Source organism: Pseudonaja textilis, chromosome 3, assembly GCF_049901715.1.
Source record: "Pseudonaja textilis isolate UNSWEBS1 chromosome 3, rPseTex1.2, whole genome shotgun sequence".
Lineage (NCBI taxonomy): Eukaryota > Metazoa > Chordata > Lepidosauria > Squamata > Elapidae > Pseudonaja > Pseudonaja textilis.
The window spans coordinates 135,558,779-135,702,957 of NC_141992.1; the positions used below are offsets into that span (position 1 = coordinate 135,558,779).

Genomic DNA, 144,179 nt, shown 5'->3' on the forward strand with positions numbered 1-144,179 from the left:
CACTGAGAAAGTTTGGGGAAAAGATTATCTTAGCTTTAGATTATCCCAATATTCATTTTGGGGGAAAGTTGTTCATAATACAATAATTTTACAATGTATAATTTGACTAAAGTTTATTAACCACTTTTTCCAAAGCGAACACATTCCGAATGAGAGATGGTTTTAGATTTGACTGGGTAGGGAACATCTCCATAAAATCTTCTGCAAAAAAAAAGTTGACCCAACTAACCCAAATTCTTTTAAAGTTATTCACTGAAAACTTGTGTGACTTAACCATTATAGTTCATAGTCATCGGTGAAAGTTTGACCGTGTGAATTCAATGAGTCTTATTTGGATTGCAGCATATAGTTAGGCTAATTAAAGAAAAAAGAAACAACTGGCACAAGAAATCAGAACACCTGGACACAGCCAATATTGTATATTTCTGAGCCAAGGAAGATTTTGCTTTTGTTGAAGGTTGTACTTGATTCACCTTGGGGCTAAGTGCCGCTAAGGTTGTACTTGATTCACCTTGGGGCTAAGTGCCGCTAACTGGGCAAAGTACTAGCCAAGTATTCCAGTTACATAACTGATTCTTCTTTCTGTGCAAACTATAATGTGCTTTGTGTGTGTGTGTGTGTGTGTGTGTGCACGCGCGTGTGTGTGTGTGTGTCAGGGCTGAAGCTGGTGCTCAGACAGATCCATTATATAGATATGGAACAGGGCGATCAAAGGCTGAGAAAAGAACAGCCAAAAGTCTATTGACTTGAAGGAGTGGGAGGAGGAAGCCTGAGATTTAAACCCATTTCATCTGGGAAGCTTCTGCTGTTACTTAAGCTGTAACTTGCCTTGTAACCTTGTTAATCTGACTTGACCAATGTACACATTTATTAAAATCCATCAAGTAGCATTTGCATTAGGCTATGTAACAAAAACGAGCAGGCAATATCTTTTCGCAGGATTCAAATGCTGCAGGTTAGGTTTTCAAAGCTGATGGTAGACTTCCTCCTTGTTGCTGGATATCTGTGAAGAATCTCCTCAGTTGGACATGAACAAATGGAACAATTTCAGAATAGCTATTCCATCACTTGACTGTGAAACCAGATTTTCTAACCAGAGGCCTAACACAATTGCAATTAAAGTTGTGGAAGTTTCCCCCCCTTATTACCGTTCAATGCTTTGCTGTCTTGCACAGGTGAGAGGAAAAAGTCCTTTTACCCTATGGAAATGTCAGATCGTCCAGCTTTACCTGAACAACCGATGATTTGATGGTGTCAGTATTGCTAATGTCAACTTTAATTTGAAAGCTCTTTAATCAATCAACTTTAATTTGAAAGCTCTGAAAGATGAGCATAAGCAGTGGGTAGCATGGGCAAAAAACCCTTGGGGCTTCACTTGTAACTCCTGAGTGTTCTACCCATTAAGTGCCTCTCTGTCTAGTTTTTCCGGAATTTATTTTTACTTTCCCTCATCTTCCCATTCTTTTTCTCACCAACTCCATCCAAGCAACCTCAATATCTTTCTCCCTTTAAACTTCTAAAAGTGTTCGACTTTGGGGAGTTTTTGTTGCTACCTTAGTTTGACTGTTTGCTTTCTGATGTTTCCTACTCAATGAGATAACATCAGTTAATTTTGTGGCCTTTTCACATATAATAGCTAGCTCGGTTTTGCTTTGCTAGCAAAGAGGATCTTGATTTAAAATATTTGTTTCTTAAAAACATCAAGCAATGTTGAATTTTGGAGCTGCCTGTACTGAACACAATCTGTACACTGAAAGCAAAAATCTGTAAATACACAGACAGACAGACATATAAAGTGATTTAGAAGAACTTTGTATTTTGTTCAAGTGCAACAACTTTAGCAAGTGGATTCCTTGAAGTAACATCATATTTTCTTCATTCTTTAGTTCAAATGGGAACATTCTATCAAATACTGAAAGCAGAGATCACAGAAGATGTTGGGCCAAAGATTGGAGAGTAAAGAAAGGAGAATTGGTCGTGCGGATAGGACCCAACCAGGGAGTGATGGCTTCCAGTGGTATCAGATAAAATGGGAAAGGCAAGTGACATCAAGTGTTCTGCAACACAACCTATGTACTAAGTAAACACAGAATGGCACCAAGTGTAGCAACTTTTTTGCAAATGGAGCAAAATCTGCAATAGTAACCCTCTGGTAGCTGGAGTAAGATGGACAACTGGATGGCAAAATCATTGTAGATTCCCGAAAATGTGGTACAGCATGACTCAAAATGTCTATCTGTAATGAGGATACATGGATTGGGTATGTTTTCTCTCCATTGCTAGAGGTGAATCAATGAGCATCAGGTGTCAGAGAAAAAAACGTAGGGATGTCCAGTGATTCAGATACAAAATCCAAACTGTACTTAGAATCTGGCAGCGGAACACAGACTGGCCTCAAATTTGCACCTAGAAATTGAACGGAAACCTTTTCTGAGTTCCAGCTTTCTAGGCCTTGTGGTAGAAATGATTTTGGATTCTCGGCACGCAGCCAGAAAGATCAAAATCAGATGCAAAGAATGTTAGAGTTGTAAGTCCATCGCAGGAACAATACATAGATGTCAACTGCACCTCCCGTTAAGAAATAAGCCATTCACTTTCCATTAGGATACACCAGTGGGGAAAATGAACGAATGAATTCTTTATTGGCCAAGTGTGATTCACACTTCCTCACACAAGGAATCTGTCTTGGTACATATGCTCTCAGTGTACATAAAAAAAAGATACATTCGTCAAGAATCATAAGATACAATCCTTAATATAGTCATAGGGTACAAATAGACAATCAAATCATACTAGGAAACAGTCAATTATAGATCCTAAAGATACAAGCAACAAAGTTACAGTCATACAATCACAAGTGGGAGGGGATGGGTGATACGAACGATGAGAGGATTAATAGTAATAGTAGTGCAGACTTAGTAAATAGCTGGACAGTGTTGAGGGAATTATTTGTTTAGTGGAGTGGTGGAATTCAGGAAAAAACTGCCCTTGTGTCTAGTTGTTCTGGTGTGCAGTGCTCTATAGCATCATTTTGAGGATAGAAGTTGAAACAATTTATGTACACGATGTGAGGGGTCTGTAAATATTTTCACAGCCCTCTTTTTGACACGTGTGGTATACAGTTCCTCAATAAAAGGCAGGTTGGTAGTAATTGTTTTTCTTCTGCAGCCCTAATTATCCTCTGAAGTCTGTGTTGGGTTGCAGAATCAAATCAGACAGTTATAGAGGTGCAGATGACAGACTAAATAATTCCTCTGTAGAACTGTATCAGCAGCTCCTTGGGCAATTTGAGCTTTCTGAGTTGGCGCAGAAAGAACATTCATTGTTGTGCTTTTTTATGATGTTTTTGATGTTAGGTGTCCATTTTAGGTCTTGTGATATGATAGAACCTAGACATTTGAAGGTCTCTACTGTTGATACTGTGTTGTCTAGCATTGTAAGAGCTGGTAGAGTTTAAGATTTGAACTTTGGGACTGGTATATACATGGTTCAGGGCTTATAATTGGCGGGAACTGTTTTTCTGCTCTATTATGGCTTTTTTCTGTGATAAAGCTAGCTTATCAAAGAACTGTGTCCTTGAACAGATGCTGGCTAGCTTTTGAGTTTGAGTAACATTCTGTGAGGCTTGCCAATCTGCCACCACCAGGATTTATCAACTGATTTAGCATATTTTGAAGGGAGGTACAAAGAACCACAAATTGTAGCACTAACAGCTGAGATCTTGGAAACGAATGGACCTTGCTACATGCACGATTAGGGAAGGGGCTAGCAGCTAACACATGATAAAGACAGACTGCCCAGACAAAGCACATTTGTGTCTAGTTACAATCCTGTGACCCAGATTCCCAAAAGTGCATGCTTTCTTTCCCCCAAAACATTTGCCATTTCCACATATCAGTCTTGTTTTTAAAGCTCCGGTTACTGTTCCCTTTGAATAGATACTTCTTCCTTAACATCCTCCACCTGAAAGATAGTCTTTTTGGTAGCCTCCAGTTTCATCAAGGAGGGTTGAACAAATAGGGACTGTCTGAGGGGAGATCTGTATGGCTCAATCTTTTCTGTGTTGGCTGATTGTTATATTTCGTGCTTCTATTTTTGTGTGTGTGTGCTTGCCAGTAGCAAGCATGTTTGTTATAATAAACATTTCAGTAAAAAAAAAAAAGGATCTACAATCAGCTGATGTCGATTCATGTGACTAGTTAAAAGAGGTGAAGTTAACACTTTTCTGTCAGATTCTTTTAGGTCACCAGAAATTTGTGATATTCTTTTATAACCCAGGTATTTCCCCTTATATGTTTAGAAGAAAGAAGCCCAATCTATACATATAGCAGAAAGAAGTAATGTAATAAACTGAAACTACTTCATACTATGGATGGGGTTGAAATAGATTCTGCATGCCCAATATAATGAGACTATTCACAGAAGAAGCGAGGTAAGAAGAGGCTTGAAAATTTGCATTGGAATTCCCTAGCATTTTTGGATTTAGCTTGGTCCAGGATATTCCCCATTTCCTCATTGAACTATACTCTGCCCATGTGTTGTGACATCAAGGAGTTTTCATTGTGTCCTGTGTCTGCTGGTTGATGTTCATGGATATACTCTGCTAGTCTTCTGAATATTCCCTTCTATTCTTGTACTGTGAAGCTGTTCCAGTTGGAACAAACCAATTTTGCCAGCTCAGAACTCTGCTATTTCATCCCCATCTTAATTTGCTTCAAATGTAGAAGTCTGTCCTGGTTTATTTTTGGTATCCTGTTAAGTAGTAGGATGAGTATCCTAGTACTGAGTTGAATGGCAAAAGATGAACATCCTTTTTTTTTTGGTTTAAAAAAAGAGTGTATATTTAAACTTGAGCGAGATCGGTGAACTAATATCCTCATTGATTAAGAACAGATTGTTGGCATCATGGCAGCTTCTCACTGATCCAGTGTGAACAAATTTATCTCAGTAAAATGCAATTCAGTATTATATATCATGGCAGGCAACGTGTAGGCCAGAACCTGTAGCATTTTTCACCCTTGTAACAATCACAAAATCATTTGTTTTCTTGAAAATAGACCTGATGCACTTACAGAAAGGAGCAGAAACGTGCAGTCAATCCATTTCCTCCACTGACATCACTACCATGCCCCTAACTGCCCTCAAGCTTCATGAATCAATCCATCCAGGAATTAATGAATAAAATATATTCATTATGATGATGCCATGCCATTATGTCATTATTTTGCCATGGCCTGCAAAAAGTTTGCTCACCCCTTAATACATGCCTGCCCAGAAATCCCATTTATCTATCCTATGTATTTAATATATTCCCATATAAGTGAGACTCCTTTCATCATCCCTAAAAGCTTTTGAATCTGACCAGGGCTAATCCAGCCCAGCAGTGAGAAATCAGCATTTCAATATTTCTGTGCTATCGGTTCCACTCTAGGCTTAGACTAACTTTTCTTGTGATGCTACTACTGATAGTTATTTTTGCCCATTACTATTTTCATTTTTAAAAGGCCAGCGCCCTTTTTCTATACCACATTATCTATCACACAGACATACACATCAGAGTGGTGAGGTTCCTTAGGGTAGTTTTGAACTAGAAAAGATTCCTAGTAGTCGTTACCAGCTGAGTTACAAATGTCAGAAATTTTATTGGTCTGGTGTGAGGCATTTTAAACATCATGGATACCAAGAATTCCTCCCAAGGCCAAACCAGGTCCCTTTAAATGCATAAACTTTGCAGACCCAAATATAAACAGATTGGAAAAGGCCAGAAGCTGGATCTGAGCCATAAATTAACAAGAAAATATTTTCCTTCTCCTCAGATTTTGTTTCAGAGCTAAGAATATGTCTCAGTTACAAGGTGTGTGATGAGACCATCTTGATCTAAACATCTTTAGAAAATTGAATTATACTGTTTATGTTATATATTTGCATACTCACCTTGGATAGGTCGGTCTGGACGGCAGGAAATTTGAAGAGCCGTCATTGGCCACGAGCCACGAGCAGCCCGCTATAAAAAAGACTGCCGCGGTTTCGCCGGATCAGTTCTAGAGAGAATAAAGAGAATAAAAGATCAACTGGGTCTCGAGTCTTTGTTCCCAAAATGCAACAGTTTATAAAGATGAGACAGTATGATTCAGCATATGTTTAATGCTATGTTCTTAAATCAGGGCAATAAGTTCAAATGTATACAGATAAAGGGAAGAATTTAACTGGGGTCCGAGCAATAGCAGCATCAGCCTTTATGACAGAAGGGATAGTGCCCCAGCCTTGAAAGAGGCAGTAATGTGCTCCCTCCTCAAGAGATCCTCCTTGTACATAATGGTTTGGGATATCTATGGATGAGTCTTCAACCCTTCCTTTAGAGGGAAGGTTGTTGAAAAGGTAGTCAGTCTGCAGCTGATAAGGACTTCGAGGAAATGGATTATCTAGACCCATTTCAGACTGGTTTCTGGCCAGGATTAGTAACTGAGGTAGCTTTGGTTGTGCTTGTTGAACTGTGATGGAGCTGGGGTGGTGGTTCTGTATCCATCCTCAATCTCTTAGTGGCTTTCAATAACATCAGCCATGGCTTCCTGGCTTCCTTTTGAGCTGGCTTTGTGGGTTGGGAATTGCGAACACCAGTTTATTGTGATTCTCTTCCTTTTCCTGGGGTCACTTCTAGTTAGTTTTAATTGAGGTTGTCCCCTAGGCCTCATATTTGTGATACCACAGGGTATCATTCTCTCTCCTCCTTTCCAACAGGTACATTATAGTGCTAGGTGACTTCATCTGCCATTTTGGAGTTCAATAACAGTATATTGTTGATACCCAATTATATCTTTCAACTCTAGGATGACCAAATGTGGCTGTCAAATTCTACCCATGTGCCAGGAGGCTGCTTTGGTATGGATGGGAAGGAACTATCTCCAATCCTACCAAGACTGAGTGGGTTTGGGTGTTTGAACCACTCAAACCATCCAGATGTGAGAATATTTCCCCATGCAAGGGTGGTATACTATCTGAGGTATACTCCTGGATTCACAACTCCTGCTTGAAGAGCAGGTGGCAATTGTGTTCAGTTTCATCTGGTGTGCCAGTTACACCTTTTCCTAGCTTGACTATTGCAAAGTGCTTTACATGAGGGTCTCATTGAAAACCAAATAGAAACTGTAACTGTTTCAGATTGCAGCGATAGAGGCAGTGATGGGCATAGCTTGGTAAACTTGGTGGTCAGTCTGTTTCCAGGTGTGATTCAAGATGCTTGTAGCCATCTGTAAAACTTGACATGGCAAAGAACTTGGGTTACTTTGCTTGTCTCCCACTGTATCTGATCAGATGGTCCATCTGGCAGGTTGGGGTGCTCCAGGTTCCATCGATTAAACAAAGCCATCTGTCTGGACCTCAGAAATACCTTCTCTGTCGCACGGCCTACCCTCTGTAACAAGGTTCCTCCTGAAATTTGAATGGCTCCCACCTTACACATATTTCAAAGGGTTCTTCGTCCAGGTCTTTGATGAGGGTGACTGATGCCTCTTTCTTCCTTTCTGTTCTCTTCTGGGTTTGTTTTCTTTGCCATTGTTATTATCTCATCTTACGTTATTCTTGTGGGTATTGTTTGGGTATTGTTTTTTGACCTTAAATATTTTTTTAAAAGTTGCAAAATTCCTAGAGTCAGGCAGAATATATATTTAATAAATTATTGTTAATATCTCTTCACAACAATATGAAGTCATAGGTGCCAGTTCTTTAGCTCAGCAACTCTTGGGTGTCAGGGATTAGCACCTTTGGGACAAACGTGACATGGAGACTCTCCATAGACATCCATGGAGGATGGTTTCTCCGCAGACCAGGGGTGTTTATGTGTTTTGCATGCTGCCTGGATCCTGCACATATGCAGGTGGGGCTTCGGTCACTTACACAGCCCGGTTCCTGACCGATGGCAATCCGCAGCCTGGGATTGTGGACCTGCTTTAGCTCATGTGTAAACCTCAAAATATGATGGTGATGTATTTGTATGTTGGAGAACATTTAAATATACAGGTAGCTTAAATCCTATTATAGTCAATAAAAAAACAATTGCAGAAATTACTCAATAACTACTACTTTCAGATCTATTTTCTGTTAAAAGCCCCTTGATATCGTGCATATGTTTGCTTTGTTTAACTTAGAGGGTTTTGGATTAGTCCAATGGACATTAAATTATGAGTCTATTGAAACAATTCTTCCAGTAAGGTACAATCAACAGCTGTGCACGATGAAGTGCTGAATCAGATTTATTAGCCCAAAGGGCAGGGTTATTAACGCTCTTCTGGGTTGTTTCCCGTGGCACCATTCCAACCATGCAAAGTGTCTTCCACTTGCGGAAATTCTGTTTTTAGCCTTTTATGTGTGCCAGAGCCAATGCTTTCATAGAGCTTGTGCAACTCACTGCACAAGTGCACACACAAGGCATTTTAGGAGCCCTTGAAGTGCTTTTAGGAAGCAGAGAAGTTCAGGCTCAGGTGTGACTGCTGAACTACACTCTTAGCCCCTTACCATTGCTTGGTTGGGGCTACTAGTTTGTTGTGGTTTACAATGTGTGTACAATTTATCAGGCGTGGGGGGGAGGGCTGACTGTTTTAATAGTAATTCTTCTACTAGCACTAACAACACGATATCACTTGTTTTTCACTAGAGCAACACTGAGGATTCCAATGGAGGGTTTACTGAACCAAACCGTCTGAATAAATCACCTGCATTGTCAAGGTTGCAGATGATCTACTTCAGAATAATATCCTTGCAAAGCAATTTAATACTACTTCCCTCCACTTAACTGAAGAACAACAAGGAGATTTGCATCAAAACCTACTGGAAATGATGCAGACAATCAGCTGAGAGACCTTCTAAACACTCATTACTGTTTTCTGACAGACCTCAGCAAGAGATCCATTTCATGACCTCAGAAAAAAGGATGTGGTGGAAATCTTTTGCTTTCTACCTCTTAATTTTTAAACGGGGGAAACTTCTATTTTCTCGGCATGTGTGACATTTTATAAGGAGTGCTTCACTAAAATTGCCTGTTTTTTTATTATCATGACCATATTAAGTATCCTACTAATGAAAATTATAATTCTAACAGAAACATCGTTGTATCCTTCCTACTGCTTCTTCAAATTATTATCCTTTGTTGGACTAAAACAAGAACACTTACTCCAGTAATTTTGACTGGTATAGCATGTGAGATATTATTCTACTGGACATTATTAATGGTGAAACTTGTGGATTTACAATTTCTATTAATGCAACACTATATAATTAATAAGGGCTGAAATTAACTATAGCATAAGACAGGAAAGTATTAAATCTCATAAAATGGCAGATTAGTGTAGGAAAATATTAAAAGTAACATTGTAACATTAACTTGTTTCTTGAGGTTTAACACAATTCTTTCAAAGGAAAATTTATATACAATGCATATTATTTAGAAAGGGAAAGGTACATTTCAGAACAAATTCCAGTTACAGTTTTGTTTTATATGTGCTGCTATTACTCTTAGTCTTTGCTGTAACTTTTTTCTAAATATATATTTTTTCACTATTTCCTACAAAGGAAAAGTAAATAATAGGATACTGTATAATGTTAAGCTTCAGAATGAAATTTATTTTTATACAGACTACCAGGGAATATATATCTACACTAACATTAAGCTGTATGCTGCCATTATGATAGCAATTTTTGGACATTTCTGTTATTTCTTTATAATCTTGTATGAACAATTGAGCATTGGACAGAATCCCTTCTGGATATGGTTTTAAATCCTAGTTTTAACACAGCTGCCAACAGAGAAAAAATGCTATAAATTCATACATTTTGAAATAAATGTAAGGAAAGAGAACCTTTTTCCAATGTTAGTTAAGATTATGACAGGTGAACCTACAGTTCAAATAATGGAAGTCTGAAATATAAAATATTAGAAATTCCCAAGTGTGTGACAGGATTATTCTCTTGGTACACAACATCTGTGATTCTCTCACTATAAATTTCCAAACTGGTTTTTGTTCCTGATTCTCAGTTTGTAGAGCTCTTTTATCATTTTTCTGTCAATTTTATTTCTTGTGATTTTTTGCTACTAGGATTACTAAATTTACGATTAGCAAAATAAAGTTATATGGTAGAACTGGCTTTATATTTTTTAACAATGACTTTTGGTTCAGAGAAGACAATGAAGAAATTTATGGTTAGGCAACTATGTACTTTATTTTAATCAATATGCACTTCTGAGGTGTGAACCTGCACACCTCTTGTGCTGCTGTATGAGGTATAGGAGATATACAATACATACATTTTCAACAGGGGTGTCAAACTCAAGGCCCTTGGGGTGATTAGATGTGGCCCGCAGGGCCATTCTGGAAACAGTGAAGGTCCAGCCTGCAGTGCCTCTGCTAGCAAAAACGGAGCTCAGGAGGGCCACATGCAGCCACCCCAGGCTCCGTTTTCGGCCGTTACAGCCTCCTGTAGCCCTCTGCCAGCAAAAACAGAGCTCAGGAGGGCCACACGCAGCCATCCCAGGCTCCGTTTTCGGCCGTTACAGCCTCTTGCAGCCCTCTGCCAGTAAAAATGGAGCTCGGGGGGGCATGGCTGAAAACGGGGCCCAGGTGCCCATTTTCACTGGCAGAGTGCTTGGGCCACAGGTGCCCCCAACATGAGTGATGTCATGCTGGCCATACCCACCCCAGCCCCCCAAGGTCAAACACAACCTTCATGTGGCCCTCAATGAAAACAACTTTGACACCCCTGATTTACAAAATTTAAAAAACAGACTAAGTGATCTCCCATTTTTTCCTGCAACTGTAGCATTGCAGTTATGCTTATGTGTTCAACACAAATTTTAAAGCCTTCCAATTCCTAACTTCTCCCACAATTACAACTATCTGTTGGTGTGTGATGCTTGGCCCTGTTACAGATTTTAGATTCTGTGTTGTTTTCAGTAACACCATCACAGAACAACAAGTGTATGTGAACAAATTGTAGGCACAATAACGCATTAGAAATGTCTATTCTCAATTTCAAAATCACAAACATCATCGGGAAAATGCTTTAAAACAAAATATTTTCATTATAACTGTTTTATAACTAATGTGCCTTGTGGATCAAATTCTGCATGATCTTGTAATCAACCACTGAAGTCAAAGAGAACAGGCTGCAAAATCTGTTCTAAAGATCACTATGGTTTGGCCACAGATCCAACTTTGACACATGCTCATCCAAAGACATGGGTGTTATTTACTGACAACGTTATTGATGATGATGACTTCCATATATCAAACATTAGAGAGCGAAGTTAAGTATCAGTTGATGCCAATAATTTCTGAGCCAGAAAGATGTGAATCAGCAATGATGTTCAATAGGTCTGATCCAACTTCATAATTAATTCAGAATCCAGATTAAATTATGGGAGGTTTCACATCAAGGAAAAATAAGATAAAAAACCAAATTAATTATGAATCAACTTGCCATTACCTTTAACACTGTTTGGTAGTGAGAGGGAAAAAAGCAATATTCAATGGTTACATGCCATGGGCATCTCTTCAGGAATAGTGTTTGCTACCTTTCTTCAATCTTTACATTATGTTTATTCTTTTTTTAAAAAAATCTAAATATTTTTAGGCAGGTCACATTGTTCATTTAAGCAATACCTTAAAGTCGTTCTTTACCCAGAACCCAGAAAAGGTTCATTCAGAACCTTTTTGCTTGATTTTGAATGCTTTTCATTTATTCGATTCAGTGGTGGGGTTCAAATTGTTTTACCACCAGTTCGGTGGGCGTGGCTTGGTGGGCATGCTTTGCCTAAGCCGGCATGCAGCTTTCCCCACACCAGCTGAGACCTGCAGCGCCAATCAGCTGAGAGGATAAAGAAGAGAAAAGCGCAAGGGGCAGGTGGGAGGGCTCTTCTTTTTTTCTCTCAGCTGATTGTCGGCGGATTTTTTTTCCTCCTCTCAGCTGATCATAGGCTTTTTTTTTTTTACTACTGATTCAGTGAACCGGTCCAAACCAGTAGCATATCACCACTGATTCTATTCCAATGCTGAGTATTGCACCTGAAAAAGTCATTTCCCTTTCTTCTTAAGAAATACAGTGGCAAGATTTTGTTTTGTTTTTTAATGACTGGGCTAAGACAAGAGACTAACTCAACAAAGTATTCATCACATTCTTTGTTCTTGAGCTCAGCACTTTAGTTTTGCAGCCAACTGGTGGGTGAAGGAAAGGAGAGGCTCAAGAAGCTGCAGGCTAGGAGATGGGGAGGATCTCTCCCCAGTGGAGGGATGCTGCTGGTTCGCACAGGTTCGGTATGAACAGCGATCAGTTGGCCCCACCTGCCTGCCTCCGCCCTATCTTGTCTTGCATTTCCTTCTTTTGCGGCTCATCTGATTTGCATGGCAAAGTAGACTACTGTGCCTCAGCTATTCTGTTCACTGGGTGTGCTGTCCAAACAGTTTATAGTTAATTGGAAATTGGGATAGTTAGTTAGGAATTGGGAGCTGTCCCCTTAAGGGAATGCATCATGGTAAATGTGGTTAAGGTATCTTGGGAAATGTAGTCCATATCATGTGGCCACATCTGTAAACCTGATTAGTCATTGAATTGACCCTTGGTTGGGTTGTGGGAGGTTCCTTCTTTCTTGCCTGAACCCACCATCATGCTGGCACCTCACCTCCTTGCTCCTTGTTCCTTCGATATGGGATGAAAGTTCACCATCATTTTACACAATGAATCAACTATGCAAAGATTTGGACATTGAGATGAATCTCGATGTAACCATGGGTTATATGAGGATACCTGATGAACCAATAAATAAACTTTGTATGGATGTTTGTAGAGTTATCTATCTGCCTTTATACATTCAGTCAGTAATTATAGAGGACAGAATACTGGGGAAGGCTAGAAGGCAATCGGGAGAGGTTCAAATTGGTGTTTATTGAATGCCCTGCTTGCACATGAAGCATTCACAGAACCTGTTGTTTAACCGGTTGTAGCCCACCACTGCCTCACTCTTTGCTTCTACCCCTGTGTATATCATCCCCTATGTATTTGCCCCACTGTTTATAAAGGAAAGAAAGTTTGTACGGAATAGCTGTGAGAAAACCTCCAGTATAAATAAGGTTGTGGGGTTTTGTCTACATCCACAGTGTCAGCTCTGAGATTCAACTGCCAAGGAAGGAATGGAAGGAGGATGGAGGAGTTGGAAAGTTCAAGGTTATTCCGTATGTGTCATTAAAAAATTCCAGCTGCAGTTAATTGGTTCTCGTGATTAATGAAGTGTAGAAGTGGGAGGAAAGAAGGTGGATTTTGTGTTACCCACTGAAAATGACTTTCACTTTTGGAAATGCCATAGAAGTACCAGAGCTGTTCCTAATAAATCAGTTGGAGATTATAATTGTCTTGGAGTGATTGATTACCATTGGCAATTTCTGGATGCCTAATACACAGCAGATTTACTAGAGACTAAATCTTTTCCATCACCATTGGCTGTGCTGGCTAGGACACTTGTGGATTACAGACTTGCATTTCAGCCTAGGACAAATATCCCCTGGTGGTCATTTCCCCCCTCACCCTCATGTCCCCAGGATGTTGTTTTGATCTTCTTATCCCCAGTTGACGCTTATAGCAGCCTAAATGTCAATCGTTATCATGCTCGATGCACCTGAATTCAGGGCTCCATACTGTCCACTCTGCCAGCCAGAGTGGAGGCTACAGCAGCAGCAACAAGACAGGGATTAGCAACGGGAACAGCCAATTTTATGCTGATAATAGGTTTCTGCTGTTTTAACTTTAGCTGTGCTCTGGGGAAAAGATTCTTAGTTCTGCAACACCTAGAGACCCGAGTTTCCTCTTATATGCTACATACTGTAATCTCTTTTTACAAGCATTCTCTTCCTTTCACTCCTTTTAACAAAGTGTGGGGAACATGCAAGATTTATTCTTATATTTTTTTTGTCTTAAGAAAACACATGCTGCTTATCAAAATCAGGGTTTTTTCTACCACATTATCATCACAGTATAATCGTTACAAAAAATTTAAATAATCATTTAAAATACCAAAGCAATATTTAAGATACTATAAAGGACATTTCTCATGTATTAATTCAAAGTGGTAACATATCAAGAGAAAAGGAGTCTTGGAGAATAAGAGCAGTTTTCTCTTAACTTGGGTGACCCAATATTAAAGCGGAGGAAAGAACTTGAATCGGAAGGTTATGTTTGCCATTGGTTTGCTTATCAACAACTGAAAGAAAGATTTAAACTGGATAAAAAAGGTGTTATGGATTTGACTTTTTTTTGAAAATGATCTGGAATTCATATTAAGTGGAAAGGATGAACATATTATTGCTAAGATCTATAAAATGTTATTGGAATTGAATCTGGAAAATGAATATGTAAAACATTGTATGATTCAGTGGGCAAGGAATTTTGGATATAACATGATGCTTGAACAATGAGAAAATATTGGATGAAAGGTTTAAAATTTACATTAAATCTAAAATAAAATTTCTATAAGATGATGTATCGTTGGTATTTAACACCAGATAAGCTATGTAAGATGTATAATAAAGGTATGTCAAATGACTGTTGGAAGTGTAAAAATAAAGAAGGGATTTTTATCATCTATTGTGGACATGTGATAAAGCCAAAAAAAATTTTGGAATATGATTCATGTTTTAATACAGAAAATTTTGAAAATGGAGATAAAGATGAAATCAAAATTCTTCCTTTTGGGTCTAATGGAAAAAACTGGAGAATAAAATTGGAACTTTGTTATTATATATGTTGACAGCAGCAAGACTATTGTACGCACAAAATGGAAAGACACTTCGATTCCTAACATGGATGAATGGTTGCAAAAGTTGATGGAGTTGGCTGAAATGGCAAAATTTTTATTAAAGAAAAGAATATAAATACTTTTATTTCCACACGGAGACAGCTTCTGAACTTTGTGCTTGAAGTGGAAAAGAATGAAACTCTGATTTTAGATTTTACCCGATTAGATTGATAGATCTTTATAGAAATGGTGTGTGCGTATTATTATGAAAAAACAAAAAGTTGTGATTTGATGTTAATGTCTTGTTTTAGGGCAACTGAGAGAGTCAGGAGTCAATGTTTCTTTTTCTGTTTTCTTATCCTCCCTCACTTCTCTGCCCCCTCTTGCTCCGCACCGTTTTCCTATTTACTTTCATATTTTGTATCTTATTTTATTTTATAACCCAATAAAAATGTTAAACAAGAGAATAAGAACAGTTTTGAACTAGCATTTAAAGATAACAGTAGTAGGCAGGAAACATGTCCAAATGGTAGACATATTCCAGAATTGGGGGATAGACGTCTTCACATGGAAGCATAGGGAATAGGGCTTCTAGGATTACATTGGTTTTAATGGGCTTCTGAGGATAACCAGAGCACTTTTTTCAGATAATGTACACTCATGAAGGACTTTCTAGTTTTATATCACCACTTCGAATTGGGACCATTAATGAACCAGAAGCTACAGATTCTAAACTGTTATAGTTAGGATATGTATAGGTAAATCTTTCCCTCATTAAAGTATTTTCCCCACTGTTTAAAAAAGAAAGTTGGATTATCCAAAGATGATATCATCTGGATATTCTACACACTATCGTGAACATGCTTGGAAGTGTACCCAATCAAGCAGCAGTGCCAACATGGAGTAAATAAATTAAGAATGAAGAACAAAATCTCTTAAAAAAAAAAAAAACAGATCACAAGCTGAAACCTTTGAAAAATAATGGGCCTAGTGTCTTGTATGAGGGGAAAAAGCTCCTGGTAATGTAAATTATAATTCTTTTCAGTTAAAAAAAAATGGAAAATGGATCTCTGTGGTGATATGCAAAGCCCTTTGTCAATCTTTTCTTATTTTGCAAAATCTGAGTAAGCTAGACTTTCAGATAATGGACAGGTAGTCTTGGGCTTACAACTATCCATTTAGCGATCATTTGAAGTTATAGTGACACTAAAAAAAGGTCCTATGACCAGTTTTCATTTGACCATTGCAATGGTAAGGTGATCAGAATTTGAGCACTTAGCAACTGGCATGTGTAATGCCCTTGTTAGAGTCGGACTCTGAGGGAGAGGAGGAATAGCCGACAGGGAGTAGAGGTGTGGCTCTGGAGGTTGTGGAGGAGGCTGGGGAAGGGCAGAGGCTGACTGGGCAGTCAGAGGAAGAACCAGACCCATCCCCTCTTCATCCTAGGACACGGAGGGAGGAACGGAGAAGGAAACAACTTGGCTTACGAGAAAGGAAGTGGCCATGATCCCCCTCATTGGTTGCAGATGGGGAGAATAGTATATATGAGAGTCAGTTGAACACAGCGTTGCTAGAAGCAAAGCATTTTTTATTTTGGGCTGAAGCTATCTTGGTTGGCATCCTTTCAACAGACTGTGCCTTGTTATTTCCCTGAAGTTAATAATTACTTATCCTGGTCCATTGTGAAATTTCCTTCATTGTAGTTTGTTTTGGTTTTTTATTTCACCTCTAACTGCTCATTAAGTTCGGACTGTATTGCTTTCTTTTGAAGACTATTTTTGAAGAAGTTTTATCTCCAACTGAGAATTATTGAACAGTGGGGCCAAGTTGGAGGCATTAAAGGACATTTATTTACATTTTGGATTTTGTTATGTTTGTGTCACACTCTGGGTCATCACAGCACGTATTTATGTCAGTTGTACTATCTTGGGGTCATATGATCATGTTTTGTAACCTTTCCAGTGGCTTCCAACAAGCAAACTCCATAAGGGAAGTCAGATTCACTCAACAACCACATGATTCACTTAACAACTGCAGTGATTTGCTTAACAACTGTGACAAAAAGATCGTAAGATGGGGCAGACTTCACTTAACTACCTTGCTTAGTAACCGATGTATTGGCCTAAATTGTCATCATAAATTGAGGATTATCTGTAAAAAGCCAATGAACAAATTGATGATGATGATGATGATGATGTGTATGTGAGTGGGTGTATTAACCAGAAGTAAAATAACTAGCAAATGAAAGCAAAAATAGTACCAATAGTATTAGGTACCTTGGGTGCAATCCCCAAAAATCTGAAGTACCACTTTAAAACCATCGGCATTGACAAAAATCACCATTAATCAATTGCAAAAGGATGCTTTTCTTGGTACAGCTTATGTCCTGCAATGATACCTATAACACCACTAAACAACATCTGCCTATCCTAGGATCTTGGGAAGAACTCAATAGGTGGATAAAAATGCCAAATTCAGTCTAAATGTCTGGCTGGCTGTGTGACCAACCTTAATAATAATAATAAATATTCAGTGAATGGCCAGGAACATAGCATCCAATGCACCTCTTGTTAATCTGCATGAAAGTTGATCTGGCAAATAATTTTACCATTCTTAATCTGTGAATCTAACAGCAAATTATTACAAAGCGAGGAGGAGGAGGAGGAGGAGTTCTTTTTAAATTGTTATTTCCGTTGACATGAATTGTCATGGTGTACCCCTGAAAGAAAAGACAAAGAGATATATACAAATAAAATTTTAAAAAAATACTATGCATGTTTTCCTATTTTAGAGGGTGACTCAAGTTAAAATTCAGGTAGAAAGATATGGAAAACTGATGTCTCTATTCCTAGATCCTGCAATGATTAAATGAAAATACCCTTTGTTGTGCTTTTTGGGACAGAAAATTCATACCTATTGTGAATTGTTCTGGGTACTTGAAATAATTGCCCCAGCACTTGGTCAAATGGTACATGAAGTTCAGCCAACGTGTACATTTTATATGGCATTGTAAATAAACTACAATGAATATGTAAGAAGCAAGACAACCAAAAACTGTGTTAAGTATGCCCTTAGCTGTGATGTGAACAAATTATCTATATCTATTTATCTACAGTATATCTATATCGATATATCTATAACTATACATGGTACACTATGTGTGTGTATACACACACACACATACACACAGTGAGAGACACACACAAGTTCCCTGATAGAACATTGATGCATGTATCACTTTATTGGTGAAATAATGTTTCATTTTTCAAGAGCAAAATTAAGTATTTTTGAATACTTAATTTTATTAAGAAAGAATGTGACATTCCACAATAAAAATTGAAACCATATTCGGAAGCTATATCTATTACTCAGGTAGGACTGAACAACCAAATATCTTCCAGGCATTTTAAGGGAACAGGCAAGGGATTTTGAGTGACTTAACCAATTGTGTTTAATAATTAGAGGTCATCAATCCATATAAAGTTTACTAAAGTGAAAATAAAGTAATCTACAGCAATAGTTTACAGCCTGTTTCTGAAAGCTGTCTTGGGTGCATTAAGGATGCTCTGAAGGCTTTATTGATGGCACTTAAGCAAGGAGGCTTAAGATTCAGGAAATTTACTCAAATCAACGCACTCAGCAGGGATTACAATAAGGTAAGCACTGTAGAACAGAATGAAAGCTTTATTTGGTTGAAAGTTATGAGCTACCTTGAACTTTTTAGAAAAAACTGGAAGAAGACCTGCGTCCAAGTAAAGATACACGAATCAGTGCATAGTGTTATTTTCCAAATGAGTGTGGAAAGCTACCAGACTCATTTCTGTATATTTATTTATGACTTTACCATTATTTAACCGCAATGGATAATTGGCCTTTAGTGGCATTTATTGATGTGGCCTTGGTATTAGACAATATTAAGAAAAACTCGTACTGCGTGCGAGCTTTTTTTGGGGGGGAGTAAAAATAAATAAAAATAAAGCAATCTTTCCGTTGAAGCAAGGATTTGGTCAGGGCTCTCCTTCCTATTCTGGAAAAAGATCCCGTTGCCCTCCTGACGAGCTTTATAAACAGCTGATGATTGCAAAGCAAGCCAATCAAAGCCGCGCAGCGAAAACCCGGGCAGGGCCAAAGGGGAGCAAGCGCCGGCGGGCGGGGGGGAGAGAGAGAGAGAGAGAGAGAAGGAAGGAGAGAGAGGGAGAGAGAACGAGTGAGCGAGCCTTAGGCGCCTCCCCTTTTGATTTCCTCTCACGCCCACTTCCAACAGCGAAAGGGGGTTTGCCTTCCTTTTCTTTCGGCTTTTGTCGTTTCACGCTAAAACTTAAACTGGGAAGAACCGGCGCCGACTTGGGGGTAAGTTTCCTCCCCCAGCCCCGCCGCTTTTTTTCTTTTTTTTTTTCGGGACAGCTTTGACAGCGGGCGAGAGCCCTGGTTGCGGGCTGGGCATATTTTCTGCCCGCGCAGTTGGGCTCAGTCTGTCGCAACGGGAAGGAGGCGGAGGAGGGGGGGGGGGATTAAAGCGTGGCTCCTCTTTAGCGAACGGGAAAACCCAACCAGGAAGGAGGAGGCGGCGCCGGCAAGCGCAGCCTGCATGACCTGCCAGCGGCAAGGAGGAACCTCCGGGATCTCCGCGTCAGCAGCAGCAGCAGCAGCCCCGGCGATTGTGCATACATGGGAGGAGGGTGTGTGCGTGTCTCGGCCCTGGAGGGATGGGCCTCTGCAGGGGGGCGTGTGACGGGCACCAGGGCTGGAGGCGGCAGCAGCGCTGCCTCGCTAAGGGCTCTTCCCGGATAAGTTTGGACTTTTCCCGAGGGGGGGGAGGGAGGGAAAGCTCGCTTTTTTTCACCTTTTCTTTCCTGGGCCCGAGGAAGCTCTCTTTCGCCAAGGAGAGCGACGGTTCAAGCGGGCTTGCAAGCTGGGGATCGCAAGGAAAGACCCCCCATTTGTATGAGCTGCTAGCGCAATCCTACAGTATAGATGGGGGTCTTGTGTAGGATTTGCGCTAGGCGTCGTGTGCCAGAGGGAGAGGGCAGCTTCCAGGCAAAGCTTTTATTGCACAAGTCGGCTATTTTAGCCAATGGATTGTTGTAGGTCAAGTGCAGATTGAAGTCTTCGCTCCTGTTTTTATTCACGAATTCTCTCATCGTTTTTCTTTCTAGAGAAAATCTGTTTATATATAAAAACTCCAGGGCGATGGCACCTTGCCCAGGCTGTGCTTAGCATTAGAAGGCACCTTCTGCTGTGAATCACTCAAAGAACAGAGTAATATAGTGGACAAGAATAACAGGTAAACACAGCGGCAAAAATAAGATCATGTAAATAGAGCGGTCTGAACAGGGTCCCCTTAAAACTACTTAGGATCTGGTTAGTACTGAATAAATAGGAGCCTGTAGTTAATAGCAGGGCATCCCATTTCTGCAGATGTGAAGTACTTTCGGCCTTCAGAAAGTGCTCTGCAGCTGTTGCCATCCTTCGTTTTTGGTTGTGGTGGCCGAGACTGGGCAAGATTTTGTAACATCTTGAATCCAGAGCCCCTATCCCTGATCTGAATGGCAAGACCATAATTTTACAGAATTGTTTCTTGTTCCTTTTACATGAAGTTGGATGCTGTTTCTCTCAGAGTAGGTAGACATCCCAAGGACACCTGGGTGGATGAATTCACATACTGGCTTGATCTCCTATAACATCAGAAATATATTCTCAGTCATTTGTCAGATTGTCAACCTTGAAATGTAAGAACTACCTACTCTAGATAGTATGGTTGGCCTATTGTTCATCAGTATCTGTCCCATTGTTCTAAAACTTAAGTTAGAATGACACAATAATAGAAGAGGCTTCCATTAGGTCATTGCTCTACCTTATTTACATAATTGTGTAGGGAGCACTTGCAATCTTTGTTTCTATAAAAATTCCCTAATATTTTTTTATTATTTCCATGTTTTTGTCCAGTAAGGAAAAAAAAACAAATTAAAATGTATTTTGTAGAAACGCTGTGCTAGTATTTCTGTAATTAAATAGCAGAAGCTATCCAGTATTTTCATATAGCATTTCACAGCTTATTACATTTTTCAAAACTTCTGTGTCTTTGACCAGATTTAAAAGTGGATTTTAATTTTAATGAGGTAGGCAGAAAAGAGATCATGGCCTGAATGTAATGCTTCCTGTGTGATAGGTGCCTTACAATGATTATCCCTGACATCACTTCTTTTAAACTCTGCTTCCTCAAATTATGTATGCCTTAATCAGCAGTAGAAATTTAGCATTCATATTTCATTCATCTATAAATACTTGGGAAAGTTGGACAATTCCTTATTTAAAAAAAAGAAAAGAAAGTGTCTGTATAAGCTGGTCACTCAGTAACTGTATGTGAAATATAACCTGTAAAATTGAAGTTCAGCTTGCTGCTGAAACAGCCGGTACTAGGCAGTGTTGAAAAGTAAAATATTTACACTGCAGTTCAGTCCTTTGACTTGCAAGTCAGCCTGGCTGGGAATTCTAGGAGTTGTAGAGACAACCCAGCTCGAAGGCCAGGCGGGGGAGATTGTTTTGACGTTTTAAAGAATGCACAAAGCAACGGTGGTTAATAATCCAAGGACACACAGCGAAGGTCCCAGCTGCCTAGCAAACCAGGGCTTTCCAGAAAAGCGACTTGCTGTTCAGAGCTGCTGGGATTCTTCGGGTGGGAGGATCTTAAACGGCAGCCAAGGAATTCCCCCTCCCCCCTCCCCGCCAGCTTTAAAGTTCGTAGTTTCACTTCTGCCCTTCCTCGTCGAGGTCTAAGAGGAAGCGAGGAAAGCCCCTCGGCCACCCCTTCCTTCGTCAAGCCCCGCCCCTTCTCTCCTAGGCAGACGGAGCAGGGGGCGGGGCCCGGGAGACCCGATGACGTCACCCGGCCCGCTTCCTGCAATAGAAAGTGAAGGAAGGTAAAGCAACCCCTCCTCCCCCTTCCTTTCCATTTATCTCCTCTTCCCCCCCAAAAAAAGCTCGGAGGTGTAGCCGGTCGCGCGCTCTACTATCTCTCCCCGCCCTCCCGGTCGCCCTTACTAGAATGGGGGAAGGGCACCAGGGAACGGGGGGAGAAAAGGGGAAGTGGTGGAGGCGGCCGCCCCAGCCCAGCCCCCCTCTTTAACCGTGTAGGGTGTCTCCGCCCATTGACACCTTCTTTGAAACCCCCCCCTTTTTTTTGCCTATGGACTCCTACTGCTCCCGAATCCTCCTGTACAAACTGCCTCCTTTGTGTATTAATTTCTCCAACTTCCTCCCCTAGACCTCCAAACTCCCGCTCTGCTTTCTTTCGAGTACCTCGTTGTGACATGCCCCACCAAGTCCCCGTTTGGCCACCCTCCCCATTCCCACCGTCCCTGCAGGCTGGGTGTTTCTCCCGTCCACCTGCTAACACCCCCCACCCCCACCGGTTTACCGCCGCACCCTCTCCTCTCCCTTCTCCCGGGCTTTGTATAGTGGCGGGAGGGGAGGGGAAGGGAAGATGGGCTTGAGGGGCGGCTAGTTCAGGCTTGGCTGCTAATCCTGGGTGTAAACGACGGAGGGAGGAAAAGGATGCAAGCCCCCGGGGGCCTCGGCGTTTGGTCTAGGGGCGGGAAAAGAGGGTTGTGGGTTTTGCAAGGGAGGGTGGAAGCCGGGGGAGACTGTTGACGTGTAGCCCGTGAAACATGTGGAATACGCGGAGCTGGGCAGGCGATACGGGGAAAGTAAATCGTTCGGAGCAAAGCGGCCTCGGAGGTCCTTGGGAGGGAGCGCGGGCTTGGAACAAGGTGCGAGTTCAATGAAAGATACGTAGGTGTGAAGTGACCAGAGGGTTCCTCTGCCAGGAGGGCTCCTCAGGGAAAATGACGCGACACCTGCCTCTTGGGAGGGAAGGCAGGAGAGGCTTACTGGAACGGGAGTTCCTAGGTATGAGCAAACACCTCACGAGGGAAGGTAGCCGCGGGGGAAAGAGCCCGCGGAGATGGTAGGCGGGCAGGGAGCTCCCAAGTTGGAGCAGATGCGGGAAGAGTTGGCGGTGGCTCTCGGCGTGGAGGGAGGGGCGCTGAACTTCCCGCCAGGATGAGGCAGGCGCGGTCCCCAAGGAGAAGGGGTGCGTAAGGGCCAAGAACCGCCGGAGGTGGGACGGCCGCGGGCATGCTTCTGCTGCAGCCCTCGAGGACCGAGGCGAAATGTTTCGCGAGGCTGAAGAACGAATGTGGGCATCTGGCACAGCAGAAGAGGCTTCGCTCAATGCCCAGCGGCCCCCCGGTTTTTACTCCGGGCCATTTTGGGGGGCTTTCGGCCCATCCTGGCTTGCCTGGACCGACTGTGCTAGAGAGAGTTGAACCGAGGAGGAGGAGGTGCTGAAGGGGTGGGGGGCGCTGCCGTGTTTATATGTCTGTGCGGAGCCTACGGAGGGGAGGCCTTCGTGAGGAAGAGGATTGTGGGGAGGGGTGTTTTTTTTTTTTAGCGCCGGGTCATGTTTGTGGAGGAGGCTGTCAAGTAAAGGAGGATCCCAGACGTTGCCGCCGTGCTGGGGTCGCCAAGCTTCCCGGGTGGCTGCCGCGGTGGTTGCTGCTCTTCACGCCGGCGCCGCCATCAGAAGCGGCGGCGGCAGCAGCGGGGGGAGAGAATCCAGGAAGGGTGGCGGAAGGAGAGACCTAAGCGCGTACACTCCCCCTCCTCCGGGTCTGCCAGCTTCCCCTTTTCGCCGCTTCTTTCAGCCCCACGGAGCCTCTGCGTCCTCAAAGCTGAGGGGAAAACACAGCCCCCTTTCCCCGCACCCCCCCGCCGCCCCAAGAAGTCTCCTTGAATCATGAAAGCTTCGGGGCAGGGAGAGTCGGGCTTGAGGCGCGAATGCAAGGGCCGGAGAGAAGCCTGCACGGCTCGCGTTGTAGGCTTTGCCTGGCGCGGTTTGGGTTGGCTTGCATTGGCGCGTTTGCTCCGGTTTTCTCCTGGCCTTTTGGGCTGCGTGCGTTTTTTTTGATTCGGCGGCGTCTGCAGCTTCAGCAAGGTAGGTTTGGGCGTCTGGGCTGTGGCTGTGGTAACCAGGCATCCCGGTGAGTTCTCCCTCCCTCGGGTCGGTCCTGGTTTGCACTCGTTCTCCTCCACCTCCTGGCATGTGTGCTGTGCTTTGTTCAGTTCTGCGTTGCACAGGGGTTTTCCCAAGCTCCTCCCTCTTTATTCATTCATGTTTTTCCCCTTTGCAACAGTACTTCTCACAGGGCTACCCGCCGTCACTGCGCCTCATTTCATTTCCATTTTTTTCTGTAATTCTGTTTTGTTAATTCGATGGGTATTTCTACCCCCCCTCCATTCTTTCCCTCAGTTACTCACATAAGAGATACTTGATGTTTTCCTGTTTGAAAGAATTGTCACCCAAGCGCCTTTTATATCCTTAACTATTCTAAAAAGAAAAGGGAAATCCTGCTGGTGGCCAACGGAAGTACTACTCTAAAAGAATAAATATTATGTAATGTGCTTTTTATATATTGAGTCTAAAAATTCTTGCTATTTGCTGTTAATAGCTGATTAGTCAGTACTCCAGCATCTGGGATGAATTGTGCGGGAAAGACTGATATTTTTAAATGCTGCATAAATTTGATAACCTTGATAGCCAATTAAAGAACTATCCATGTTTCACATTGTATTTTTCACATACTTGCTTACCTAGCAAAGCCCTGAAGGAGTAATAACATTTTTAAAAAACACAAGCGGTCTGAAACAAACGGAGAAATAAATTCTTCTCATATTGAGGTCAAAGAAAATAACCCCGTCCCAACAGTACTACAAATATTCATTTGTGAATCTCTCCCCTTTTCCTGCATTGTATGATTCCCAACAATTATTTCAGGGGAGCAAGATGGCTGTACATTAAATTCTCTCACAATTTAATCATTCTGTTGGGGTGATAACCCTGAATAAGATACACATTCTATTAAAAAAAACCAGAAACAATAATAAAAATAACAGTTGGTGTTTTTGCAGGATACATCACTTGTGTTTGATGGAAATCAATGAGTTGTTAAAACTTCTGTTTAAAGGCCTTTTGATTTCTGTCTGAAATCTGGGAAAACATTTGCAAAACAGATTGGAAAAAACTATTAGATTATTCATTATAATAAACATTTCTGCAGTGGAGTTTTAAACTATTTGGGAAGCCCTCTCCTTCATAAAGGATATCACAGTTCCTTAAAAATTGTAAGATTTAATAGATTCGATCTGACCCAGCAACTTTGTCACAAGCTTAGTATTAGAATCTATTATTCTGGTCACATATTTCGGTGACCTAACATGGTGTGACAAGGTAAAACAAAACTCTCCTCAGGCTGGCATGAAAGTGGATTGTCCCGTTGAGATACTTTCGTTAGAAGTAGGTTGAAACTTTAAAATAGTTCTGTTTTTAATATAATTGTGGATACAGTTGTAAAGTATTCTATATGATTGACTTCAGTAAATCATAATTTACTGTTTTTAAGTTGTGCTTTTTTCTTAAGGAGGTGATTGTAGAATAATTATGTGGAATGTAAATAATTAAAGAATGAGATAGTTAAACTTTTAGTTCTAAGTACATCATTTTTAAAGAGCGCTACACACTAATGGGATATTTGCTTCTAGACTATTTTCTATGCCATATTCTATAAAATGTACAAGCATGAAGAAGTAATTACCTAGCATGTAAAGGTTAGCCTGGTCTCATGTCCATATTGTTATAATGTAATCAGTTCATTAAATTGATATTGTATGTTTAGACCACTGCTTCTGACATTACTTAATCTAATCTTTTCCCCCACAGTATGTGGATTAATTGACCCCATTGGCATATTTATGGATCTTCTTTTGATCTATTCTCCATTTTTGCAAAACTGCGTATGATTGGATGAGAATGCCTCGAACAAAACAAATAAATCCTAGAAATTTGAGAGGTAAGAAAAAAACATTTATATAGGAATATTAATATTTCAATGAATTTTAAGTTAAGGGGTAATGTTAAAATGACCTTGCTTTCAAAAATTAGCATGATGGCAGTAATTTAAAAGAAATATGTTGTACTTAAAGTTAACATACGTTTCAATATTAATTTTCTATTTTGGACACATGCACTCTGGTCTGTTTATAAATCTTTTCATCTATTCATCCAATTTTAAAGTTAATATTAGAACATAAATTCATACATGCTGTGGTTTCTTATATGTACTGAATGCAACCTGACTTAAAGCTTTTTTGTGGCACCTATGACCTTTGAAATTGGTTTTGGTTGCTGTTTTCTTCAAAAACCATTCTAATTTCAAAAGCTTTGCGTAATTTACATGAATTACACCCACTTCTCATTTAGTGATTAAGTTACATTCAAGACTAGCTCTTGAAGTATGAGTGGTTGCTAAATGAACACAGAGAAACGTTGCAAAGACCTCTTGTTGCTGTCATGTCATTCAGATAAAGTTATAGTTTATATGTTATTCTCCAGTCTACATTGTTGTTAGGTGCACAAAATTTGGTCATGAAGATCTGTTTTCCAGATCTGTTGGGAAATGGTTTTTTTATTACCAGCATATTTATGAATAGTTGCTAACTAACTAACTAAGGAATGAATGGCAAACAATACATGCATGTGCATACACATACACATATAAACATACAACCAATATTTAAATCAGGATTTATGATTATTTTATGTCTTGGCTTGTCCAAATAAATACACTGTAGTTTCTGGGTCACAAATTCACAAGGTTTACTTTTTTCTGGTTTATTCCTCTATTTGTGAAAACAAATGAAAAAAAAAATACGAATGCATTGCTAAGTACTGTTCCTTCACCGCTTGTCACATAAACACATTTTGTTGGTAGGATTAGTAAGTAGATTAGTTGATTTAATTAAGACAAAAAGAGTTGAATGAAAACTATACATTTGGAAGGTGTCTTTCTATCTACTACTTTGCAGCTACTTTGCAACTACTCTGCAACTACTCTCTAGTTAATTCAGTAAGCAAGAGGCAATACTGTTGTACTGGTTTTTATTTCTCATTTATTAAAATATATTATTTTATTACATGCAGCTTTTTAATTGAGGTTTTTCTCCTGTCACTAAATATATTCCATCTGCAAAACAATGCACCCATAATACACTTAAAATACTAGTATAATGTCCTGTCTTGCAGTTAAATGCTTTGATAAAAAAGGTGATATATGTAAGTCATTTACGAATTTGAAAAATTGGTTCAAGTTGAAGAAGGTATTTTTTCCATGCATACTATTGATTTTTTCTCAGATTTTTCACTTACACTTTTGTAAAATATTGCAAAAACATTTTGGTGGTTCCTTCCAATATTTGTTAGCCCTCTGATTTTTGCAATTATCCTTTGATTTGGTGCTTCTTAGGATTAGGGGTACTTGCTGAGCTAAGGAAATCTAACTGTAGAAATTTACTTTCTTAAGTAATATATTTATTAACTAGTTGAAACTAGAAACTTGATTCAAACTTGAATCCTCATCCTTACCTTCCTTATCCTGTATGACTTCCACTGACTTCCACTGTATGTGTATTTGATAATGAAGCTTTTTGCTGACTATCATGGAGGACTTTGTCTTTCTGATCTTAGTTTAGAATCCATTTTCACTTTGGCATACTCTAATACAGGGGTCCTCAAACACCAGGCGGCGGCCCACAACTGGGCCACGGAAGCAGTGGGTAAGCGTGTGTGTTCTCAGCTCCATTTGTGTGAGCAGCGGGTAGGCATACCCGCCACTTGTACAAATGCAACTGCATGCGTGTTCACACGCCACTCACGCAGAACCATTCCTCTCTCTCGATCTTCAAAACCAGAACGGTTGGGGACCACTGTTCTAATACAATTATTTATGTTTAACAGCTATTAAGAATTGAGAGAAATGGTTAAATCTTTTGCCAAATAAAATTATACATAGATTTATGCCTTCTCTCATGTAGAGCTCATGATAGTTTACATAGCAACAATAACTCTGTAAATTAGTTTGGACTGATTCCCAAAGTCAGTAGTTTGTTTCCTGTAATCCTAGACTACTACAGGTAATCCTTGACTTACCACCATTCATTTAATGACCATTCACAGTTAGGGTGACACTGAAAAAAGTGACCTACAACTGGTCCTCACACTTACATTGTCATAGCATTTCCAATGTCACGTGATTAAAATTTGGGCCCATGGCAACCCGCATTTATTTACAAATGGTACTTACAGCATCCCTGGGTCATGTGATTGCCATTTGCAACTTCCCAGACAGCTTCCAAAAAGCAAAGTCAAAGGGGGAAGCCAGATTTGCTTAATAACCACATGATTCAGTTAACAACCCTAGTGATTTACTTAACAACTGTGGCAAAAAAAACTTTTTAAACTTGGGCAGAAGTCATTTGCACAGCAATGAAAATTCTGGTCCCAATTCTGGTTGTAAAGTGAGGACTATATTTCAAATAATGTCACACTTGTTGGCTCTGCAAATTTTCATAATTCAACAGCTCAGTTAATAAATATTGCACAGATATGTCAATAGAATGCATTCAAGACAACTGAAATAATCAGCCAAATCTCACTGGTAGACAAAAAAAGGAAGAAGAGCCATCTCAACAATATATTGGTGTGGTCTCTCTCCCTCTCTGCCTCTCCCTTTGCCTCTCTCTCTCCCTCTCCCTCTGTCTCTCTCTTGATTTGTTGGGGTACAAACACTATCTGTGTCAAAACAGTATGAAGGGTTAGGGTTAACCAGTTTTTATCTAACGCAGGGTTTCTTAAAGTTACCAACCCCTCTAAAAAGATGAATGAATTTCTTTCTGCCAGCTCTCAGGAATAAAAAAAAGGATTACATTCAGGTTAAGACTGAGCAAGAGATAAATGAGCCCACTTAAGATTATGAAATCTTAAGCTTTAATAAATGTTTTTATATTTTACTAATAATTGCTAACATGTAGACTTCTACAGATATTCCAAAGAATATGGATGTATTATTACATGCCATGCCTGCAAAGATGGTAGAGGAAACAAATATTTCCAACAGAAGCAAAACCCCACCATTGATGATATATGTCCATACATCAATAACATGAAATGAATTTTCCAAAAAGATATCAGCTGCTACATCTTGCAGAATTAGAATGTTGTCCATATTAATGCCATTAAAACCCTTATTCCATAAGGTACATAGTAATATAATCAAAGCAAGTCACAAAACTTCACGGATGTTAAGATAATGATAGATTTTAATGAATACAACATTAAAACATTTTGTAAAAGAAATAGATAAGTAATTATAAACATTTTCATTTCAAAAATTGTGTATAAACATCAAATCAAATGTTTTTTTGAGTTCACAGAATCCTCATGCCTCTGCCAAAAAAGGAACAGATTGGTGAGCATGCAAAAATTCAAAGTCCAGGCTTGACAGAAGAAAATTTAAAAAGAAAATAGCAAACCTCTTGTAAATTTTTCACAACATTCCTGGGAATTGCAAGTTACAGTTTGAGAATTATGCCCCTTGAATGAAATAAAACAGTGTTCTTTTGCATTAAATTTTGTGCCTAGATTAAATACTATAACTTGAGTGATGTCTCACTGTATGTCATAAGATTTTATAGGATTACATATTAACCATGACTTATCTGTTGACCACTGATACTTTAAATGGTCACCATTATTTGACCAAAAGGTTCATCAGTATTGCAAAGACAAAAAGAAGTATGCTTGAGATTTTACTTGCAAGAGTTTTAAAGATACGCTATCTGATGCTAGATATGCTATCTGACTCTGAAACAAAAAAGGCTTTTCTAGCAATTTGATTCCAGTATAAACATATTTCAGTTTTGGAATGAACATAATGCAGAACATCTTGATACAATCCCATCTGTGCTTCTAATGGATCAGAACTAGGCTGATTTACAAAATCTGGAGGAAAGCTTGCAGGAAAGAAATATTTTGTCCCATTAAGATCAATATTTTTATTTCAGAAATTCACATATGCATGGCTGTTTTCAATCTAAACTCGGGACCCAACATAATATGAGTAAAAGAAATGGTAGAAGGCTGTAGAATAGGCTCTCTGCCAGATGCTGGGTAAAACAGAAGTCAAAATCCCATGATCCCAAAAGTTCTATTCATATCACATTATGAGCTAGGGGTTGACTCAGGAACTATTTTATTCATCCTTACTGTGTAGTTGCTATTTTCCAGAGTTCCATAATTATGCACATTACTGAGAATGCAAGACTAGGATCTTTTAGGGTTTGGCATGCCAAAAATTCAGAACATGTTTACCTTAATTCTGCTGGTGTGTCACTCTCCCTTCTCCCAATCCACTCCCCCTGCCAAGGATAAAAGAGGCCTGTCTGGATCTCCTGTCTGGACTTCTGGAAGTTGCCTGAGATAGCCCTTCTCGCACAGGACCCCCAGAGTCTCTGAAAATTGCAAGAGAATGCTTGCATGATTTTTGGAGGCCCCAGGCCCCACATGTCAGCAAAAAATGGCATGATCTGTCACCTATGACATTTGTGTTATAGGTTCGCCATCACTGGGCTAGATAATGATGTTCTCATATATCTGGGAATAAAAATAATGATGTTTGAGAAGAACCTTTAAGTGAGCATCTCAACTCATGTTGCTAATGATGATGTTCCTGTATTAGATATGGACCTGGGGCTAGATATTTAAACTTCAATACTTCATGTGATTATTGAACAGCAAATTGAAGGCTATACTCAAAAGAATATCATGCTTTTCTTTAAATTTAGAGATTTCCTTTCCAAATACAAAAGAAGCATGAACAAATTAGTGATCTAGTTCTTGGAAAGGAGTATTAGTCTCAGCGGGTGGTGGTTTTGCAGCCAAGTAAAGTTCAGCCTGGTTAGAATTTGGGTGAGAGATCACTGGTGAAAATCAAGATTATAGCTCATAAGGAGTCTTATACAACTTTTTCCAAGTTGTTTTAAAGGCACAAGTTTTTTAAGCTCACAAAAGAGTATGCTATTTAATAAAATATATTACCCACAAAAAGTGCTGTCAGAATCCTGATCCCCCCCACCAACTATACAGTAGATTAACATAGTTCTTTTACAAAGTCTACTACAAGATTAAAGGTGAGATAAAAAAGAAATAGAAAAATAATAATGTCCTGTTATCATCCTAAAAATAGTAAATCAAAGATTTGAGCCCAGGAATGTCTTTAGAGCTCACCAAGGTTTTATATAAAATCCATTCCTGGGTACTTTTATTTTCTCAATTGGTAAAGTGAGAAAAGTTGTGCCGCCAATGGAGATTGAGTAATCCTTGCCAATATAATTCAAATTTTGCCCCAAATATACCAGTTTAGCCTGATCTATTTCCTACCCACCTCTTATCTATTTAACAGATGCTCTAGGTTGTACAAATTTAAGCCATAATAAATATGTGAATTTTCCAGATGGTGCAACACATTTATTGTACTTTAAAAAAACTTCTATGCCATGAGAGCTATATTAGAGCAGTTTCATGTGTCAATCTGTTGCTTATCCTCCTGTTATATTTATTTCTATAAGTAGATAGCCTAACTTGAAAAACCCTACATTTAAAATTTCTGTACTGCTCTTTATGCCATAATATTTAAATTACATCGGGGCGGCATATAATTTGGCTGAGAGACTTTTTTCATTTTCCAGTAGAAAAAATGCTGTTGAAATGATAGCATTAAACATTCAATATTTTAGCAATCATCCAAACTATGAAAACAATTAAAATGTATTCACAAAATTTTACAGCATTGTTTTGTCTTTTCATTTATTTATTTTATTCCTTCAATTTCTATGGCTTCTGACTTGCAGACAACTTTTGTTCATGTCTCATGAACTCAAGGCTTTGTTAGTAGTGAAGAAGAATGAGTAACACTTTCCTTGAAAATTGCAAAAGTGTTTTCTGAGAACAAATTTAAATTTCGAAGTAATGTAACTTGCTGACCAGTAAATTATAATGCTTGCAACACCAATTCCATCCCAAACCCACTTTAGAAAATTAGAGAAAACAAGAAAAAAACTGTAAGATCAGAAACTTGCCATGTCGACTTTACTAACATTTTCTTGGAGTATATCTGCAAACATAATCTTTAAAGGGGAAAAAGAGAAAGAAATAAAGACATCAAAGTTACAATTAATGAGAAATCTAGTGTAGTAAATTGATTAAATTGCATGTTTGAACATTATATAAGTAGGAATTGGTTGAAAACATGTAAGTAAGAACTGGTTGAAAGCATAAAAAGGAACATGGAAAATAACAGAAACTAAAGTTAAACATCTGCAACTGAGAAGATACACAAAATATTTTTAGAATAAAATGTTTCAAAATGTAAAAGCAGAATCGTATAATGTAAACTATGTTACTGCACCCAACAAGTGTTAATTGTGAGCAACTATAATAACAGTTTGTTCCTAAGAGGTGTGTTAACTACTCTCCTTAAGCTTCTACCTTTTTAGAGGTGATAAATATGAATTTTTATGAAATATTTAAGGGACAGCTTTGTTTTTAGAACTTTAGATTAGGTGGGACTTGGTATTGGGTGGGCCATTTTTCTTGGATATAAAAAAAGATTCATATTCTGGTTGGAAATGGATGCTAATAACCTCTAGTTTGATGAGAAGGTAGTCTATGTATTTCTCTTACATTCTCAGCTGTAAAATGAATTCTAGTTATTTCTGATTTATGGTGATTTTGATCTTTGCTTGAAAGTTCTCTAAAATTAGCTGTTCAATGGCCAAGAGATAAAAGTGTGTTTATCTCCCAGCATTTTAGTAATTCAAAATAGTTCTTGCCTCTAATTCAGTTAGGTTAGAAATGTAATTTTGAAGGTATTAGATTGTGTATATATTGCAAATTGGTGGTTAAATTGTGTTAAATTTGGCTTGTGAGAAGACAAGGCCAGCTGAACTTTATTTTAAATTGTGCTTGCAATTCTAATGGAATTTCCATGTTTTTTCCCTTATCAATTTTTTGGGTTATCCTTCTTTAAAAAAATCTATTTCTGACATTCCTTTCCTTTTTCTTCCTTATCTGTCTTCACTTAGCAACTTTGGGAGTCTCCCCATGCACTTTAAGAAACAGGCAGTTGAATATAGTCATGGACTTGTACCTGCTTGTTAATTTGAATCCTGTGCTTCTGGTAAACAATACTGCAAATGTGTCTCTTGAGTCAGTACCCTAATGAATCGGTCTTTCTCCCATAGGCTTTGGAAACGCAGCTTTGGCAACTGTAGCAAAAACAGTTTGAGGTGGGGTTGAGGATTCTACTTAACCAAAAGCTTTCAGCCTTTCTGAGAAATCTGATTGTATATTATTTCTTTTAGGTTCAGTGCTTAATTCTGTTCCATTATTAAAATAGGAATTCCCAGATTTCTTTTTAAAAATTGTTTAATAAACATTTTAAAATTTATATAATTTTGATCTGATTGTTTTTGGAAAGGAATGCTTTTGTTGGAAAACCCCAAAGGAAAACGGTTAAGTAAAGTCTAGGTGTTTTGGAAAAGATCAGCCAAAAACACTTCCTCCTAATTTTGGTCAATATCAGCGCTGAGTGACTTTTATGCTACTAGTGAACAATGGACTAATGTGCTTCCTTCTCGCACATTAGATGTTGATCACTATTAATTCACATGATTTCTACAGAAAAGAAGAGCAATTACTTTGCATAACAGAATAAAAGGCGCCTGCTTGTATAAAGCAAAAGACTTCCATAGAAACTTTCCCCCTTTCTCTAGTAGGTTACCATAGACCAATATTTATGAATACATTATGGATACTTTTATACAGTACCTTTCCTCTTTGTTTTTATTTGGACTTCTAGGGCTGCAAGTTGTATAACTGGCACTGCATCTCCAACACCAAATTGGGTAGTATTGATTTTTTCCAATCTTTTTTTAATTATTGGAAATAGAAGTATTGAAAATAAATCAAACTCTTTCATGTATTAGATATTTCACATTTTTTGCTTTTTTAAAGATAAAATTGCACCAATAAACATAATGTTGCTGCTGTATTTTATTATAAGGCAATCTCTGGGGACCAGGCCTGTGGATTTGACACTTCTGGCATAAACTAACTGTACAGTCGAGATTTAGACAATATGGTAAAGTACAGCCAGCTGAGTTCTGTAGTCTCTTCTATGGGGCAGCATCCCAGTCAAAAGATCATTTTCAGAACATAGGAAGACTCTTGCTTGGATGAGGACAATGGACCATGTCCTAGCGATTGATAGCTTCATCTCTATACATTTGTCCAGTCTCCTATTAGAATAGTTTAAGTTGGTGGCAGTAACAGATCTGTTGGCAATAAAAATTGTAGCTTAATTTCAGCATTCTGAGTGATGGAAAATACTTCTTTTTATCTGTATTTCCACATACATGGATTCATATTCTTGTTATTCCCAATTATTTTATTGCCTTTTCAATACTTTCTTTAGTTTTCTTCTACCTTTTAAGGTATTTGATGCTCACAACTATGTACACTGTTCTAAATGAAAACTCCATTGTAGATTTATATTGGCTTTTTAAGATTTCAACCATAGAATTTGCCTTTTGTTTTGCTTTTATAGTAGCAACACGGGATTGATATTTTCACTGTGTAAGGCTTCCTTCCTGATCAGTCACAGTTAGCTTGCAACTCATTAATATGTGTGTGAAAGCAGAGCTTTTAGAACCCAAATTCTGCAATTCATTACTTCATCCTTATTCTTATCAACAGACTCATGGCATTTTTAAAAATATGGGAAATTAATAAAACAAATGTGTTTATTATAGAAAAATACTTCTCATTCTTCTACAATTTTTATGTTTTGTCATGATCAAACTTTAGATTAAGTAGTATATAATTTTTTGTATCAACCTGATCCCTTTTTAAAACTTACGTTACACTGATTGTTTACTGGTCCTCAAGAACATATGGCTAATAATTGCCTTGTTTAAGTAGAAGAAAATAAGTCCAAGCCACAAGGTAGATCCTTCTCTTAAACATGATGCCAGTTCGATCCTATTCAATTTAATCATCTGGAAAAGATAAGAGAAACCCCAAAAAGTATTATAACCTTTACTTTTCTATAAGTCCTGCCTGTGTCTTCAAGACTAATAAATTGAAAATATTAATAGGACAATAAATTGCTATGGTTACAATGGTTTGGCCTATCTCAGCAATTTGGCTTCAGGGTGGGCTTACCTGTTTAATTTTTAATCTATCTGGTTTATACATAAAGTTGGAATCTATTGTAAAGATTTACCTACTTGCTTGAAGAATTTCAAACCTTTTTTTTCTCTATGACTGACTCTGGCCCCAGAGGAAAATAAATCAGGGATCGCATTTGATAATAAGTGGAGTATAATTAACCACTCTATGGTAATTCTCCATTTCTCCATTTGAATTGAAATTAAATATGCCATTATCTTCTAATTTTGGAATTTTAAGAGTTTTAGTAATTTTTTCAAAAATTGTAGTTGGATAATAATAAAATAATATGAAAGAAAGGTAAATCATTTTCTTTATACTATGAATACATCTTTTTTTGATCCAAAAATTTATCTACTGCTTATTAAAAATTATCTACATAGTTGTTTATTTTAAAACCCAGCAAAATTAATACAAGAAAAATTAACACTCTAATAAGACCAATCAGGTTTCAATAATAGCATAGTGGGATAAGTGGGGATAAGAAAGACTATATTGATTATTTATTTTGAGTGATTCACCTAACTTAGTAATTTCGGACACCAGAAATGCAGTAACAATGTGTTTTTTCCCCTCTGATGCTGAATCATTAAAGTATGCCAGTTAGACTCCTTAGATAGGGAAGAAGATCAATAGTAGATTTAGCATTATGTTTCCCAGTCAGTGTGTGGATGGATATACAAACTGATATAATAAATAAAACTGGCATATCAACTGAATGAGCAAAAACCTAGGCTGGGAAATTTTACTTGAAATTTTATTCCGGGTTTTCAGCTTGTACTCTTAGAGGGATCATAACTCACCCAGAATCGAAAGTAGAAAATCCCTAAAATTGCTTGTATTGAGTCTTAGCATTATCCTGGAGTCTTTCAGACTCTCAAAGACTCCAAACACCAAACCATGACCTCAGCCACATCTCCCATTTTACTCTGGATCGAGATACAGAGTTGGGTATCATCCACACATCTACTGGATATCATACCAAATGTCTATGAATGACCTCCCTGCTAATCACAGCCACAAGTGGTAATGGCCATTAAGTGAGATGTCCTTGTTTATGAACCCTATCCCCTGTTCTCCCTAATGCAGCCATTAAATGAATGCACAGGTTGTTAAGTGGAATAGGGGATGCCTTGAATTGGAGAGGCCCTTAGAGGCCTAATTCAGGTCCAGGCCTGCCTGGCCCGGGCTTCACCTCCTTGGCCCAAGATACCTTCTCTCCCCCACCATACCCTGCAGGTATTTTCTTCCCCCACCAAGTCCCTGCAGGCCTTAGGCCTGATTCCCACCTCACCAGGCCCCACATCTTCCTTCTTACCTTTTGAAGATCTCTGCTCTGCAGACTGTGTTAAGGCAGCAAAATGAAGCTGTTCGTCTGTGCAGTGGCCTTGCAGAAGTAGCTGCCATTTTGGTTCACTCATAAGGAATTATGGGCACGCTAAAAATATCAGCCACTTCCAAGAGGCAGCCATAGGGCCCAAGGATGCTTGGCTTGGTCTTCTGTAATATAAGGTCTGAGATTTTTAAAGGATAAGTATGTGATGGACATGTGGGGAGTAGGCCCAAGGATTCTGGGGTTCCGGTGGGGCAGGATGTGGGGGGCACTGCAGCACCCCCACAGTCAGTCATAAGTGCGAATGACTGGGACACTGCAGCAACCACAACTTCAAAATGGGTTAAATGACTGGTTGTATTTCGAGGATTTCCATCCACTGATAGGGACCTAAAAGTATAAAAGACGGTATCAAAGGCTATTAAGAGTTCCAATAAGATGTCACACTCTTTTTATCCCACTCCAGTCCCTGACCATCTATCTATTAATGTGACTCTTTCTGTCCTGTGTAGTCAACTGGATGAGAATTCAGATAACCCTCTTTTTCCATGATCATCTGTAATTGAGGGCTCACCATCTTTGTGATTTTCTTCAAGAGTGGGAAGCAAATTTGAATAACTATTATGTTACATATTACCAACCTTCCACAAAAATGGAACATTTACAATAGGGTGATCATGGACTTAAGGCAACTTTCTTGAAAAGGAGGCATATCGGTATCTCTTTAAAGGTAGTCCATACTTGTTCCATCTGCAGTGAGATCTTAACTGCTACCCAGATCCACATCACAACAGCTTAAACAAGCTAGGTGAGCAAGGAATAAATTTAACAGAATAGGCATCATAAAGTACCTTGCCCACTTGCTTGAAATTCACATTAGAAATCTCCTTGTTAACATGGTAATGACCCAGTGGTATCAACTTACAGGATTTTGACCATCCATTTAGCTTAGAGTAAATGTGAGCAATTTTATCATTGCTCAGTTAAAATATTCAGTTAAAAGGTCACAGCAGCATTTCATTGGAGCTTCCAGGCCAGCATTCCTTACAGATTTCTAGGACCCTTTAAAACACTATAGCTAGATTGCATTCCATGTATGCAACATGGATAGAAAAAAAAAAGGCTTGTTGCCCTTTTCACTGTGGCACATGACTGAATCTGAGCTTGAAATCTGTGTCTATATTTGTTCTTTGTCTTCACTAGTGGAATAATAACATAAACTTTATCCCTGGAAAAGAGGAGCCAAAGAAATGTTACTCTTAGTTTAAAGAGTTTCCTTATGCAAGAATTAATGTTGAAACAATTTGTTTCTACATTTCTTCTCAAAAGTTGAATTGGAAAAAAAAGTTTAGGAAAAATCAGGTAAAAATTAAATATCTAAACCGGAAGAGTCCTAATTATTTTTCTTACTTTTTGCATGCAAAACATAATTGAAGAAGAAAATTGATATGCTTAATTATTTTATACATATGCCAAATATTCTTTGAATCTGGAGAATTGTTTTGAAAAAGGACTGAATATGCTGGATCTACATTTAGATAGAAAACAGCATAGTTTTAAAAATATTTAATTTTTTAAAACTATTAAGGGGAGAAAGAAAAGTTGAAACCATGTTGGTTTCATATTGTTCTATAGTTGCTTGTATTAAAATATAACAAGCAAATTGTTTGAATAAAATTTTAATTCATGATATGTGTGTGGTTAATAGCTATAAATTTCCACAAAGTTCAAAAATCCTACTCTAGAAACAATAGTACAAAATACTCTTCAATGTAAAAGTTGATATAAAGTGAATGCTACTCCTTCATCAGTATTAATGTACCTGGCTGGTCAAACCATCTGTTCTTTGGCATGTAGTGCACAATAACATCTTTGCTTGCTATGTTTGGAAATAAATTCCAGTTTGTTCTGATTCCCACATATACTCAACAGATTACAACTATACCAAAGGCAAAGTATAAGGAAATGTTAAAATTTTGGACACTTTAATATAATTATTTGCTAAATGCTAGCCATTTCTATAACAAACTAATCAGCAAATCCCAAATTCAAGGTTTAATTTTTTTTCTGTCTGGAAGAAGTTTCCAGGTCGAAATGAAATAAGATACATTATTTTCTCTAATTTAAAAAGTTAATTTTGTCATCTCCGCTAACTCTATCACTGTTTCCATCCATTTTTCCACTGTGGATTGGTGCATCTTTCTATTTTTGTTCATAAAGGATTTTTGCTGCAGTCAGACTATATAATAACAAAGCTCTAACTTTGTATACAAATTATATCTACATTTAATTTTCTCTAATAGTGAAATATCTTCTTTCGCTTTGATGAAGTATTCACTCCATTTTATTCCGTATTATATATTCATTCTCCATCTTTAAATAGTGTATCAAAGTCCTGTGCAGTTGTTCCCTCAGTTTCCTCCTGTTTTTCTATATCTGATGTTTGAGGTTGGTCCAGGTCAAGTTGATTGTCAGAATCCATCATTTCTTGGCATTTGTTCCATAGTTAGATTACAAATCTAACCTTTGCTTTTTTTCTATAAAGTTAAATCTGAACCTTTGTTCATGATAGGTAAAAATCATTCGAGTTTATCCCAACAAAAATGTATCTTTCTCTTCTTTAAAATATTTGTTAGGAAGGCATAATTTTTTCTTTTTCTCGAAATTCTAACAGGAATTTCCTTCAAGATAATTATATCTGCATTGTCAATCTTCAGTTTGGATTTGAAGTGGCAACCCAAAGCTTGTTCTCTTGTTCTTCTCCTTACAAAATGGATTTTAATCCCTCGGAATTTTCCTGTTTGCGGCACAGTGGGAGTTTATTCTATATACTGTGTCTATTTCTGATTCGATTTTTCTCTCTCTTGCCTATTAATTGGGCCAAAGATGGAATAATCTTTTTTTCTTATGTCTTCCTTAGCTTTCTCAGGGACAGCTCAAAACTGTAACTTTAGTTCTTTGTCTCATAATTTCAACAGGACCATGTTGGCTAGGTTACGCTTGTACATCTACACTCCCAAGAAATCCACTCTATTTTTCATTTGTTAAATGTCCCGGGAAAGTTGATGAATTTCTTTATAAAGTTCCTTTGAGAGTTTGTCAATCTTTGTTGACAAAGTCTTTGTTTCCATTGTCTGAGTTGCTTGAAGAGTTTTATTTGAATATTTTTCCAAAATATTTCTTGTTCCCTCAATCACTCATTTCTTGTTTCAGTCTAATTGTCATGTTATGAATTCACAAATTGTCAAATATTTTATAAGCTTTATTCTGATAAATCAATAGTTTATAGGCAATATTCTACTCTTTGATTCTCTCTTGTTATATTCAAACATAGCCAGGAATTATAGATGTCAGGTGCACAAAATTAGGTTGTGCAGTGTAGATTTATTCAAGCCTGCACAAACTGATCAATTAAAGTTCAATACTAAATTAGCATTAGATAAGAGTTAACATAATTCAGGAGGGGTTGAACTTAAAGCCCTTGTGGGAATACAGAGACTCTTAAGTTGATGACATGTTTAACTTTGCTCTGCCCCCACCCCAAGTTCCGTCTGTCTTCTACAAAATCTGGCCACATACGAATGTAATTGGAGCTTTTTTTTCCTCACACAACACAGTTCTTAAAATCAGCACTTAAAAGAGCTCTTTAGTGGATCAAGCAGGCTTATTAAAGGGAAAAATAAAGTTCCCCCCAAACTTTAAATCTCTATGTTTCAAAGGTAGATTTAGAAAATAGTTCAGAAAACAGCTTCTTTATTTTTGCTCAACTCCAGCACTCCCGTTCCTCGCCTTTTTCAATCTTGAGTCCCCTGTAATGACACAGTTTATCAAAAAGAAAAAGCAGCCCTGCAGCCAAAAAACTCTTTAAAACAGTAGGGTAAATATGCAAAATTATATGCTTAAGAAGTGGAAGGCTCATTTAAGTATCTACTTTAAAAGTATTTAAAAATGGCTGGGTTTTCCACAGGGTGAACTTGCTTGTTGCCCAGCTTTCCAGCTAAGTTCAGTTCCAGAGCCTTTTCTTCAAGCCACAGCTGTCCAGAGGATCAAAATGTTTGATTCTGAAGAATTTTTCTTTCTGACAAAAGTTTCTTCAAACTTAGGAAACCTACTAAGCCTAGCCAGCGCAACTGTGAGTTGATCACTGAAAAGATTCAACACTGTTCATGTTTATGTTAAAAAGATCCAGTGAGGAACTTAAGTGACCTGTGCTTTGAAGAGCTTAAATGTTATACACAATATCTTGAGGCAGTAGGTTTTTAATGTGGGAATTTCATGTACAAAACATAGATGAATTTTATGGTGCCACAAGACTGCATAACTATCACAGCAAGTAAATGCCTCTATCATGAAAATATTTATTGGAAGCAAACTTTACTTGGAATAACGAGGTATGAATTAACCACCAAGATAATCTGTTAGGCATGGTGTCCTAGGCAAAGTATCATCTTGTTACTCTTGTTTCCTTTTTTGAGACCTAAATCCCTTTAAAAAGTTGTATTTTTACATTTGCTTGTTTGGTGGTCTTTACTGTAGGATATAGTTTATCAGATGCATTTCTGTCTATTATTCTTCAAAACCCTGCTATGCTCTTTCTAATAATAGTAACCCTTAGGTTTCCAGTAAACACAGTTCCTACTCTTCAATAAGATTTGTGGAATTACAGGTAGTCCTCAACTTACAATCATTTCTTTAGTGACCTTTCAAAGTTACCAAGTCACTGAAAAAAGGGACTTGTGAATGTTTTTTACATGACTGTTGCAAGCATTCCCATAGTCACATGATCAAAATTTGGAAACTTGGCAACTGGTTCATATTTATGACCATTGTTATGTCCCAAGGTGCAAAAGGTGACCACCTTTTGTAATCATCAAGCAATGTCAATGCGGAAGCCAGATTCTCTTAATAACCATGTTACTATCTTAACAACTACAGTGATTCACATAACTGTGGCAATAAAAGTCATAAAGTGGGACACAACTCGTTAAGCTATTAAAAACAGAAATTTTGGGCTCAATTGTGATTGCAAGTCGAGGACTACCTGTGGATAAACTGGGGCCCTAAACTATAATGTAGATTATAAGCTATTTTTCTGAAATAATAGCATTTCTAAGTAGTCATTTATACAGTAAAAAACTGTCACTACAATAAAAATTCAAAATTATGTAAAATGCTCTGCTAACATTACACATATTTTAATACAATTTTTATATTCAGCTTCCAAAAGCTAATATAGTGTAGTGATATTGGTAAAAGGTGGATTTTAGGACTCAAGGGCTCAGTCACATTCTTTCAGTCCAAACTATTTCATAGGATCATTGTAGAAGAATAAATGAATAATACATGTCTCTTGAGTGGTCAGAATATAAGTAATAATGTGCTTAATGAACTTAGAGCCTCCAAGTTTAATGTTTTACTCCCATCCAACTGGATATAGGGATGTTGATAATCAACAACCAAACTCTTTGCATTATATATTTGTATATATTTTTATACTTTTTTCATTTTTCAAAAAATGTCATTGTGGAAAATAATATATATTGCAATGTATGCTTAAATCGTCAAAAGTTTATTTTAAAATGATTGGTGTCTTATTTTTACACATACAGTAATTGATTCCATTCCTATTGATGAAGAAAAAACAGATGTTTGTCAGTTATTGTTTCCTTTTTCTCACTTGATAGCAGCAAGCAGATAATAGAATAACTGGGTTGGCACATCACATTATTCACCAATTACATTTTCATGGGTGTAACTTACTGAATTAAATCATAGTTTAGCTTGTTGTGAAAAAACAACTCACATAGGTAGAAATATATTTTTATGATCTAATTGTATAATTGATTTCAGTATTACAGCAATTCTATATCCAGTTTTCCACTTGTGCTGTCAAAATGACTTATTGCAGATGTTTGTGATAACTTTGGATATACTATTTTAGTATAGGGCAATAAAAATGGAAAAGAATTTCAATAAGTATCCAGGTTCTTAACCTGGAAAACATGCACAATAGAACAGCAGTGAAGAAAGGCAGAGCATTTATGGGGTGGGAGGGCAATTGATGAACTATGAGCCATGATGTTGTGATATAAATCTTGTCATGACATAAATCTTGTGACTTTTGGCATCTGATGCTGGGACAAAAGTGTGAAATATGGGTTCAATGCATATTGTATCATTTTTCTTTGGTCATTGTGCTTCAATTTGGAAGCCTATGGGTTTGGTCATAAAATATTATGCTGAAATAAGTAGGGTATATAGACCAATATAACCAAGGATGATGATAGTGATATAAAGAAAGTAAACTGGGTGGTGGCAGGAATCAGTTACCACCATCTTTTATGGAGGATCTTTTGCTTGACAGTGTTACTGAGGAAAACAGATGGTCCCTAATATCCCAAGCGCAAAGCTTGCAATTCTGTTATTTTTCTTTTATGATGAGATTTTGTAGTTCAAAGAACCATCTTCCGTATTTAGATGTTATTTCTATACAAATACCTTTGTATCTCGTTCTGTGCAGAGACAGTTTATCCATGCCCCTGGTAGCTTCTAAATTGGATTATTGAGTGGCCATTGTTGCTTCTTCTAGACCAGGGGTGTCAAACTCAAGGCCCACAGGCCGGATCTGGGCCATGGGATGCTTAGATCTGGCCTGCCGGGCCATCCTGGAAATAGCAAAGGACTGGCTCACGGTGCCTCTGCCAGCAAAAATGGAGCTCAGGAGGGCCGCTCCCAAGCTCCGTTTTCACTGGCAGAGGGTTGAAGGAGGTTGTCCCACCAAAAATGGAGCTTGATCAGGAGCCCATTTTTGCTGGCAGAGCACTCAGGCCACCACAAGTACACCTGATATGAGTGACATCAAGCTGGCCATGCCCCCCCTCCCCGAGGTAAAAAAACAACAACCCTGATGTGACCCTCAGTGAAATGGAGTTTGGCACCCCTATTCTAGACCAATGTTTCTTAACTTGATTGAACATCTTAATTTGAATGTCCTGATGGTTTTGAAGCTTGAATTGTAGAATTCTGAACATAAACTGAGTCATTAAATCATATAACCTCTGTAAATGTTTCTGATTGTGGGGTTTTCTGAATGGTATGGATTCATCATGCATAGTTGCCTTTCCCTTGCTGCAGTTGTTCAGTGCGGTGGAAGTTCTTCTGGGCATTCATATGATCAATAGATACACATTAATGGAGGTATTAAAGCATTTTGGAGTAGTACAAGCTCTGTAAATAATGTTGTTAAATAAGAGTGGCATCTCTTATTTAACAACATTATTTACAGAGCTTGTACTACTCCAAAATGCTTTAATACCTCCATTAATGTGTATCTGTCCAGGAAAGTAGACAAGAGAGTGCCATGATTAATTTGCCCCAGTGAGTTCAGTAGGTTTATGGTAAGCATGATTAATTCTCAAAATGTGTGTGAGGACTTTCCAGACCTTGGAAGCTTATTAAAGGCTTATTTATGTCTGCCCAATAATCATTTTAAAACTTATGTTACAATTCGGTTTCCATGCCTGCTTAATGAAAAAAAAGTGGTCCTGAAAAACAATTCATGTGTGTAATTCTATCTCTGATGTAGACTGCACTATTTTAATAAATTGTAACAATTTGGGCTGAGTTATAAGACAACATATAAATAGAGATACGCATTGGTTGTGTGCCTTCCATTACTAAAGTCTCTTCTTCCTCCCTCCATAAGCATTTATTTCTTCAACCACAAGAGGCATTCCAAGACTTTGCTTAGGGGCTTTGTTTCCCTAAGGAAGAAACCCTTCTCTATAGCTTGCCCTGAATAGTCTTTCCAAGTACCAGTGTATTTGCGAGACAGATGGACACAGAGAGAAATACATGGCCCCTGGCCCTTCCGTGGAAGAAGGTTGCTGAACCCTGGGTTAATCTTGATGCTGAAGCTGATCTAATATTTTAGGCTCTTGCCCCAGTTAAGGAGAAACTTTAACCAGTGGAACAGCTTGCCCTCAGAAATCATGGGTGTTTCATCACTGGAGGATTTTAAGAAAAAAACTGGACAGCCACTTGTTTGAAATAGTATAGGGCAGGGGTCTCCAACCTTGGCAACTTTAAGACTTGTGGACTTCAACTCCCAGAGTTCCTCAGCCAGCTGGCTGGGGAACTCTGGGAGTTGAAGTCCACAAGTCTTAAAGTTGCAAGGTTGGAGACCCTGGTATAGGGTCTCCTGCCAAAAGCTGGCTGGGGAATTCTGGGAGTTGAAGTCCCCAGGCTTAAAGTTGCAAGGTTGGAGACCCTGGTATAGGGTCTCCTGCCAAAAGCTGGCTGGGGAATTCTGGGAGTTGAGGTCCCCCAGGCTTAAACTTGCAAGGTTGGAGACCCTGGTATAGGGTCTCCTGCCAAAAGCTGGCTGGGGAATTCTGGGAGTTGAGGTCCCCCAGGCTTAAAGTTGCCAAGGTTGGAGACCCCTGGTATAGGGTCTCCTACCAAAAGCTCTCTGGGGAACTCTGGGAGTTGAGGTCCCCAGGCTTAAACTTGCCAAGGTTGGAGAGCCCTGGTATAGGGTCTCCTGCCAAAAGCTGGCTGGGGAATTCTGGGAGTTGAGGTCCCCCAGGCTTAAAGTTGCCAAGGTTGGAGACCCCTGGTATAGGGTCTCTTGCCAAAAGCTGGCTGGGGAACTCTGGGAGTTGAAGTCCACAAGTCTTAAAGTTGCCAAGGTTGGAGACCCCTGGTATAGGGTCTCCTGCCAAAAGCTCTCTGGGGAACTCTGGGAGTTGAGGTCCCCCAGGCTTAAACTTGCCAAGGTTGGAGACCCTGGTATAGGGTCTCCTGCCAAAAGCTGGCTGGGGAATTCTGGGAGTTGAGGTCCCCCAGGCTTAAAGTTGCCAAGGTTGGAGACCCCTGGTATAGGGTCTCTTGCCAAAAGCTGGCTGGGGAACTCTGGGAGTTGAAGTCCACAAGTCTTAAAGTTGCCAAGGTTGGAGACCCCTGGTATAGGGTCTCCTGCCAAAAGCTCTCTGGGGAACTCTGGGAGTTGAGGTCCCCCAGGCTTAAACTTGCCAAGGTTGGAGACCCCTGGTATAGGGTCTCCTGCCAAAAGCTGGCTGGGGAATTCTGGGAGTTGAAGTCCACAAGTCTTAAAGTTGCCAAGGTTGGAGACCCCTGGTATAGGGTTTCCTGCCAGAGCAGGGGTTTGGATTAGAAAACTTCCAAGGTCCCTTCCAGCTTCTCTCCTCTCCTCTCCTGACACATACCATTCTATTATTATTTTCTTAAAGGAATTTTTTAAAATAAACCTCTGACTCTAATTTCACTTTACTAAAACATCCCACAAGTCTGTAAAAGCAACCCAGTGACATATCCTTTGTTGTTCCAAGAAAACAAAGGAAGCTTTTAGTCTAAAAAACTTTTCAAAGATAGGATATTGTTGTATTCTTGGGCTCAGGATTTTACACTGAAGGATGACAAATACAATGCTTCAAACCCTGGTCATCAAGGAGGGGAAGGCAAAGCCTTTCTGGAAGAGTTTGAGAAGAAGGTTCCTCTCAAGCGCTGGAAAGTACTTTAGAAAGTCCTAATTTGCAATGCCTCCTCCCCTTTCCAGCTGCCCCAATGCAGATCAACATGCACAGGCTTTTCTAACACAAAACAAATCAAATCAGATTGATTGCTGTTTCTTTAAGACAACAATTAAACGAGGAGGAGTAAGAGTGATGTTTTGACTGCTGGCATTTGTGGCCTCTTTCTTGGCAATGTTTCATATTCCCTTTGCTTGCATAAGAGGTGGACTGCCTTTACTGTAGCTACTGTTGCCATGGAGAGATAGCGGGGGAGGATTCCTAGGATCCCTAAGCCTGCAAGAGATTACATCTTAGAATTGCGCTTTGAATATAGCATGATGTGGCAGGGCAATTCAGGTGTATTGTGGCATTATAATGGGGGATGACCTGTCAGCTCTCGGGTAATGTGACTATTAAAAAGCTGCCTAATTATTCTAGACTACGAGAAAAGGTATAAAGCAGTGGGTAGGAATTAATTGGAAGGAAGGATCTAGGAACAGGAATTATTTTGTGGTGTTTTAAACAATGTTGCATTTCCTTTTATTATTTGTATAAAGGGGAAGTTTACAGTGTTAAGACAGCTATAAATAGGAAGAATTCCTGGGTGATATTGTATGAAGGCTCTGTTGCAGTTTATATCATCATGTGGAACAAACTTTAAGTACCCAGATATGTAAGATTAATTTGCTTTACAATTCAGAATACAGTGTATTTTGCATTGGCTTGTGTACATTGCAGCGTGGCAGTATGTAAACAGAAATATGCATTTCTGCAGTAAGAGTAAACACTGCCCTTAGTGCAATTAAAGTATTTTACCAACCCAAGAGTTAATCACTGGGAGTTTTTTTTAATATGAATGAAAAGAATTACTGTATAGAAAAACGCTTTGTCTGCTTTGGTAAGTTCTTCTAGGATTTTTCTTTTCATTTTCTCCATCAATTATTACTAGTCTAAGTGGGCATTTGAAGAAAAGTAGATATTGCTACTTGTATTTTTTAAAGACTCTTTAAACTCAGTTGGGAATGTTTTTTTTTTTAGTCATAAATTTTGATTATTTCTTTCTTTGCAATCCTAACATTTCAGTACTGTATCTTGGAAAATGTGGGTGATTATTTTATGTCTATAATTAAGAGAATGTAAATACAACGTTGCCTTTAGTATTCCTATTTTTTATGTTTGAAAGCTTGCAAGTGTTCTGACAACAACTTTGAGTAAATACCATAAATTAAAATGATCCTATTGCAGTTGGAAAGAGATATGTAATGGAAAAGGATGATAAGTAGGAAAGAAGGTTGCATTATAGATACAGAGCAATTCATAGTTATTATGTGATAACATTGGCTGCAATTAATGGACTGACTTTTTTTTCCTGGCAATTGAGTTTGCAGGCTAAGCATTTTCAATTTTGAAAGACCAAGTGTTCTAAATGTAAATAGTCCTTACTTTGCTTCTTGCTTCAAATCTTGAGATATAATGCAAATCTTAAGATATAATGCAGCAATGTGGGTGGATAGTTACGGATTGTATGATAGAGATTATCTCTCTTATGCAAATAGTCACTAATGGGGCTTGAATATGCTAAAATTACCCTGTGAAACAGTTATTACTAACCATGTGTTTTACTGATGTTTGGTTCTGGTGTACTAGATGTTTCAAACATCAGGTGGGACAAACAACCATTTATTTTTGAATGCTTGCGCTAATATACATTTGTTCCAGCTTTCTAGCCATATTATAGATTTTGATAACCTTTTAAAAAAAAGATGAAATGAATATTCAAATAGTAGGTGGTATTATCATATGGTGCAATAATTCATAGGAGAAGAAAACTGGTTATGATGTTGTCTTAAATAGTTAACTGAAATATATTAATAGGTAATAGTATTTATATCAAAGTAAGTTGCTTTTTAAAATAAGAGTAACCCAAATCTGCTTAAAGTTATCTGTTCAATTTACTGTTTTATATGAGTGCAAGTAGTGATCAGTATTGATTTTGTTATCTATACAAAATATGACTGAATGGCTTCTTGTGTTTGTATAACTTTCTGGTTATTCTTTTTTTAGCATTGTGTTGGGGAATACCGTGCTGCAAACTATAATGCTGCTTTATATTTATGTACTAGCTTTTTGTTGCTGTTCTGGTATGTCTTTTTCCAGCTTCATAAATATTGTACAACAATTGCTTTTTATAGCTGTCAAATGTTTTTTTTTTCTTTAGGGAGGCACACAGTTGTTTTACTATTAAGCTTCTTAAGGGCTTGAGGATCTAAAATTATTTGTTTGATTGTTAGCTTGAGTAGTAAAAGTTATTTGATAAATGGATCAAAATCAAAACTCTTGCTTGACCTTGCAATTATTTTTAACTGCATTTTTAGCTGTGTAGTCAACTGAAAGAAAAGAATAAACTGTTTGACTTTGAGTCTTCACAGTGCAGATTTTCAGTAAATAATTTCTTGTGCAACGGAAGTAAAGCATGACACATCTCCCGATTTTATTGCAAAATGCCCTTATAATTGAAGGGAACCATGGAATGTCTTCACCTGTATTATGCTGGGTTCTTGAAGTGGATAGTATGATTAGAATTGTGACAACATCCAGCACATCTCAGAATTCCAGTTCATTACATATATAATATATTTTGGGCATCTGTATCATGCAGGTGGGAACAGCATATACCAAATGGCACAATCAAATAGCTGGCATTGTGTTTACAGACATCTGTAGAGTACAAGGGATAGAGCCTTCCAAGTCCAGATGGGAGATTCCAGAGAAGATTGTGAAGAATAAAAGAGCTAGGATCCTATAGGACAGGGATCTCCAACCTTGGCAACTTTAAGACTTGTGGACTTCAACTCCCAGAGTTCCTCAGCCAGCTTGCCAAGGTTGGAGACCTCTGCTATAGGACATCCGGATCCAGATGAGTAGACAGATAGTGATCAATCAACCAAACATTGTGGTATAGACAAGAGCCAGAAGAGTGGTATCGATAGATATAGTGGGGCCAAATGACAGCAACATCAAGGAGTAGAGAAGAAATAGTAGAGGAGGAATTAGAGAGGATGTGTCAAGTAAAGTCCAAAGTGGCAAGTAATGATAGGAGCTCTCGGGATTGTGATTCCTAATCTGGGAGAGTGGCTCCAACAGATCCCAGAAACAACACCGGAGATATCTGTCCAGGATAGTGCAGTGCTAGGAACAGCTAAGGTAATGCGCAAAACCCTCAAACTCCCAGGTTTCTGAAAGAGGACATGAGAAGACACGTAGGACCCATATAGGTGAGAAGGGAGAGATATGAAAAAGTCTGAAATACATTTTGAAAATAAGTATTGATATGTATATTGAGTATAAATTCCATAAATTCTGACCCTGTGGGACATGAAGAAATGCTAACTATGTTCTAACTATGTTCTAGTGACCTCATGACCACTTGCAGAATACTCTTAGAAACTTTATAAAATGATGTACTTTTATCACATAATAGGAAGTTTTTTCAAATACCTTACTTAGTTATAGATACTCGGATTTCCTTGTAGTTTCATCTAATATTAATGAATCTAACTGTGCTTATCTTTTTTTAGATAAGCTAAGGTCAGCTTGATGCTGCCATCTACTGTGATAGATAAAGTATATCTATATTTGAAACGTTTTGGTTCTATCTATCTCCTTTGACTCACATAAATCTATTTTATTTTGTAAAAACTTTTTTGCTTTTGATAAGCCACCCTTGTACTTGAATTATAGTTCCTTACATTCATACATCATATTAAGCCTAAATTTGTTTAAAGCATGATTTGTTATCATGTCTGGGTTAGTTCTGTAGATAAGCAAAATAATGATGAATGATTTCCATTTCTGTTTTAGAGTATTTGCCTTGTGTGTCTCAGGACTGATTAAAAGTTTAGGCAATATACAAACAAATATTTATAAATCAACTAGGAAGTTAAAATTGTATCTCATAAACCTGTTCATACATCATGTTAAGCCTCAGGTGTTACTAATAAGTTAACAAATGCTAGTTTTACATTTGTTTTTATTGTTCTTAAAGAACAATATACATCAATTTGTGCATGATATGTAAATCAGAAATAAACCATATAATGGTCAATGGGCTGAATTTATTGAACCATTTAATAAAATACTTCCAATAGGAAACATGAAAACACAAGGAAAATTAAAGAAATGCAAAATATACTATGATATTTCACTATTTTTATTTGCTGATAACTATAGTAAATACATTTTATTAAGAAGATGCTAATTCAGAAAGCCTCATACTATAATAAATTTGTTAATCTTTAAGTTTCCATAGGAGCTCCCCCCCCATTTTAAAGTCCCACTTTGTAGTCTATATTGATGTATTATTCTGAGTTATTATCTCTTGTCTTCAGTAGTAAACTTTAGGATCAGTGAATAAATGCAGCACTACAACATTCTTATGGTAGTTAATATGATGATAAAATTTTATTATAATGTGGCACTGATTTATTACATAATAAAGACCATCAACAAGGCCAAATGTTCAACTGCTGATAGATCTTTGCAATCACACTACAAAGATCTAAAATTGAAAGCTTGGCTTCTAAAGGTTGCATTAAGTCTCGTACAAAGTTCCAACTCATGGGCAGTTAGCTCTTGTTGAGGAAAACAAGGCCCTGTGGGCAGCTAATCACGAGTGAAAACTCAACTCTAATTGGTTTGCCTAAAACCTTGTTTTTGAAATAAGATAAGGAAACCTGGGCACAGGTAGGGAGTAGGCATAGACTGAGGCTTAGATAGGTTGATGTGAAAGGGCTTATAAGATGGCTGTTGCAAATCTGCTATAAATAGCCCTAGCTTGACAACCATTTGCTTAGCACTGTTTAAATTTATGACAGCTCCCTCCCAAAGGTACTGACACCTGATTTTGAACTTCCAACAAAGGCGCATCCCTTCTACCTCCTTCCACAGCCATGTGATTGCATTTTGGATGCTTGGCAGCCAACTCACCATTCCAACCATCCGCAGCATCTCATGGTCCTGTGACCATACTTTTTAAAATTTTATTTCATGTTTCTAGCACAAAAAAAAAAAGTCCATTGGCTAAAATGGATTCACTTAACAACCATGGTGTTCACTTAACAACTGCAGCAACATTGTAAAGTCAGGCTTGGTCACATGGTAACCTGCTTATCTGCAACAATTTACTATCGTAATTCCAGGCTCAATTGCAAATGAGGTTACCTTTATTTGAATTCAAGGAAGGTAAAATCATTCAGACATAATCAAAGATATTATATGGTGTATTCAAACATGCTCTTGAACTACAGGAAATTTGTTTTCTGATCAATTAGTATTTTTGTAGCAGGTACACTCCCCATAGCATCAGAGTTACCACACTAGCAAATACATTACTCCTTGTACATGCATGTGTGAATCTTTGAAATTTAACTTTTATCTATGTGTTTCACACATCAATGAAAATAACAGCCATTGATGTTGCCTTCAGGTGTAGCTTGAGGCATGGTAATATCATTAAGTCCATTTGTCTATTTAGCAAATGGTGGATTAATGTACTACGTCCTGACTGGGGCTATTTAACTTCATACAAAAGGTTTCATAGCATGCTTTTTTTAACTGCTGCTGTGCAACAAAAGTTGTAAGAGTTATTTACTAACATATTGTATCTGATATTAGAAAGATAGTTGTATTAATACACTTCCCATCTTAGTTATCCATTTTTATTAGCATTAACTTTTTTTGTACACTGGAGAATGTTTGATTCTAATAATTACTTATACAAAGCTGACTCCTAGTGGTAAATCTATGTCTATACAAGCTCTCATTGATCTTTTGTAGGAGTCAGGTCAGTTTTTGATACTATCTTTAATCTTTATATTGAACAGAAGTATATCATTTAAATGATATATCAGAAATGCGGAATCCAATTACAAGTTTTTCAAACTAATGGGCAGGAATGAGGAAGTTCTGACTTTGTGAGAAACAAAAATAATATTCTGGAGGTGTACAGTACAGGTCATTAGAGAAGCAGTGCTTGGACACCGTATTCACTCTTATTGGCAGGAGAATTCCAATAGATTTTAGTCATTGTACTTAATAATGTTAACACACTCTGTTTTAACAAATATTTGAGGATATGGAATATGTTTGGAGTGAACTGCGTGTGCCAGTTATAATAAATGGGAAGAAAGGAGAAGTTCATTGTGTAAAGGCTGAGAAGATGAAACCGTTTTTCAATGAATTCTCAGAAGGAAAGCTGTTGGTCATACCTGATCAATTCAGTCTGTTACCATGGTTATAAACTATGGCCTAGTGGTCCTAAATAGTTGCTGCAAATAAAAAATCCATGTGTCTTTATGGTCTGTGAATTCCAAGATATTTGTGAAATACCATCTGCTTGTCCCCATCTGTTTCTTTGCAACAAGTAATTAGAAATGTAGTGCTAAAAACACTGTACATTTTTTGGATTGCAATGAACTAGTAGTATGAGAACATATAAAATGTATCCAGTAATGTGAAACCATTCCATGTTTTAACAACATGCATAATATTGGCTGTGGAAGTCCATATAACAGTAGATGTTGGAGAGTGGTTTCCCTATGGCCTATTGGTAGCAAAAGGTCTTCGTGAAATAAGATGGGCGGCATGTGGATCTCCAGATATTTCAAGTAATGGGTAAACTTTGGAAGAAACTTATTTTATGATCTATGTTATATATACTACACATGGATATTTTATGCCAATCACATAATTTGGAATTAATGAAACTTTTCAGTCTTCAGAGGCAGTCCAATAGAGAATGGGTTGAAACCAAAAGATTTTCAGCTTCCATATGACAAAGCAACATTGTCACCAGTTGGTCAGTAAGGGCACAGTAAAGGAAAGCTTAGGTGAAGGTACATTTCCTTACTATCAATATAATTCAACTGCATTCAGTCGGAGAACAGATAACAAGAAATATAATTTCTATTACTGGAATTAGAGTAATCTGTTCAAACCACACAAAGCTACAGGCATACAGGATTCTACCTCTAAAAAGCACAGCAGCCCTATAAACTAAGGAGTGTTAGATAATATAAAAAATGAAATGTGGGATGGAAATACTTCAAAGCATTAAGAGGTTTCTTTTTTTCAGTTTTTGTTTTATTCAGTTATTTTAGGTAGCAAGGGATAGTCATCAGCCACTTCTTACCTTAGAGCACTTGATACTGATTGTACTATTTGGGAATTATTACAATGGCTTGCAGTGTATGAGGAATTCTGAGTAGACACTGCATCTGCTTTCCGTGTTTTCAGAAATACTGGATTACTGTGGGCATCAATTTTGAAACAATCTCCACTGTTGATGGAGAATTCAGATTTCATTAGCTAGATGTGGAGGTGGAATTGATTATTATAAACATTTGCTGTGTAGGCAGTGCATGCATTATATATATATATATATATATATATATATATATATATATATATATATATATATATATATATATATATATATATATATAGAGAGAGAGAGAGAGAGAGAGAGCAAAACATTCATTGTTAAAATAACATTCTCATTCATCCACCCTCACACGATCATGATATTTTAATGAATAAAAATTATACATTTTGGAGTATCAGGAAACACACACACATACACACACACACACTTATGACATGCAAATGCATGATAAAATACTTTGTGAAAGATTATTAGACTCTAATCTTGATTAAAATCCTAGTTCAGATAAAGATTCATTGGATGGGTCTGAGTAAATCTCATTTCACATCAGCAAGGTGATGTGAAAATAATAGCAACCTGTCATGGTTGTCATGGCAATAAGTTGAAACAGAAATTGTAAATCGATTTGGCAAGTTCACCTATCAAGAATAATAGTTTGAGTTTTTTTAGTTATGTATACACATTCATATATGCTAAGAAAGAGTTTTAAATACTTTGGGCTTTATACAATCAATTAAGCAAGGGATTCTGGGTAGCTTTATTGTAATCTTCATATATTACTGATGATCACTGAGCACATGAAAGCATCTTGATTATTTATGGAACTTGATAATCTAGTGATTCTTCCTTAATGAAACTGATGTTTTTTTTAATATTTTAGCCTATGACCTTCATAATTCCCCAAAAATGCAACAGACATTGGGAATTGTGGAGAGAATTGTCCAATGCAGTCAAGTATATAGCCAATCTTGGTTGATCTCAAAAATTTAAGCAGGGTTAGATTTCATTAATCCTTAGCTTGGAGGCCCCCAGAATCCCAGGATAAAGGTAGATCAAGAAGTTTATAAGGCAGAGGTCTCCAAATTTGCCAACTTTAAGACTTGTGGACTTCAATTCCCAGAATTCTCTAGCCAGTAGCTGGCTGGAGAATTCTGGGAGTTGAAGTCCACAAGTCGTAAAGTTGGCAAGTTTGGAGACCCTTGTTATAAGACATCCTGGAGCAAGGCAGTACAAATCATTCCTATTTTTTCCCCCAGCAAAAATACATGACCATGTCAATGACGTCACTAGGAGTTGAGAATGCTTCAGATATTTTTCTTTTTCTGTCCAAGATAGTTGGAAGTTAAAGAGGAGAAAAAAACATTAATATAACACACAGGAATGAAAATTTTTTTGACATGCCAAGCTATCTCATTCAAGGAACAGGCAGCCCAAGTAAAAATGAGTAGCAGCCATTCCCAATAGAGAAGTTTCTTGCTGTTTTTAATTCTTTTCACGATACAGATTAGCACTTCCATGAGGTACCGTGTTTTAATTTTGTTTCTATATGTTCTCTTTCTGTGAGTTTTATTTATAAAAGTAATATCCTGAATTTTCATTGTTTTGTGCTTTTTGGAAAGCTTAAGAAAGTTACCAAATGCAAATGAGTGGCTATGATGCTTACTTTTCAAATTGCAAAAAATGATTTTGCTTTGAAAGTTATATTGTTTTTATATGGGCAATATTTTCATTATGTGTAAAATGTTCAGTAATATCAAGAATATTTTATAAATTGGTTGTGCAGCAACTGTTAGCTGAGAAAGTGTAATACTTTAAAATAAGTTTTGCTTTTTTTTAGTTTTGATATTTTTTTCTTTTAGATAAAATTGAAGAAGCCCAGAAAGAATTAAATGAAACAGAAGATTCTAAAAAAGGTAAAAATCATATTCCTTCTTATGCTTCCTCATCAGCCTCGTAATATAAAGACTGTGTAATTCTGATGTGAAAAAAAAAGTTTAGTCTGATTTGGAATAATTTTAATAAAGAAAAAAAAACATAAAATAAAGTCTTACAATAAAGCAATAAAAAGCTTGAATTGTACTAGTATGAAGAACATTTTTCTCCAATGGAAAGATTAATGTTCCATGATATCCCAGAAAGTAATTATCACAATTATGTTATCATTCACTGCACATACTCCTAGGCCATTACTTTATTTTCTTCATGACTGCACATATATGTATATACAATACATATGTAACGTGTATATTATGAATTCGTTAAAATACAGCTTTACATCCTGTAAGATAGTACTCACCGTGCTTGAAGAGTTATCAGTTATTTTGGGGGAAAGAAATTGGGAACACTAGTGACAGATTTCAGAATAGACCATAAGGATCAGTCTGTCCTGATCTATTTGTTATGGGTCTAAAAGGACCTTAAAGCCTGCATCTTAGCATCTCCGTTCTGTACAGTATAAAACACTCTATTCTGATTCAATAAGTGACTAGAAAATTCATATCTGACACAGAATTTCAAAGAACAGTAGCATTTGTAATTGCATGTTTTTAAAAAACCTTTTCAGTGCTGAAATAATGTATAAATGCCAGAACTGTTGGAGCAGGGATTGTTTTGACAATAAAGAAGGAAGCACACTGTGTGTGTTGATTTAGTTCTTCAACTTTTAATGCTATTCTGTCTTTATTATGTAGGAAATGTTGAATGCTTTTTTGCCAAATACAGAATTTTCATAAAGATACTGACTATATTTTCAAATAGTTGTAGCATGTTTTGAGATGCTTTTCATGGTTGTGAAATACTCAGTTTGAACAAAAAAACCAACAACTTGCTCAAACTATCAAATCAGTTGGAAATTGGTAAAATAAAAAAATATGTTATTGAAACCATAATGCATTGTTGAAAATACCCTAGAATCAGGGATTCTTGTTGATTATAGCCAAGTATTAATCTGGTTTGTTGTAGTACACAAGAGCAACCTGTAGAGGTCACAATTCTTTCATCCCCCAGACAGAATAATTAATGCAGCAGTTCCTTGTATGAAGATATTACAGAACAGATGTTATTCTTTCTTTCTATCCTTGCAAACTAGAAGAACTAATTAACTACAGCTACAGATAATTCGTACAAGTAATTATATACAGTTACAGATAATTTGTGTTGGATAAGACTTTGAGAGTCCTTTGGCTGCAAGGAGATCAAATCACAGATTAAATCCTAAAAGAAATTAGAATAGAATAGGAATAGAATGGAATGGAATAGAATAACAGATTTGGAAGGGACCTTGGAAGTATTCTAGTCCAACCCCCTGCTTAGGCAGGAAACCCTACACCACTTCAGACAAATGGTTATCCAACATCTTTTTAAATATTCCCAGTGTTGGAGCATTTACAACTTCTGGAGGCAAGTTGTTCCACTGATTAATTGTTCTAACTGTCAGGAAATGTCTCCTTAGTTCTAGGTTGTTTCTCTCCTTGATTAGTTTCCATCCATTGCTTCTTGTCCTGCCTTCAGGAGCTTTGGAGAATAGCTTGATTCCCTCTTCTTTGGGGCAGCCCCTGAGATATCGGAACACTGCTATCATGTCACCCCTGGTCCTTCTTTTCATCAGACTAGACATACCCAATTCCAGCAACTTAGCCTCTAGTCTAAACCCTGATTGTCCTTTGGAAGGACAGATACTGAAGCTGAAATATTTTGGCCACCAAATGAGAAGAAAGGACTCATTAGAAAAGATCCTGATTTTGGGAAAGATTGAAGGCAAAAGGAAAAGGGGACAGCAGAGGATTATCAACACAGTGGGCTGAGTTTAGGCAGACTCAGAGAGACAGTGGAAGTCAGGGGAATCTGGCATGTTATGGTCCATGGGGTTGCAACGTGTCGGACACGACTTAGTGACTGAACAACAACAACAGATAATTTAGGAATTATCTGAATTTGGCTGCTATTCAATCAGTCATTTTGTGTCCTTTGCTTCACTTTCTGGATTGTGGACTCAGAGTGGCCTAGGACTGCTTTATTGGTTACATTGTAAAGATGTAACCAAGAGCCGTGGTGGCATAGTGGTTCGAATGCAGTAATAGAGGTTTCCTCTGCTGACTGCCGGCTGACTGCAATTTGGCAGTTCGAATCTCACCAGGCTCAAGGTCAACTCAGCCTTCCATCATTCCGAGGTTGGTAAAATGAGGAGCCAGATTGTTGGGGTGGGGGGCAATATGCTGACTTTGTAATCTGCTTCGAGAGGGCTGTAAAGCACTGTGAAGCAGTATATAAGTCTTAAGTGCTATTGCTATTGCTATTAAAGCAACCCAAGGAACCAAGAAAGAAGGACTGGACTAACCATATCTGGTTAGGCTGACTGTAGAAAGGGGGCCTATGGGAGGCTAGAATTTTTTCCTCTGCTTCTAAGAGAGATGGGAGGGCATATCTAGCCAACCCCGATGGTCGAAGGGGTATAATTGATTCTACTTCTGGTTGCCCAGGTGAGAGTGTCATGGCTGAAGAATGGTGTGCATGGAAGAATTGGATATGGAGTAGGATTTAAGCAGATGCCCCAAGTAGCAGGGGATGTGTGCTAGGTAGAAGTACTCAAGTACTTGGGTAAGTGTGTCATCCATTGGTATTGCATGTGTGAGGGTAGTGATTATGGATTTTTTGATTGGGGTTGGGAGGGCAAGGGTCTGTGGGATTCGGCACAGTGTAGGAGGATTGGGTAGATGTGGTTTGGGTGACTGAATGTGCAGCAGGAGGAAGGCAAAGGCATTATGGGGAGAGATGGCAAGAGACGAGTGGGCAGGAATGCCAGCTTCAATGTTTATTACCAGTGAAATATTTTAATGCACTTAGTTCTGAGATTAGACCTTCACTGCTCCTGCCCTCCATCTGTTACTATTTAATGTATAGTCAGCTATAATAAGACTCATTGATGACTTAGTTGAGAGGTCTGACCTAGTTTGCATTACTGAAACCGTGTGTGTGTGTGCGCGTGCGCATGTGCGTGCTCTTAGAAATGTGCATTCTGGCTTTTGAGTGTGGCGTCAGCCTTGATCCTGGGACAGGGAAGGTAAAGTGGCTATTGTGATCTGACTCTTATGGGCCTAGAATCAGGCGACTTGGCAGTTCAATACAGTCATGGGATTTGATCCAAATTATTAGGGACATAATAATAAAACAGAAGACATAGCTGGAAGGTAACCTATACTAGTTCTGGTATTTGTTGTGGGCATTGATGAGTATCTGGTTTTGAGAACATTGTCATCAGTCCCTTGTCATGGACAAATGATCTCTTGGAGACTTATGGGCTTATTTGTCTACTCTTATTGCAACTGCAATAATTGTCTTGCAACCACGCTTCCTGCAACCTGGTCCCTCTTTGGTAAGAATCAGGTGAAGGAACTTCTTCAGGACTGTTGTGAAGACTATTCTAAACATCTGTTGTATAAAAGCCATTCATCTGCTTGGAGTTGGATTCTGCTTGGGCAAGTCATACGGAATTGAACTGAGGTGCAACCTCAGTTATCTGGAAAGAATTCCAACCTGTCAGTCCTGAGGAAGTGGAGAAGGTCATGGAACCATGAGTTTGGATATCTGTATCCCTTCTGGCTGGTTAAGATCTCCTGGGAGGTAACTTGTTGAATGCCTCTGATGAATGCTTCTTTGCCAAAGAGGGACTAGGTTGCAGAAAGCAAAGAAACATTCACCAGGGTTACATTCAACAAGTAACCTCCCAGGAGGTCTTAACCAGCCAGAAGGGATACAGATAAGCCTTTCATTTTGGGGGAAGATTGTTGAGAGGGTCCTTAGTTCCCAGCTTCAAAGGGTCTTGGATGAAATGGATCATCTGGACCTTTTTTAATCTAGTTTCAGGCTAGGCTTAAGCATCAAAACAGCACGTTCATGCTTGTGGGTGACTTGGGGAGGGCATGGGATGGGAGTGGTGCATCTGTCTTTCTTCTGGATCTTTCAGCATTCAATATCCTTTTGGATTGGCTTACAGGGTTGGGAGTGGGAGTTTTGTGTTGGTGGTTATCCTCTGACCTTAAGGGCCATTAATATGGGAGTGGAAGAAAGATCTAACCCTAGGCCTCTGCTTTGTTGAACTTCAGGGTTCAACTCTCTCAACCCCTGTTGAACATCTATGTGAAACCACTGGGATAAGATATACGTGGATGATATCCAATTGTACATTTCTGCCCCAGGCTGTCCAACTGATACTCTGTAGAGGAGCTTATTCAGTGCCTTGATGCTGGATTGGGAGGAACAGGTAGCAGCTGAAACCTAGCAAGATAAGAGTGTTCTGGATGTCTCTGGTTTTTGAGGCCTTCTGATTCTGAGCTGTTCCATCTATAACTCTGGATGGAGTAGCACTCCACCAGATAGAATTGGTGTGTAATCTGGGACTCACAACTCTTGCTTGAGGAATAAATGGTAGATCTAGCTAGGATGACCTTGCACAAATCTTTGTGCGCATCAATTGCATCAGTTCGTAGATTGAGAAGTGCTGATGCCCGAATCATTTCTTGTCTGTATTACTGTACTGCAATATGCTCTACGTAGGGCTATCTTGAAAAGCATTTGGAAGCTTCAGTGCTTTCAGAATGCAGCATCACAGTGTTGGGTACACCAAGATTTGCCAATGTAATATCTGTACAGCAAGCTCTAGCATGCCTCTGAGTACAATTCAAAATGTTGCCTTTCACCTTTAAAACCATTCATGGTACACGGCCAAGTTACTTGTGGGCTTACGTCTTCTGTGAAACAATGCCATCTTGTAAGATTCAAGAATGTTATTGTGCCTTCCCTTTGGAACACCCCCCCTCTCCCATAAGTCTGAGTGACACTGACTATGTTGCCCATCAGGAAGTCTGTAAAATCCTGACTTTCCCCAAAGGGATGAGGAGTGGGGGTTTAGTGGAACCCAGTACTGGTCAATTTTGTTGGCAGAGGGGGCCTCAGTTTTTGTATTTTGTACTCTTAAGTTTGTTATATATGTGTGCATATGCTTTGTTGTATTTATGCTGTTTTTATTGTTTTGCATTTGAGCCACCCAGAGTTTTATAAATAAATACAGAACATGTTATGGAATATTCTTGAGTTAAACTTCATTTTAATCATATTTATTTTAAATCCAGTATCCAGAGAGGTAGCATTATTAAATTCCAAAACATAAAGTTATAGTGGACCATAGTTAACTGTGCATAAATACTTAGACTATTTTTATTTATTTGCTTGTTCGTTAATCAGTTATGCAAGTGGGTTGTAATGGAATAGTAAATGATGAAAGTGGAATAAACAGGTATTGATACATTTCTTGTCTTTGTTTAGTATATCATATATAAAAGAAGCTTAAGTAATATTTTGTAGAATTCAAACAGATTATAAGAAAGTGGAGGCTCTGGAATTGTCCAAATTCCTGAAGTGTTATGTTGGACTCATCCTGCTGAAGCAGGTACTGTAACTGGATGAGTTACTATGAGTTTGTTTGTTTTTAATTACGGTTAGTAGCTTAGTAGTTGCCAATTCTAAAAAGCATGGCTTAAAAAGAACTGAGCATGGTGTGAATTGAAACTGCTTTATAAATTAAACTGCTCATTTGATGATGTGATTTTATTTCTTTGTATTTGGGCAGACATCTCCAAGGCTATTACAAGAGGGAGCACAGACACAGTTAAAGGTGTGAAGCGTAAAAAGATTGTACCTGAGAATCATCAGACAAAAATACCCAAATCACCTTTGAGAACTCCAGCTCAGGCAAAATCTAAAGAAAAAGTAGAAGACCGTTCATCATCTTCTAAAATACTTCCTGATACTTCAGAGCTATTAAAAGAACCTCGTAATTTGGCTTCACAAAATGGGAAACAAATTAAACAAAATGTGGGAACATTTAATAGCGAGGTAGCTATTAAAATATCTACAGCCGAGACTATACTACACACTAAACCATCTCTGTTACCTCAGTCCTTGGACTTAAATAAATGGTCAGTAGAAGAATACAGTTCAACTCAACTAAATTTACCAGTGAAGAAAAGTTCCGCTAGCTGTTCAAGTATATCAAAGATAGATAACAATGAATGTATTAGTTTTGTTGATTGTAATAACTTGTCCTCCTGTACCAATACTGCATTTGATGTCTTACTAAAAGCTATGGAGCCTGAACTGAACACTTTAGCACATGAATGCCCTTCTAGTGGAATGCAGATGGATAAACTGAGACCAAACAGAACTGTTAACACCTCTTCCTCTCTTGCATCCAATACACAGAGTGCCCAAAGTCACAATGCTTCATTACAGCAGAAAAATGTAGCTGCATCTCCGCTTTATCCTTGCACTTCACAGACTGTGCATGTAACAACATCAGGGAAGACTTCACAAGCACAGATGCTCTCAGCTGCTCACTCAAAAGAACAAGTTCCCGCAACAGCTGGACAACACAATCAGCAAGTAACCACGTGCCCAAATTTCACTAGTTCTGTGGTACATCAACAGAATCAGGAAAATCTCAAACTCCAACATATATACAGCACAGCAGTAACTTCTTCAGTAACCTCCCAGTCTTCTGTTTCTCAGGCTTTTTGTCAAAATCACCTAGTAGCAAAGTCATCTTCTCCTTTATCAATTAATCCAGCTCTACTACCCAGCTCTACTGCCCAGATACCTATAGCTCCCTTGTACAATTCAGCCCAGATAGCCTCTGTTGTCAACCATGGCGCAGAACAAATATGTAACCTCCTTAAAGTTCAGAAGCCTAAAAAAATGGGAAAATATGTCTGTGAGTATTGTAACAGGGCATGTGCTAAGCCCAGTGTTCTCCTAAAGCACATTCGCTCCCACACAGGAGAACGACCGTATCCTTGTGAGACCTGTGGATTTTCTTTTAAAACTAAAAGCAATTTGTACAAGCACAAGAAATCGCATGCCCATGCTATCAAAGTTGGACGTGTTCTCCAGCCAGACTCTTCTGGGCTGTTTCTCTCCCATGAATCAGATAAAGCACTTAGCATTCATTCAGATGTAGAAGAAAGTGGTGACAGTGATGATGACGGCACGGCGGATGAGAGGCAAGATGATCAAGGATCATTAGAACTGGAACCGACTCATGTGGTGAAAATCCCTTCTAATTCCGAACCCTCACGCAAAGGTAATCCCATCTCACTAAGCAACTCAGAGTATTTGGTAGCCAATTCCTCATTTCAGGAGTCAACTATTCAAGCAAGAACAGCCTTACCTAAGGTTGTTGTTTACCCTATAAATATGTCTCCTTTAAAACTTGATGGCCCCAAAGTAACGGTCCCCACCTCTACAGTCACAAATGTGAAATCAGATATAACTTACAGTGACTTGATAAAAGATTTTGATACCAACAAACATCAGAAAAAACAAATAGATATTTCTGAGGAACACCCCGGGACCCCTATAGGGGCAACAATACACGCACAGTTACAGAGACAGCAGGCAACAGATTGTTCTCAAGATCAAGGAAAATGTCTCCTGAGCCCTAGAAGCTTAGGTAGCACTGATTCAGGCTATTTCTCACGTTCAGAAAGTGCAGACCAGACCATGAGTCCACCAGCTCCATTTCTGAAGGGACCCCCCACAACTGAAAAAGACTTAAGTAAAATTTGTGGGCCACGAATGGTCACCACAGTGGTTACTGCTGCACAGACTACTTGTGCTGACAAGTCTTTTCTTTCATCTGGTCAAATGAGACCGCCTTTGGCCACAAAAACCCTTGAAGAACGCATTTCAAAATTAATATCTGATAATGAGGCAGTAGTGGACGACAAGCAGTTGGACAGCGTGAAACCACGTAGAACATCCCTTTCTAGAAGAGGCAGTATTGATTCTCCCAAATCCTACATTTTTAAAGATTCCTTCCAGTTTGACCTAAAACCAATGGGTAGAAGAACAAGCTCAAGTTCTGATATACCGAAGTCTCCTTTTACACCAACTGAAAAGTCAAAGCAAGTTTTTCTCTTGTCTGTACCAACCCTTGACTGTTTGCCCATAACCAGAAGTAATTCTATGCCTACTACCAGTTATTCAGCTATACCTACCAATGTAATACCTCCTCCACATCCACTGCGTGGAAGTCAGTCTTTTGATGATAAAATTGCCTCTTTGTATGATGATGTCTTTGTGCCAGGACCTTCCCCTCCACAGCTCCAGACTGGACACACTCGCACACTTGTTCGTCAAACAGCAATAGAAGATTCGTCATCCAGTGAAGGGCACACATTTGGACCGGCACGATCTGTAGACGAAAGTTACGGATGCAGTGTATCAAATGAATTCTTAATGGCAAGAAGCAAGTCATTTGTACAAGGCTCAAATTTGGATAAAATTAAAAAATCACATCAAGGCCGAGGGATAATGTTTGAGTGTGAGACGTGCAGAAATAGATATAGAAAACTGGAGAATTTTGAGAACCATAAAAAGTTTTATTGTTCAGAGTTGCATGGACCAAAAACCAAGGCAGCTATTCGAGATTCTGAACATAAAACTATGGTGAACAGTACACAGCCACAAATCCTTCATTACCGAGTAGCAACGTCAACTGGTGCGTGGGAGCAGACACCTCAGATAAGAAAAAGGAGGAAAATGAAAAGTGTTGGAGATGAGGATGAGGAAGCACCAACAAATGATACTAGTAGCCTGTCAAAGAATATTATAGAAGTAGAGAGCCAAAATAAACTAGGAGATGCTATCTCTAAGCAAGCTGCTCTCCTGGATTCATACAACACTTCAGTTCAGAGACTGGCACAAGATGAGACAGAGACTCAAATCACAGAGCAAGCCACAGAGCCAAAAATTTTGCTGCATGGGAAGAATCACAGTGTTCCAATTGCACACGAAAAAAATGAGCTGAAAAGGCAAGGAGCTGGAATTTCTGTGATTCAGCACACAAATTCCCTAAGCCGACCTAGTTCGTTTGAAAAAGCAGATTCTTTCGAAAGAATATCACCTATTTCTTTCCCAGCTAACAAGCCTGAGAAATACCATTCCTTGAATAATGCAATTAAAGAAGAGAAGCATCCGCTCTTAAGCGCTTCCCAAAGTCTTCAGGCAGCCGAAGCAAAACGGCATCAAATTCATCATGAATGTAGAGTTTCTTCTAATGAAAAGAATGCAACAGTACAGCCACTAAGACTTGTTCGCCAACATAACATACAAGTTCCTGAAATACTGGTTACAGAAGAGCCAGATAGAGAACAGGAATGCCAGTGCAGTGATCTTGAGAAAACAGAAAAATTTAACTGGCCTCAACGAAGTGAAACACTATCAAAGCTACCCACTGAAAAACTTCCTCCCAAAAAGAAAAGAATTCGCTTGGCTGAAATTGAGCAGTCATCTGCCGATTCGAGTTTTGAATCTACACTTTCTAGAAGTTTCAGTCGGGAAAGCAGTTTATCACGTGCATCTAGCTTCTCAGCATCTTTTGATAAAGATGAACTTGCTAAGAATGAGAATGCGGCCAAAGCAGATCCTGTTAATAAATCAGTGGAATTCATCATCATTCCTCCCTGTTCAAACACACTCAGTGTGCCTGGTCCTCATTACAGAGAAATGCGACGTGCTGCTTCCGAACAAATTAATTGTACCCAGCCTTCCATGGAAGTATTTGACTCTAGGAGCAAGAGCTTTGATTACGGAAGTGTGACTGCATCGAAACCTGCCTCCCTTAAAGAGATCTCTTCTTCCAAATTGAGCGCCAGTAGTGGTGGCCCTGGACATGTACCTCTCTTAGAAAGGAGGAGGGGACCTCTTGTAAGACAGATCTCTTTAAATATTGCTCCAGAAAAGAATCTGCCTGACGCTGTATCCCACGTTTCCTTGCAAACAGCTCTTCAAGCAGATACTTCAGCAGAGTCTTATCAAAGGTTGCAAAGTTCTGAGACACCTTTGGAAGATATTCCTTCAGGTTCTCAGCACCCACAAAATTATAGTAAGACTTTGCGGGAATCAGTAAAGAGCAACAACTTTCTTAATTTTCCCTCCACTCAACAGTCTTTGGGATCCAGTCTAAATCACCACGATCAGCAGTCCTCACTGAGTCGTAATTCCCTAGCATGTCTTAAAGGGTCAGCACTAGGAACTCAAAAGAATGCTAACCAGCACTGTAAGCAGGAGGATTGTTTTGCACCTAAATATCAACTTAATATTAAAACCTTGCAAGTAGAACAGCAATATCCTTCAGGTCTTCCAGGAATAGCTGGCATGGATCAAGCTGGGCCTTCATTAGAAATATTTAGTAAATTAAATAATAACATGTCCAAGCCATATGTAGCACAGCCGTTGCAACAAACTGTTCCTAATAACAACAGCAGTTCAGTCTATCAGGCAGAACCTTTTGTTGTTCCTGTACGTATTCACAGTAATATTCCATCTTATGGCTTAGCTTCTGTTGCACCCATTCCTCAAATTCTAGTTACCCAGGATCAAGTAAGCCAGCCCCTTTGCATACTAAATACTGCATCAGTGACAGTAGCAAAAGATCAGGCTTCGATGCCAAAATCCCACAAAAATAATCTGAGATGTTTGCCGTGTTCCCAGCCAATATCTTTGTTTGAAAACTTGGTTTATGAGATGGAAGGCAAGATGCCAGTTTCATTAGGATCTTTAAATCTGATTCAGAAAGTGCCAGTTGGTGGACTTTTCCCTCAACAGGAAGCCACAGCTTCAAGTAAACGCATGCTTTCCCCAGCCAATAGTTTAGACATTGCCATGGAAAAACATCAGAAACGTGTTAAAGATGAAAGTGGAGCTGTTTCTATCACAGGTGCTGTATCACTGGATCCATTGAACATTAAACCAAATGAACTTAATAAGCAAAAGAAGCCACTTTTGGTAAGACAGAGTTGTACCACTGAGCCTCTTGAAAGTTTCCCATTGGATCCGGATGACAAAAGCGGTGGAGCCAATAATTCATCAGATGTCTTGTTGTCTGGTTCACCTGAATCTGCTCAGTCTAAAAGTTATTCATTTGTAAAAGACTCCTTAGAACAAGATAGCGTAACAACTTCTGGAACCACAAACTTTGCAGGCAGAAGGCCTCATCAGTCTGTTCCACAGAACACTCCTTCATTTCTAAAAATTCTAGGTGACAGTCAAGAAAGGATGTCCCCTGAATTTAGTGAAAACAAGAAACCCGATATCCACAGCCAAGCAAAATCTGGAACTATTTTTTCTGCTGTAAATACAAGCGATACACGGAGATTATCTTTTCCAAGCCTAAAGACAGCAACAAACTTTACATGGTGTTACCTGTTAAAAAGGAAACCAGTACATCTATTACAACATGACCAACAGTCTTCAGCTTATTCTTCCTGGCCTGTCAGTCCCAACAATTCCAACCCGCTTGGTTTGCCAACAAAGATTGCACTTTCCCTCTTGAATTCAAAACAGAAAGATGAAAAATCATCTTACACTCAAGCAATAAGCACCTCCTTCAAATCTGACACTTTGGTCTACTCAAGCAAATGGGAGAACAACTTACTTAAGGTATTTAATAACTGCATTTACTACACTTATCTTAAATGGGGAAATTCTAAGTTTGAAGTATTTAAGTACTTTTCTTAAAAAAATGTAACAGATTTGCATTCGGGAAGAACTTCATAGTACTATATATTTTTGTACTACTAATACAGCTTAATTACATTGCTAATTACAACACAATCACATTTCATGAAAAGCATAACTTTAGCAGTAAAAAAGCCAGCTGATTCTGGGGAAATATATATATGCACATATATATTATATACGCACACACACATACTTTGAAGATTTGACAGAATGGGATATATAATTTCTCTTAAATTTACCAGATGAATTTGAATTTTTTTAAAAAAAAATGAGATGAAATATTAAGGCCTTCAAGCTACTTTATAGTACAATTTCCCCAAATCAAGAATAACCATTCTAGAGGTGTGTAATAGCCAGATAATATCTGCATGAACAGATATCTTATCAAACTGAAGAAAGTCTGAGGAATGTTTAGTTATTTATTTCAAACAATATATTGCTCCTCAGCTCCCAATAAACACGGGCAGCTTATAATTAAAAACAAAGTACAAAACCACAAAACGTACAAACGAATGATGTATGATCCAGAAAGAAATATAACCAATAACCCATCCAACAGGAGCTCAAAATTTGGTCTAATCCAGAGCCTGAGGGAATAACCAGGCCTTTAATAACTTCCCAGATAGCATCGTGGTAGAATGCATCTGCATATCTGTAGAAATATTGTTCCAGAGGGCAGGTACCACAAGATGACATTGCTTAAGTGATGAACTTCACAACATGCCCATTCGTTATCTATCCATTCTTACGGGACATAATGCAATTTAGAGTTTTATGTGCTCATAGCAGCAATAATCATGATAGTGAAATCTTAAAAGTGTCAAATGAAATTCTCAGGACTCAGTTCAATTTACAGATCTATTAGTAACATACATTCCATGAAGCACCTGATGTTTTTTAAGGAATGGCAGGTGTTTCATGGAATCAACAGTAGCATATTAATGAAAAGACAAGATATAGATGCTTCTATAAACAGTTGCGCTAAAATTTATTATGGCAATATAAGAGTAACTTGCACATACACATCTTTGTACATCTATTCTGGGATTAAGACATCAAGAGTGGTATGCATTCACCTCCTACAGGTATACGTGAAATTGTCTCATTTCCACACACACACATCCCACTGATGTTTTAAGTATAGTTCCAAGATTACTATTAACTGAAGTAAAAGGTTAAATAGTTTGCTGTCTTAGATCCTTGATTGCTAGCCAAGTTTATTTTGTGTTAATATTTTAGATTATATAACAATTCAAACTTCAGTTGCCCAAATTACATAATTTACTGGAAAGAGCGTGTATTTATCATTTTTTGTTTAATAGCCTCTCCTTACTCCAGTATTATTTTTGTAGCATTCTTCTCAGTTGAAAGCTGGTAAAACTCAGGTCATAGATACTGGATTTATTGAACACTACAATGTATCAGATTTATAACCTTGGTTATGTAATTTTTATTAGGAATGCTCAGATTAAATCTGAATGAATAACTATTTGTAAACATAAATGTCATCTTCAGAAATTACATGTAATGTTCTTACAAGTTTATACTTACCAGTACTTTTGAAATGCTATATGTATACCCAGTGTTAATGAGAGCCCAAAGATGGAAATATTCCATATTTAATGAAGCTAATCTCATGTAGTTGCTCTTTTTTTGAAGTAACTGCAGAAGTTTATACTGCAGGCTCATTGCCACTATTTGTTTAGTATGTTCTTTGCCTTTTTTCTTGATAGCTCATCAAATATTTACATGAAAGGAATGTGAGAGGGGAAAGGAGTTATATGAGGGCACAATTTAAGACTCTGAAGAAGTGCATGGTATCTACAGTCAGAAAGTTGCCTCTGTCACTCTATTTTTCCCTTCGGAGTCCTCACTCCTGGTGAGGAAGAAGCAGTGATTTTGACTTCAGTAAAAGGCAAGAGGGGTTAGCTTCCTTTCATTTTACTCTCATTTGGATTAGACTATTGCAAGTTTCATAATGATTGAAGTGAGCGTTCTGGATGACTTTGTCTAGATTAGTTAAGTTTGTTTACTATTTGGATAGAAGACCATTAGAAAATTCCTGGGGAGTTAGCAGTGTTGAATGTATTGCTGTCAAGAAAACTTTATGGCTCTGCTTATGCAGTTAGCAGGAATCAAACTTAATTAAGAGCATTTTTATCTTTTGAAGCATATACACAGTTAGTAAAAGTCATACTAGTCAATAGACTTTACTAGAATGCATTGGCTATTAAGCATTCTATAAGCTGTCTCTTTTCTTTCCTCCTTTGTCCAGCATGACTTCGTTTTGTTTCATCTCCATCCTATTCTATTTCATGCACATACTTTTTCTTTCCTTTCTGGCTAGCCTTTCCACTCATTCTGTCTTCACTGTTTATTGTTCTTACTGTTTCAATTGATGTGTATGTATGTCAATATATATACAGTATGTATGTGTATGTAAAGTATGTATATATATATATATATATATATGTGCTCTCTCTGTGTGTGTGTGTGTGTGTGTGTGTGTAAAGAGATACAGAATAACAGAGAGATACTATAGATAGTAGCTGGATAGCATAGTGGTTAGAATGCTGCACTTTGATGCAGGAGACCAGAGTTTGAATCCCAGCTGGTACCTTACATTGCAAGTAGGGTTCCTTTGGAAAAGATCTCCTAATGTTTCACCTGTTTACTTTGTATAAGGGTTCAAACTAAGGGAGTCACATGCCAGCTCAGACATCACCTGGATTAACTAAGTCTGTGCTAGAAATTGGGGAACCAGGACAATCTGATGATAAGTGGGCTGCTGGAACAAGTCATACATACACGAGACAAAATATTTGGAATTGATGGAATGCTACTGCAACAATAGACCTAATGAGCAGGGATATATGAAATGTATAAGGGAACTATGAATGGACAGAAGACCTACATCCACACTAACTGATAAACAGTTAGTTACCCAATGCTTCAACTGCTGTCACAACTTGAATCAGACCAACTACATCTTACATCCTGGACTCAAGAAAATCCCGAAGAACAACTGGATGTGCAGCCAACACCTAAAGCTGGAGTGTTACTTCTACCCTTTCTATTACAGAGCACAGCAGTTGATACAAGGCATAAGACCATGGATAAATTAGCTATAATCAGCCCACAAAATTCATTACAGTACCATCAGTTAGCATGCTAGAAGATCCCAGTAGAACCTTCGTAGCAATCCCTACTATCACTGTAATTCAATGAAATACAGCACTACACTACAGCAATTTTGGAGATGTTTGATTATGGAATCAAGAAAAACAGCAATAAGCAAAATCAAAATAAGAGAGAGAGAGAGAGAGAAGGTATGTTGGAGGCAAGGATCAAGTCAACACAGAGAGAGGTTAATCAGCTGGTGGAACTTCAGAAGAGTGTAGGCCTCAACTACTGAAAAAAATGCAAGGGCTGACTTCATCTGAAGCCCTAGGGACTGCTAAACAAAAGCTCAAAGCACTGACAATAGGCTGAGAAGATACTCTAGAGAATCAGAGACCAAGAAGATAAAATGACCTGTTCTCTAAAGAACTATCTAAGGTGGACTCCCAACTGCAGTGTAACAACACATGAACAGCAAAGCCACCAACAGCAGCAACTGAATAGTACTGGAAAAACATATGAGAGAAAATAAAAATACATACCACCAGTGCAAAATGGCTGTAAGACCTAAGAGCAGACCACAGCAATTTCCAGAACAGGACCCAGTTGCCATCACAGTAGTAGAAATCCAATAGTGTGCCCCGGCTGCTTCTCCATCCCCCACCGTCACCCTTACCTTCTCAGGCCAGGCAAGGAATGACTGGGAGGAGAGGGTGAGGGGCTGGGCCAGCCAGTGATGTGATGGAACTGCATTAGAGGGCCCAAAGAGCCGCATGCGGTTGCGGGTTGCCCATACCCAATCTAGGAGTACATCAGTAAGATGACACCCAAAGATGAGCTACTGAGTGAATGGGAGAAAGATCAAGCAGAGGAAATACTTTGGCAAGACTAGGCCTTGTATGGGGTGTACCATTGACAGATAACTGAGATACTGACTTTGGAAACTCATAGCAGTGACTGTAAAGGACTGGACTAAAAGACAACACTAAAGCACTTATTTTAGCAGCACAAAAACAGACACTACATACTACCACATTAGATAAGACCCAAGATGGTGATTATATAGAGAAGCTTTAGAAACAATCCAACACAGAGTGGCAAGGTGTAAGATACAGGTAGGAACAGCATACATTGAAGGACACAGCCAAATAGGTTGCATTGTGTACAGGAATATCTGAACAGTATATGGACTAGACTATTTCAAGTCCACATGGGAGATTCCACAGAAGGTTGAAATAGGACTAAGATCGTGTGGAACTTCCAGGTCTAGATGGATGGGAAAGTCTGACCAAACCACGAGTGGTAATAGATAAGGACTAGAAGGTAACAGTAACACTTAGATTTACATACCACTTCACAGTGCTTTATAGTCCTAAGTGGTTTACAGTCAGCAAATCCCCCAGCAATCTGGGTCCTCATTTTATCGACCTCGAAAGGATGGACGGTTGAGTCAACCTAGCAGTGGTGATGACTGTAGTGGTGCCAAATGACAGCAACATCAGGAAGAAGATGTCTTCGAAGATGAAAAAGTACCAGGCTCTCAAGGAGAAACTATAGATGATGTGGAAAGTAATAACCAGAGTGGTCCCACTGGTGGTAGGAATACTTAGAGCTGTGATTCCTACATTGAGAGAGTGGCTTCAACAGATCCTAAGAACAACACCAAGAGTACAGGGCTACTGTAGGAACAGCTAAGATACTACTCTCAAACTCTCAGGACTGTTTTAGAAGATCTGAGCTTGAGAAAGACATGTACTGCCCATAAGGGTGAGAGTACATTATCCAAATTCTGATTCCAAAAATGATACCAGTGGCCAGATGGACACACGCAAGAGTAATAAGTTACTCCAGGAGTCATTACCAAAGCTGGAGAGCATGGTTGTCCAAATTTTTGCTTTGCCTGAGCCACATTGAGTGAAGAATTGTCTTGGTTGCATATAAAATATATAATATAGTTAATATTTATAAATTGCATAATGTTAAAAGTTTATGATCTTGTGGAACTGTATTACTAGCTGTTCACATGCGGCCTGCGGTTTGGACACATTGGCCTGTGGTAGAGAGCGTCTATCATTCAGGAAGAGAAACTTGATACATAACTGTAAATATCTACCAGATATTCAAACTGCAAGGATATTTGAACATATAGAGTCATAAGCACTAAACATTATACTGGGGCTCATTCAGTATACTTTATATCACATACTAAGGTCATTTAGCTGAATTATATATAGCTACATTTTTTTTTTCTTTTTACTATTATGAGGCATTTGAAAGAAAATTACAAATAATATAAATAAATGAACCACAAAAATGCAATAAAGTGCAAATGAACAAGCAAAAATAAAACATCACAGGTAGTTTTTAAAATATACTATTAGTTCATTATGAACAGCTGAATATATTACATTGTTTAAAAAGATTAAAAATTGCTCTTAAGATTTAAGCTAAACATGAATAATAGGAGCCACACAATATAATTCACTGATAAGATTATGTGCTCTAGTACATTCAATCAATATTGCTAAACATAGGTATTCTGCAAATCTGAAATCACAGAGAAACCCAACCAATGGATAATAGTATAAATTCAATTATATAGTAATCAATATTATCAGTAATAATTATTAAGTTGTAATCAAGGAATGGTTTATGGTATACCTCTATTTCAAAGGGACTCCCTTTGGTAACAGATTATTCATGTAGGTTGAGTCAAGGTACTGAGAATCTGGGTGAGAATCTTGAACAAACAATTTTAGGCTAATATGAACTGATTTTGTCCAGTTTCCATATGGTTTAGGCTTAGGTTTATAGAAAAGGAACTTTTTGACTCACTAAACCAGGGGTAGGGAAACTTGGCTCTTTTATCACTTATGGATTTCAACTCCCAGAATTCCTGAGTGAGCCATAAAAGGTTCCCCATCCCTGGCCTACTGGTTTTTCAGTTGTGGGGGGAATCAATTTTTGACTTGAATGGGACTGTTTAATATACAAATGTAAAACGTATGTCTTACATTTGTATATTAAACAGTCCCATTCAAGTCAAAAATTAATTCCCCCACAACTGAAAAACCAGTAGGCCAGGGATGGGGAACCTTTTATGGCTCACTCAGGAATTCTGGGAGTTGAAGTCTATAAGTGATAAAAGAGCCAAGTTTCCCTACCCCTGGTCTAAACTAAGTAATTTGAGATCTCATTCTCAGAATTTATTGGAAATATTGGTGGATGTTACTTATATTAATAGACTATCTAGTGAAGTTTTTTATTTTGGATTACAATACATGTACAGGCAGTCCTCAAGTTATAACTATTTGTTTAGTGACCAAAGTTACAACAGCACTGAAAAAGGGTGACTTATGACTGTTTTTGACACTTATTCCCACTGCAACATCCCCATGGTCATGTGTTAAAAGTTTGGACATGTGGCAACTGGCATATATTTATTACGGTTGCAATGTTCTGTGGTCACCCTTCTGATGAGCAAAGTCAATGGGGAAGCCAGATTCACTTAACAACCATGTTACTAACTTAACAACTGCAGTGACTCACTTAATAACTAGCAAGAAAGTTGGTAAAATGGGACAAAACTCACTTAACAACTGTCTTGTTTAGCATGGAAAATTTGGGCTCAATTGTCATTAAGTTGAGGCGTACCTGTATATGAGGCAAGTTTGTCATTCACGTACACCTTAGAATTTCCATTCTTTCTCTTACTACAGTACCAACAATCTTTCAGTCTTCATTATATTTGTTATACTAGATATTTCTATTGGTGTATGTGAACTGTATGCCAGCACAGGATGAGATATTATCCCCCCCAAATACTTACGTTTCTTCAGTGTGATTTACCTCAGACTAATTCCATAGGATTAGAGGATTCATTGGTCATCATCATCAGTAATTAGACTTTTTGGCTCACTAAATTAGTTATGGGAAACAAATGGAAAACACAATCTGGTTTATTTGTGTAGTTTATGTAGATTACAGAATTTAGTTTTCCTTGACAAAAACATTTGAGCTGTAATGTAAGGAACACGTACCTCCTCTTATGACTGATATCTTCTTTCAAGTACTAGAAAATAAGGAACTCTATAAAATATTATTTTCATTTTGGGGCCATTTTGAGGGAGCAGTGCAGTATTTCTTTTTTAAAAAGGAGAACATTACCTGCCAGCATAGTGGTCTTTTAAATACTATATTTGATGTTATAGTTTCCATATATCAGCTGCTGCTGCTTGGCTCGTCCCTGAACTATCTTGTGCTGATTAAAACCCCATTAGGATTAAGAGGTAAATAATTTGAAAATGTGAAATTTACAGTCAATCAGGATTACGTGCATGTTATCAGTGGAGGATATAAGATTTCAGTAGAAAACTGAAAACAATAAAGAAGAAAGTATGAGTGAAAAGAATATGCTTTTAAAAGGCTCTGCCCCAGTCTGTAGAATTGAATTTGTTTTGACCTCAAAAACTATTACTCAAAATGTGAGTACCTTCAACTTAATCATAATTGCAGCGCATTTTGCATGTGCTCTTTTCTGATAGTTCATTATTTCAATTAGCCTGGCCTGGATAACTCAGCTTTCCAGAAACTAGTTGCCCCATATGTGTGGGCATGTTCATTTCTGGGAATTCTAGAAGTTAAAATCCACATTTCTGAATTGACACCAAGATGGAGGAAACAAGGATATCTGTTCAAATAAAAACTGGCCTTATACTTGCTACTACCTGAATTACCATGTTTCTGAACTGTATACTTTTCTAGCTTCAGTATGGTAGGTGATTCTGGATACAATTATAGTTTCTCTCTGTAAGGTGTCATGATAAATAGAATGAATAAATGCAGTGGCATAGAGTAAAACAAATTTGGTTATTGTCAAAGAATCAGAATTTTTAAAAACTTACATTTAACTTTTGGTTAGCTTAGTTTGAAAACAAAGTTTTCCACTTTGCATTCACTGCCTGCCTATGAATATTATAATTAACAGCCATGAATTGCAATCAGGAGCCCAAAGACTTTAAATAAATGCCCTCTACAGTGGTCTCAGTTTTTGATTCAATTAATATGCAGCAAAGTAGTGAATCAAATAAAATTTTATTATTGTCCATATTCAGGCCAATGATTTTTTTTCACTAAACAGCAACAGCATTTCCTATCACTAGTATAGCTGTAAATATTTATGGATGAATTGCACAATAAATAAAACGATTCATGATTAAATGCCTAGCCCACCTAATGTATTCTTCATGTTGAGAATACAACACCCTGAATTCTCAGGCAGCATGGCCATACCAGCGAGGATTCTTGGAAGTTTTCCTGGTGTTAATAAAAGTAATACACAACACACATAGTCATGAATGGGACATGAATCAAAAGCACTGAATGGATGGTACCCCAGACTTGGTACTTAATGGAAGTGGGTATTATATAATGTCTGCAGTATAGATAATCATTAGGAATGAGGCTAGAGCTAAGTTTGTGTTGTTCATTATTTCTTTGTAGCCTTTTTATCCAGTTCTTGAATAAAAAGTCCAGTCAACACTAAAGATATCAAAGAGAAGGAAAATGGGTTGTAGAGGGAAGAGAGAATAAAGCACAGCTTGGTTTTCTTTTCTCAGTATGTTAACCTTATCCAGTATATATGTGAAGACAAGAGGAGTAATAGATGGATGTATACATAGGTTTTGCTACAAGAAATGCTGAATTGGCCTAACTGTATGAATGCTAAAAGTTGATCAAAATATTTTGTATAATTTATTATGCCATTACTAGTAATACGAGAAATAGTTCTAGAAATTGTATCTTTTGATTTGTAGAGAGAAAATTCTCCATTTACTGATCTAATATCAGCAGGTGTAGCCTATAAAAATTTCATGTTTTCTCTGACAGTCTTACCAGAAATGTGAAAATTTTTTCCAATACAGTGAATTCCATACCCATATTTTACATCTATTTTACAATGCGTAATTATAGAATAAATCTTGAATATACACGGATTTATAATCTGTGCATACATAGGAGAGACTTGGTTCTTGAAGACAAATTTTAATAACATATAGTATTTCTTTGTAATAAATCTGACATGCAGCAACAGGGGCTTACAGAAAGAGCATATTGCATATATGTAAAGTTCTTTTACTTATAAAAGGCATGATTCCATTCCTAATTGCATTAAACGATTAATCTCATTGTAATCAGTGGTGCTTCTACTCACATAAATCTACTTTGTCTGGCAATTCTATAATTTGAGCTAAGGCTAATTATTTTCAATCTTAATATGCAAATTGTTGCTTATGAAAGCAGTCTGACAGCTGATATTGATGGATCTATCAATCACGTTAAGACATATTAGATCAAAATGTAAAAGGAACTGATTTGTAACGTATACATGCATCCTGAATTGGTTAATATTAGATGCACAAATGGCTTGGATTGTACCCTACTTATAGAATAATTTTGCCTGAGGTGTAGGTTTGATTTCTATATTAACAAATGCTACTAATCTGCTAGTTAAACTTGTAAGAGTTGATTTACATTTATCCCAGCAGGCATTAGTTAAACAAAAGGCAGCAAAGAAATTCAGCAATAAAGAAAACTCTGAACTAAGTACTGATCAAGATATTGAGAACATAGCCAAAAATGAGCCAAGAAGAGTTAAAATATTTGATGGAGGGTGAGTGGTTCTTTTTTCCTAAAAGTGCTGTAATTTTATTGATTATTTCGAACTGAAATCTGATTATTTCACCCTCTGTTTTTGTGACATAGAATTGCATTGTTGATTCTTTTAGCACAACTTCTAGCAAATTTGTTTAACAGCTTTTGGGTAGAAGATAACAGGCACCCGAGTCTTTTGAAGCCAAGTAGAAACATTTGACAGCTTGAATATATTATGCTATTTCTCAGAATCGTTATGGGTGCATCAAGTCACAAAACATGAATTTCCGGGAAAGAAAATTTATGAGTTTAAAGAAAGTGTAGCTTGGTGAAAAGTAAAATAAAAGGGCTAACTCCAGAGCACAAAACCATAACTGGGCATTAGAGAAGTCACATTCCAGTGTTCAAAATCACATGTTGCCCCAAAACAAACTATTTCATTTAAAATACACTGTGATTTTCAGGAACACACACACAAATACATATAGAACTTTAAGCAAAACACCCCACTGTGCTTTCTTTTCAGTAAACTAGGACAGTACTTTTGGCAACTTTTAGGTGTGTGGGAAATCTGACTGGGGAATTCTAGGAGTTGATATACACACATCTCAGTTGCCAAGTTTGCAAAACACTGCTCTAGGATGTTTCCTGGCACTCCAAATTTATCATTTTCCTTTTTTTTTAAACCAGACTGTAGTGCTGGACTGCTGTTCTCACATTTTCAAATTGTAATTTTTTAAAAAATGAACTTTTAAAACATTGCAACATCAGAGTTGATGAGCTAATTTCTATTTCAAGTGTTTTCCAGATTCCATGCCTGATATTTATTCCCATAATACTGTTGCTCACATTAGAATATTTTCTGTCCCATTTAAACTAGATATAAATCAAATGAAGAATATGTCTATGTTCGCGGGAGAGGAAGAGGAAAATATATATGTGAAGAATGTGGGATACGCTGTAAAAAGCCCAGTATGTTGAAGAAACATATTCGCACGCATACCGATGTCCGTCCATATCATTGCAATTATTGCAATTTTTCCTTCAAGACTAAAGGTAGTTCAGTTGTTCGTGGATCATTGCTTTGGGTCCCCTCCATCCCTAGGATGCTTTAGCAGATACTTTTTTGCTTGACATGTCAGATTTAAATTAATACATGATCAAGGTGGCTTTCTGTAAATTATATAGACTTTATAAATGACAAACTATAGAGATTATAGAGATTTTTTGCCATTTTTAAAACTGTTGCTTCAAGATTTGGAAAGTTATTATAAAGCTATGAGAACTTTAAAATAATTTATAATGGGTCATGTCTATGTCTTACTTAAGTATGAATAAGACTTTCCTTGCATGCCAAAACACCCAAGAGGAATTTTGGATACAGAAGAATCTGCCCCTTTTGAGAACACACCCTGTATATATTTGGTCATACAGCCATTTGTCAGGCAGACAAACCCTGCAACGGTATTGATTTTGTAATTTTTATTCTTGCGATTAATTCCGGCTTGGCTCAGTATTAAAAAATATATAATTGTGTTGATTTGGGTAAGCTACTATTTCTCCTGGTTTTTATAAGGAGTTACTGTAGTCAAGGATGTAAAATGTAAGAATATTTTGAAAACATTTGATTGCCCAAAATACCAAATCATTATCTTTGAACAAATAATTAGCACTGTGTGTTAGGGGCATGCTGGTATCTATTTGTTGCACCATCAGTCTAGATGGTTAAAAAAAATATTAACCTTTTTGTAAATTATATGAAAGTGAGATGACATTCACAATCAGAGCTTTTGTGTAATTCTGCTTCCTCATAGCATTTAACTTTAACAAACTGGTTTATTTTATTGCTTATTTTGATTAAAGGAAATGCAAATATAAGTTCACATTTTATGAAACTATAGAAGAAAAATGATTGCATGATATTATAAAATTGGTTCTTTTAATTATGTCAAGGCTTCTTACAACTAAATAAATCTAATCATTGTCCGGTATAAGAAGCACTGCAAAAATATCAATAAAACAGCAAATATTAGAAAATCAACAACAGTCTGGCTTACTTTCCTTTAAAGTCTCCTTCAAATCAGGTTCAACTCCTGTAGATATAGTTTTCTTAACAACAGTATAGAAATAGTTAGCCATTGCCTTTTTAACCAGTTATATTTATAAACCTGATTTTGCTTAGTCTAGATAAGAGTATCAAAAATGATGTTAAAATCCTTGAGAGCAAAAGTAATTTATTGACTTCCTATAAGTCTGTATAATTTATGATAAAGCTATCACAAACCATAGCATCATACCTCATATATGTGACAACTGGCATGTTTATGGTGCTGCTGTGCATTCAACTTTAAAAGTAAAACAGCACATTATTGGTTTTGTTTTTTATTTTTTTATTTTAGGAAATTTGACAAAACATATGAAGTCCAAAGCGCATAGCAAGAAGTGTATGGATTTGGGAGTCTCCGTGGGATTAATAGATGACCAAGATCTAGAAGACTATGGTAAAGGTTTTCATAACTCTTAAATTTTCAATTGTGTATTGAGGCTTGTGACATTTCCCCTTCTCTGCTCAGGCCTCCTATTCAGCTGCTTTCATGGAAGAAGCATTTCAATACATTGCACAGCCAATTCATTTAGAGTTCAGGTGCATTTCAAATGGTACACTTCAGAAATTTAATTTACTCACCAAATTTCTTTAAGTAATAACGTCGCAAAGAGTTTTGAAAATTCGCAAGCCTCCATTTAATCCAACTTGAATGAATTAAATCCAATTTAATTCTGACTCATCTATACAATAAGATTGAAATGTCTATTTTGAGATCCTAATTTGAGTCAGGGAATAGAGCATATTAGATAAAGGATACTTTTATCCACTGAGGTATATAATGTATTCAATTAGGAGCAAAAGAGGATCCATATAAATGTTTATAAACTACCCCAGAATTGTATTCGAACAAGATGGATAAATCCATCTAATAATAAATCTAATAAATAAAACAAACAGATTGAAAAATTTATAAATAGGGATTCAAAGGGGGAGATTATTGTCTATATTAAATAGACCCCATGGATTAGATTAGGATCTAAAGCAAAATTTCCTAATTTGGATACCCCACCCCCAATGTATTAGGCTATAAATTCTAATATTTAATGGTGGATGTAATTCAGTATATATGGATAGCACTGGGTTTAAAAAATTCTTGTATGCTATTCCTTTATATTCAGTTACAGCAATTATCTGTTGGTCATTCCTCTACAACAACTTTGCCAACCTGTTACTCTTCAACTGGTCTTCAACTCATAAAATTCCAAAGGTTATACAGTTTGACAATTAGGGAAAGGATATCCGGCTGGGGAAAGTTATTATGTAGAATATGAAAATACTGCACGTTGGTAGGTAAATATCAAATATTTAGATCTGAATCTGTTAATTTATCTCAGAAAGATGTACCCATTGTCCAAAATCTACCAGCAAACATGAAGGCTTAGTTTATGCATTCTGCAAAATGACCTAATAAGGAGATGACAGAATTGTGATTCACTGGAAAAGAATGAACTATCAGTAAATGGCAGCAAACCTAGAGCTTAAGTTTCATTTTTTATTTATTTAATAAATTGAGATGGCTACCCATCTCATAAACATGACTCTAGGGCAATTAAAACCAGAGGAAAAAAACAACAAAAAGCATAGAAATTAAAAGTAGCAGAAATAACAACTGAGAACACTCATAATGCTCACATTCAAAATGCTACCTATCAAACTGAGAAATCCCAAAATCAGTGAAAAGGCAGGATCATGGTGGCTTGAGTGGTTAGGATGCTGGCTTGGAGGTTAACAAGGCCGCATTTGAGACCCAAGTGGTGCTGTGGGATGTCTACTCCTGGCCTTTGTTTCAGCTCCTGCCGGGGACATGAAAGCAGCCCCAACCGGGGGTCCCCCAGGCAACAGTGATGTTATCAGCTGATCCTTCTAACCCAGAAGTGCCTTGGTGCTTCTGAAATGAGTGCATTGCGAGTGAAAAGACCCAAGCCATTATTACAGAAATGATGAATTCTACCTTATCTCTTCCTTTCCATTATTTTGGACATTCAAAGATGCAATAATAAGCCAATTTAATCTTTGCTCTATTTTATATTTTAGGTGTTGTTCTCCATCCAGTATCACTAGGTTGAAATACTTTAAGTAATTAAAAGTTTTGAATGGTTTTGAACCTTTAAAGTTTTTCAATCTTTGAAAACCAGACAGCATTCTATTTAGTAAAATATGTGCTGTGTATTTGTGTGGTGACCCTCCTCCCAGAATATCTAAGGATAGTTTTTGGATATAGGTAGTCCTTGACTTATGATCAGTTGCTTAGCAACTATTCAAAGTTACAATGGATCTGCAAAAAGGTACTTATAGCCAGGTTTGAATTTCTGACATCTCCCCCACCCCAAATGTAGTCACATTTGGACACTTAGTAACTGACACACATTTACAGGCATTTCTAGCATCTCACGGTCACGTGACAGCAATTTACAACTTTTTTTTTGCTGGAAATCATCTTTTACTTCTGGTTTCTTGCAAAAAATGATCATTCCAGACAATGGTTTCGCTTTCAACCACAGCATTTGCTTAACAACTATTGCAAAAATGAAGGTGGCCCTGTGGGTTCTTTGACTGATTACCATCGTGACATATGACAGAAATTTGAGGACTATCTGAATACATTAAGAAAAGTGCAATTTCAAATTTATATTTCTGTTCTAGATACAAACCCTGAACCTTCTCAAGTTCATGAGCTAAAATGCTACAAATATTTTAGAAAATTGATAGGCATGACAACAGAGCATGATGGTCTCAATCTGGCCAATGAGATTCTAAGTTATAAGTAGTGCTTACCTATATTATCCCAAGGAGTGGGTTTTTGTTTTTATATCTGCAGCCAACAGACTGATTTTTGTGGTTGTCTGGATTGCAGCCTGCATTGTAGTGAACATAATTACACTTTAAATTATCATGAAAGCATTTACATTTCTGTTAAATATATTGATTATTTTTCCTAGTCTTTTTTCATCATTTGTTATCTGTTTCATAAGAAATAACAAAAAAACATTAAGGTTAATGCTCAGATAGAAATTCAAGCCACTCTATTAGCTATTCTCCATCCTTATATGTCTCTTATTTGATTTTCCTGTATTTTAAAGCAGAAGAATAACTTTTCAGATTGGACAGTTTTTGAGTGAAAGGAGGAACTAGAATGTATTTTTATTTTATTTTAGAAAAGCTATTGTTGGTCAACAAGAATTTGTGAACTTTCCATCGTAGTTGTCATATAGTTTCAATTTGGTTTTGTGAGACTTGCTGATTAATGATTGGGAAGATTTAAAACAGCAGGATTAGTAAATTGTGTGATTTTGTGATGTTTTCTGGTTTCAGATTCGCTATCATTTGGGTATTAGTAAATACCACTTAGTTTCCCTTTTATGTTCCCAATCACCCTTCCGTCTTTCATCTCTCGATCTAAAGAATGTTCTTCCCACCCAAAATATAAGGTTAATATGTTTGGAATGCTGGCTTCTGAGCTAAGCTGTCAGGCCAGGTGAACCATTCAAAGTGATATAGTACAATTTAGGTGTATCATTTTCCACAGTGCTTGCCCAAGCTTTCATTGCACATTCCATTTAGATAACAAATGCCCAATCCCAAATTCATTTGTTTGGAAGAGGTTTCTGTTGAATTCCATGGAATTTCTATAAAAGTATATCCAGGTCTAGTTTCAGGTCACTCACAATTCTTAAAGTGTCGATCTGAACTTCAGAAATGTTTAAAAGGTGACTCTTCTCCAAAATTTTAATTAATACAAATATATTAGTGAATACTAGCAAAGATTAATATTTAATTTCTGCAGAAGATTGCAGCACAATTTACCAAACATTTTCCCACCAAGATATTTATTTATGTGGTAAAATCTGTATATTTTCTAGTTTTGGGTTGATGACAAGAGCCCCTTCAACAGTAGAAAACTATTTGAATAATACTTTACTTTAAAAAAAAGAGAGCTTGACAGCCAGTAAGCAGTATTATTTCAGGATAAATTTTAAATCTTTGATGCTTTTAAATTGTTTCAATATGAGTTTTTCCAGTGGATGTCAGTATTAGAAAGAAAGAATAAAAACAAAACAGATATAAATATAATTCAAATTTTCAGACGTTTAAAATTTAAGCAAGGAAATATGTAAAACTAAAAGTGTGATAGATACAAATTTATGTAAAACATCTTTTCTACACAGAAAGGGATTTTCATTATGAAAACTTAATATGGTCTATATGAAAACCTTTCTATCATAATGTTTTATATTTCTATATTTACATTTATTTAAATTTGGCATTACTATACTTCGTTTATAGCTTTATGTCCCATAAGGAAAGTGGTTTTTTTCACTACCATAAGTGATAAGTTAATGAATGTGTTATGCATATGGTATTTTACGCATAAAGAAAATAAAATATTTGGATCTTTACATAGATTCGTTGTTAGTTTAAATAATAGCCATATTTTATCAAATATGGCTATAGAAATTTTATAGATAAAATTTCCTTGAGAGTTTAAATCTTCAATGATTCATAAATACTTTTTAAATTTAATAGTAATTAAATCACAATGCAAATAACTTGGTTGAAGTAGAAAAACATTAAGTACAGTACAGAAAGAAAAAATATCTTATTCAATATTATATTGAATGAGTCATGGTGGTGCACCGATTAGAATGCAGTACTGCAGGGTATTTCTGCTGACTGCCGGCTACTGGCAATTTGGCAGTTCAAATCTCACTAGGCTCAAGGTTGACTCAGCCTTCCCTCATTCTGAGGTCAGTAAAATGAGGAGCCAGATTGTTGGGGGCAATATGCTAATTCTGTAAACCGTTTAGAGAAGTCTGTAAAAGCCCTATGAAGGGGTATATAAATCTAAGTGCTATTGCTATATCATTTCTTCAACATTTATCATTTTCATCAACTCTAATATTTAAAGTTAGCATGGATGGCATTAAAAAACTTTTTAGTGAAGCTCCTAAGAAGCATTTTATTAGGGAAAAGGGAAGACAACATAACCCTAACCATATTAGACCTTACTTCAGACCTTACTAATAACATTTTAGCAAGGTAAGCATTACTCAGTACTGGAGCATGTAGAGGGAATAATTTTTATTCTCAAAAGCAACTGTTTCTTGATTATTTGTATTGTAAAATGTATTAATCACTATAATGATTCATATGATTCAGAGTTTCAGAATGAATTTGAGAGCAATCAACAGCAGTTCCTCAGTTGTTTGGAATCTATACTTTTTCTCCCAGGTTGATCACTGTGAATTTAAGAATAGCATTGTTTATTACATGTAGTTCTAAGGTTATGATCTCTGATTCAGAAATAATAGGCAAACATAAATGGCTAATTTTTGTGAGATAGTGGAATTTTGTCAATCAGAATACAAAATAAAATCAAAAGAACAATTGGTGGCAGAGGAATATACTGTATTTTTTGCTCCATAAGACACATTCCCCCCCACAAAGTGGGGGGAAATGTTGGTGCCGGTCCTTTGGTGAATAGCAGTCAGGCCACAGCGGGGTGTGTGTGTCTTTTTACAATGCTGAACCCTACCTCCTCTGCCTTTCTAATTGCCTGCCTCTTCTGTCTCTTTTCCGCAGTGCAGGAATCAATAGGCAGAGCTGGCACATGAGAGGACACCTATCTAATATTTTTTTTCTTGTTTTCCTCCTCTAAACTTAAGTGCGCCTTATGGTCAGGTGTGTCTTATAGTGCAGAAAATATAGTAATTGCTAATTTTCTTATTTATAATTATTAGAAAGATTTAAAGTAAACAAAAGAGTATGCTTTTGAGCACTGTAAAACTGAGCTTGAAATAAAATTGTGTACAAATGGTGAATGTGGAATTGCTAAAATATATAAGCTTTTATTGAGATTGGAAATAAAAGTAGAAGAAATGAAAGATAGTATGATAAAGTGGGCTAAAAGTTTTTATTATGATATACAGTGCAACAATAGGGAAATATATGGCAGAAAGGATTAAAATTTACACTACATTATAATCTTAAAGAGAATTTTTATAAAATGCATATGTCACCAGAGAAATGGTCTTGAATGTATAAAGGCACTTCACATTTACATTGGAAATATAAACAACAAAAAGAGATATTTTATTGTGTTTGCTGAATGAGGAGGACCTAGAACTGATCCTCAGGGTTCTGGCTGTTGCAGTGACCCTGCTGTCCTGTTATCGAAGTCTGGGCACTTGGTGCTAGTTCATGGTTATGATATCACAGCAAGCTGCAGTCATGTGATTGCAGTTTCTATTGTTTCCTGCCAGCTTTCCAAAGGCAAAAATCAATGGAGAAGTCAGCAAGAAGTCAGAAGTTGCTCCCACCATTTTTTCACCCCTCTTCCCCTCACTGTAGCAAATGTCTGTGGTACTCCCTCCCCCTCCATAGCACCCGCCCAACAGCCCAAGCTCTGTAGCAACTCTGCAGCAACCCCCTGTCTGGCTATATTCTCCCCCACAGCCTGATTTCCTGGGACTTCTGACCCTGTCCTCATTGAGGTCACGTGAAGTCTTTGCTTAAGGCTCCATGTAGTCCTGAGGTTACAACAGCAGTCAGGATTGCCACCGCTAAGCAATGTGGTTACATGATTGCCTTTTGCAACTACATCATTTAGGGATGGAAATTCTGGTAACTGAAGACTTCCTGATCAGAGTTCAAATCTCAGCTTGACCATATAATTTACTTGGTGATTTTGGTTCAGTCATTCTTTCTGTCAGCCAAATAGCCTCATAAGTTAAGAGAGTTACCCTCCTCAAGCTAATAGGTTAAAGGCAGTGTATAAGTAAGAAAGAAGACGCACTTATTTTATATGAATCTTTATATTATTTTAAATTCAAAAGAGCCTGTTTTCACCTTTTACCTTGAAAAATATATAGAGTGTCATGATCTCTTAAACTAGAATGACCTATCTGTATTCTGTGTCAATAGGATTGATAGACAGCTGCTATGAAAAATGTGTATATATCACAGATTTTTACTTTAGTCCATAAACACCCCTCTTCCTCTCATATTCATTTAACCCAAGGCCTGAACCTAAGCCTCCAACTCTAATGAAAAACCAGCTTTAAAAATTCAGGTAAAATTGAATAAGATTTTGAAGAATAGCAGTATTAGCAAATGGAATTATGTTTGGGCAGTGGAAGAACTTATTGGATTCAATAAATAAAACATGATCCTTGAATGAAAAAGTAGAGTAAAAAAATCAAATAAATAAGAAAAAGCCAATGAAGGAATCAGTTTGCTGGATTATTAAAAATAACACGAGCTTTCTGCACTGAAAAAGACTACCATGGTTATCCCTCTGAAAAGACGGTTGCTATCCATCTGTTACACTGCATTAACTTCGCTTTCATAGGGTTTTATTAAATCTTAGTAATGTCTTAGTGACCCTACATATGGTTAGTTGATTAAAACTGAAATGTGATGTATCTGAGGGGGATATCTTGCATATCAAAATATTTCCCTTTATTTAAAAAAAAAAGTCTGAATGTTTCTTCCACCTTCTGCCAGTTATGGAATCAACCAGTCTAAAGTCCTTCATTCCAATATGCTACTTTTTGGCTGGGGTGGGGGAGGGAGGTTTCATATGGATTTTTGCATATATTTCCATTTACTTGGATGAAGTTAATGTTCAGAAAAGGAAAGTAAATGCAATGCAAAGAATCTCCTCTGAACTGCTGGACTGTTAGATGGGAATTTAATTTTGCTCTCTTTCACAGGTGAAAAGCAACGCCTAAATTATGAACCATCTGGATTTGATCCAGACGATTCAGATGGGCCGGAAGATGAAGACAATGATAATGAAGACGATGATGAAGACAGCCAAGCGGAATCAGTTTTGTCTGCTACTCCCTCTGTTTCAGCCAGCCCACAGCATCACCCCTCAAGAAATGCTTCTCACGAGGTTTCAAGCGCTGATGAAGAAAGCAGGGTTTTGGACTGTTTTGCTGGGGTTCACACAGACTCCGTGGATGGCCTGCCAAAAGCACTTCTCACAAAAATGACAGTACTTAGTACAGTGCAGTTGGACTGCAGGAACTCAGGGCCACCAGTAGCAGCTATTTCCAGAGAAGCCAAAAAGGAAAGCATGCAAGACAGAGCAACAAGCACAGAGCCTGCTGTGTCTTCAGAAACATTTCATCCGTCACCCTGCCATCCGATGTATGTGGATTTCCCAGGTACAAAAGAAGTCTTAAGAAGCACCACTCCTTCTATTAGTACTACAGCAACTTTGAAGGTGAGAGCAAACGTTCTTTTTTTAAAAAAAAACAACCCAGAATTTATTGCAGGGGAGGTAGGCAGTGCTATTATTATGCTTTCAATGGACATAGATATTAACCATGCTGATCTGGGAATTTACAAAAAACGAATCACTACAAAATTGGAAAATCAGATTGCATGTTGTGAATCTTTCATACAATGAAATGTATCAGTTTTATTTTTGAAAATGTTACACTGATATAATTTGCATCCATATTCTAATGGCTGAATTGAAGAGAACGGAAGTTACCAAGTAATACTCATCAGATGTTTCCAGTTTTTCCGCCCAACCTAATTGAGGAATTTGAAAATGTAGGATTGAAGAATCCTAGTTTCAATATTCACATTAAAGTTGTTTTTGTGTAGCCCAACTGTGGACTTAGATGCTTATCACATTCTGGACTTGCTATATTCTACTAGCTGATGTGAATGATTTTGAATTGGGGAAAATAGTGGATTGTGTCTGTGTGTCCTCATTTCTGTTACGGTTTAAAGCAGAAATCGATTCTTTCTGCAAAGTAGTGCATCAATTAAAACCAATCTGAAATAGTCCAAGTACTTTGAGCATCACTGCTATTTACGTCTAAACTTTAGTCTAACCATGGAATGATGTACAGAAGAGGACTAAAGACGTATTTGCCAAACGCTGCAGGCTAAGCCCATTTGGTTTCCTGGTTTTCAGAAAGAACTGAAAAACATTTGATATAAGATTCATGGTACTGTAATTAGAATTACAGAAGTTCATTATTTTACTTATTTTGTGGCAGTATTAATAATAGCAAACTTCCATGTTTAGTTCTCTGGAATGCTTTCTTAATCCGGCTTTACATCAGATTTGGTTATTGTGAACTGAGGATCTGGCCACTATGTTGGATGAATTGTCAACCAGTATTTCTTGACTTTCATCCATTTTGGAATTTAATAGCATTTTGAAAGAGATTAACTCACTCAACTGACCTAGACATGTGTTTTTCTGCCCTCTTCAAGATAACAAATCTTGGAGGTCCTTCTTAAGAAGCCTTCTTCTGACTGTGAATACAAAAAATAAATCTGTCAGCTGGTTGCTATTGTCCATTTTAGCAAGATGCTTTAAAACAAGGCCATATCCTATATTTGTATACAATTCAATGTTATCACCTTTAATATATCCTTCATGGCACAGAGGCAATTTATTTCTCAGATCGATTTTATCCATCAGCCAGAATTGGTGAATTCCAAATCCCCTCAATTAAACAATGTCATCCACTGGGATCCAGGAAACATTCCCTGACTGTTGTGGTGCTACACTCTTTGAATGAAATTTCTCAAGAGATCTATGTAGTTCCCATCCTGATGATGTTTTATAACTTGGGCTGTTCTTCAAGGCCTTAGGGGTAGGGGTGGTTGTAGAGGACCTTCAGTTATGTTCATGGAGTGTGACTTGCCTGGACATAAATGAACATTTTCATATCGTTTTCTATTTTTGTTAAATTAAGCTGCCGAGAGTTATTCTGAAGTCGGGTCACCTCTAAATTTAATAGAATTGTTGTCATTGGCATTATTATGGTTTAAATTATTTTCTGAGCCCTATTTAGACTGATTTTAACATTAAAATGTTTATTTTCAGTTTGGATATCATTGGGTGGTTCTTCTGCTCAATTCCATGGCACTTTCCACCTTGGATGTGCAGTTGCCTGTAGAGAAACCAACTTCATTTAAATTACCTCAGCAGAGAAGGTTTAATTGAAGTGCTCATGTTGTGATTGTTTTGGTTTCAGAGTGCCTGAACAGTGCTACAATCTTGACACAGGTTGTCACTGGTACCATTGGAAATATCATAAGATTATTTTTAATGCCACCTACAAGGCCATATTGCCTGGATAATTATTCAGAAAAATAATATGTCCTGGTTAATGTAACTTTTCCACTAAGAATTTTGAATGTTGAGAGCTTTAAATAGAGTTCAGTCATGTATCAATTGTAGAAACAGGAGAGGATATTTGGGGATTCTCAAAATGAATTTGAAATCAAATGACCAGGAACTCCACCCTTGTTTTTAGTCTAAAACATTGAAGAACTGAAACTTAGGTCTCACAACTGGATCAAATTGTATGCATTTCAGCCTAAGATGCATATTTCAGTATTATTACCGTAACCACTTTTCTCGTGCTTTCTCTTTCCTTGTGCAGAGCACAGCTTCTATTAGACTTCCTTCTGTACCCATAGACCAGAGTACACAAACTACAATGGCTGTTTCTTCATCCCCTTTGGCAGAGACGCAAGAGCAAAAACATGGAGAACACCAACAAACCATGAAATTAGGACCTCCCCAGACTCATCTGTTCAGCCACCTCCCCTTGCATTCTCAACAGCAAACCAAGAGTCCCTATGGAGTGGTTCCAGTGGGGGGGATCCACGTGGTCCCTGCTGGCTTAGCCACCTACTCTACTTTTCTACCCATTCCAGCTGGGCCAGTGCAGCTCACTATTCCTGCTGTCAGCGTGATCCACAGAACTACAAGTGCTCTTGGCAATCCAGCCTGTGCAGTCTCCAGCACTGCAAATCACCTTGGTATAGCAGAAGTGAACAGCATGGTTCCCTGTATCCCGATAGGCCAAATTAATGTGCCGAGCATCCAGAGTCTGAGTGCACCAGCCCTGCAGCCTCTTCCATCCCTGAGCATGGAAACGGTGAACATCTTAGGCCTGGCTGGCACCAGCCTAGCACCACAGTTACACCATTCGGGATTAACGCTCAATGCCGTAGGGTTACAAGTATTGACTGCAAACCCTTCCTCTCAGCGCACGTCTAGCCCTCAGGCACACATTCCGGGCCTGCAAATATTAAACATAGCACTGCCAACTTTAGCTCCTCCGGTGAGCCCTAAGACTACAGATGATCAGGGGATTGTAGAACCACCACCCTCCAGAAACAACACTTGTGAAACGTTCCAAGACCAGGGTTCTGGAAGCTTAGCTACTCCGGACCCAGCTCAGATTGGCAGTGCTCCATCTTCTCAGAAGGCACCGGCCGACAAGAGGTACAGCATCGAAAATCGATTGGAAATGGGCCCTGCAAGGGACTGTCGACGACGTGATATCCCGGATAATCCGGACTCTGAAAGTTCTGACTCGGAGAGTCCCAAAAAACCAAAGTGCAATATTAGTGCTGTTCGGGTGGGACAGCCTTCTGGGTCGGAGCCTCCTGCAAAAGTGAATTCAGACATTTTATCCAGTTCCCCCGGACATCCGATGGTCCCTCAAGATAAAGAATTCCATCGGCCAAAAAGGCTGCCAAAGGTCGACTTGAGCGATGGCAGCAGTGATGATGAGGACAGACTAGTAATTGCAACCTAGGGTGTTTTGGTTTCATGTTGGGTTGTGTGTGGGGTTACGGGTGTTTTGTTTTGTATGTATGTTTTTTTTAAAGTAACACTTACTAGGTTTCTTTGCAAACCTCCCTTTTACTTAAAGCACATATTTTCTGACACAAACTCATTACTAATCTTCGTGCAATCATGAACTCTTGACCAATAATTGTTGTTTCTTGTCAGCTCCGGCCATTTTTTTTGTACATGTTGTATAGACAATTGTGCCTTTTTTGTGTTTTATGTTTAGAAAACTGTACAGATTGTCAAAATTATATATTATATGTACATTAAACCTGAGTAGTTACTTTTGTTTCGTAAGTAAATAAAATCTTATGTCAAATGAAATGATTAAATTATATGTTGCACTGTTAAATGTAGATTTTTATGGCTGTGGGGCGAAGTTTGTATGTACAGGTTCAGTTATGTACAACTCCATATTTATTGTACCCATATTAGTCGGGGGGGAGAGGAAAAATCTGTCCATTTTTCTCATGTATGACATTAGCTTTACACTTAAAACAAAAATCCCATATCTGTGTTATTGAACTATTTCAGTAAAATTTTTGTTTACTGACTTTACTACTGGCTTAAGTTGTACCTCTTTCTAAATGAACCAACAAGAAAAAACAACTCTGTTCTGTGACGAAGATGATAATAATGATAAAAACATTAAAATTGTAAATACATTGCTAATAACTTCTCCCTTGTTCCTCTCTATCTGATCCAATTAGTTTTTTAGAAGAGTTACTGGGAAAGTGATCTATTTCTTTGTTTAGCAGTATTGTAAAGAGAACTTCCAGAATGCGGAGTGGGTTTTTTTTTGTTGTTTCAATAGATTTTTTTTTTTATATTCTCAAAAAACAACAACTTTTGGGGGGGTTAAAGTCCTTTATTAAAAGAAAAAAAAAACGAAGGAAGGCTCATGCTATTTCTTGTTAAGTTTGGCTGCTTTATTAAAGTCAGACTCACAAAAATAAATATAGTTACCTAAAGTTGTGACAATGGTAAACCCTTCAGGCTACTTTTTATTTTTAATGAAAAGCAAGCATAAAGCCTTGTTTTGTGCAAATGTAATATTGAAAAAAAGGTACTTCTGTTGTTACCATTTTTAACCAAGTTAAGATTTAAATGCTAGAGTAACTGTTCATTTATGTTATAGGTTTAAGTTATACTTGTTCTGGAGCTGTTTTGCCTATGGTGAAGGTTTTAAAGCACGGGTCCCCAACCCCCAGGCTATGAACCAGCACTGGTCCATGGCCTGCCAGTAACCAGTCCGTACATGTGAATGGAGAAGCCCCATCTTCTCAGGCAGGGGATCCAGGCAGCACACGAAACCATGCCGCCCCCCCGCCCCCCAGTCCATGGAAAAACTGTCCTTCCTGGTGTCCAAAGGTTTGAGGGCCACTGTTTTAGAGTATATCTTTAAAACAGATGCATTTCCTTCAGTAAGGCAAGACAGCAAGTAATATGGGTGTTGTTTGTCTCTTATCTTTGAAGGAGTGACAGTGTTGAATCATACAACAGGTATATATATAGGGAGGAAAAAAGCTGCGAGGAATCACATCCTATACAAGCCTAGTCCATACTAGATATGAGAAGTAAGATGTAATATTTAAAGGCTATTTGAATATTCATTATATAAACATTAACAAGAATGTTAATATATAAACATTCTTAATACTAAGGAGAGGAAGGGAAAGAATGGGCACTTCCCACTCAATTTTAGACTTTATTTGCCTTGGAATGCACAATTCCTGGTCACATATCCTGGAAAAGAAAAGAAAAGAAAAGAAAAGAAAAGAACTTCACCATTGCTTGCTGAAAATAATATCCCTTGCATTATTAAGATGACAAGAAGCAGATTATATGCACATATATACGCTACTGGAAGTTTCATAGATGTTGATTAACATCGTACATTCTTAATATGATAGCACAGAATAAGCTTGACTAGAGGAAGAAATATATGGCAATAACAATGCTAATGTCTCAGTGGAAAACAGTCTAATCTGCTGTTTCATATGATGTTAGTGGATTATGTGAACGCTTGTATTACCTTTCACCACTGAGCAGATTTCCAAAATCCTGCAAGAGATTGAACATAAAGTCACTTGATTTTCTTGCCAGACTTTCTTGAAATGTTGCTGAAAGTAGTTTAGGATGCCGAGATCTAATGTTGGAAAGAAGCTGTAAGGGAATCATGCTGGAGATCAAGACACTCAGATAAACCTATATTTAACAATATGAAAGGAGGCTTCGTTAGCAAGGACCCTTAGATCACTGTGGTTTATCCCTATAGAATACTATTCTACCCACTTTAAGATTCCCCTGAAGCCAACGAAACAATTCCGCATTCCTGAAGTTAAGTCAGTGAAGCAAAACCTTGCATTGAGATGAGTTAATTAACCAGGCATGCTTAGCTTTATTTTGTAAGACAAGGTTTGTTTTGCCCAAAGAGGTCAAATGTTAAAACAGACTTGTTTGATTTGCCACCAAAGGTTAAAAAGGTTTGCTTGAAGTTTCTTGCGTCCAGAAAAAAGCTGCTCTTGACATAATGTCTGACTTAAACACTGTGGTGAGCAATTTTATGAAAACGATTATCGAAGTTGCCTGCCTGCTGAGTTTTGTGTTGGTTTTGAACTGTAAGGTTTACAATGCCATCTGCTGAAATTGAAAAGTAATTCAGTGTTTTCCCAAGGAAACTGGATTTGTCCATTTCCTTTTCTATTACAATGGCTGAATAGGAAAATGAAACTAGATCTTCCTAGCCCAACATCTTCTGTATAGTTACAACAGTTCTCCAGACTATCTGGTGTCATCCAACAAAATTTTCTCCTGAGCAAATGTTTACTAAAGGAGTGCTGTAAGTAGGCATTTTTATGAAAATTTATTCTTTTTAATAAAATTCTCTGTAAACTTCACAGTCAAACGAATCCAGAATCCCACTACGAACTTAGTGAATTGCAAGCTGAGGCATTTAAATTTCTGGAATATGATTATGGGTTTTTTTTCAAAGCACAAGAAGATATCCCAGTCAGAAATGATAATATGATGCAAAATTGGGATCCGTTTTCTTGAGTATGATTAGGAGATTTTCCCATCAGGAATTATTTGGACATGTCAGTTTTTCCAATCTCAACCAATAATTATCTTAAGTCATAAGGGATTGCCTATGAATATGATCAGATTTATTGCGGAAGCCTTTAGAAGTCTTAATGTTTATATCAGGGGTGTTAAACTCACGTCCCTCAGGCCAGATGTATCATGTGCTGGCCACGCCCATGCCCAGTTTAGCAAAGTGGGGGGAAGCTGTGATACATCATGTGACCATGCCGTGACGATGCGAGTTTGACACCCCTGGTTTATATAATAAGCTAGCCATGGTGGCGCAGTGGTTAGAATGCAGTACTACAGGCTACTTCTGCCTGCCGGCTGCCTGCAATTTGGCAGTTTGAATCCCACCAGGCTCAAGGTGGACTCAGCCTTCCATCCTTTCGAGGTGGGTAAAATGAGGACCCAGATTGTTTGGGGCAATATGCTGACTCTGTAAACTGTTTAAAGAGGGTTGTAAAGTACTGCAGAGCAGTATATAAGTGCTATTGTTATTGCTAGCTCTATTTCTCTTTAATTAAAGATATTTCCACATGTTTTTTGATGCCATTCTCTCAAACCACCACAATCCTGCATTCTTACACTGCTGAGTCAATTTACTTCCACTTTTAAGAGATGGAGTTTAAGAGGAGTTAGAATTCTCTCCTCGTCCCAGTGAGTCATCTCTCTCATTTCACCATAAATGTGCAAGTTCTGTCACAGCTGGCTTTAGTAGAGCCGACAGGAGTTTTGTGTATTTTTTTTTTCTTATTGCAAGGACTGAGATGTATTAAAAGCATCAAAAAGGGCACTTTTCAAAGCAAGGGACAATGCATTGGTTGGAGCATCCTTGTTTATATTCTTCCAACTCATCAGTTGAATATTTTCCGTAAGATGAAGTTGATGGCAGTGGTAAGTCTGCCAGTAAGTATGGCAAATATGAATATTGCCATTTATTCTCAGCTGGAATGGTGAATTGACTAAGTTGGGAGTTATGTAAGCCCAGTTTCCATCCCCTTGCCCCATAAATAGTGGCTGAATAGGAACATAATCGTACAATATGAAGAGGAAGAAAGTGTCAACGTGTGCAAGCAGGCCAAATTATCTCATGCCCTGTTTTTTTTCATACCGTATTTGGAGAAAGGATAAGGTTGCATCTGGGACAGAAAAAGTCACCCAACCTTTCCTAACACTGCAACTCCTTCAGATGGTTCCTCTTTCCATGCACAGTAGCATTAAAAAAAAACCCTTCGGTTCGAAATTAGGTTCATTGATTACAAACCAATGTGCATAATGTTTCTATGTGTGTAAGGTTGCCTTTCCCAACTGACACCTCCCAAATGTGTTTGGGAGGTGTAGAACAGGGGTGTCCAACCTTGGCAACTTTAAGACTTGTGGACTTCAACTCCCAGAATTCCTCAGCCAGCAAAGCAAAGCTGGCTGAGGAATTCTGGGAGTTGAAGTCCACAAGTCTTAAAGTTGCCAAGGTTGGACACCCCTGGTGTAGAATATTTAGAAGGGTGATGTTTACACATCTGGAAGGTGCCAGATTGAGGCATGCCGACCTTGGGGCTGAAATTGATGCTCTCCTGACTCCATTCAATGCACCATTCGTTAATTCACTCAAATTACACTTGAGCTGAAGAAATGATCCAAGATAGTTAATAGTAATAATAATGAAAAGAAGAAGATCATTGATGCAGCAATAGAATAGAACGACAGAGTTGGAAGGGACCTTGGAGGTCCAACTCCCTGCTTAGGCAAGAGACCCTATACCAGGGGTCTTCAAACTTGACAGCTTTAAGGCTTGTGGACTTCAACTCCCAGAATTCCTCCTCCAGTCATGTTAGCTCAGGAATTCTGGGAGTTGAAGTCTACAAGTCTTAAAGCTGTCAAGTTTGAAGACCCTTGCCCTATACCATTTCAGATAAATGGCTGTCCAATCTCTTCTTAAAAACTTCCAGTGTTGGAGCATTCACAACTTCTGGAGGTAAGTTGTTTCACTGATTAACTGTTCTAACTGTCAGGAAATTTCTTACTCCTAGTTGCTTCTCTCCTTGATTAGTTTCCATCCATTGCTTCTTGTCCTGCTTTCTGGTGCTTTGGAGAATAGCTTGACTCCATCTTCTTTGTGGCAGCCCCTGAGATATTGGAAGATTATTATCATGTCTGGTTTTCATTAAACTAGACATACCCAATACCAGCAACCGTTCTTGATATGTTTTAGTGTCCAGTCCCCTAATCACCTTTTGCACTTTTTCTAGAGTCTCAACCTCTTACCAGGGGACAGTCAAATAGAAGCCAAAGAATTGGAGAGAACCACAAAGTATCAAGATCTGAAAATTGAAACAGAAAATCGGATAAATCAGCCAGGGCAGTCCCAGTGGTTACTGGCACACTGGGTGCCATACCCAAAAATTTTTGGATGGTGCTTAGAAAATCTGTGCATTGACCAAATTTCCATCTGTTAGTTGCAAAAGACCATGCTGCTTAGATCTGCACATATATTATGCCAATACATTATGACATCCTAGGAAGAACTTGGTGGCTATGAAGGACAGCACCAGCTAAAGAACTGGCATCAGGAGCATCACATTGTTGTGAGCAGATAATAATAAAATACTTAAATATACATAGTTTTTGAGAGGCTGTCTCTTTCTTCTGACAAACACACTGTATCAGATAGTTGGCTGATCAGAAAAGTCACGAAACACGGATTCTTTGAAAAGCACGCAAAAAGCTTCAGCTTTAGAGCAACCTGTAGTAGTAAATGTTTTGGTTTCATTTCATCAGGTTCACTACAACTGCTGGCATGTAAGTGCCAGAGAGCCAAAAGAGAGTCGAGACACCTCCGGCTGCTTCAGAAGCTTTTAAACCATATCAGGTCAAAAAACAAATCGAGACAAGGAAGGGCTGGATTATTTCAGGGGGATTAAAAGGTCAAAGGCCTGGCATAGAAAAAGGCAGGGCAAAATGCCACATAAAATCCTGACTGCAAGACCCCCACCCCAGTACAAAAAATGACTTCACCTCTCTTGATGATACATCCCTCAGTAGACACTGTCTTGTACTGCATTGTGGCCCTCTTAGGCACTTGCAGACCATCAACTTTTTATTGTGATTTATTGGTTTTGGGGGTTTGCTCCTCTGCTTCCTGATTCGGATTTCTGCACTCAGCAGAAATGGTCATTAATCGTCCACCATACCCCCAAATTTACTTAATGACCAGCTTTTATTTGCAGATCTCTTCCTGAATGGCATTGTGTCTAATCTTGCTTCAATATTATTTCCTTAGCCATTGAACTGTAAATCCCTTAACTGAAAAGCTGAAGGCTTGGAATCCTTTCCGAATGTTTTCTTTTTTAACCTGTTGGAAGAAATATCCTTCTGGGTTCAGTTCCAAGTGGGGAAAAAGACACTGGAAACATGGAGGCTGTTTGGAAGGTTCAATGGTGGACAGGAGGACCACATGGCCTGGAGCCCCAGAGTGAAAAGGAAGGATTCAAGGTGAAGGAAGAGATCAAGAAAGGGGCTGAGGTGCTGAGAGTGCCTGGGTTTTATAACCTTTGTTGGGAATTGAATTGGAGCTTGTATTTTGATTGGTTGTCAGATTCCCATGAGGCCATGCTAGGGCAATTCTGTGGGCTGTCCTGAGTTCCAGGCTTGGTTGAGTCTTGCTGGATGATGATGCACTGAAAAGGACTTTTAAACAATTGCTATAGCTTTACCTGGAGATCTTTGTTATGTAAAGTATTCTGGCCCAGGCCTTAATGGCCTACCCATTAACAAAGGTGGGGGTGAATTTCTGCTTCTGAGTTGAGTTTCTGCTTATGAGTTTCTACTCTTTTTAGGAGAAATATTCTGCCTTTTAATATTTCTTAGGATATTTGAATTTTCTAAGAGAGGTGTGGGTGCTAACTTCGTACAAACCCAACCCCAGTGCATTGTATATCCTGAAGAAGATGGCTCCTCTGGTACTGATAATCCTCTGTATGCTTATTCAGATGTTAATGCATTAAATTCAATGGGAATTACTCCCAGGTGAGTGGAATATAGGAGTACAGTTTAATTTGCATCTTCTTTGCAAGAGCTAATCTGTAACGATAAGGAGATACTTTCATTAAGAATTTGAATCCCAAATAATTTGCGATAGTATGGCTGATTTGAATGCTCACAAGCGAGAGAGTTGTATCTAAGTTACAGAGCATGTCCTTATTTAGCATAAATGCTAATAATCCACCTGGCTCATTTCCGGAAAAAAATCTATTTAGTACACAGCAAATCTAATGAGTCATTAAAGAGCAAAATTCAAAAGAAAATAATTAATCTTAATATGGCAATGTCTCTCTCTCTCTCAGAACAAAAAGCTCCAGGTTTTAGAAAACGGTCTTATCCAAAAGCTTTTACCTACACACACACACACTATACATCTTACCTCCAATATTGTAGCTATGATAGCTTTCACCCCACACCCAGTGTCTATACAATCTGAGCATTTATAGCAGGGATATCTAACCTTGGAGACTTTAAGACTTGTGCTGAGGAAGTGTGGGAGTTGAAGTCCACAAGTCTTAAAATTGCCAAGGCTTTGACATCCATGATTTCTAGAGCGAAAGAGCCTTTGCGAAGACATTTATTTACAAATGACCCTATATGCATGAAACAGGACTCTTCTTTCTTATTCCTATGGAAGCTGTTAACTATGGCTCTGCTTTAGATGTTTATGTTGTATGAAAGATACTGCAATATATCTGTTAGACGGAGAAGCCTAGTTTCAATAGATTTATATTACACATAATGGAAATGTGCTGGTATATTTCAGATGCAGTGAAAGTCATGAGGTAAAATAGCTATTACAAATCCTTTTTACATTTTCACTGATCTATTGAAGATAAAGACTTTATTTACTGTCATGTTCACATGGATTCACATACCCTACCAAACCATAGCATGGTGGTTCGTATTTAGCTTAGTGCAAAATGTGGGGACATTGATATTGTGGTTCTTAAACTATGGCTTATGGCTTAGTGTTATTTGTAAACTAGTGTTAAACTAAACTAACATATTTGAGTCATACATATTAAGTCATATTCAAGCTTAATATAATCTATGAACCAAAACATATGATAACATGGATAAATATGTGTATATTTTGGTGTAGCTTTTTCTGCCAAACTCCATTTTTCAGGACATACTGTAGGTGCTTGGAAGCAAGTTGGAGTTTTACAAGCTGGAGCCATTTTGGAGACTTCAGGGTTGCCACTATCTTTATATCTTAACAAGGCGAAGATCACTGATCTGGATGGAATTTTGTTCAAGCCTGGAACATATGCAGCTTTTATCTAATCGTCCATTTCCAGTCTAAACACACACCTCAGAGTCAAATTGGTGTAATGGTAAAGTGCAAAGAGGACAGAACCATGTATGATGCCCTCAACTCCATGAAGGATAGGAAAGGTGCACCTATAATCAATAAATCAATGAGAATTCCTGCACAGTGACAGATACCTCTGGAATTGTTGGGAGGGAAAATATATTGTCTAGGAGGAACCCTAAAACAACCTGTCTCATTGTGTTGTCGCTGTGTCAGTAACACTTTGTATAAAATAATCCTCCTACCTAGTCCTTCTAATAATAATAATAATAATAATAGTATCGCCTCCTCTCTCCAACACAAAGCTCAAGAGAGCTGTATAACCTTTTCCTCTTTTATTTTTAGAATACTCCTTTGAGATAGCCTAGACTGGAAGATTGCTGTGGTTCATACAACATGAAGCCATTAAGCCTAGTGCGGTTGGTCTGCTTTCAACTTGACATGACCTCACTCATTAGTATTTAGCATTATATACAAACCAAGCCATTATGCTTTGTTCAACAGACTTGTTTTAAAAAACTCTTGCCTTGGTAAAAGTCAGGGTTTCCACTGCTTAGAATCTCCTAATGATCCTCATTGCTCAGTGGAAATTTAAAAGTTCTATTCCCGGCACTCTAAAATTGGTTGTGTTGACTCCTTTGGCTCAATTATCCTGTGGGAAGTTAGCACCCACCCCTCTCCTAGAAAAATGAAACATCCTAGGAAATATTTTTAAAAGGCAGAATATTTCCCCTAAAAAGAGTAGAAACTCAGAAGCAGAAACTCACCCCCCACCCTTTGCTAATGGGCCATTATTCTGGCCTAGGCCAGCCTATTTTACATAACAAAGATCTCCAGTTAAAACTATAGCCCTTTCAGTGCATCATCCAGCAAGGTTGCCCCTGCATGGCCCCATGGGAGTCTGGCAACCAATCAGAATACAAGCTCAAATTCAAATCCCAACAGAGGGTTTAACACCCAGGCACACTCAGCATATCAGCCCTTCTTTCTTTTCCTTCATATTGAAGCATGTGGTTGTTCTTTTCACTTTGGAGCTCCAATTAATCAATTATTTTAACTGTCCACAATTAAACCATCATTCCAAGCAGTCGCCATATTTCCAGTGTCTTTCTTCCCCACTTGGAACTGAACCAGAAGGCTATTTCTTCCAACAATCTCACCTATTGTTTACTTTTATATGGAGAGAGAAGGAAGGCTAGATTTTTGTTCCACTATTAAAATCACTGCAAAATATATATATATATCGATGACTACTATTAAACTCTAGCTTGTATTTTACTCCATTCCAGGTTTTTTTAAAATCATAACAATGTAGAGTGCAGCACCATCTTGTGGCTTGATTCTTCTACTAAAGCAATATATTGCTAGGGAAGAATCAGTTTTTTCAAGCGAACAACCATGGCTTTAAAACAATTCATATTTGGGATCAGCTCTAAAACAATGTGAAACAAGGTATGGAGGGATTATGTACTTCTCACATAATCATAACTGTCCATTCAGGAGGAAGACAGACATTAGCATTCATTCCCAGATAAAGAAGTAGTTTTTTCCCAATGTGATACTCCCAACCCCCGGCAACTGAATGCATTTCCTATCTTCTTTTCTTGAATCCTACAATTTGAAGGACCTAACAAAGGCTTGTCATCAAGGCAGGGTCTGAAGAAGAGCATGCCTACCATCCTGTTGCTACGTAGATCTAGATTTGGGAATATTGTGAGAATATAGACATTCAGTAAAATGGAACAGACTATAAATAGAAATAGTTTAAAAGACAAAACAACAACAACAGCAACATTATAATGTAATCCAAACCACTCAGACCCAACACAAGACCAAGGGGAACAAGTTGGTCCACTCTCAGAAGTTGTGTTTCAATGGAAGACAGCATGTGAGTCATCAAGATGTCATCTTGAACTCAACTATGGAAGAACAACAAGTTGCCAATCAATACAATCTCCATTGCAATGTGAAGGTTCAAAGGTCCTACCTGAAAAAAAGCCACATTTAATATTTGGTCTCCAGGCAAGGCCAACACCACAGCATTTTTTCATGACGTATGACATTCCTTCCCCTAAATAGATCCAAACACAATTGCTGTTTGACAGATAAATAGGGTAGAATATTGTCTGTTTTCAGGATGGCCACTAGTCATCCGTAGAGTTTTAAATGTAGAAAAAATAGGTTTTGAAAACTTTGATCATACAGAGGGCTATTACCATTATTACTGTAAAAGTATAGTATTATATAGTATGTAATACAGTATAGTGCCTACTGTATTGGTTTACATTTTCTTCCAAATTCATTATTGCATGGCCACTCACTATGCAGGTTCAGGAATTGTGGTTGTTTACCATTTCACAGTTTTGTAGGAAAATGAATGTATTTTTACAAAACCCTTCCCTTGGGACAGCTAGGAGCAAAATCTAGGCATTCATTCTTTGCTGATTTGATCTGATTCTGGCTGAATGGAGTCTTCCCTCTTTCAATGGTGCCACTTCTTTAATCACAACTCTAGACGGAGAGGTGCTCAGGTCCTTTCAAATTTTGAATTCCTTTAATATATATGGCAACAAATCTAAAACAGGCAACAGCCAACACTCATTCTATTTGATAGCTCATTCAAACTCATTACCAAATGAACCTGATTAAGGCAGCGGACAGGAGCAAAGTAATAAAGAAAATAACTAGGACGATTTGAGGAATGTGTTATGTGCCATGTTGATGAGTCCAACATCACTGTACAACAATCAAGTCCTCGGGGATATTGGCTTGTAGCTTATATCCTGGATTCATAACGTTTGCTTCAGCCTGCATAATATAATCAGCCAAACAAATGGAAAGACCTAGTTGTTGCATTTGTACAAGGTGCAAAATTTGGATAGCATTGAATTGTTTGTTTGTTTCCCTCTTCGCATCCTGCTTGAATGCAGTCTGTCTGATTAATTGTTCAGTGTTTTTCGCAAACTCAGAAAACATCAGCAGGCTAAGCGTCTTGTGCGGACATAGCCTATCTTTCTGCTTTCACAGGACCTTCTTCACCAGAATGAGCAGCTTCCTCCAGCAACGATGGAGAAATTACAGGTAATCTTATCTGCGAGACACCCAATTCAGCAGCACTGGAAAGCTCAGTGATTTTTATTTCTAAAACCAGGTTGGAAATGGGCAAATGAAATATGTACCTCTCCCAGCCCATCAAACCCCATGGGTAGAACGGTTCAAGAGCTCAATCGTTTTCTCGTTTTCTCTCCCTCTCATCTGTGGTCCTAAAGGAATGCAGCTGGATTTGGAGATATCATCCAGGAATGCATGCGTGGGAAGAAACATCCTCATTGGCAAGCAAACACAATATTATATCTGGATATTTTTTAAAAAAGTTTGAGCAGATACATTCATAACGACATGTTTTATCAGTGCATTCATATGTCTTACTGGAGTGAGGAGCCCTTGAAAATGCACTTCCTTTTTTCCTTTTATTATTACTTTTTTCCAGTAGAATTTGTATCTGGTGACCATTTAAGCATCACCAGAAGAGAATCAGTAGAAACTAGAGCAAGTTTTTCCCCAAAACAATGTAAGCTAAATTATAGGTATACATGGACATACGGATGTAATTCCATAATCTAAATAGAACTGTACTCTGGCTATCCATAGTCAGTTGGATTAAGACTGTTAGAGGTGAGTAGCAGTTCAGTTCAAAACCTAAGTGATTGCTGTGGGCGTGGTGAACAGCACGATTTCTATTTTTCCTTATTATAGTTCTGAACTTTTAAATTGGCCTTGGCTGGGACAGCCTTTCAGACAGTAGAATAGGGGTGTCCAATCCTGGCAACTTTAAGGCTCATGGACTTCAACTCCTAGAATTCTTCTATTCATGTTGGGGAATTCTAGAAGTGGAATTCCACAAGTCTTAAGGTTGGCAAGCTTGGACATCCCTGCAGTAGACCATCTTATGTAAAATATGTCACCATAACTCCCTTAGACCACAAACCAGTAGTATCATACCATGGAACAGAATGGAACATACTCCTTAGTAAACATGTCTAAGGTCACATTGTTAGCCCCTCTGCATGTCTACTTGTTAATTTTTAACAATGAAAACATGAGTTATAAATTGCATTTTCTGTTTTTGCTAGCTGAGGCACTGAGGGACGGTTCTTCCCTGGGTGGCCCCGTGGGCCAGATCTAAGCATCCCATGGACCGGATGCGACCCACAGGCCTTCAGTTTGACACCCCTGGTCTAGCCTATTGAAATCCTATGTGCTCATGATGATACTGAACCTATCGTCTCATGTATTATTGTACTGTTTATAAGATTAGAAAGGATCACACGCCTCTATTTCTAGGAAGGACTTAGGAGACCTACCGCTCTTATTAAGAGACCAATACCCAGAATAAAACAGGAAAATTGAAGAAATTGTGCCAAAATATACTGAATGTGAGCTTTCTCTGTGTACTCTCTCTATATGTTTTGCGTGTGTGTGTATGTTTCTGTATGTATATATACACACAGATTCTATAAGTGTCATTTCTCTGGCTTTTTTTTATGCTGATGAATGATGATGATCACTTAATTACTAAATGCATTTTTAAAAATGTGTCAGTCGTCTTTTTATTCTAGTGTGCATTGGATAATTTGCCATCTCAGTTGAATGCTAATGCCACAATAATGAAAAACTTCATGCTTCGTCTGTGTGACCTTACCATTGCATCGTTAGGAGAAGATTCAGTAGATATAAAGAACAGAAAATTTCCCCCTTCTGCACAATCCATAGCTTGCCTTTGCATCCCACACTGAATCACAAGTTGGCCTGCTGCATTTTAGCCTAGTGCATATATTTAAGCCACGCAATAAATATATGGTTCCCATATGATTTTGCAAAACCAGAACATTGGGTGGAATAACTCATGGGCAAGTATGTTGTGCAGAATTACAATTACAAAAACACCTTTGATTTAGATGCTGGTTTGCTGTTTTATTAATATAGTTCAATGACATGCCAGATTTGTTATAATTTGCAATGGAGTTTTTCTGTACAGCTATGAACTGCCCTGAGTGTAATCATCTAGTTGTAGAAAGGAAAGTGTAAATTAGAAAACGGAGCACTGAGGCTGTGATATTTCCGTGATTTATTGGATAAGTGTCCACAAATATGCCTGAAATAAGAAATTTCCCCCTTCTTGCAACTTTTAAATTATGACTTCTTCAACATTGGAAGAATGCAGTGGGAAGGCAGGGCATGACATGGAAGTCCTCTGATGTGGGTGAGTGCCCAGATTCGGTGGTGAGCTTTACATACCCCTTTCCAGCAGGCGACCCAACTCCTCCAGTGTTAAAGCAAGGTGCCAGAGCTTCCAGAACTGTCAGTTCGAATCACTTCTCAAACAACGCCCACCGTTGGAGCCCTAGGCCTAACAATTCCAAACCCAGCCTTACAATGACGCTTCCCAGTTAAAATCCGCCTGTCTGCAGAAAGCAAATTGCAGTGCTAATTAACTGTTAATGCCTGCAGATGTTTGATGTTTAAGAATCCATGTTTTGTGGTCTGCAACAAAAGATGAACAGGGGCTGCAGAGAAGGCTTCAAAGACCCACTAATCCCTCACAGAGGTGGCTCCCAGGAACAAAAGGTGTGCGGGGCTTCAGTGAAGGGCTGAATGATGGAGATCCCTTATCTCTGACACCAGTTCTGAATGATCAGGCTTCTAATTATGGAACTGTAATGTCCTCTGGCTCAATAGGATGAAAGAACCAGAGAGATCAAACCTTCCTAGATAGGGTGGAACCTTTTGAGTCCAACTCACAGAAAGACACAGAGAAATCTATAACACAAAACATAGATATTAAAAGACTTTCCAGAATCACAAAAGTCATTCTGCTCCAAAGGTACATATGCAAATATACACAATTATACCTAATAAAAAAGGGTTTTGATTTTACTGTGAACTATCACTTCCTTCCTATTTAAACTATTTATTAGGGTTGTTGTGGGACCAAAGGTGGATGGCTGGATGTATGTTTCCTAAATTCCTTAAATATAATAATAGGCTGTACACTCAATAGCGGAAAAACAAAAGGATAGAATGTCATGAAAATGTGAATTTCTTCCCTACATATCCATGTTCCACCACTCCCACCAAAAAAGTCCATGGCATTTTTAGGATTAATACGGGAAGAGTGAAAAGTATGAAGTGGTCTCTCTATCTTGAACAAAAGGTTGCTGGGCAAAGAAAGCTTTTGGTTGTTGGAAGAAATATCTTTCTGGTTCAGTTCCAAGTGGGGAAAAAGACACTGGAAACATGGAGGCTGTTAGGAAAGATGGTTTAATGGTGGACAGCAGGACCACATGGCTTGAAGCTCCAAAGAAGGATGATCACATCCTCCAAGGTGAAGGAAGAAATCAAGAAAAAAAGACTGAGATGCTGAGAGTGCCTGGATTTTAGAACCTTTGTTGGGATTTGAATTGGAGCTTGTATTCTGATTGGTTGTCAGACTCCCATGGGGCCATGCAGGGGCAACTCTGGAGGTTGTCCTGAGTTCCAGGCTTGGTTGAGCCTTGCTGGATGATGATGCACTGAAACGGCTTTGGGCAATTGCTATAGTTTTACTTGGAGATCTTTGTTATGTAAAGTATTCTGGCCCAGGCCTTAATGGCCCTCCCATTAACAAAGGTGGGGGTGAGTTTCTGCTTCTGAGGTGAGTTTCTGCTCTTGAGTTTCTACTCTTTTTAGGGAGAAATAATCTGCCTTTTTAATATTTCCTAGGATATTTCATTTTTCTAGGAGAGGGGTGGGTGCTAACTTCCTACATGGTGGTACAACGAATACATTTTGGTTTGCTGTTAATTGAGCTAAATGTCAAAGCACAGAAATACTAAGGGAAAAAAAGGCTTCCCATAAAAACAAAAAAATCCAGATCTTTGGTGGGTGAAATAGTTTTTTTTAAATAACAGATGCCCCAGGCGAGTAAGGGTTGTATTTGTGTCGCTTTGTCTGTTTATCTTTGCCTTTAACTATACTTGCTATTCAAGAAATAGCAGGTGAAACTGTTCACAACAGGGAGGGGACCTGATATCAGGTGTTAACTGCAATATGTCAAGTGTCAGAAATGTAACCTCTCTGATAAGAGCAAAGAATTATCTTTACCCCCAGTTTTTAACTGGGTATTTTGTTAAGCCACAGAGCCCAGGGGGACAAACCAAGTTAGCAAGTTGATGATTAGATGATCCACCAGTGCTTTTTTTCCCCTCATCCAGATTGGACAAGTAAAATTTACTTAGGAAGGGCCCTTTCCTAACTGCCTGCCTAGGACCCAACCTATATATTCTTCAAAACCTCTGAAGTAATTTTTTTATTACCCATTTCCCTCTCTACTTTTAAATGTTCATTAAGAGACTTAAAAAAAAAAACTCCAGACTTAAGAAAATTATGTTTTTCAATACTCTGAATAATATTCTTCATTTTAGTGTGTCATTTAGAACTAGGAAATGTCAGTTCACACAGTGATGTCTGTATCAGTCTGATGCCTGCTCCATGATCATTCTTCCTACATTCAGGGTTGGGTGGTTGAATGTCTATTAGCGTACCCAAATGCAGAGAGTTTTATGAACAAACTGGGGTTTCAAAGGGCCCTTTGGAGAGGATAATTGAAACCCCTTTCTTCCTTTCTGTTCCCCTCTGCCATCCTCGTCCCTTTGCCTTCCGCTGTTTTGGGTCTTTTGTATTGTACTCTATATTTAAAAGGTTTTAACAATTTTGAACCATCCAGAGTTGCTGGGAATACTATTATTATTATTATGGTTGGTCGCACAGTCTGATGTCTAGACCGGATTTGGCGTATTTACCCACCTATCAGATCCTTCCCAAGGATTTGGGATAGGCAGGACTTTGCTGTTTAATAGCAAGAGCACTTAGACTTATATATTGCTCCATAGTGCTTTATCCTACTCTCTGAGTGGTTTACAGAGTCAGCATATTGCCCTCAACAATTTGGCTCCTCATTTTACTGACCTCAGAAAGATGGAAAGGCTGAAGTCAACCTTGAGCCAGTCAGGATCGAACTGATGGCAGTCGGCAGAATTAGCTCCCAATACTTGCATTCTAATCCCTGTGCCACCATGGCTCTTAATATAAAAGGCATTGTTGCAGGACATTGTTATTAGCAGCCGCCAGTCCTTTAGCTGATGTTGGCCTTCATCTACAAGTTCTTCCCAAGAACTGAGGATATCATCATGTATCAGCATCCTCTAGCCATGGGTCTTTTTGCAATCAACTGATTGTTGGAAGAATTATCCTTCTGGGTTCAGTTCCAAGTGGGGAAAAAGACACCGGAAACATGGAGGCTGTTTGGAAGGTTTAATGGTGGACAGGAGGACCACATGGCCTGGAGCCCCAGAGTGAAAAGGATGATCACATCCTTCAAGGTGAAGGAAAAGATCAAGAAGGGCTGAGATGCTGAGAGTGCCTGGGTTGTATAACCTTTGTTGGGATTTGAATTGGAGCTTGTATTCTGATTGGTTGTCAGACTCCCATGGGGCCATGCAGGGGCAACTCTGGAGGCTGTCCTGAGTTCCAGCCTTGGTTGAGCCTTGCCTGATAATGATGCACTGAAAAGGGCTTGGGGCAATTGCGGATAGCTTTACCTGGAGATCTTTGTTATGTAAAGTATTCTGGCCCAGGCCTTAATGGCCCACCCATTAACAAAGGTGTGTGTGGGGGGGTGAGCTTCTGCTTCTGGGGTGAGTTTCTGCTTCTGAGTTTCTACTCTTTTTAGGGGAAATATTCTGCCTTTTTAATATTTCCTAGGCTATTTCAATTTTCTAGGAGAGGGATGGGTGCTAACTTCCTACATGATGAAAAGTTTGTCAATGCGCAGAGATTTTATTTTTTAAAAACGTGCGCGTGCTTAATAAAGGAAAGATATCATTAGGCTCCTTATTGTTCAATTCTGACCCAGAAAGAATTCACTATAGAAATTCCGGGAGGGGGGAGTTGGGGGGGGGGACGGACCTGCAGAGGTTCTGGCGAGCAGCGCGCCCCCTGTGGGCAAAGCGCCGAAGCTGCCCTTTTTCCTTGAAAAGTCTGCGCCGCGTATTTATTTTCCTGTGTAACCCTGCCAGACGGCGTCTGCCTCTCTGAAGCTTGCAGCGATTTCCTTTCCAAGCCGGCCCTTATCTCCTCCTGCACGTTGACTCCGGGTGACTAATAACACAATAACATCATAAAGTCGGGTTTGTTTACTCCGCTCTCCCGGGGGTGCGTATAAAAGGAGCCGCCGAGAGTCCGACCGGAGCCAGAAGCGCTCGAGGAGCCTCGCTGGAAGCAGCAACAGCAGCAGTAGTAGCAGTACTAGTAGTAGCAGCAGCAGCGCCTGCCCACCTGCTCCACAAAGCCCTCCTCTATTGCGCGCAGCCTGCCTCTCGGACTGCGGCCAGAGGTGGCTTCGGGGACGGGAGGGATCGAGCGATCGTGCCCGCCTGCAACCTGCCTCGGGACTTTGAAGCGAGGAGGGTTTATAAAGGGCGTTCAATTCCCTCTTGCCCGCCCCTGGGGTTAAGCCGGAGGAACCGTCGGGATGGATTACGCGCGGTTGATCCTCCTTCCCCTGCTATTTGTGATCAGCCAGGGAGCTCAACACGCCGGTAAGTTTGATGTTGGGAATTGTTCAATTCTTCTGCACGTGGATTCTTTTAGCCCAGGTTGGGCTTCGCCGATAGGCTGCATCCGTCTCCAAGGAAGACCGCCAAAACTCGGGCGCTCTGTGGTTCCAAAACGGGGCTCTCCAACCTTGGTATCTTGAAGCCTGGCGGACTTCAACTCCTCCAAGGCTTCAAGTTTGCCAAGGTTGGGAGGAAGGTCCCTAATCCAAAAGCCAGGTCAGGCGCTTGCTTAGCCTTGTCAAAGGGGCAACTTCAGGACTCCGGTCCTCAAGGCCAATTCATCCGAAAATCGTTAGCTGCTGGTCCTAGGTTCGATCCCGCAAGCGAAGGCTGCTTCTGAGAGGTGGTGGGATCTACTGCTGTAAAGCTCGCTTTAGCGGTGGCCGTTGCGAATTCGGGGGGCCAGTTTTAGCACTAGAGTTCTTGTTTTTTTAAAAAGAAATAACTTCCAAGGAGGTATTGGAAGAGATCTTCTGCCTGCTGGATTCACTAGCTCGCTTAGGGATGGTTTGAGAGTTGGAAAGTTTAGTGAGATTCAGGCAGCAAAATCTTGGGACACTTGAGAGCGGGCGACTGAGCGCGGTTGGACAAACCCTAAGTAGAATTAAAGAGACTTCAGCATTCGCTAGGAAACCCCCACATCGCTGGCGCTGATGAGGTTACCTAATTGGGTCATGAAACGTCTGAAAAAAAAAAAAAACAGAAGCATCCGAGCTCAGAAGAGCACCAAGGGCTCCAGATAATTAAAAGAGCGTGGATCTGTTGATTTCAAAGGAGGCGAGGTAAAGGGGCTTAAAAACTGACATCCTCAGCTGCGATTCTCCAGAAACTAAACCAGGTATCGCCACTGAACAAGCCGCTGAGGTTGCATTCGTACGATACGACGCCCTAAAAACAATTGTAGGTTAATGTGATGGTGGCATGGTTCGTTCCTCCTCGAGGCAGAATGTGTGTGTGTTGGCTTGGGCTTCGCCACTGTGATAGGTAAACCCCGATTTAAAGTTTATCGTGTTGTGCCAGGTAGAGGTTAGTAACTCTAAGCCTACTCAATTGTAGCAGTTTCCCTCTTTGCAGTCCAGCGTAAGTTCGGATAGCTTTCCCCAACTCCCGCGTCATTCACAAGTGCTGGTTTTGGCATTGGGGGGAAATTGAAATCCCGGGTTATTTTGGGGGGCGAGCGTCTCTTTGGGCGATCCCATAAAAGCGAAAACTGACCGGAAAGAGTCCCAAAGGTGCATCCCCCCCACCCCCAAGAGGCTACTGGACTTTCTGGTTTGTTTGGTTTTTTTTGCTTGGAAGACTTTTCGCTTCCCCTCCAAGAAGCTTCTTCAGCTCTGACTGGAGGGTGGGGGATTCATTTCTTCTTAGGGTGCCCTATGCAAGACACTGTAACAGCTGAAGCAGGTTCTTGGAGGAGAAGCGAAACGTTTTCAAAGAAAAAAAGAAATAAACCAGAAAGTCCAGTTGCCTCTTGAGGAAAAAAAAAAAAGCACCTTTGGGACAACCAGGACCTGGATGGCTGAGAATCTCCATAGACAGGAAAGGGTTTTGCCATCCCTCTCCGGCGTCATTTGCTTATGTTCATAGAGGTAGGCTATCCAGTTCCCCTTCAACTATTTGGGACTACACTTCCCATGAACCGCGCTGCCTAAAGGCCAGAGCGCCCGCCAACCCGATAGACTAAGCAGGGGTCTCCAACCTGGGCCACTTTAAGCCTGGTGGACTTCAGTTCCCAGAATTCTCCAGCAAGCTGGCTGGGGAATTCTGGGAGTTGAAGTCCACCAGGCTTAAAGTGGCCCAGATTGAGACCCCCCTGGGATGAAACCTTGGTTGGCTTCCAAGGAGGATCGGAATGGGCGGGAGGTTCGGTTCCAAACCGGACTAGCCGGTGTTTGCATTTCCCGCTCTGGCCCCTTAAAACGACGCGGGTCGCTCAGCGAGGAGCCCCGTGCAGTTCTCGAAGCTTTTCCACAGGTTTACCCCACACCCCGCCCCCCGCTCCTCAGGCTTCCCCAAGTCTCCTCAGTTCGTCCGAGATGCTCCGCTTCCCTTTTCCCAACTGGCTCTTTCTTTCCCCCTTTAATCTCCTGCTTCGAATCGCTTCTGCCTCTGGCATCGCTCAGCGACGGTTATTATGATTTTTTTTCTCTCCTCCTCAGACGCGGCGGTCGGTGCCTGGGTGGGATCCACCAAGCAGCCCGCGAGCGCCCCCTCACCGCCGCGCAGGGTGAAGCGTTGCTCCTGTTATTCCCTGATGGACAAAGAGTGCGTCTATTTCTGCCACCTGGACATCATCTGGATTAACACCCCGGAGTAAGTACGGCCTCCTCCTTGGCACTAAGCCATTAATGTAGTGCTTTAAAAAAAAAATCGCTGCGGGGCTGTGTTTAATTAAGTCTAGGATTCCTCTGTTAAGGCGAGCTCAGCTTTTTATCTGGCCACAGCTATCTAAAGTCGGGGGTCCACAAACTTGACCACTTGAAGACTTGTGGACTTCAACTCCCAGAATTCCTCAGCCAGCTTTGCTTTGCTGGCTGAGGACTTCTAGGAGTTGAAGTCCACAAGTCTTAAAGTGACCAAGGTTGGAGATCCCTGATTAAAAATATCAGCCAGAAATGGACAAACTTACCCTAGAGTTAAAAGGTAAAGAAGATTCAGAGTATTATGCGGTATGGGAAAATTGGTATGAAGGGATAGACAATAGGAATAAAAATTGTAGAGAGAAGAAGAAGGTATTGTGATGTATACGAGTAATTAGAAGTGTATGGAAATGTGTAACAAAGATGCCTCAGTATTGTTAAAGATGCTTAAGATGTGTAAAGAGAAAAAAACACAATAAAAATATTAAAAATAAATAAAGTATCAGCCAGATCCAAAGCCCCACAAATGGGAAGTCTAATTGCACAATAGACTTAGAATAATTTGGGGAAAGCTCTATTAGTTCAGGCAGAGTTGCTTGCTTCTAGCAATTTAAAGAAGCAAAGGTGAATTGCCACAATCAGCACCAGGTTAGAAGAAGTGGGTGTAAAAATAAGTGTGTTAGGGTAACAAGTGCACACCCCGGGACTGTTTTCCTGGAAAAATATAAATACGGGTAGTCCTCGACTTACAGCCAACAATTGAGTCCCAAATTTCTGTTGCTAAGTAAGACATTTGTTAAGTGAGTTTTGCCCCATGTTATGACTTATCTCGCCACAGTTGTTAAGTGAATCCCTCCAGTTGTTAAATTCGTAACATGGTTGTTAAGTGAATCTGGCTTCCCCATTGACTTTGCTTGTCAGAAGGTCGCAAAAGGGGATCACATGACCCCAAAATATTGCAACTGCATAAATATGAGTCAGTTGCCAAGTGTCTGAATTTCTATCGTGTGACCACGGGGTGCTGCAATGGTCAGATGAGAGGAAAAAGGGTCGTAAGGGTCACTTTTTTCCAGTGCCGTTGTAACTTTGAACGGTCACTAAATGAACTCTTGTAAGTGAGGACTACCTGAATTAATGTAATTCTTTTGGATTGTCCTCTGCATCTAATACAGTTGCATTCTGCTTGCTTCCAAGCAGTTTGTAGATTTGCAACCTTGCTCTTTGTAGCTATGTATTTAAGGGTGCCACACTGCAGCTTGGCGAGTAAGGATTATTAATAACAGCAAACATTTGTTTGGATGTATTTCTTAATTTTGCAATGTATTTGCATGGGCTGTTTTTATTAAATTGTCAAAGCCTGCAGACATAATCCTAAGGTTTAATGTAGGTTTTTCTGCATTGTATTTATTACACACAATACAACAAATACTTACATACATGCATACATGCATGCATACATACATATTTGATAGTACAGCACTGTTCAAAGAAGCTCAGCTATTTGCTCTCATGCATGAAATCTGATTTTAATTGGTTCATTTGTGGTATTAAACTGAAACTGGCTTGGTATACCATGAGCACAATTTGCAAAGACAAAATCTGGCCCCAGTGTTCTCCTATGGGATTCTGCTGCATTAGCAGCATGTGAGGCGGAACTGCAGTTAATCAAATTAGCAAAGGCAAGCCAAAGACAGGTTGCTATCAGACAAATCGTGTTGTGTAATCCTTGATAAGCGTGCTGAAATGTATTTGAACGCCGCCATCTGCTGCTAGCACATACCAATCCTGCTCTAGTTATTTGGCTTAAAAGGAGGTCTGTGGGTGCGGGAGTTTGAGGATGCTTCTTTGGTAAGAGGATACTAATAACGGTGCCAAATTATTAGAAGTTTGAACTGTGATTGGCCTCATAGATGACTGTGTGTATGGAGCTTGGTAAAACCACACATTTCACACCAAGTTGTAATTCCAATCTGATTCTGCCAGCATGGTCAGCGGTGGGGGATGATGGGAATTGTAGCCTAGGAATAACTGGGAGACCACATGTTACTCATTGAATATATTTTTAAAATTTTTTCATGATAGGCGGATTGTGCCATATGGGCTTGGAAGCCTTTCTCGAACCAGACGGTCTGTAAAAGACTTACCACTTGACACACTTCAGCCATCTCACAGCAGATGCCACTGTGCTAGCCTGAACGACAAGAAGTGTATGAACTATTGTCAGTCAAGAACAGAGCACAGGTAAATTTTCTTTTGCTTTCTTCTAGCCTATAGTGAATGGATTATAAATTGGATCCCAATATGCCTACTTCATCTCTAAATATTTGAGTTACCATAGCCTGACATTTGCGGTGATATCGATTAAGTGAACAAAGGCTACGGGCTTTGAAGCATCAAAAGAAACAGGGTGTCATTAAAGTTTATCATGTTCAACTAGCACTAGGATAGGATGCTAGTCTTATTTAGACATGATACCCATGATTTTGACCAGGGACAAGCAACTGATGCCCTCTTTTGAAGTTCAAATGTCATCATTCCCAGTCAATATGGCTAATGGTATAGTCGTATCAGAGTGCAGCTCCCAACATTTGGAGGATATGGGATGCTTCTCTCTGATCTTGGATATTTTCTTCAACCAAATCAGGGGTCTGACTGACTGAGGAATTCTGGGAGTTGAAGTCCACAAGTCTAAATATTGCCAAGTTTGGAGACCCTTGAATTAAATCAATGCGATTAAGGTGTTAAACCGTAGCCATGGAAGCTTGTTTTGTGGCTTTTGAGTTAGTTACCCTTTCAATTTATTGTATTCCGTAGAGTTATTTGAGGGAAATAGGGAAAAAGCTAGTGATATGAGATCCTGGAGAACACCAGGATATTCATTTATTATATTTATATCCTTCCTTTCCTCAGACCCTCAAACTGGCCCATGTACAATCCTCCCTCCAAACTTATCCCTCCATAACTTTATGGGACAGGTTGGGCTGAGCAGGATGAAAGGCCCAGAGTCACCCACTAAACTTCTGTGGCCTTGGTAGAGTCAAACTTGGTAGAATTATTGTCTTGCTTCACAATCCCTATACCATATAAATTGTTTAAATCTGACCAGTTAAATGAATGAATGAATGTTGTAAAGGTAAAGTTATAGACGAAAAATAAGATTAAGCTTTAATAAATGTGCTACAATAGGTGCAAGAAATGTTAATGTTTCTCACAGCTGTACCCTTTTTTTAATTGATGTGAACAGATCTCAGTCCACTACAGAGAAGGAATGGAAACATCTGTTTAAAGGGAGGGATTGCAAAGGATTTGGACTGAAGTGTACATTTCATCAACTGTCTGAAAGCAAGAAAATGAAGAGGTAAAATTGTCCTTTCCACTTCTGGAAAAACGATTGATTCGAGTACATGTACTGCACACCACAACAGAATGCATAAAATCTCAAACAAGTGAGAAGTTAATTCTTTTTTCCCCCGGTGGAAGCTAAGCCAACTCTGCATTTTCTTACCTGGTTTATGTAGCTGATTCCAGTTCTTGGAAATGGACATTTAGAGCTGCGTAATTTCCTATAGACTGACTTGGCAGCTTTTCCCCAATGTGAAGCGTTTTTAGTTAAGATATCAATGTACTGTTCTCCATATACAGTGAAACTCAATTTACCAGAACTTGAGCCAAGAGCCTCTTCAGGGAACTGACCAATTTTCTGCACCAATTAAGTCTTCTGCATAAAAAGTGTAAATGGCACAATTCATATTGTTATGCAAATCACCCAAGGAGAGGGTCTTAATTTCATGAATGTTTGTTAATAACCATCTGCCCCCTATTATAACTATTCCATTAAAATGAGGTTTTGTTACTTATAGATAATAATGTCATTCTTCCCAGAGGTTTCTTTTTAATTTTGCATGTGGGACGTTGTTGTCAACGTTATATTAATATTTTAGTTACCTCCTAAACCTCTTCCCAAAGTGAGGAAAATTTGAATGCTGCAAGGGTATGTGAATTTACATTATACGCCTTGCATCACATCTCCAACATAGTATGAAAAATAATATTATACCTTTAGGTGTATGTAACTCTGGGTTGTAGAGAGATTAAAGAATTTGTATTTCCCCCCCAAAAGGATAATTAATTAAATGTTCATGTGACTAAGACAACTAGCATATGTGACATCTGTATACAGTACACCACCATATCCAATCATTTAAATTGATGTGTTCTCTTCTATTCCTGCAGGTTGGATACTCTTCGAAACAGTATCAAAGCTTCTTCCAATATTGCCAAACTGCTAAGCAAGCTGCACAGACCAAAGAAGCTGAAGCATAACCGGACATACGAAAAACAAAACATCTGGCAAAGTTTGAAAATGACATCGTAGTGGAAAGATCACCAGGCCTAATCCTCAAGTCACCATGACTTTCTAACAAAACTTTGCTGAGGCTTTGTTTTGGCTTCTTCACATTCTACTTCAGGAAAAGATCAAGGAAAGTTGATCTAAATATTAACTCTCTAAACAAGTAAAGGAGAGCCCACATAAATATTCCATTCAGACTGATGACAAAGCAGATAAAGACTTATTGGAATTCAGTGGATCAAAGAAGATCTCAACAGTTTCCTTTAAAGGAAGGAAACGAAGAATGGACATGTTTGGATCCCAGCTCCAAAAAAAGAGTAACATTTAAAGCAGGGGTGTCAAACTGGCGGCCCATGGCCCAGATGCGTCACGCACAGGCCACACCTACCCCAGCTCCACAAATAGCAAAATGTCACAAAATGTCCCGTGACAGCAACGAGTTTGTCACCTGTGATTTAAAGCATCACCTCCTTTGATTTATTAGGGTTCAGCCACAGTATAACCCAAAGCCAGTTCAAAAATGGAAAGATCAAGATTTGAAAGAAAAGATGCCTTAGTTCTGATCTTGATTAAAGGCCAAATAACTTCGCTATTCTGATTGAGGCACATATTCTAAATTACAGGTCTACCTCATATGCTCTGAGTTGCACTCTTGCCAAACTAATATTTCAGCTATTTTGTGAGGTTTGAGCGTTGGCTTCAACCTCTTACCTTTAACCATGATTGCCTATAGTTTAGTTAATTCAGCTTTAGATTTTCAGGATTGCAGATTACGTTTGTCTACAATCTGGTGGTAAGAGAATGAAATAAATTGCCCCCATCCCAAAGATGCAATGTCGTCTGAGAAAATGGATCTCACTGTTTTTCAGTGGATCATGTTTTTAAAAGAGTGTTATTAGAATTGGAGTGATAAAGGATTGTTGAATACCTGAAGTTCAGTATATATGAAAACATCAAAATTTAGTGCCATTGAGTGAAATATGAACTGAATGATCAAAGTTGTACGAAGAGGTTGTGCTGTCTAACTTTGCTCTCTATAAATAAAATCTGAAGGCAAAGCTAGTTTAAAACTAAGATGAAGGGCTTATCCTGAGCAAACATGAATAGCAATGGATTTATCTATATGATAAATTTTCTGTATAATATTTCTGGATCATATTTTGTATGATGTGTTCTTTACCGTTATATTTATATTAATATTCAGGCAATTGTCAATTATATTTACTGTGTTGAACTTATATTAAAACAGGCCATATTGGTCTATATGTTTATATGTTTTATAAATTTCTGTATGAAATTGGAAAATTCTTTATGCCTGTTAAGGTAAATATACTAGAAATAAATATTTTGAACTACTCAGTCTGTTTTATAATATATTGAATTTTTTTTTTTGTACTCTTATGTTGCTTCTTCACTTTAATCAAACTAACATTTTCCATTGTTACAAGATTTCATGCTCATATGTGGACAACATATCATATTCTTCTCTCAAGTACCTAATCTGAATTGAGTCTTAGGAAACAGAATGTTTTATTCCATTCTCGGATCATCTAAATTGCATTACCTAATGTTCCTTGTAAGCACTTCAGACAAGAATGGGTGCCATATATCAGACATTAAACAATGGTATAACAGACTTGGAATTAACTTTAATATACAACCTCATAAAACAAATACATATGACTTGGGTTAATGATTGCTGGAAATATCAACGCAAATTGGTATTCATGCATAATTTATGTCCAAGTGATGTATATCTACAATACTGGCAACCTAAACAGTCTCTTAAAATTACAACCCCTTGCACAGGTAGTTACAACTGATTTACAAACATAATTGGGACAAGAATTTCCATTGCTAAGCAAGGTAGTTATGAGAGCCATCCCCAATTTTATCACCTTCTCAGCACATGTAAGTGAAGTTATATATCAAGTGGTTAAGTGACTCATAAGGTCATTAAGCGAATCCAATTTCCCCAATTGACTTTGCTGGAAGCCAGCTAGGTAGGTCGCAAATGGTGATCACGTAACCTCAGAAGCTGCTAATATTATCAATACATGCCGGTTGCCAAGAATTTTGATCACGTGACCATTGTAACTTTGAACGGTTGCTAAAGGAACAGTGGTAAATCAAAGACTACCTGTAAACTTGTGAAGAATAAGCCAATTGTGTTTACCCACAAAGAAGGCGGCAAGATTCTGAACTAAAGCACAGATAAGCTGCCTCTTGGCTGAATAAGTCTGGGGAACCCACAAACATTTGACTGACTCAGCCTTATATACACAGGGAAATGGAGAAGGACTCAAGTTTGTTCAACCAACTCACAATGCTCTTCAAGACATCCTCGATGGAGCTGCTAGTAAAAGCAGTCAGTATAAAGTAAAGTCTTCGTGTGATATGTCCCAAGGAAGACAGGGTGGAGCCATGAGCTGCCTCATGGCAGAATGCTTGGGGTGGGGGAGGAGAGGAGTCTGTAGGCCTTCCTTCTCTTCTTTGTTGATTCCCACAACATTTCCAAAACAGTCTCCGGTCACTCCCAACTGTCCCAGGTAATTAGTACTATTAGCACTAGTAATATTGACAAGGGTTAAGAAGTTCAGTGAGTTCTAGACTTTTAAATGAAACAGGGACTGAAAACTATCTCCATGCCATGGAAATGCAAATGCTCCATTGGATATTGGGGATCTCCCTTCTGGACCCCATCACAAATGACACCATTCGACAATGTTTTGTGGTGGCACCAATTATAGAGAAGATGAGAGAAGGCTGGCTCATGTCCAGACAGATCAGCATCTTCCACCATGGCCAAGACTGCCTGTCGACTAGAAAATGGCTGGCGACTTCCTGGCCATCCAAAACAGAGATGGCAAGACACCATCAACAAAGATATGCAAGTCGTGGGCCTGTGCCCTGGACACACAGCTGGCCATGCAAAATGGTGTTCAACGATCTGAAAAGTGGACTCTGCTCTTGCGAGAATATGCTAGGAGGAGGAGGAGAAGGAGGAGGAGGAGGAGGAGGAGGAGGAGGAAGAAGAAGAAGAAGAAGAAGAAGAAAGAAGAAGAAGAAGAAGAAGAAGAAGAAGAAGAAGAAGAAGAAGAAGAAGAAGAAGAAGAAGAAGAAGAAGAAGAAGAAGAAGAAGAAGAAGAAGAAGAAGAAGAGAAGAAGAAGAAGAAGAAGAAGAAGAAGAAGAAGAAGAAGAAGAAGAAGAAGAAAATATAGACTCATGAAGGCAGCAGGATTGTAGTTGCTTTTTTTTGTCCCTTTTCAGCCAAAAACGGAGGGAGCTTGTTGTGAGTTGTTGGTGTGTGAGTGAAAGCAGAGGATTCCGCACCTGTTGCTTGTTTTGGAAACAGCCCCAAGACTTCTTGTCACTGTGAGAATCAGCTGTCATAACAACTTCATGCAGAAATTTCATCTGCAAGTTGACTTGATGTTAGGGCTGAAGCTGGCAGAAACCAGTCATTCTCAGGGCGGATGGCAGCAGTAGGCAAACAGGAAACGAGTGCAAGTAATCTTAGGCTTATGAACCCAACATTTCTGTTGCTAAGCAAAATGTTTGTTAAGTGGGAATTTGCCCCAATTTTATGACCTTTCTTGCCAAGATTGTTAACTGAATCCCAGCAGCTGTTAAGTGAACAACAGACTTGTTGAAGTGAATCTGGTTTCCCCATTGACTTGGCTTAAAAGAAGGTTTTGCAAAAGGGGATCATGTGAATGCCCCCCCCTCCCCAGGGACACTGCATATCTGTGACTCAGTTGCCAAACATCTGAATTTTAATCATGTGACCATGGGGATGCTGCAATTGTCATAACATTCTGCTATGCAAAAACCTAACTGGAGTACATGATTGATGACTCTTGGCTATGGATGTGTCCCATTGGAGAATTTGAATTATGATACACCCAGGGGGTGTATCAAGGGTGACAATGAATGATGTGTCTCAGAAATCGATTACACCCAGGCAGCGCCGGACATTTTAAACTCCCAATAAATCCTTTGAAGTTTTGGAAGTTTGGCTCGAGACTCATGATTTAATTGGGGTAACTGCCGGAATCCTGACACATAAGTGCAGAAAATGGTCATAAGTCACTTTTTTCAGTACTGTTGTCATTTTGACAGGTTGCTAAGTGAATTGTTGTAAGTGGAGGACCATGCATGTCACCAACTTTTCAAGGTCAGGAAAAGCATGCCCAAAGGTTCACTGACTCAGGAAAAGGCCTAGGATCTAAACCTCAGAACTGATATTTCTGTCTTTTTTAAAGTTTTTTTTTTTAGTATGCATATCTTTACATATTTATGATTCTTGTCTATAGAGAAGCAGCTTATTCACGTGCCTGAAATCTGTGGAGATTGTGTTATTAGCTAGTTATTAAATATATGACTGTTCTGGAGAGCTACAATTTATTAAGATGCCTTGTGTGAAGTCTGATATTCGGAAAGTGTCCTCAGCTCGAAAAATTGAAAGCATTTGTGAACTTACAGCTAATAAGAAATCAGGTGCCAAAGAGAAAAGCTTTCACAAAATTGTTCATAACATTTTCTACTTAATACAACTCTATTCTCAATGACATTTCTTGTAATCTGAAGCCTTGAAAAGGTGTCTTGAAAAGACCTTTTCGGTAACTAAAGTCTAAACAAGCATATAAAAACTGGACTGTTGACTCGTTTATTGGAGATGAAGATACAAAAGTAACTTTTGTTTTACTCGTAGGGGTTTTAATTTGGAAGCTTCCATGTGTTTTCATTTATGAGAAAATGTTTAAAATCAGGTTGGATTCCCCTCTGACAGAGAATGAAAAGGAACTTAATAAATGCCAAGGAATTTACCATTGTTCCCCATAATATAGATACGGCCACCTTTTCATAAAACCAACTTCTTCACAAGAGGTTAAAATAATTTAGAGAGATAAGTCTTTATATCAAGTGAAAAATGTCAGGGACTGATATGCGAACCTTATTAGTAGGTAATCATTTCTAAATTTTCTCAAATGAATTTGTCACACCATACTAAACCATAATGTGGTTTGTCTGTTATTGCTTTTAACATGATAAGTAAACCCACCCAGTATTATATGGGCTACGTTATATATAAACCATGCTTTTGATGATTGTTCAAGAAACCATGACAAATATTTGTTTTTTTTAAATTGTGGATTTTAAAAGAATCTGATCCAGAGATGGGTAGGAACATAGCCATACTTCAACACAAATCCTTCAAAATGCATTAAAACAGACATTATCCTTTTTGACCTATCCCCTTCCCCTCAAAATTAAGAGATTAAATTAGCTACTGTTGAAGTACATTTTGCTATTCTCTCAATATAACTGTGTACACATTGTAGTTGGAGGGTGTTGTTGCTTTTGATCAATTTTGGGCTTGTGAATATTGCAGTGTATTGTTTTAATCAAATGGTAGGTTTCAGAATAAATGTATTTATTAGAATAAATTCATTCACTTTTAGAAAGTAAAACCTTGTATGGTTGGGTCCATGTAAGTTATACCCCAAAAGTTACCAAAAGTTGAATGTAACATTGAATGTTGTTTTTGCTGTTAATTAAGTGGAAAAGAACAAAATGAAATGATGTCTTATTCCAGCTGTTTTGGTCAGAAATAATGAAGAGTGGCTATCAGGCATTAAAGAGCAGGAAATGGAGAACTGTCATATTTCCGTATTTCAACAGTGCCCCAAATATCCAAGGTTAACAAAATAGCTAAGGGCAGCTAATGGGTCCAGAGGTCACATTTTGACAGACTGAGTCCCCTTGCCTGCAAAGATCAAAGATTTGCAGCTCCTTTCCAAACTGTCCTGAACGTGCTCACCTGGAGCTGCCCTAGGAAAGGCAATAAAATAACACATTGTGAGATGTGTAGCACAGTGACACTCCTACTTACCTGCAGAGCCTCACCTTGCTGATGTCTTCTTGGGCAGGTGCCTGCCAGGCATGCCTTTCTGCTAACCCTGAGTGGCAGTTTCACCATCTGTCAAACAGCCTATTTTGAAAAGTAGTGGCAGCAAGCAAAGATAAAAGATTTGTTTAACTAATTTCTTGCAGAAGCTGCTGCTTTTAAAATCGCAACTGTATTTACGTACTGCCGACAGGCGTTCAGGGTGCCTCATGTACATCATCTTACTAAGGTTCACCCCAGAAAGTTCAAAATAACCAATATATTTACTCCTACGCTGGATGGTAATTAAGAGATTGTAATCTCAGCATTGTTGGAGAGCATCGAGTTGGGGAAAGATAGTCTACATCTCAAAATAATGATTCCTGATCCTGCGAAGTTGCAAATATCATGGAATGAGGTCATGAAGTTCTTTTTCAAGATGGCTGACAAAAGCAAGTGCTATCAGAACTTGCTTCCATTTTGGCCAAGTGAAACAAAGTGCAGGGGAAATTATGAGACACATCTAAACACATGGCTCCAGTCCTTCTGTTAAACCATCTGCCAATTACACCAATGCTATATTTGATGCCTAGTTTTAGTTTCCCTGTTGATTTGTTGTCTTCCAGCATGGCAAGCAACAGAAATTTGGAATATTTGTAGAAATACTGTATGTTAGTGTATGTTAGTGTGCTGTATGTTAATGAAGTTCTGTACTTTTAGCTGTACTTATAAATTTCTAGTCTTATTGTCTTCATTTTTCCCGCTTTTCTTTACAATTTCTCTTTGTATCTTTTTATTTCTCTCCCCCAGTATAAATAAAAAGATTAGCAAATTGGACATAGCTGAACAGAAGAAAAAATTGTGATGATAAAAGTAAGTTAAGTGAAAAACTGCAGTTAAGTTGCAATTATCAAAAAATTGAAGACAGGAGAAATTGTTTGATATTGAGCATTGATGACTTGGAGAGTATTATCTTTCTTACTTAACCTTCCCCTCTTCCCTCTCTTTTCATATTGATGATATGGTACTGGTAAGAGAATCAAAACAATATTAAAGATTTTACGAATTAAGAAACATTAGTTACCGTCCTAAACTACCTTCTGCTTAGAAATAAGTTGGTGTTGTTGAACTAAATAGTCCTATGCACACAATTGGGAGAAATTTTCATCCATAAGCCACAGTTCTATCAAATTCTATTAAAAATGAATCGATAGAAGTTAATTGTTTTTGTTAGACAATTAAGTCCCAGTATTTTCAGTACAATGTGAGCTGAATTACAAATGCACTTTTTTTTTTTGACTCTGCCCGAATAAGCCACTTTCCTGAAAATTTCATGGGTCTGCCTATGCAGGCAAACTCTGATCTCTCCCCGATGGGCTCTAAACTTTCCTTCCCACTTCACTTCAATAAGCCAGTTTGTCCAGAGAAAGCAGGAAAAATGGGTTTGGGATTAAACCATAGGGCATGTAATGGTTTTTCAGTTAGTGTCATAAAGTGGATTGTAACTTCCTGACTCACTGGTACCGTATTAGCAATCCCAGGACTCAAGCAGGATTTTTTCCATTCCTATCTGAAAATGCGGAGGGTTGAACATGGACGCAATGTGCAAAGTATCTATTCCAACAATCAGCTGCAGCTCCTCCAGGAAGAGAAATATTTTTTGCTGAGAATATCTCATCGCGGTTCAAGATTTTCTGGCACTGAGTTCGTACAATGTTAGGTTTCAGAACGTGTAGTTTTTCTCGCGGAAGAATGAGAAGTTATACATGTCAAAGTTTCCTTTGCTTTAGAAATATTAAATGCACGTCCTCCCTGGCCGCTGAAAAGTAGAAGAATGGGCTTAATACAACTGGCTGAACAACTTAATCAAAGGTAACATTAACCACATTCCCCAGCATACCGGGAATAGTTTCTTGAAAGTGAAATGACAAGAGTTAAACATGGGGCAGAAGTTTGTTTGGCAACATCGAGATGTCCCTGTGTTGTAATTCTAGGTTAAAATGCAAACAGTTGGTGAAAGGTGCTTGTAAAAACACTGTCTTTTGGCAGCGTCTGACCGTGCTAGGGGCTGAATTGAAGTTCTTTCAAATGCATAACTTGACTTAGCGCATAACTGCATGTTGGAGAAGATTTCCCCCCCCCCGCCGCTTCATGGCAGAGATATTGAAGAGTTCTGTGGTTCTGCTCTTCTACTTTCTGCTACCAAGATCATTTCCCCATATTTCTGGAGGTAGATATGCAAATATAATGAGCCAGGTAAGACATGGCGTGCTCGTCTGTCGCTAGAAAGACACAACGTTTTATTTCCTTTCATTTTGTGAAGAAAAATATACAGTATGTCTAAATTGGGTTTGGATTTATATATGTGTGGGGTGTGTGTGTGTGTGTGTGTGCGTGTGTGTGTGTCCCCTTTTATTATTTTTATAAATAACTCAAGCTGGTGAAACTATCCTATTTCCTATTCCTCTGCAACCCCCATAACTCCGTGAGGTGAGCTGGGCTGAGAGAGAGTCACTGGTCCAAGTCACCAGCTGGTTTTCATAGCTAATGCAAGACTTGAACTCATGGTCTCTTCTTCCCCTTCCCCTCTCCCCACCACCAACAATTTAACTGTGAATTGAGGGAGGTTCAAATTAACAGAAAATGAAGGATGCTGTAGAAAAACACTATAGATATAAAATAGTGGAATATCCGTACGCTCGGGTGTAGGATGAGGGTGAAGGTTGGTTCTCCAAGCTTCTAGGTTGGTTTCCCTGGAATGTTTCATTACTAGGCTAGGTAACATCTTCAGTGATGTTCCTCTGTTTATGAGGGCTTCAGTTGGTGGGTGGGTCAACACTGATTCTAACATCCCCTAAACTTTGCTGAAGATGTTACTTAGTCTGGTAATGAAATGCTCAGAAACCAACCCAGAAGCTCAGAGAAAGAACCTTCACCCTCAAACTATAGATCAGGGGTGTCAAACTCAATTTCATTGAGGGTTGTGGTTGACTTCGGGGCGGGGGGGGCAGCTGGCCATGGCCGACTGGGTGGGTGTGGCTAACTAGTGGGCATAGCCAGCTTGATGCCACTCACTGGTCATGGCCAACTGGGTGGGCCTGACTGACTGGGTGGGTGCGGTCAGCTTAACTCCACTCCCCAAACAGCTGGCATGTTTCCTCTTCATATTGGGTAGACCAGGCCGAAACCACGCTGGCCTGATGTTTCCTCTTCGCATTGGGTAGACTGGGCCAAAGCCACATGGGCTGGCCCCTTATATTTTCCAGGATGTCCCCATAGGCCAGATCTGACCACATCACAGGCTGATGCGGCCCACGGGCTTTGTGTTTGACACCCATGCTATAGATAGGTCAAAGATCCCTTTGAAAATTAGATACTCCATATCACCCAATTGTTCTTTGTCCCCTTGATTAAATTCACATTGGTTGAATTTAACCAATTTTATTACCTTAACAAAAATAAATACCTAGACAGAAGTGTCATGCGAGATCTACAAGATGACCTCTACTTCTGGACTGTTGTATCGATGACTCTCCCTGGAAGGCAAGGTGACACATCTGCAAAATCTATGATATCTATTCCAAGGATTGATCTCTCCAAGCCAGGAGAACTGCCTGCTAAGTATGTGTAGAAAATCTGCTAGGTTTTGCGACCCGTTACTTTGCAAGGAGATAAGGTGACTGCAATAACTGGAAACAGAGGCAGGATAAGGATTGGCGATAGGGACAAGTTTCAAATCAGTTTAATTTTCTGCCAACTTAAGGAGTTGGTAAAAGGCCCATTAGACAGCATTTTCATAGAACTTCAAACCCAGTCTTTTTCAACAGCAAATGAACACATGTATCAACAGAATGATTTACCTGCATGTGTGAATTGTGATTAGGACAAGCCCCAATAAAGAATATGTGGACTCAAGAGGAAAATTAGTAACATCTCTTAAAACCTCTGAACACGATTTGAAACGCTCTTAACAGTCCTGCCAAGTCACGAAATTTGAAATGAAGTTGGGGTGGAGGCAGTTTCAAGAATTTAAGCATAGTTTTATCTGATTTGGATTTCCAGTCCAGAATTATTATGCGCTGCTGTCAAACGGTCAAATTTATTAGTGTAATAAAACCGAAAGCAGGAACAGAACACAAGCACAAAATAAGGAGAGGCAAAAAAACACTCTATATCCACTTTTAGTTGTGAAAAGTTTGGTCTAGCAAAATGTACAGCTCCTAAATTTACTATCATATAAGGCAGGGGTGTCAAACTCAAAGCCTGGGGGTTAGATCTGGCCCACGGAGAGCTTAGATCTGGCCCCGCGGGGCTGACCTGGAAACAGTGAAGGCCTGGCCCGCAGTGTCTCTGCCGGCGAAACGGAGCTTGGTGTGTGGGAAGGGGGCTGAGGGCGGCCATCTTGAACTCTGTCTTTGCTGGCAGAGGGTTGCAGGAGGTGGTCGCAGGCGAAAACAGATGTTGAGAGACCGTTTTTGCTGGCAGAGTTCTTGGGCCGCCACGGGCACCCCCGACAGGAGTGATGAACGATGCCCACCCTGGCCACACCCAACCCGGGCAGTGGTGGGATTCAAATTTTTTTTACTACGGGTTCTGTGGGCGTGACTTGATGGGCATGGCATGGCTTGGTGGGTGTGGCTTGGTTGGCATGGCAGGGGAAGGACAGTGTAAAATCTCCCTTCCCTCCCCACTCCTGGTGGAAAGTTACCACTGGTTCTTTGAACTACTCAAAATTTTGGCTACCGGTTCTCCAGAACTGGTCAGAACCTACTGAATACCACCTCTGACACCGGCCCACAAGGTCTAACACAACCCTGATGCAGCCCTCAATGAAATCTAGTTTGACACCCCTGATATAAGGTATTGGCTCTAGAGCTGTTTGACCCAATTAGCTCTTTTCCCAGTCTGGAATTAAGCAATTACCTAGATTCTATTGTTTTACGCACAAGTGTGCAAGCAGCAGAAGTCAGAAACTGGAAACCTGATCACAAAGAAGTAAATATAAATTATCCCATTACCCATCAGATAGGCCCACATTCCTCCCTTGAGAATTATCCCCCCTCAGTTTAAGAATTAATGGTATGAGACGCATCCTAAGATGACAATTTTCCTTGGGTTTTTTTTTTTTTGGCATGCAGTTGTGCTTTGCCTACATGTTCAAAAAAATACCCTTGTTCCGAGATAGATTGGCTATACAGGTAGTCCTCAACTTACGACCCCCAACTGAGCCCAAAATGTATGTTGCTAAATCCATTAAGTGAGTTTTGCCCCATTTTACAACTTTCTTTGCCCTATTTGTTAAGTGAGTCACTGCCATTCTTCAGTTAGAAACATGGTCGTTAAGTGAATCTGACTTTCCTTGTCAGTTGCACAAGTTGATCACGTGACTCCTAGACATTTGCAACCGTCATAAATATGAGTAAGTTGACAAGCATCTGAATTGTGATCACGTGCCATGGTGGTGTGAAAAAGGGTCATACGTCACTTTTTTCAATGCCGTTGTAACTTCGAATGGTCACTAAACAAACTGTTGTAAGTTGAGGACTGCCTGCCTGTAGTTAAAAGAGAAAGTGGTTTCCACCAATTATTGACCTTAAGTTGCTCTGCACTGAATACCAACAGTCTAAGTCCCAGACCTTGCTCCTGAGACAGAATGTAGCTCTGGATGTACCCATGTTTACGGCATTGAAATTCCACGGTTTTAACTTTTTCGGATTGCATTGTTGCTCACGGATTTTGCTTGTGCAAAGCTAGCCTAGAGCCCTTGTGCTCAGTGGTGGGATTCAAATTTTTTTCCTACCAGTTCTGTGGGCGTGGCTTGGTGGGCGTGGGAGGGGAAGGATACTGCAAAATCCCCATTCCCTTCCCACCCCACTAACCTGCTTTCCGGCTCCATTTTCCTGTGCAGGGCAACAAAAGAAGACCCAGCCAATCAGCTGGGACTCGGGAGGCAGAGAATAGATGGGGGCGGGGCCAGTCAGAAGTGATATTGGCCGGTTCTCTGAACTACTCAAAATTTCCGTTACCGGTTCTCCAGAACTGGTTGAAACCGGTTGAATACTACCTCTGCTTGTGCTACAGATCAAATTTTATGGTTATTAGTATCTAGTGTACTATAACAAACATACCCTGATTCCCAGATTTTTTTAAAAAATGAAATAGCTTTAAAATACATTGAAGCTGTGATCCCATATACACTTAAAAGTGCTTGACCACAAATTGATTGTATAAAATAACCTTTCTCCAAGATTTAGCCTATCAGCATACCTAAAGAATCTTTAGTGGAGTAGAGTAAGGCCAATATAAAATATCTGAGTAATGAGTCAGTGAAGCAAATAATCCGGCTCTGATTCTCAAGAGGGATCTTTTCATGTGCATTGGGGAAAGATTTATTTCAGCAGTTTCAAAGAATATGACATTTGTCATCTTTTATGACATCTTTTACACTATCTCTTCTTTCCATCTCTTTTCAATCCTACCGAGGAGAACAATATGTTTATTAGAAATAACTCTAGAAATGCTCATAGCATTTAATTCCTGAAGTTGTTTATATTTGATGTAAAAAAGTGACTCTGACGGACTCTGACCTGGTTTTCTCTCCTAAACATAACATTACTCTAAATAAGTAAGTGTGTGTAGGTATTTCACCTAATTGTGCACATGTTTTGATTTTTTTTAAAAAATATTGGAATTCCAAAATTTCAAAACACTTCCTCTGGAAGCTAGTTTATTATCTCACTTCTAGTTCTCGGTTCTCTTTTCATGTTCAAAGTTTAAGGAATGTTTCTCTCTCTCTCTCTTTTTTCCCCTTTTTCTTGCCAGCAGAGAAGTAAAGGAAGAAAGACAGTCATAAGGCAGCAATTCCTTCCTTCCCATTGTAACTCTGAGTCTTCTCAATCTCTTCTGACTAATCTTTCAACCCTTTGGAACAGATGTTGGTGGCATCTGATAAGCAAAACTGAGGGAAATCGATTCCACTGCATCAACAAATTGGCTACTGATATTGGGCACTGGTACTGACTGTGTTTGTATAATTAGCAAAAGGTTGGTGTTTTGTTCTGTTGGAATGGCAGAATTATTATTTTTTTTAAGTAGAATTGTGCACAGACATAACTACTTCTATGATGGGAGGTAGACAGGGGAGAGAAGAGTGGCTGATAATGGGACAAACACATACTGGTGTGGTTTGCCGATAGCAAGTACGGACGGCTGAGGTCTCGGAGAGTGAGGATTCAGATGAGGGGCCTGCGTGTGATGGAGGGATGGGGCCAGGACCACCAGGGAGTAGAATGCTGCCTTTGGAGATTGTGGAGGCTGGCAGCAGTGATGAAGAGGCCCCTGTAGAGCCTGTGCCAAGTGCGGGTGCACGCAGGGCTGCTCGAAGGAAAGAGCAGCTGCACAGCATGGACAACTTGGGAGTAAGGCTGCTAGATAATGGCCCCTCCCTTAAGAGATAAAAGCCAGCTGAGAAACCAAAGTTCTTTGCAGGAAGCAAAGAAGTTTTTGCACTGAAGCCTTGTGGACGTTTGAACTCTCTTAGTTTGTGTTTGGAAACCCTTTGTGTTTGAAATATTGCTTTGCAACTTCATCTAGTGTTCTTGGCAGCCTTGCACAACCTTGGCAAAGCTCCTTCTTATCAGAGACAATTAGTTTGAAACAGCCTTTTAACCGGGAAGGAACGGAATTCGTAAAGAATCATTAAAAGGTTTTGCTGTTACCTCCATTTCATGTTTGTTTCCTTGGAATAAGGTTTGGGTTAGAACACATACACAGTAGTCCTTGCCTTACAACCATCCACTTAGTGGACATTTGAAGTTACAATGGCACTGAAAAATCGACTGTTTTTCCCACTTGCAACCATTGCAGTCTCCCCACAGTCACCTGATCAAAATTTGGACGTTTAAGCAGCTGGCATATATTTTTGACAGTTGTGTCCCAGGGTTACGTGATTGACTTTTGCAACCTTCTGGCAAGCAAAGTTAATGTGGAAGTCAGACTCATTTAACAACCATGTTATTAACATAACAACTGCAGCGATTCACTTAACAATGGTAGCAAAGAAAGAAAGATCGTAACAGGAGGCAAAACTCACTGTCTTGCTTAGCAACGGAAATTTTAGGCTCAGTTGTCATCCTAAGTTGAGGACTATCAGCAACGACAAATAAATCCTTAAAAACCTGTCATGAACACACTCACTGATCTGGACAGAATACCATGGTTCCTTTGAAATAACACGGAAAGAATGAGCTGCATTGACTACATATAAGAGACTACATATAAGAACCACCGTGGTGCAGTGGTTAGAATGCAGTGTTGCTGGCTACTTCCGCTGACTACCGGCTGCCTGCAATTTGGCAGTTTGAATCTCACCAGGCTCAAGGCAGACTCAGCCTTCCATCCTTCCAAAGTCGAAAAAAGGTGACCCAGATTGTTGGGGGTCAATATGCTGACTCTGTAAACTGCTTAGAGAGGGCTGGAAAGCACTGTGAAGCGGTATATAAGTTGAAATACTATTGCTAAGTGCTATATATATTCAGGGGTGGGATTCAACCAGTGTTACTACCAGCTCGGTGACTACGTTTTGCGTGTGTATGCACGCTTTGCACGCACGTGTAAAAACCCTTAAGCTGTGCCACCCGGACAGTTGAAAAGCGCTGCACGCAGGTGCTGCGCAAAGCAGCTGAGGTTGAAAAAGCAGGAAGTTAAGGACAGGTAAGAGCCCAGGCGGGGGGTGGGGTGGGCCAAACAGAACCAGTTGGGTGTCTGCTGCTCTTCAGAGCTACCGGTTCTATAGAGCCGGGCAGAACTGGTAGAATCCCACCCCTGTTAATATATTGCAATTGTGCAAACAATCAGAACTAGTAAAGAGTCAGCATAATGCATCTGGAGAAAGCCTATGTAAAGTATTTGCAGCAACAACAGCTGCTGTTTAACGAACTGCTTCTTGGGCCCTCATACTGATAAGGAATTCTGGATAACTCATGCCTGCATATTCGTTTTTATTCTTGTACTCTTTATCCTTTGATCACTACTGGTTTGTCTCTGAGATTTGAAGGGCGTAAATTGAAACCCCCGAAGGAGTACATTCTTTATATCAAGCGGTTGCATCATTTTTGGACTTTTGAATTCTAGAAAATATGCCAGAAGAAATGTTTGCCATCATTTCTGAAGATTGCTTCAAGATAAGATGAGGAGCAAACTGAAAAACCCACCAGGGGCAAAATGTTTCTATTATGACGAGAAATGACAGAATAGTTGTGGAAGAATGTTTGCGGTTTGAAAATACACTTTTTTCCCCCAAAAATAAATAAATAAATAAAAAGAAAAATAATTGCTTTTCTGATTGTGGGAAAGTACAGTTTTTGATAGATGAGCTGTCACCTTCTGAAGGGCCATCTGTGTCTGCAATCTTGAAAGGTAAACATTTCAAAGTGCCATTAAAATCTGTAAGATTAAACAGTTGCAATAGCAATAGCATTTATATACTGCTTCACAGTTCTTTACAGAACCCGCTGAGCTGTTTACAAATGTCAGCATGTTACTTCCAACAATCTGAGTCTTCGTTTTACCAACCTCGGAAGGATGGACGGCTGAGTCAACTTTGAGTCGGTCAGGATCGAACTCCTGGCAGTGGGCAGAGTCTGCCTGCAATACTGCATTCTAACCACTGCACCACCTCCTATATATGCGAAGCCAGTTTTATTTTCAGAATACTACTTTTCTTTCTTCAAGCTTTCTGGTTTTCTGCTGGGTTGTCTAAGTAAGGCTACCAATATATATGTTTTCTTCACCGGGGGGATCCCTATTGGTAAAAGTGCCAACCACAGTGAAAGGACTGGCTTAGGAGAAAATGAAGCACAAATGACAAACTAAACTGCAGTGCTTGAGCTAATAAAAGCAGGAGCACATCACTTGAAATTAGAGAAGGAAAACACAGCCACAAAGTCATGTTTGTGGTGAGGGGGATGAATTCAAGACAATGTTGCACATTTCAACCCCCTCCCTCCAAAAAAAACCCCCACTCTTTGTTGTCTCCTATTTTTGACAAGCCTTCATTAAATTCAACTCATTGGCTAAACTTCCAAGGATGTTGTCCATGAAATGTTTACCATTGGGGACTCTTATGTGCTACTTTTGACATAACTGACATCAAATAAGATATGGCAACATGATTAAAGACTTCTGTACAGGTAGTCGTTGACTTACAGCCATTTGGTGTTTTTCCACACAACCATTGCAGCATCCCCATGGTCATATCATCAAAATTCAGATGCTTGGCCACTAGGTAATAATAATAATAATAATAATAATAATAATAATAATAATAATAATAATAATAATAATAATAATAACAACAACAACAACAACAACAACAACAGAGTTGGAAGGGACCTTGTAGGTCATCAAGTCGAACCCCCCCGCCCAAGCAGGAGACCCTACACCATTTCTGACAGGTGGCTGTCCAGTCTCTTCCTGAAAGATTCCAGTGATGAAACTCCCACAGCTTCCGAAGGCAATGTCTGTTCCATTGGCTGATTGCTCTCACTGTCAGAAAATTTCTTTCTTATTTCCATCTTGAAACTCTCCTTGTTCATTTTCCATCCATTATTCCAAGGGTCTTCAAACTTGGCAAGTTTAAGAGTTGTGGACTTCAACTCCCAGAATTCCTGAGCTAACATGACTGGAGGAGGAATTCTGGGAGTTGAAGTCCACAACTCTTAAGCTATCAAGTTTGAAGACCCCTGCATTATTCCGTGTCTGGCATTCAGGTGCTTTGGAAAATAAGTTGATATCCTCCTCTCTGTGACAGCCCTTCGAATATTGGAAGATCGCTATCATGTCTCCCCTGGTCCTTCTCTTCACTAGACTAGCCATGTCCAGTTCCTGTAACCGTTCTTCATATGTTTTAGTCTCCAGTCCCCTAATCATCCACCTGTACTTTTTCTAGAGCCTCAACATCTTTTTTATAGTCTGGTGACCAAAACTGAATGCAGTATTCTAGGTGCGGTCTACTAAGGCTTTATAGAGTGGTATTAGTACCTCATGTGATTTTTATGATGGTTGCAGTGTCCTTGGGGCAGAGGTGGTATTCAGCAGGTTCTGACCAGTTCTGGAGAACTGGTAGCGGAAATTTTGAATAGTTTGGAGAACCGGCAAATACCACCTCTGACTGGAGATTTTACAGTATCCTTCCCCTGCCATGCCCACCAAGCCCCACCCACAGAACCGGTAGTAAAAAAAATTGAATCCCACCACTGCCTTGGGTGTGTGGATGTCAGGTCATCACCTTTTGTGACCTATTCACAAGGAAAGCTCTGAAATAGCTGCAGTTCCCACCCACTTGTATAATTTCCAACAAGGCCTGATTGGTCTTCTCTTTGTACTCTTCTCATGCATCTTGGTCCTTTTTCATCTAATATCAGCCCTTCATCTGGTTCACATGGATTGTTGTTCTGTGCAGTCTTCCTTCTGGAATTTTTTTTCCTACGTGCTGCAGAAGGCGATATCTACCAGAAAACACATTTTTGTCTTTCTTGCATTTTTATTCCACCTTTTGTAAAGACCTCAAAGCAATGTACACAGTGTTTCTTCCTCCTTTTTGTTTCCTGTGAGTCAGGTTGGGCCGAGAGAGAGTGGCTGGCCCAACGTCAATGAATTTTTGTGGTTGAGAGTAAGTCTCTCCACTCCTAGCCCACTATACCATACTGGCTCTGTTAAGAAATTAAAAACAGTGTATTTATTGCCACTGTGGGGAGAACTCCTGTACTTCATTGTTCATACGTGACTGCTATTATTGTCACAAAAATGCATAACAAAGTTACATATTAACATAGCACTGTCAAATATGATATGTACAACATGATGTTACATAATGGTACAAAATACACTGCTATTACAATGTACCGCTACAGGAAACCCTTGAATTAACGGATTAATGAGGAAAGGATATCTATTATAGCATTACATTTTCAATAGGGGTGTTAAGCTAATAAACACTCCTGTGTGAAAAGACCCATTTTACTGATTACAAAATACACATTTTGAGGAAAAGTGATTAGTGACACAATGCTATTAGTTGGGACACAAAAAGTCAGAAGTGACAGAACAATTAGGCAGCAGTGAAGTAGTCCAAGTCTGACTCTGAACTCAGTGGGAGAAGGCCCATCTACCCAGCTGGATCTTGAAATTACTCAGATTAGGAAACAGGAGAGTCTACAGTATTGTCAAAAAAAAAAAAAAAAAGGCAAGGTCCTGGCCTCCATGGTGTGATCAAAGCTTCAAAGCACACAAGATGCACAGAAAACAGCAGGAGGAACTTTGATTGTACCACCATTTTGAGATTTGGGCCATACCCCGTAGACACGTCTACTAGGAAGGGTGAAACTGAAACACTGCAACACGATGCCACACAGAAGCCAGGATAGTATGGTGGAAATGGAATATTGAAAGAAAAGACTGAAGTATGGAACTGAAGTTCCAACTGAGTGTAAAGTAATATTTTCACACATCCTTGACTGTGTTTTATAGGTCAGAGACACACAACTTGAGGCTCACGGACTATACACAGCTCTAAAAGGTTCATGCACAAGGGCCAAGAAACCTTCAAAAGCTGTTATCATGTTGTCATTTTTAATGAGGCCCAAAGGAACTTTCTTTCCACACATGTCCTAAAGAATAACTGTATTTAATATAATAAAAGGAAAATTGATTTAAATTAGTCCTGGCACCAGCCACTACCTTCCGGCATATTAAAAAATATACAAAAAACTGACTAGAAGTCACTGTATCCTTTGTAGGATCCAATCTGGATCGGTCATCGAGACTTTCAGACTCGTCCTGGAGCCCATCTTTAGGGAACTTCCCTTTAGCCTAGAGCAGGGGTGTCAAACAAAAGGCCCACAGGCTGAATGTGGTCAGATCCACCCTGCGGGACTGTCCTGGAAAAATGTAAGGGGCCAGACCATGTGTCTTCGGCCTGGTATATCCAATGTGAAGAGGAAACATCAGGCCAGAGTGGCTTCGGCCTGGTCTACCCAGTGTGAAGAGGAAACATGCCAGCCATTTGGGGTGTGGCGTCAAGCTGGCCATGCCCACCCAGTTGGCCACACCCATCCAGTTGGCCATGCCTGCCCGCCCCCCCGAGGTCAGCCACAGTCCTGATGCAGCCCTCAATGAAATTGAGCTTGACACCCCTGGCCTAGATGGGATCCAGCTCAGAAGATAAAAACCTTCAGGTCTCAGTGACCGACCCAGATTGGATCCTACTACATTATCCTGGGACACATGTATATTCGCCTTCATTTGTGTGCTCGCAGTGACTTCTCCATCTATTACCTAAGCAGAATACAAATGAGGAGATAACTGTTGAGCACGTTTGGATGGCATTAGTTCTGAGGAAGGCTGTCCTAAGAAAGAATTCCATAAAATTGGGGAAAAGAGAATTGTAGTGGAGGATTAAAGAGCACGTGTTTAAAGGATATATTAGAGAGCTTCAGTGCAAATATCCTGAATGTTTGCTACTACTCCTGATTCACTCCTGTTTCTTTTAATTGCCCTTTTGATTGTCCCCGATTCTCTTCCTTGAACTCCAAATGTTACTACCTAAAATGCCACCAGGTAAGGGCAAAGTCTAGCCTGAACATAGGCAGCAAGTACAGTGTGGTAGTCTTACATTCCTGATGGCTGAGTGAACAGCACATCAAAATAGAGTCAAGCCTTTACAACCAAACAATTCCTTTTTATGAGTTTCACACCCAAATTGCCCACGGACAATTTGTTATGATGATGTAGGCCTAGATGTAAGCCGTTCGTTTTAAAGCAATTCCTGTCAGCAGACTTTAGTAGCAATCATATCCTTTGCAAGGATCGATTTTCTATGAGGTGGTAACAGAGACTTCCAGAGCAGGGAAGAATCCCGGTTCGATGCAGAAAGTTGCAAGTTGAATCTCAGCCATCTTCAACTAAAGGATCTTAAAGGGCAGGAAGTTTTCATTGTCAGACCCTACAGAAGCCAGTTCAATAGGTAATGTTGGGTCAGATGCTATAGGGACCTTTTACTCAACCATGACAATGATTTGATTGAATAGTCCGGCTTGTTATCTTTAAAGAAAAGGAGAGATTTACTGGATTCAACTCTCAGCTCTTGCAAAAAACATGATTAAACTTAAAGGACTGTGCATACATAATTGCTATGAAAGCTGTATACAATAGAAACAGCATGTTACCCTAAATAAGACTTACTTACTTATTTAATTGTATTAAACTTACATGTCACCCATCCGTGGTAGCGCAGTATTAGAACGCAGTATTGCATGCAGAATGCAGGCAGGTTAGAATGCAGTATTGCAGCTCTGCCAATTACCAGCAGTTCGATTCTGACTGGCTCATGGTTGACTCAGCCTTCCATCCTTCCGAGGTCAGTAAAATGAGGACCCAGATTGTTGGGGGCAATATGTTGGCTCTGTAAACTGCTTAGAGAGGGCTGTAAAGCACTGTGAAGCAGCATATAAGTCTTAGGTTTGGGGCAACTCTGGATAGCTTATATGACCTCAAAGAATTTGATCTTGAGGCCCTTGGAAAGAAAACAAAGCAAAGCAAAATACAACATTTTAAATGAAACAGAGAACCTAATTAATAAATTAATTACTAGCCTTAAGCCAGAGTAAACTAGATTCTGTTTCCTGCTTCTCATGTTGGGTTACCCATGACATCATTGTCGAGGCAACTACACAGAATTAGAACGAAGCTGAGATGCCATGTACTACAAGTTAATTCCCCAAGGGAAAAAAATAGGTACCAGCATTATAATGAAACACCCACCCATATTTCGCAAAGATGCAATTGTATCTTGCATGCCTTTCATTCATTGACAAAATATAACTATTTCTAACAGTGCTATTGAAAGTTGGACTATATACAAGGCTAATAGGGATTAATAGATTGGTGGATAATATTTTTCACAGACAGGATCATATTTGAAGGGAAGAAGTGCATGCCTTTGTGAAAGTGCCAAACACACTCAACTGTGCCGAACACACTCAACTGCGCATCCTTGACTGCTCTGAAGCAACTTGTTGTCCCTGCCAGCCACTCTTTAACTCACATGTGTACTTCCTTGTAGCTATTATGAGAATAATAGGTGCAGCTTTTATTAGAAGTCTCTAATGGGTGCATTGTGTGAGCCCCCATGACTCCAAAATACCTAATTAGCTGAAGACTCTTGAGTCTTCAGTATATTCCTAATACGGGAGATATTTTTCCATACTCTTGAATGCAAACTTGCAAAGGCTACATCCGTGTTCTGTCAGGATCTCAGACGTGTGCCTTCTCTGGAGTAGCATCTCCCTCTGGAGGACCGTTGTTCCTCCCCTCAAGATCCAGATACAGTAGCTCCCATTCTATTGTTGTTTAAAAGAGACACGAAGACTTAGATCTCCACCCAAGCCTTCAGTGAGGGAGAGTGAGGCTCCCTCAATTCATCAAGCCTGCCATCTTTTATTTTTATTTATTTTTATTTTATTGTAATTTTTCTGCTGATTGGTTTCAGCCATCCAGAGTCATTGGGAGTTGGGGAGGCATACATATTTAATGCATCATCATCATTGTCATCATATCTGGAGTCTTAGGTTATGCATTTCTATTCTAAACTGGGCAAAGGCTTTAACAGTCTACTGTTTGCTTGACTTGAAACATACAATTAATATAGAAATTATTGCAGACACATATAATTAATATAGAAGTTAAATCTTAATTCAGCCTTCTCCAATCTGGAGCTCTCCAAATGCTTTGATATTAATAACTTCAAAAGTTCTGGGAGCTGAAATTCAATATATCTAGAGGTTGAGTAAGCCTGCCCTAATTTATTTAGCATTTATTCCAAAACTATGATTTACTGTGTACATGTGAATTGACTTAAAGGACCTGGAAATGAATAGAGCACTTAGAACTCCCTTTGTTTTACCAGTAATTGTGGACTAAGTCTAAAAAATAGGTGGTAGCTATGGAAAAACAAATATAATTTGTTTCTTCTTGTGATTGTCACTCAATGTAGTTGAGAAACAGTTGGGAACAGATTGGACTGTTAAACCTATAACAAAGTAATTAGTACTGAAAGGGCATTTCCAAATTATGAGATGATGTTTTAAACCTCTATGGTGAGATTGAAAGTGAGCAGAGTTAGCAGAGACAGCAAGAAAATTATTGTAGGGTAATTGGCTGAATTAAAACGCTTCAAAAAGAAGCTATTCAGAAGAGCCGTTGCCAGCCTGTGATACCAGCTTTTCATAATCAATCCAACTTCCAGTGTATTCATCAGTGAAACTACTCTGGGTTTCGATGTTGGTCTCTTATGAATAGGCAGTGAGAAACCTGGATGACAGAAATAGAGAAGAGCTGTGGTGTGTATTCAGGCTGATTCAAGTCTTGGGACTGAGTTAGTCATGGCTCAAAGGGCATCCATTCCAAATAGGGTGAAGTATCGAACAATAGTGAGTTGGGTATGGGCTCATAAAAAAAAAGAGTACATTTTTTTCCTCTGGGTGTGCAGTGCTTATGTTGTAATTAGAACAATTAAGCTGAGTAAAAAGAACCGAGTGACTTTACCGATCAGAATGGGAAATCACTAGGGCCATCATGCTGCCTCAGGCAAAGGAGTGAATGGCGCCTCTCCCACAGCTCATGACAAATTGTATCCAGGAGAGGTCAACTTTTTCTGGTATCTAGTCATGCAATTGTGGTTCCTTACACCTTCAGCTTTTGGCATGTCAAGGGTACTGTCAGGACCAATACTTAAATAACAGGGAAGGGAGTAGGTTCCCACAATGTTGCATTTTTGCCTTCAGGGGTCTCCAAACTTGGCAACTTTAAGACTTGTGGACTTCAACTCCCAGAATTCCTCAGCCAGCCATGCTGTTTGAGGAATTCTCAGCCATGCTGGCTGAGGAATTCTGGGAGTGGTAGTGCAGCACAAGTCTTAAAACTGCCAGGTTTGGAGACCCATGCTATAGTCTTGACACACAAAATTGTGGAAGGGTTTTTTTCCAATGGATTCTGAATGAAAGGCTCTTTTGGAAATCGATGTGCTGTGCAACCTTGCTTGCTTGTTAAGAAGCAGATGTTGTGGCTCCTACTGAAGAAATAGCACAGAAGTAAATAGCTCAGCACTTGATATGCTAAAAACAATTGACAATAGACAAATAGGCAATAGACAAAAATATGAATAATGTAATTATTAATATTTTGTGTAATATGAATAGAATAGGAGAAGATCTTTATTATCTCATCATCTCATCATCCAAAAATTGACCAAAGTTGGAAAAACTGATAGGACCATACATGATCAACATGGCAAGCACCAACATAGTAAATATAAAGAAGCATTTCATGAGTAAATATAAACAACAACACTGGTGGAATTTTTGATTTTGTTTTGCACATGATTTCCTCTCTCCCCCCCCCCCACCTCCGTTTAGAGTATTTTCTTGAAAATTCATTTTGTCTTAATTGGCCTTAAAAGAAATGTAAAGAGCCTTTGTGCCTTTATTAAGGATTGGCAACACCTAGCTGACCTTGGCTGATTTATGAAAGCTAAGCATGCTTTAACATTTCAGTGGGTGAACACCAGGAAATACCAGGCTGGTAGACTATACTGAGAAGTCAAAACAAAAACATCCTGGAAATCATTAGCAAACCACTTCCATACTGTTGTAAAACAAAAACACGAGACCTCGGATGGATGTGTTTTTTGTGAAGTCACCAAGAGTAACAAGAAAATGTTACTTTACTGTTTGGAGGCTATATCTGGGCATTTAAATATATACTGTATATTTGAATTGGTGTTGAAAATTCAGATGCTTGGCCACTAGGTACTACTACTACTACTAATAATAATAATAACAACAACAACAACAACAACAACAACAACAACAACAAAGTTGGAAGGGACCTTGTAGGTCATCAAGTCGAACCCCCCTGCCCAAGCAGGAGACCCTACATCATTTCTGACAGGTGGCTGTCCAGTCTCTTCCTGAAAGATTCCAGTGATGAAACTCCCACAGCTTCCGAAGACAACTTCTGTTCCATTGGTTGATTGCTCTCACTGTCAGAAAATTTCTTTCTTATTTCCATCTTGAATCTCTCCTTGTTCATTTTCCATCCATTATTCCAAGGGTCTTCAAACTTGGCAAGTTTAAGAGTTGTGGACTTCAACTCCCAGAATTCCTGAGCTAACATGACTGGAGGAGGAATTCTGGGAGTTGAAGTCCACAACTCTTAAAGCTATCAAGTTTGAAGACCCCTGCATTATTCCGTGTCTGGCGTTCAGGTGCTTTGGAAAATAAGTTGACATCCTCCTCTCTGTGACAGCCCTTTGAATATTGGAAGATCGCTATCATGTCTCCCCTGGTCCTTCTCTTCACTAGACTAGCCATGTCCAGTTCCTGTAACCGTTCTTCATATGTTTTAGTCTCCAGTCCCCTAATCATCCATCTGTACTTTTTCTAGAGTCTCAACATCTTTTTTATAGTCTGGTGACCAAAACTGAATGCAGTATTCTAGGTGCGGTCTACTAAGGCTTTATAGAGTGGTATTAGTACCTCATGTGATATTTATGATGGTTGCAGTGTCCTTGGGGCAGAGGTGGTATTCAGCAGGTTCTGACCAGTTCTGGAGAACTGGTAGAGGAAATTTTGAATAGTTTTGAGAACCGGCAAATACCACCTCTGACTGGAGATTTTACAGTATCCTTCCCCTGCCATGCCCACCAAGCCCCACCCACAGAACCGGTAGTAAAAAAAATTGAATCCCACCACTGCCTTGGGTGTGTGTATGTCAGGTCATCACCTTTTGTGACCTATTGACAAGGAAAGCTCTGAAATAGCTGCAGTTCCCACCCACTTGTATAATTTCCAACAAGGCCTGATTGGTCTTCTCTTTGTACTCTTCTCATGCATCTTGGTCCTTTTTCATCTAATATCAGCCCTTCATCTGGTTCACATGGATTGTTGTTCTGTGCAGTCTTCCTTCTGGAATTTTTTTTCCTACGTGCTGCAGAAGGCGATATCTACCAGAAAACACATTTTTGTCTTTCTTGCATTTTTATTCCACCTTTTGTAAAGACCTCAAAGCAATGTACACAGGATGTGTTTTTTGTGAAGTCACCAAGAGTAACAAGAAAATGTTACTTTACTGTTTGGAGGCTACATCTGGGCATTTAAATATATACTGTATATTTGAATTGGTGTTGAAAAACAGCTTGTTACAGGAAGTCCTCATCTTACAAACGATTGTTTAATGACTGTTCACAGTTATATCCCCACCGTCATGTGATCGAAATTTGAACACTTGGCAACTGGCATGTACTCACATTTGTAGTGCCCAAAGGTCATGTGAGTCTCATTGTAGTGTCCCAGGATCATTTGCTAGTTTCCTTCTGACAAGCAAAGTGAATGGGGGATGCAATCACTGTGATTCACTTAAAAACTGCAGTGATTTGCTTAATAACCATGGTTTAAAAAAAAAAACAGGCGTGAATTGTGGTCATAAGTTTTATTGTAGATTTATTCAAACCCTCCTTTATCATTTTCTCCACAATTCATGGCCCAGACTCGCTTCATAGTAAAATTACAGACAGTTCCTCTTTGAGATACTGGAAGTTGCGGGCAATACTAATAAATTAAAATCATTGCGCAGTAAGTATGTCAACCCTAAACAACACTGTAACTGAACAAGAGTATGGAAAGTTCAGGGCATGGAGAGGGAGGAAGAAGCTATTGGCATGAACAGAGTTGGTGATATAGTCCAAGAACAAAGGTCTTCTTGGTTTAATGCTTGGAGTCGGTCCTAGTGCTATCCTTAACCAATCAGCAATATAAAAATAGGTGTGCCTTATTACTTGGAATTGGCTCCAGCTTCTTAGTAGCCAACAGTTATTCTAAATAATATGCTCATGCTTTTGAGTTGGAAATGATTACCTGGAGAAATGCATGGCCACTTGAGATCTTTAGTCATAGATCTCTTTGGAACTGGCCGTACTAAGACAAGTAACACAATGTACCCCTGTTCCTCTGCAGCAACTGTTTTGTTTCCTAAAAGGAGCACTGTTATCTATCTTTCTCACACATATCACCTATGAATTTTGTCTGACCTTTTCCTTGGATAAAGTAGAATTATCTGAATGCCTTTAATTAGAAAATAGGGTGTTCGGATAATAGCAGGAGAAGAAATATGTGATTAGTAATCAAAATGAATTAGCTCCTGCAATAATTAACATAGATACTATTTGAAACAATGCAAAAGATAACTTTGTGAGAGAAAACCAATTTATCTAGACCATTCTTCCTTATTATTAATAGTATTATCTGACACATGGAATCAATGGCATCATTTTCACTATAAAGCAGCTCCTTACACTTATATGCTTCTCTCTGTTTACGTTTCATCCTATTTGCGCTTAGTCAATCAGTTCACATTAACTGGTTGATAAGCAATCACTTAAGTTAGCTCCCTCTAGATTTCTGGGCTGCGGTTGTTTTTTATCATTCTAGCTAGAATAGTGTCTTGAGACTGCAAGAATTACAGTCAAAGCCATAATAGCTGTTTTGAGTTTCAAGTCATCTGTCATAATAATAGATTGAGAGGACAAACAGCATCTATGCCACTTCATTTAAAGGATTTCAGTGAAGGGCCTTGTGGAAAGCTCCACCCTTGTAGAAAATGAAATATTTTGGGGAATATTAAGAGGCTGAATATTATATTTGCCCAAGGAAGAAATGGAAAAACAAGCTCTTAAAGGCAGAAAGCAGCCCCACTTTCCTGCATAGTAAAACAACCTCCAGCAGATGCCCGAAGTCTTTAAAGTTGGCTATTTTGTGCCCAGTAAGAAATACAGGCCAGCCTATTCACAAACAAAACACCTTCAGCCACAGCTCCCCCAAAGCTGGGATTAAAGTTTACATCCCTCACACAAATTCTAAGGACAGGATATGACCTTTTAGGACAGGGGTGTCAAACTCGCTGCATCACATTGCCATCACGTGACATATCGTGAGTCGTGATGGGTTTTTTTCCATTCACGGAGCTGGAGTGGGCGTGGCCTGCATGTGATGCATCCAGCTCGTAGGCTGCCAGTTTGACACCCCTGTTTTAGGATACCATAGGATCATTGCCCCATGACCATTAGAATAGCAAAAGACACAAGGCTTATTACATTGCACAATCCCTGCAGCATTTCTGAAACTGTGTAAAAATCCTTGTACTCATCAAGCTAATTTGTCAGCTGTCCCAGAACCATGTGCTGATTCTGCTCATCAATAAACTGAATCCTTTTTTCCAATCAGCCTCCATCTTATTTCCAGTGTCTTTCTCCCTGCATGAAACTGAAAACCAGATGGATTTTTCTTCCGACAGCCTTTGACCAGGATGATGGCGATGTACAGATGATGTGTGAATAGAGGGATTAAGGAGGGATTGTAGACAACTGTCATACATCCACAAAAGAGTGTGGATTAAAAAGAGAGCTGCTGCAGTTAATTCTAGATATGTACAATCGGACACATGAAAATATTTATTTTCTTAGACCAGGAAGTCAATGTCACGAATACCCTAGTTTTACCTTGCTCTCTCCCCATTGCACCTTCCTGGGTTTGTTTGTTTGTTTGTTTGTTTTTGTCAATTGCTTACAAGATAATAGGTATAAGTAAAAACATAGTTATGAATACATGGATACCTATAATAAAAATAAAAATAAAAGGAACAATAGGACAGGGACGGTAGGCATGTTGGTGCGCTTAAGCACGCACCCTACAGACCTCTTAGGAAAGGGGTGAGGTCAATGGTAGACAGTCTAAAGTTAAAGTTTTTGGGGTTTGGGGAAGAAACCACAGAGCCAGGTAGAGTATTCCAGACATTGACCACTCTGTTGCTGAAGTCGTATTTCCTGCAATCAAGTTTGGTGCGGTTAACCTTGAGTTTGTATCTGTTGTGTGCTCTTGTATTGTTATGGTTGAAGCTGAAGTATTCATTGACAGGTAGGATGTTGCAATATATAATTTTATGTACTATATTTAGATCGGACTGAAGGCGGTGTAGTTCTAGGTTTCCTAGGTCTAGAATTTCGAGTCTGGTGGCATAAGGTATTCTGCAACGAGAAGAGGAGTGGAGAACTCTTCTTGTGAAATATTTCTGGACTTTCTCAACTGTGTTAATATCAGATACGTAATGTGGGTTCCAGACTGATGAGCTGTATTCAAGTATTGGTCTAGCAAATATTTTGTATGCTCTAGTTATTAGTGTAATATTACAGAGAAAAAGCTACATAATTAATTAATATCACCCGATTTGCAGAATTTTTTTTTAGACAATGCAGCAATATACCATACTGAATTCTTTGCCATGCATGGCACAGTATAAGTGTGCCTCAATTTATTAAGGGGCACCTGGTATGAAACCCTTGTGAGCTTAATAAAGGATGGGGAAAGACAGAAATGCCAGTGGAGTTATACTCAATTGATGAAACCTACCGAAACTGGGAACAAATATTGCTGGAGCTTCAAATGAAGGTTTGACTTTTTTTAATAAACGCACAGACACCACCTTCAACCCATCAGAATAAATGTTAGTATTTAAGACGGGGGGGAGGGGGGTATGATAGGCTGCTAAGATTGCTGGTCTCATTCAGATAAAAGTTCTCTTGTGCAGTAACACCAGCATTCGTGAATTGTGGTTAGCCAGTTTGGCCATAAGTTCACTCACTGACAGGTAATTTTTTTTTTTTACTACCATTTCGTTCTGCGTATTACCATCGTATTTGCAAATTGTGGCTATCCAAGGCAGTTGCTAAATGAGGACTACTTGCATTATAAGGCATAATTTTTAAAGAATCATATTCTTACTTCTATACCTGGATAGAGGATACCTTATTAATATTTAATGACATCTTATTTAAATGTAAAGATTTTTATAAGATCTACATTCACATGTGACAGTTTTGCACACACACACACACATATATAAACACACAGAGACATACATAGACACACACAGACACACATAGACACAGACACACATAGACACAGACACATACAGACACAGACAGACACAGACACAGAAATAGACACAAAGACATAGACAGACACAGATACACACAGACACACAGAAACAGACACACACAGACACAGACACACACACACAGAAACAAAGACACAGACACAGACATAGACAGACACAGACATACAGAAACAGACACAAAGACATAGACAGACACAGATACACACAGACACACAGAAACAGACACAGACACAGACACACACAGACACAAACACACAGACAGACACAGACACACATAAACAGACATAAAGACACA

At 38.8% G+C, this 144,179-nt stretch overlaps 2 protein-coding genes across 9 annotated transcripts; both read left to right on the forward strand.

The window, feature by feature from the left end:
* The first annotated feature begins 19,013 nt into the window (after window positions 1-19,013).
* On the forward strand, window positions 19,014-90,677 carry HIVEP1 (HIVEP zinc finger 1). 8 transcript variants are annotated; one of them, XM_087930863.1, is made up of 10 exons: window positions 19,014-19,123; window positions 19,930-20,057; window positions 25,551-25,680; window positions 54,900-54,953; window positions 60,665-66,534; window positions 76,281-76,408; window positions 77,270-77,445; window positions 78,789-78,890; window positions 86,209-86,726; window positions 88,918-90,677. In XM_087930863.1, the coding sequence occupies exons 3-10, from the start codon at window positions 25,635-25,637 to the stop codon at window positions 90,082-90,084; spliced, it is 8,061 nt and encodes a 2,686-aa protein (XP_087786989.1). In that variant the 5' UTR covers window positions 19,014-19,123; window positions 19,930-20,057; window positions 25,551-25,634; the 3' UTR covers window positions 90,085-90,677. The 8 variants fall into 8 exon arrangements, with proteins under 8 accessions (XP_087786989.1, XP_087786984.1, XP_087786982.1 ...); XM_087930858.1 differs by lacking the exon at window positions 19,930-20,057 and adding an exon at window positions 27,392-27,442; XM_087930856.1 differs by lacking the exons at window positions 19,014-19,123; window positions 19,930-20,057 and adding exons at window positions 21,600-21,693; window positions 27,392-27,442.
* Window positions 90,678-107,847: 17,170 nt separating this feature from the next.
* Window positions 107,848-116,288, forward strand: EDN1 (endothelin 1). Its single transcript, XM_026699178.2, has 5 exons — window positions 107,848-108,200; window positions 110,378-110,531; window positions 112,661-112,819; window positions 113,823-113,936; window positions 114,812-116,288. The coding sequence occupies exons 1-5, from the start codon at window positions 108,134-108,136 to the stop codon at window positions 114,951-114,953; spliced, it is 636 nt and encodes a 211-aa protein (XP_026554963.2). The 5' UTR covers window positions 107,848-108,133; the 3' UTR covers window positions 114,954-116,288.
* The last annotated feature ends 27,891 nt before the right edge of the window (window positions 116,289-144,179 follow it).

Bases quoted from the DNA above. Each gene is read 5' to 3' on its own strand.
- HIVEP1 (XM_087930858.1), top strand. From the start codon at position 25,635: ATGAGAATGCCTCGAACAAAACAAATAAATCCTAGAAATTTGAGAG. The intron at 54,954-60,664 runs GTAAAAATCATA...GTATTTGGGCAG, and splicing joins AACAGAAGATTCTAAAAAAG to ACATCTCCAAGGCTATTACA. The intron at 66,535-76,280 runs GTATTTAATAAC...CATTTATCCCAG, and splicing joins GGGAGAACAACTTACTTAAG to CAGGCATTAGTTAAACAAAA.
- EDN1 (XM_026699178.2), top strand. From the start codon at position 108,134: ATGGATTACGCGCGGTTGATCCTCCTTCCCCTGCTATTTGTGATCAGC. The intron at 110,532-112,660 runs GTAAGTACGGCC...TTTTCATGATAG, and splicing joins ATCTGGATTAACACCCCGGA to GCGGATTGTGCCATATGGGC. The intron at 112,820-113,822 runs GTAAATTTTCTT...TGATGTGAACAG, and splicing joins CAGTCAAGAACAGAGCACAG to ATCTCAGTCCACTACAGAGA.